Source organism: Rhinolophus sinicus, linkage group LG10 (assembly GCF_036562045.2).
Source record: "Rhinolophus sinicus isolate RSC01 linkage group LG10, ASM3656204v1, whole genome shotgun sequence".
NCBI classification, from domain to species: domain Eukaryota; kingdom Metazoa; phylum Chordata; class Mammalia; order Chiroptera; family Rhinolophidae; genus Rhinolophus; species Rhinolophus sinicus.
Genome location: NC_133759.1, coordinates 97,403,010 through 97,547,188, shown reverse-complemented (window position 1 = coordinate 97,547,188; position 144,179 = coordinate 97,403,010). Strand labels below are relative to the sequence as shown.

The 144,179-nt window shown below is 35.6% G+C and overlaps 1 protein-coding gene across 1 annotated transcript; it reads right to left on the bottom strand.

The window, feature by feature from the left end:
* Positions 1–40,294: 40,294 nt before the first annotated feature.
* GABRA1 (gamma-aminobutyric acid type A receptor subunit alpha1) lies at positions 40,295–93,241 on the bottom strand. Its single transcript, XM_019740787.2, has 10 exons — positions 92,494–93,241; positions 90,111–90,199; positions 86,610–86,722; positions 74,756–74,823; positions 68,266–68,486; positions 65,930–66,012; positions 59,411–59,554; positions 49,946–50,098; positions 45,131–45,333; positions 40,295–42,637 (listed from the first exon to the last, which is right to left on the bottom strand). The coding sequence occupies exons 2-10, from the start codon at positions 90,182–90,184 to the stop codon at positions 42,326–42,328; spliced, it is 1,371 nt and encodes a 456-aa protein (XP_019596346.1). The 5' UTR covers positions 90,185–90,199; positions 92,494–93,241; the 3' UTR covers positions 40,295–42,325.
* Between the last annotated feature and the right edge of the window lie 50,938 nt (positions 93,242–144,179).

Genomic DNA, 144,179 nt, shown 5'->3' with positions numbered 1-144,179 from the left:
ATATGTAGATTTTGGAAGATGATGGGGATTTGGGAAGATGACAGGTTTGAGTCTATTTAAAAATGCTATGTCTGACATCTAGAAATAAAACATGTTTTGAAAATTTCATTTGAAAAGTTGTTTTATGAACTGGTGAATGGATGCAGAAATTGTATTCTGTCCAAATTATAGATTACTCAAATAAAAAGGAATGAACTACTGATAAATTTAATAGCATGGATGAGTTTCAAAAGCACAATACTAAGTAAAAGAAGGAAGACAGAAAAGACTGCACATTGTGTGACTCTATTTATATGAAACAATAGGAAAGTCTAGGCTGTAGTAACAGACATAGATCAGTGATCACCAGAGGCCTGAGGTAAGGGGAGAGGATTGACTGAGGTAATGGGCAGGAGGAAAACTTCTGAGATTTTCTTGTGTATGTCAATGATTATTATGACAGACTATCTATTAATATCTACCCACCTATCTATCCATCTATTTATCTGTACACATGTATAACATATACATACACAGATGAATAAAGAAAATGTGAGGGCTGGGGAGAGTAGGAAATGGGGAGGTGATAATCAATGGACATAAAATTTTAATTATGCAAAATGAAAAGTTGAGAGACTTGCGATACAGCATTTTGTCTATTAACAATATTTTATTGTACACTGAAAATTTTCTTTAGAGGGTACATGTTGTGTTAAGTGTTTTTATCACAATAAATAAGTTATAAATACATAGATCAATATATACTCATAATTGAAGATAACTCATTTCTTAATAACTAGGAAAAAAAGAGCAAACATAAAAAAAATCAGTAAGAATAAATGAAGAAACCTGATCTGTATGAGAAATATAGAGTGCTGTACTAACCCAATGCCAAATAAGTAATGTAGAACACTTACTGAAATATACCATATAATGGGCAATAAAGAATTATCAAAATAATTTAAAGATTAGTAATTATACAGAGTGCATTCTCTACTCATAAAGAATTTTTTTTTTTTTTTTTAATAAATAACAGAACAGTAAGTAACTTTCCCCCTTCCCAAATGCTTGGGAAATAAGTAATACCATTCTATGTAATCCAAGTGTTAAGAATTTCAATGGGATTTATAGATGATGTAATACAGAATTGTACACCTGAAATCTATGTAATTTTACTAACAATTGTCACCCCAATAAATTAAAAAGAAAGTGCAAAAAAAAAAAAAAAAGAATTTACATGGGAAATTAGAAAATGTTTTGAATTAAATTATAATGTAAAAGCAACATTTTAAAATCCAAGGAATGGAATGACATATTTAATGGAAATTTATAGCTTTATATTTGTAAAGTATGTAAGTATAGATATATAAATCTTCTAATTCTGCTCTAATAGGTCACTTTACTGAAACTGTTTGAACATTTAATAATCAGTGAAATTGTGGTTTCACCTATTGAAACTAACCGTAATAATTCCTCCAAGTTCATCATATTTTAAATTATGTTTTTTATTTTAAATATAAATTTATCTTATTTTAACATAGATTTTTAAAATTTTTATTGCTAAATATAACACATATACTCTGAAAAATTCACTTACTTAATAAAAATTATATCACAATAAAGGCAATTTAAAAAAAAATTAGAAATCCAAATTTCAACTCCACTAACCTCTTATTCAGGAAATTAAAGAAAAAATTTGGGATTATAGCTTAATATTTTAATTTAATACTAACGTTTTTCTATATTTTTCCTTTCCATTTCCATTTCCATTTCCATTTCCATTTCCATTTCTTTCTTTTTTGTTTATGAGAAGTTTCCTGTAACTCTTATTCTCTTGGTTCTATATGTAATGTGTCTTTTTATCTCTGGGTACTTCAAGATTGTCTATCTCTGATTTTTAGCAATTTTATTATGATAAAATTCACCTATTTCACTAAATGTTTTATTTTCACTCTTTACTATCAAGTTTGACCTTTGAAGATTTAGGACATCTTTTATTCTTCAAGGTCACCCAATTAATACATAATAGTAGAAAAGAACTACTCAACCCACGTAAGAAAAATGTATACTTGGATGTTAATAAGTTAATTGCTCATTTTATTAACAAAAAATCATCAAAAGTCAGAAATTAAACTGCACATCAGAAAAAACATTTAATGTGTTTAGGGAATATAAGCCTTTATTTAACTAGATAAAGGCATCATTTTTACTGAGAACATTGGTCCTTCTGTTTTCTTAACAAAGTTGTAATAATATTTTCTTTTGTCATGTTTTTTTTGTTTCAATAAAGTCAAAAATCCTTAGGAAGTCATAAATGCATTCCTGGAATAGAATGAGGAGGTCTGTATTCCATAATGTGCACTGGTATTAACTAACATTAAAACTTTGCTCAGAGTTTCCTTAAATTTTGCTGTTTAGGATCCTGTTTTTGATAAAGATTACATAAGCCTTGAGTATGCCACAGTGGTGTCATGGTCAACTGAAGGCAAAGTGAGGAATTTGACAGCTTTCAACTTAGCAGTGTTTAAGAAGTCACTATGACTTGATTTATTATCAGGAAAGTTCTGAAATTTTAGACAGTATGACATTGAGGTGAAATATTTTTCTCTTAAAATTGTATTAGCAGTCAGTCATTATAGCAATTTTTATCTGGATGATAACTATATTTCCTGGGAGAAAGGGGTCATGACTCATCAAATACAAGCCAAGGGAGGTTTGCCTTGCAGGAATCTTTGATAGAAATTTCCAACTGTACTCTTTAGACCTATACAGTGTAGGGTAAGCAATGCACATAAGTGGTCTATCAGATTGTGATCTATAATAAATGTACTTACTTACCATCAACATAAAATCTTCACAAAATGTATCGATACTAAATCCAGTAAGTAGGTTCAAAACATTTTTGGAAAAGATACCTTTTACTTTTATTTATATTACTTGAAAATAACAAGAGTGCCTTATAGGCTAAAGACATTTCTCATTGAGGTTAATGTGTATTTATTTGCAGGATTACTTATTATTTCCCCCCTTCAACTAAATCAATGGATTTTACTCTCCTTTATCTGCTTTGTTCACCTGGCCAGGTTTTTTTGATATTTCAAGGCTCAGTAAAATACCACCTTTTTTACAAGCCTTTCCTGTCTTTGCACAGGTAGAATTGATAGTTATTTCCCATATGTCCAATAAATGCTTTCCACTCTATCACACTCTATTTCACTAGATACAAAATACCAGGCTCTGTTACAGACACTTTGGTTGTATTCTCATTTAATCCTCCCAACAACCCACATGATAGATAGACTGTAGTATTAGCACTCTAAATTTCCCAAGGAGGTAATGAAACACATTTCCTAAATTCCAATGAGCAATAAGTACCACAGATGAGATTTCAAGCCAGAGGGACTGCGTCCAGAATGGATGCTCCTGTCTACAATGCATGCACCATATGCTTATCTCTATGTTAGAAAAAAGAGAACAGAAATACTTATAGCAATTATATTACATAGAAAATAAAACATGAAAAAGTCTATATTGTGATAAATATATATATACATATATGTCCCCATTCTTCCTGCTATCACACACACCCATCCATCCAAACTCTCTCCAAATTCTCTAAATAGTATTTACCCTCTGATTCTATAAATCTCTAATCCTTTATGTCCAATACGTCACCGTATCTCACCTGGAAAACCTCTTGCAATATCCCTTTAACATCTGATATCTTTGCTTTCAGTCATGTTTTCCGATAATCTAAGATCCACATGGTGGAGTCTTTTAACATGTAAATCATATTATGTCATCCCAAGTTTAAAGTTATCAGTGGCTGTCCACTGCACCTGTGTAAGGTCTGACTCAGTTTCCTTTTCCAACATCACCCGATGTCACATTACCCCTCATTCAAAATTGTGCTGGAGTACTGGCTTTTCTTTTCCTCCAAGATTCCAAGATCCCCGCCTCCCATCCTCCAACTTACTGCTGTTCTTTCTGCCTAAAACAACTTAGTTCTACCTGACCTACTCTTTCAACTCACAATCATATTCAAACCGACAGATGACTATTTTTCTTTTAATCTTTCAGATCTAAACGGAGATACCGTCTCTGCAAAGAGGCCTTTATTGCTTTTCCTATTACAGCGCTACACTCAGTTCCTCAAACAAGCTCATTAAACCAGTAGGTGTTTTTGGTATGACCCAATACTCAGGTACTTAGGGGGTGGTCCACAAGCAACTAACATACGGGTTACCCCGACCTCGGCCGCCGGCCATACACACACTCCAGAGACCCACGGGCAACGCGAGATTTCCCCCGAGATCGCGTCTTTCCCAAGATGCTTTGCTCCGGTCCCGGGCCTGGTTCTCTAATTGTTGGCTGGTGACCTCAGGAGCTTCCAGGGTGAAATCTGAAACAGGCTGCCTACGCGGAGGGTAAGGGGAGGCCACAGACGGAAGGAGAGCGCTCTGGATTGGTAGGTGGCAATTTTAATACCCAAGGGGACCAACATGTGAGGCTTGTCTTGCTGGCCCAGAGATGAGGAGATCTGGGCATCCACCTGCCAGAATCTTAAAAGTTTTATTTAGCGGCCTTAACAGGGTTTAGTCACATACCGTGTTTCCCCAAAAATAAGACCTAGTGGGACCATCAGCTCTAATGCGTCTTTTGGAGCAAAAATTAATATAAGACCCGGTCTTATTTTACTATAACACCGGGTATAATATAATATAATATCAGGTATACTATAATATAATACCAGGTATAATATTATATGCGTTTGACCAACATTCCCTGGGCATTTGAAATGTGGGTTTCCCTGTACTTGGTATTTAACAATCACTCAATCTTTAAATGTATATTCATTCAGGAAATCAGTAGGTATTTCAAACGAAATTTGATCTTCCTACTGAGCATTAGGAACAAAATAGTAAATAAGAAACACTTGGCCCCTGCCCGCAAGGAGCTGGTAATCTATTGGGAAAAGACAGATGAAAAGGCAAGTACAATGCATTGTGATCCCTAAGAACTGTGATGAGGAAATACAGGGTACCACAGGAACACACAGAGGTCACTTAAAAGAAGTTAACCGTAGGGAAGAAGAGAAAGTGGTAACTGGGCTGATATTGAAAGACAAGTAGTTTTCTATATGTAGACAGTTGGAGACAGTGTCTCAGGCTGAGCGAAGAGTGTGTGTGTTGGCCCACAGCCAAAAGCCAGACCATCAATGGGCACTTACTGGAGTATTCTAAAGAAATGGGTGAGATCTGACTGGTTTTGAGTTTTAAGAGAACATGTTTATGGAGTTTTAACTAGGGAAGACAAGGTCAGCATTATGGAGTAAAGTTAGAAGGCGGTCACAGGAACCCAAGCTAGAAATGGTAGCAATGAGAATGGAAAGAACTTGGTTTTGTGAGTTGGTTAGGAGAGAATCAACAGGACATTATGCCTGGTTAGATATGATTGAAGAGGCTTAAAAGGTTTTAAGGATGATATCCAGGTTTTTGTTACGCCATCTGTTAAGCCCCCTGGCTCTGGTCAAACTAAGATTATTCATGGAAAAAGAAGTAATGATTGTGGAGAAAAACAATTGTGTGTGTGTATATACATACACGTATACATGTGGGAAGGGAGAGGAGAAAGAGAGAGAGAGAGAATTTTGTTATTAAGCTGATAGTGAAGAGTTGGAAAATACGCAGTGCTAATGAGAGCTGTGGGAAGGTCTGTGGAAGAACAACTTTGTTCTTACTGTTGTACTCTTTTTAAATGCACTTGTGTCCTCAATCAAAACAGGCATTAAGGCAGAGTTTTCTTTGTGATCAGTGCCCTCATCACTGACTATATGAATGTGCAGAGTCTACACACATAAAGTAAGTCAGAATTGCTAGAAAGTCAGTGCCCCAGGAATTACCCTCCACCAGTGAAGGACAGAGTTGCTGGAAAAATAAACCAGCTGCCCACATTCCTCAGTGGGATAATTCTAAAGTATGATAGGCAGAATCTTCCAGAGGGTGCCAGGGAGAACTGAACCCCATTGCTCATGCTGGAAACCCATTCATTAACGTTAAATTCTCATCTTTGCCTCATTATTGCGCTTTTTGTCATGCGTCCTTGGATCATATCCCCAATAAATTGCTTGTAACTAATTCCTTGCATCAGGTGCTGTTTCCTTGTTAGTGTAACTTTCTACATATGTTGTCTAATATTTTCTGTTAATTGTAAAACAACAGATTTTCTTGACTTAGGAAAAAAATGATTATGTGTAGGTAGGAAGGAGAGCCTAGGATAATTGACTAGGCTTCTTATTTAGGGTAATTGACTAGGTTTCTGATCTGTATAGTGAAGTACAGTATCTTTAACAGGCATTGTTTCTTTTGGTAGAGAATATTTAGTATGTCGTTTGATTTTGTGATTCACATTTGTTCTGTAGGAACTTTAGTTTCTACTACTGTTTTGTTCACTCCCTTTACTGCTAAGCTTCTAAGATATGTCTGGTCCTTCTTCAGAAGTACTATTTCCAGTCAATTACTTCTTGTTCTGACAAATTTCAAGTCCTTTTCTGTTTATTTCCCTGTAGCCAGTGTTCTGATGCCCCAGGGTCTCAGATCTGTTCTTATTATGTCCTCGCTCATGTGAGACTTTCTTTCTTTTAGGGGAGTGCTTTCACCTGTTTTCAGCTATCACGGTGTTCGTGCTAGAACAGACCGAGGAAAGCCTGGGCGTTTATCTTCCTAACATGTAAATTGAGAATACTGTAGTAGGACCCTGTGTGCTTTACATTGGAGGCATGGATTTATGTTTTTCATTTTTGTTTGGAATGTCTTCCTATGAATCTTATCTATATGGTTATCGAAAAACAGATTTTCGTTTAATTAGCTGCCATTGTCCTATAAACCTGAAAACCCACTTTTATGAATTTGAAACTTAGTTTAAGGAATCTATTTTTTTTTTTCTTCTCATAGCCAACGTGGGATATCAAAGAATGAAACAACTTTGCTGGAAAAAATAGAATCAGACACCTCCTTATATAAAAAATGCAGGTAGTGATAACAAGCTAATTGTTCGAATTTACCTTTATGTTTCTTCATTTGATTATTAGAGAGGGAAAAATGACATGGTATGAGAGATCTGGGGAAAAAATATATGTGAACACATTGACTAATAAATATATGCTATTTGAATGGAAACCAGATTTCTCCATTTACTACTAGCTGTGTGACGTGGGCAAGTTACTCAACCTTGTAAGTTTTAATTACATCACAAATTATTTAGAAATAAAATAGATAAGTTATAGTAAGTTTTTAGACCAATCCCAGTACTTAGATGGTGTTCAAACTATAGTAGTTATTATCCTGTAATATGAAAATCAGAAATAAATTATGAAAATGTATTTGAGTAAATTGTTCCCTGCTTAATTGTCTTTGCAGGTTTCTACCATTTCTTTTGTCTAGCTGTGATTCTTTCAGCACCATCTCTGTGTGCTCCAGAAAAACACTTAGCTGTTTATCCAGCCAATATACTTGAAGAGGCCCTCTTTTGCATGTATCAACAGAACAGAAGTAGTGTATAAACATTGGGATGCATATAAAAAGAAATTCACTTTGCTGTTACCCTGAAAGGGAAAGGACAGAAAATGTGGGTGTTCTGGTTTTTTAACATTTAATATGGGATGTAGCACAGTGGAAATGACTGTGCACAGTGAAAAGCTGCTGATGCTTGCCAAGATAAACCCAACTGGGACAAATATTGCCAGAGCTCCTCCGGATGGAGACAACTGATGAGGGCGGGACACATTGGTTAGTATTTCTCCTAAGGTCTAGATGAGTAACTATTGATTGATAGTAAAAACTTACCACCCTTCCTACTTGCAGTTAGAATGGTTCAGAGTAAGATAAACATTTCTTTTCTGATTTTAGTGGTAACAATTCCAGCTCTAATGATGAGGAAAACTGTTTAGTTGTTTCTCTGGATTTAGAAACAATTGCTTTTGATAGCAAGAGAGCTGACATAATTGTATGCCATCTTAAGGTAATCATAAATATTTTTCTCAACTAAGTCATCGTATAGCAATTCATGCTAAAATATTCTTTTGCAAGGTAAAAACAAAACAACAACAAAAAACAAAACAAAACAAAAAAACTGCATCCAGAAAGCAAACACATTCAATTTCAACCATAAAAGAACATTTTGTTAAATTTGATGTAAGGCTCATAATAAAACTTCAGAATTTCCTGTTCTACTTCAGGTCAAACACAGCATGCATATTGCCCTAGTAGAAGGGCAAACATAATCTTGATTTAAGTTGACGAACTATTTCTTTTCCAGACAAATATCAGGGATGTTATTTACAATTAGTAAAATGACATATCTAGACTTCCATTTTTGTAGATACTGATTATTTATTTATCCCCCTAGTTTATTCAGATGCATTTGTGTTTCTTCTTTTGAAGAGGAAAGAGAGTAAGCTTGAAATACTTGCCAAAAAATTGCTTTGGGGAAATACAAAGAAGGGTTAATTACAATCCTATGAAATATTCTTAAATGGCTATTCCCATTCAGCCGATTGCAAAAGGACATCCAAAAAGAATTTGACAATCATTTACATTACATATTATGGGGGGAAAAAAGCATTTTACACAAAATATCGTACTAATAACTGTTTTATTTTCATGTACAAGGAAAAAATGTTGGGCTAAGTGCAGAAATCAAAAGGAACACTACTTTAAGGAACAAGGACTTTATATGAGAAAGTGTATCAAGCAGCAGTAATGCAGTGCTTATGCATGCATTTAGCTATACTTCACCTTGAAAAGGACTTATCTGACTGATTCTAATTGAGAATAAGATTTTCTTCTTAAGGATGTAACACCCACCTACCCATACAGAAGTGCAGACACTCGAACCATTTCCTCTTTAACCAATAATTATATCATAGTGGGTAATAAATAGTTTTGATTCTGGATCTAAGAAAGGTCAAACTACTGATACCAAGTTTTTAAATGTCTACGTGCTAACTTAAAAGAGAGATACTCTCCATGAACAAAATATCAGTAGATGTATCTTAATATGTTCCTCTTTCCTTTTAGGGGAGGATGGATATTAATTAGGAACTGAATGATAGCAACCAGTAAATATTTTGACTATTATTGATTGAATAAATATCAAAGGTAAATATGAGGTTAAGTGATCATTTGAATTTTAGAATTATAAAATAACAGAAATATACCTTTATTCAGGGCAGTGCCCATTTCTTATTATTCTATACAGTATACAGTTGGTGTCTAACCATGTACCTGATATACAATGTAACATATAATGTGATACAGTGAGGTATACTTAACTTTGTTTAGCAGATTTTTAAAAGGGCCTAACATACAGTAGACACTCGGGAAATATTTTTGAATGAATTACAAATATGCCAAAAACAAGTCTATGAGGTTACAGGTTGGCTTAGAGAATAAATTACACTATTATAAGATTATAATGTTATAATTCTATAATGGTGATGTAAAATTCAGCCAAGTTTAATGTTTCATTTTTATTGTAAGTAATTCATCTTTTTTTTTCTCATTAAATTTCAGCCAACTTTTCTGTTGTATTTAATTTTTTAAGGAGCCTTAAAATAAAGAAAAAAATCAATGTCGGACATCTTATTGTTGAAATCGGCAAATGGTTTCTTCATCTTACAGAGCATGCTATTCTGATTGGATATACTGGCTTCTTTCTGAAAGGAAAGCCAATTCACTGAAAGGCTCAGCAACAGAGAGAAGAAATTTTAATTTTCCCTTTAGCTAAAACCAATGTCTGAACATCCTAACTCTATAAACTTTCAATAACAAGAAACACAAAACATATTTAAAATTAATGATTAACTTAGTATTAACGCTACTAATATTCCAGTTGTGCTCTAGAAAGTCACGTGGTCAGTTTGCTCATTTCACCTGGTCAGTTGTGATTTTATAAAACAAAGTGTTTTCCTATGAACATACATGGATGAAATTCTGTCTGATCATGATGAATGATTTCAGAGCCTGCGGTTACCAGGAAGCAGTGCAAAACAATATAGTAATAGATAATTCTTATTGGGTTTTATCAATTATGTTCTCTTCTAAAATATTTTTGATGTAGCAACTCTTTTTCCTAGCAACAACCCTCTATGGCAGGTATTTTACAATTGATTTTTTTTTTTTAATAGCTGCAGAAATTAATGCATAGAAAACCTGAGAAACTTTTCCAGAGTGACACGGTTAATAAGTAGTAGAGTTGAGATACAGAGACTGGCAGTCTGGCTTCAGAATGTTAAGAGCTACTCTCCTGTAGTTATAGAACAGAGAGCTTGAGGTATGGTAGAAACAAGTTCTAGTTCTGGTAATCCTGGGTCAGCCTTTTGACTGAGTTGTTTGATTTCAAACTGCAGATACGATGTAGTTCTTGTGATGTAATGTAGTGTTTGAGAGCTTAGATGCTGGAGCTTGACTAGACTAGACTTGAAGTCAAGTTCTGCCACTTATTAACTATGTCACTTGAGTGAGATATGTAGCATCTTTGTGCCTTGATTTCCCCATCAGTACTATGGCAATAGTATTGCACATACCTCATAGACATTTTGCGGATTAAATTAGTTCCTCTGTCCTCCTGTGTCCCATTTTCTCTTTTGCTCTGGAAGAGAGTCTGGTAAATGTTAAATATACGGATAACATTAATGTAAATAAATAATGGCTGTAAGGCACCAAGTAGAAACTAGAAAGTAGGCATTGTTTTCTCCAGTAATCTAATACTGTCTCTATTCCCACTTCTCATCAAGCTTATCCTTGGATTATGTGCTTTATATGAAACTACTTTTAGTTACTGTAAAATTCCAATTTTCTTTTCATTACTTGTTCCTGCTATCTGGACAACGTTTCCTCTCTGTGTCCTTTCTCTTACTTCCTCACAGCTCTGTATTATCATCATAATTATAGTCATTACCATTACCATCATTACTGGGCTTTTAACTTTGCCCTCACTTTTCTCTGGGAAGCCTGCTCTGGCTTGTTCAAGATCAGTACAGCAGACCTCACTGTATGTTCCCATAATACCCTATGCAGACCCTGTCATAATACTCACCACCAGTCTGTTATTACAATTGATTTCCTCTTTGCCTGTTTCTTTTCAACTAAACATATCTTATGAAATATCTATCCCTGTAGCACCTATCCCAGTTCCTCACACAGCGTTTTTTCTGTATGTGTATTGAGTCAATTTGAACCCCCTTTTTTTCAGTTGACTGATAACAAGATCTAGATCAGTGGTTTCCAAAAGACGGTGTGTGGGAATATTTTCTCATCCAGTGAGAAAATAAGTCAGACAATGTGATCACTTTTCATAAAGGTACATTTAATTAACTTTTTTAATGCTCTGAGATTATGACATCCTATTTTTAATGATAAATATTTTTTCACTGAATGAAAGCAATGATCAAGAAATTGTTTATTTGTATTCTCTTTACTTGGAAAATTATAAAGCTGGCACCTTATTATTACTGAGATCTTTATTTTTTAAATTTTAAGTAATCTGTGAGTTCCAAAATTTCTGGTGTAAAGGAAATGAGGCATAGGAATTAAGAACGTAAGTGGATGATGCAGACATGTTCTATGGAGAAGAAGCTCGAAGACAGATAAAGATAGGTGGTATCATTTTTTTTCATAATATTGCTTAGAATTAGTGAAAATTTTACTAATGGTTGATAGCCATGCGTGTTAAGCTATTCATTGTAATCTCAGTGAATATTCCATTTGCTGTACCTTTCTGAAAACCTAGCTTTCACAGACTGGAATCTATAGTGCTTCTGCATTTCAGTAAGGCATTTGACAGTGTTTCAAGAAATGTTATTGGACCAGGTACAGAAGTACTTCATAGCTAATAATGGAGGGGGATAAAATCATAGCCTTCATGTGATGGATATATGGCAACATCAACTTGGAATGTTACAGCATTTTCTTTGGCTCTGGAGCATTCAAAGTTGTATTAATGAATTGCATCAGGACATTGTTACCTTGTCTAATTTTGAGGTTATAGGTATTGTAAAGAAACTGAAATGATCGATTACAGTATCAGATACAAAAAAAAGTCCTTGAAAGTTTGAAATAATTGTCCACGTAAGAAGAAGAAAATTATGTGACAATACAAATACAAATTATGCCAAAAGGATATTCACAAGAACAATAAGTTAGTTATCCATTAAAATAAAGGTAAAAGATGTAGGAATTTCACTTCAAAATGAGCTAATAGTAGAAAGTACTAAAAGATAGTTGTGATCTCCTTTTGTATTAATAAATGAAAGATTACGGTCAGCACAAGAGAGAAAACAATTCTTTGCTGAGTAGTGGTGGATGGATACCATATACTAAGATAGTTTGATAAAGACATCACATCTATAGTTGAATTACCAAATGTTGAAGAGAATTAACCTGAACAAGAGAAGATTCAGAAAAATTTTGTCTGTATCTTCAAATTTTAATTTCATTTCAGTTTTTCATTCTGGGAGTGTGTGTGTGTGTGTGTGTGTGTGTGTGTGTGTGTGTATTTTGTCCAAACATAGATATTTCAGAAAGGTATCCATGAAAGAAAATTTGTTTTATTTATTTATAAAAATATTTCAGATTATTTAATGTCAAAGTAAATGATTGTAGAGACAGTCTATTACAAACGGAAAATAATAATGAAGTAATTTTCCTGCAATTGAAGGTCAGAAAAAAATCGTGTTTTATTTCCTCCCAAGAGACTGTTAAGAAATGTGATTACTTGTTCAAACTTATTCAAATATTGTGAGATGTGAAATATACATCCATTGTAATAAATTTGCATTTGATTTTTGCAAATAATGTTATAAGGGAAGGTGTGAGCCATATTTAGAGGACAGTAAGTTAGATTTGAATGCCTTTTAAACCTTCCTGCCTCTGAAAACGTATTTTATTCATGATAACTAAAGGGAGCAAATAATAGGGAGCTGAGAAAATGACTTTATAAAATGTTATGTTTGCATTTGGTTAATATTGACTGCAAATTCTGTCTGGGGACAGAAGGGAAAGGGATGGAATCTAAAAATCTATATGTCACCCCGGATACTTTCTTTACCCCAAATATTGTTCTTCCATCTTGTTCCCAGTAATTGTAATAGGCCCATGGGATGAAATAGTCATATTGGTAAATTTGAAGTTACTGTAAAAGAGGAATACTCTTTAACTTGAGTAAATGGACTTTCTTACTCCTCTCTTTTAATATGAAAGTCATACCTCATTGGTCTAGCCTATAGGTAATGTGTCACCGTGATGAATGCTGCCCACTTCTATCAGACAATGCAGTCTAGTGAAATGAGGACTCCATTACGAGCTGTAGTTCATTTCTGATTTTAACACAGATTGGTTGAGTGACCTTGAGTAAATTGGGTCATGTCAGCATATTGGAGCTTTTTGGCTGCATCCTTGCCTGCCTTGTATATAATAAATGTATTGCATATGGTAACCTTTCACTATGAATAATCAGTTACAATAAGACAGTACCGATATTGTACTAGTTTATAACTAACATTCCTCATTTCCTAACTTCATCTCAACAGCTAGTTTCTTCATCAAGATTATAGGAATGTTTTTTTTTCTCTATGTTATTTATTTCTTTATATTTTTTAAATTGAGTTTTCTTTATTGAGGTATAATTGACAAAATTGTACGATATTTAAAGTATACAATGTGATGATTTGATATATGTATACGTTGTGAAAGGATTCCTCCTATTGAGTTAACACATCCATCATATAACGTATTTACTTTTGTATGTGTGTATGTGAGAACATTCAGTGCTCTCTTAGTAAATTTCAGTTGTACAATGTATGCTATGTATGCTTTATTGATTTTGGCAGACATTATTTTGAAAGTTTAGCTTCAAAAGTGGTTCTGAACATGATCATAGCAGTACCTTTTGTTGTTTAAATATCATAACTTCCCAAAGGACTAACGCAGAAATATGTTTTTATCCATATATCCTTTCTCTTAAAATAATAGCTTATTTATTTTTTGTGAAGATAAAAAATGTAAAGGTACAAAAATGTATAAAGTAAAAAATGTCTCCCACCCACAGCCACTAATTCTTTCTAAAGAAATGTTTTTACCATCTATTAATATACAATATCTCTACAAGTATGTGTGTTTATTTTTGCTTAATTTCAATGATATTCAACTCTACTTGCTCTTATACAACTTGCTTGTTATCACATAATAGTATGACTCTGAGAATGTCTGACATCAAGATCATGTAGATATATGCTTTATTCTTTTAACAATTGCATATTCTTTAATTGTAATAATTTATCATAATTTATTTACTCAATTCCCTATTGGTGGACTTTTCAAATGTTTAGAATATTTTATGATTTGAAACTGTGTTGTAAACACTATAGATGTACATATGAGTATATTTAGTAATTTTAGAGAATTACATATATATCTAATTTTAGAAAAAAATTGTTAGAGGTGGGATTGATACGTCAGTATGTGCATGCTAAATTGTGAATGATATTGCAAATTGTTCTCCTGAGATTTAGGTAAATTTATCATTCATCAGTAGTGTTTATAAATATCTAGTCCTCTTTTGCTCATCAATAGATAAGATAACAATTAATGACATGATTTTTAATTTTTTATTAATTTTGCATCCCTTAATTTTAATATAAAATATAAATTTCATGTAAAAATAAATGTATATGAAAAATAAATAATGCATACATCAAAAATATAAACATAGATAAAAAAAGATAAACAAAGAAAATTTGTTTCAATTATGTATATTTTCCATTTTCATGTTATAATATTAAAGTAGTTATAAGAAAATAAAAAAACAAATATGACATTGAGGTCTTTGGTTTTTTAATCTGACCATATTCAATTAATTGAAATTTTAAAGACAGTAGTCATCATTTCAGTATTTTGAAAAGCAAAGTAACCAGGCTTCTGATATAGCAACTCTAAATGTGACTAACAAGTTGTCACATTTAGAGTTGCAATTATTTGTTAACTCAAATAATTTATTTTAGATTATTGACACCCTCATTGCATGTAAGAACAAGTTTCAGGAAGAAGGAATACTACCTGAATCTACCATCCTGCAGTATGTCATTTAAATAAACTTCTTAGACTTTTTATAAATTCATGTGAGACTCTCTGGCTTTTGAACAAGTGGTAGAACTGTTATGGCCTGATGAGGATCAAAACAGAGGAAAGATATTGCCTAGTTCATTTTCTTCATCAGTGTCTTTTACTCAGTTGGTTTCAGTCTTGTTTCGATAGCCAGGCCTAAAGTTACCAACTAGAATTCTGAAATCTCCTCTTAATAGGTTTTAGAGATGTTGAATTAAACAATTACGGTTCCACGTACACAGAATATTATTTTATTTTACTCTTTTTGAAAAAGGTTTTATTAAAATATAGCTAACAGACAATATTATATTAGTTTCAGGTGTGCACCATAGTTATTAAACATTTATCTACCTAAAAAAGTGATCACCATGAGTCCTGCAACCATCTGACACCGTACAATGCTATCACAATATTGACTATGTTCCCTATGCTGTACATTACTCCTCCATAACTTACTTGTTTTGTAATTGGAAATTAGAACCTCTTACTCCCATTCACCTTTTCCACCCTTTTTAAAACTTTTCAATTACAATTGACCCTCAGTATTATTTTATGTTAGTTTCAGGTGTACAGCATAGTGATTAGACATTTATAAATTCACAAAGTGATCCCCCTGAGTAATCTAGTACTCACCTGGCACTATACAAGTTATTACTGTACTGTTGACTATATTCCCTATGCTTTACATCCCCACAACTATTTTGCAACTACCAATTTTTATTTCTTTATCTCTTTTTCACAATGCCCTCCAAACCCCCTCCCATTTGTCAACCATCAGCTTGTTCCCTGCATCTATGAGTTTATTTCTGTTTTATTTGTTTATTTATTTTGTTCTTTAGATTCCACATATAAGTGAGATCATACGGTATTTGTCTTTTGCTGTCTGACTTACTTCACTTAGCATAATACCTTCCAACAACGTGCATGTTGTCCCAAATGATAAGATACTGTTTTTTATGGCCAAGTAATAGTCCTTTGTGTATGTGTACTAGATCTTTTTTATTCAATTGTGATGGGCACTTTAGTTGCTTCCACATCTTGGCCATTGTAAATAATGCTGCGATGAACATATCTTTTCAAATTAGTGTTTTGGATTTCCTTGGCTAAATACCTGGGAGAGGATTGCTGGGTCATAAGGTCGTTCTATTTTTAATTTTTTGAGGAACTTCCATACTGTTTTCCATAGTGGCTATACAAATTTGTGATCTCACCAACAGTGCACGAGGATTCCCTTTTCTCCACGTCCTTACCAACACTTGTTTGTTGATTTATTGATGATAGCCATTCTGACAGGTGTGAGATGCTATCTCGTTGTGGTTTTAATTTGCATTTTCTTGATTAGAGATGTTGAGCATCTTTACATATGTGTGTTCGCCATTTGTATGTCCTCTTTGGAAAAATGTCTATTCAGGTCCTCTGTCCATTTTTTATTGGATTGTTAGTTCTTTTGGTGTTAAGTTGCATGAGTTCTTTATAAATTTTATTAACCCGTTAGCAGATGTATCATTGGTATCTTCTCCCATTCAGAAGGTTGTCTTTCCTTTTTGTTGATGGCTTCCTTCACTGTGCCATGTGCACAGACTATTGATAAAGATAATTGATCATCTTTATCAATTAAAGAATATTGATAAAGAATATTGATAAAGAATATTGATAATCAATAGTTTGACAATCATAATTCAAATATTATCTTAGCCTCTGGACCTCATATGTAACTTAGGCCATTTCATTTAACACTCAAAATCTCTGCCTTCTCATTTGTAAAATTGGTGTGTGGAAGATTAAGTGAGACAACACATAAAGCAATTAGCACAGCTCCTATTAAGTGCTTACCATCACTGACCCATTTTACAGATGGTGATATGAAGGCTGAGAAATACAAAGTCAAATTCATTGAGAGGAAGTCAAGTCTAATTAAAATTGACATGGAAATCCAGTTATAATTATTTGTTAAAGAGTAGAAATAATACTTGAAACTAAACAAAAATATTTTTAAAATTAAGTTTAGTCTCAAAAGAATCCTATCGGTTGATTTGTATTTTATCGTATTCATTTAATTGGGTGAAATAAATTTAAATTCAGATCTCTCTACTCCTGATCCCATGTGCTTGGTCATTATACTTTCTAGCATATAATCAGGAAAATGTACTTAAAATTTTGGAAAGGTAGAAAGAGGAAAAATTTGATAATACAATTGCTATTCTTCTTCAGTAATTCTAACTAAAATAAGTTGTAAAAGGAAAAAAATGGTAATTTCCAAAGAATGAAACAGAATGTGAGATTTTAGAAACCAATAGAAAGCCTAAAACTTAGAATTGTATTTAGTCGCAAGGTATTGATGAATAATACTGTGTGATATTACTTATATGTGCAATCTGAAAAAGCAAAATTTGTAAAAACAGTAGAAAATTGGGTACAGGGTCTGGGAAGTAGGAGAAATGGGGAGATGTTTGTCAAAGAATACAAACTTCCAGTTAGATGAGTAAGTTCTAGGGATGTAATGTACAGTATTATGATTCTAATTCACATTATTGTATGATACACTTGAAAGTTGCTAAAAAGTAGATCTTAAACGTTCTCACCACACACACACACACACACACACACACACACACACAAAAGGTAATTATGTGGCAGGGTGGAGGTGTTAGCTAACACTGGTGGTTAATCATATTGCGATACATCAAGGTAGCAGACCAACACATTGCATGCCTTAAAACCAATACAGTCTTATATGTTAATCATATCTCAGTTAAGCCTGGAAAAAATGAAAGAAGAAAAAAAGCCTTCTGATTTTCAAAGTTAGATTAGAAAAATGCTTTCAATAAAATGGGTTTACTACAGAGTAGGGATGAAGTACGAAAGGTATCAAACACAATACATGATGACCCTTGGTCAATGGTAGTAATCGTTAATCCTACATATAACACTAATGGTAGGAATTTGTATAATTACAAGCTCAGTGGTACAATCTGTAGAAGGCTAATAATTTAATTATGCCAATATATTGTGTAAGTTTCTGAAAATAAGTGTGTTACGCGATTACATACAAGCGTGTGATTATTAGGGTTTTTTTTAATTTATTTTTTTATGAGCATTCATTCTGCCTTCATTTTGCGGGATTGTTTAGGTGGGTGGGTAGGATATCACCTTTATCTTCAAGGTACCTTAGGATTCAGTCCAGCGCAATCAGAGCATATCATTCTCTGTCCATAGTTGTTGGTCTGAAGAGAAACACATGTCTCAATCAAAACTATTCTTGTCTGTATTTCCAAGGCTCATAGGCTTAAACCTAGAAGTGTAGACACAATCCTGCAGGCAGCAATCTCACATTCATGGGGAGGCTGAGGACAGAGCCATTTTGCCTGAGCATTTGAATCCAATATGTGAAAAGAGAGATTTGCTTAAGCTGATCTTCCTCTCTGCGTTCCTAAATCTTTTCTTTTTATTTTTCAGGGTTTAATTTAGATTTTAACAACACTGTTCACCCAATTCCTCTGTGAATTCCTAGAGCACTTCTGGCTCAGATAACATGAATTTTTGGCACTTCCTTCTAGTCTACCTTGGATACTGCAAATGCACTTTTCTTGTGCTTATTTCTCACCATTATCCCAACACTCCCCATCACACACACAGATGGGCGCGTGCATGCACACACGCACACGCTTGATTAAAAACTCAACCAGTACATGGAATGTTCTTATATACATTTTATCCCCCCACAGGGCTAACACATGTTACTTTTTCCTGACAGAATGCTTAGAAAATACTAGTTGGTTTACATGTATTTTTCAAAATTTCTTCAAAATACAGAAATTTGCTGAAACGAGTTGGATTCCATTGTGAACTTTGATATATTCATATGTCTACATGGTTTTAGAAAAGGGAATATGTTTTGATATTAAGACTAACTTGACTTGAACAAATGAGAGCCTGTCATTAAATATTAAGCCGTGTGTGTGTGTGTGTGTGAGAGAGAGAGAGAGAGAGAGAGAGAGAGAGAGACCGACCAGACCCCAGGCAAATGCATATGTACAGGCACCAAAGATAATTAGGAAATATTCTTTGAAATGTGTTTGGGGGCAGAGAGAAAACTTTGGGGCTGAAACCTTCCTTGGACTAATGCTGCAATTGTAAATACAAAAACAACTGCATTACTTTTATAACTGTATTTTATAATTTGAAACACTAAGTGATTTTTAGACAGAGACTCTTGGAATCAATGAACCTGAAAAAGGAAGATGTTGAGAGTGCTATCTAAACATTTTTGTCAGCCAGTATATGTGTTGTCATTCCATAAAAATTAAGAATAAACACATTGCAATATTAAATACACTCAACTTTAAATATACTGTATTTACTAGCTATTGTGAAGACATTAGCTGGAAAAAAGTATTCTCTTTCCTGTTACTTTTATTTTTGCATTTCTTTGACCTTCCACTAAGTAAGAGACAGACATTGATCAGTAGCACTGATTGTAGCTGTGCCTTTATGTTAAGGATGTATTTGATGAGATTTGTGCATGTCATTGATATCTTCTGTAACTATGCAATTTTAGAGGTTGTATTTGAAGATAACCCTAAAAACTGAACATGATTTTTAAATGTACTCTGCTACTTTTTTTCTTTGAACAATTCTAAAGACAAAGCAATTGGAAGTTGAACAGAAATTTCTACTCCATCAAATTTTCATGAAAACTACATGTGATTTAACAAAATTGCTGGTAAAATATGTTTTAACATTATGTCTTTGTGTGCGAAGTCCAAATATGGCACATAATATTTTTCGTGCCATATGTATTTAACACTTTATTCTGCTACTCTTTTTTTCATTTGATTTTAAACATAGTTTATTTTAGATTATGTAATAATAATTTCCAAGTGGTATACATATTCTGCATTTGGAAATCTTTAAAATGTTATTTTCCAATGTCCCCAATGTTCCCAGGCTTAAAAATATAAGTGATCTTTTTTTGATTAAGGTTATTCTTTAGTGTAAATTTGAGTAAACATAGGCATGATTAAATTTTGTCAGATTTAGTTACCATGGAGAGTGTGTAAAAACAAACAAACAAATGCATTTAGCACTTCAAATATAGGCTGTGTATCCTGCACACACAGTGTGGTAGTATGTCATCTATTGTTCATGTATACAGGATATAGTACTAACATACATAAATAATTTCTCATCAATTGTCTTACACTGTTCTAGAGACCATGCTGATGTCAAAAGTTGTATTGTATTCAATACAATTGTGTTTAGAAGATATTTTTCTGTACTGCCTTAAATGGAGTTATTAGCTATTACACAATTCCAAAAAGTTGCAAAATGTATTACAGACATTATTGTATCTTTATACAAAAATTCAATATTTGCATGGCAATTGTGTGTCTTTTGTAAAATGCGACTTTTAAGTTTTATATTTATTCCTAAACCTTAGCTGCTTTACCCTTAAGTTCCTAGTTGAAAGCCACTCCAAAAGGAGATCTTGGTATGGTTTAGAAATTAATCTTAATTTTATTAATGATAATGACTATAATAATAATTTGATAGTTATTACACATTTATTACCCATGTACTAAGCACCGCACTAAAGTAGCTTTCTGCATGATCTTCTTGGTCATACAACAACATAAAGTATGTGGTACAGTTATCCCCCAAATTTTACAGTGAGCAAACTTTGAGCTATAAATAGGGATTAAGTGATTACAAAAATATCCTGGCACTAATAAATGGTAGAGCTAGGCTTGATGTCAGGTCTGTTTTGAGACTTGAATAGTTACAAATGGAAGAAATGTGTCAGGAGTATGATGGAGCTTCTGTTTATAAGAAGTTATAAGAATGTGAACAGAAAAAAAAAGCACATATGCATACATGTTCAACAGCATTAGTCATGGTTTCTTAAGTTAAAAAGAAGGGTTCTTATTTTTTAAGGTGTTAAATATGTCAGTGTTTTATTTTTCTAAATTTATTTTATTATTTAGGTATATAATATGATATTGCTTATTTTAGTTTTAGGTATACAGCATAGTGATTCGCCATTTGTATATCTCACAATGTGATCACCCCAGTAGTCTAGTAATCACCTGTCACCATGCAAACTTATCATGATATTATTGACTATATTCCTTTTCTCCTTTTCACCGCCCTCCCACCCCTTCCCTTCTGGTTACCATCTCTTTGGTCTCTGTTTCTGTGGGTCTGGTTTTTGTTTTCATTTGGTTTGGTTTGGTTTTATTTATTTATTTATTTATTTATTTTATTTTATTTTTTATTAAATTTATTGGGGTGACAATTGTTAGTAAAATTACATAGATTTCAGGTGTACAATTCTGTATTACATCATCTATAAATCCCATTGTGTGTTCATCACCCAGAGTCAGTTCTCCTTCCATCACCATATATTCGATCCCCCTTACCCTCATCTCCCACCCCACCCCCCTTACCCTCTGGCAACCACCAAACCATTGTATGTGTCTATGAGTTTCTGTTTCTCATTTGTTTGTCTTGTTCTTTTGTTGCTTTTGGTTTATATACCACATATCAGTAAACTCATATGGTATATATACACAATGGAATACTATTCGGCGGTAAGAAAAGATGATATAGGAACATTTGTGACAACATGGATGGATCTTGAGAGTGTAATGCTGAGCGAAATAAGTCAGACAGAAAAAGCAGGTTTGGTTTGGTTTTAGATTCCACATATAAGTGAAACTATATGGTCTTTGTCTTTCTCTGCCTGACTTATTTCACTTTAGCATAATTCCCTCTAGATCTATCTGCATTCTCACAAAAATGCATTCTTCTTTATTGCCACGTAATATTCCAGTGTGTGCACGCACATATGTGAGTGAATCACATCATCTTTATCCATAATTCTCTCAGTCTAAAGGAAGATTAGGGGTAATAAATATTAGCTGTGTAATTTTATTTAATGATTTTTAACTGTCTATAATTCTAATTGAAGAAAACCAGAGACCAAATGAATATACAGCATGATACTTTCAATTTGGTGTGAGTGGGGAGCAAGTGGTATATGAAATTTTGATTTCACCATTTTGTCCTGCTTTTTTGACCCAGACTATGTTAACTCTCAATTTATCTGGGAATGCTTTAACCAAATTATACCAATGCTGATGAATTTTTATCAAAAAAATCGTATTTTATGATAACCCAATTCAGTAAATGTAATTCTTTAATCAGTATTTTGAATAAGACAGTGTAAGCATGCTTGTCAATAGGAACATTTATTTTCTGATATATTTTATAATGAAGACTTGCTTAATTTACTGATTTTTCTTTACTTTAAATCTTGCTTACTGTAGCTTCTGTGGTTTTGGTTCTCTTCAGTCTTTTGTGTTATATATTCCAAAATAAAATTGTTGGGAGAATGACCTCATGAGGAAACAAACCACAAAAACTGAGGTGTATTAGTCTCTGTTGATTATTTATGCAAAGTTAATTTTTAGTGTGTCAATTAGTATAATTTTAAAATGTTATTGACATTTTCTCATTTATATCACATTTTAGTGTCTGCAACACTAGATACTCCCTTTTTTTTTAGGTCGATGGTCTCATCTAGTTATATGATCTATGAGCTGAATAAAAGATACATGATTTGTATTTTATTTCCTAGCTAATTTATTTTAAAAATTTGAGCAAATCATCTCATGTATTTCAGTATTGAACTATGATTCAAGATGGATAGATATCACTGTAATAATTTTTCTCTAGATTTTTGACCACGGTGAATTCTGTACTTGAAACATTCATGCTGTTTTCTAAACCAAAAGCAAATGAGTGACAAGGTCAAAATGCCTTCATAGTAAACATGTGCTTATGACCAAGTCAGTGTAGGCAGAAAGGCAAAGCCAAAATGGCCTCCCTGGGAACATTCACTCTGAAGTGGTCTAAGTGATTCACCTCCATCGGAGTGGTGCCAATATAGATAATTTTATTTTCTTCCTTTTGATAACCTGGTGTTCCATATTTTTTGCCATAAACATGTGTTACTTTTGAAAAATAAAGAAAAGAAATGATGCAAGAAAGCAAGCAAACAGAGACAAATGACATATGGACTTAGAAAAGCCTTCTGGTGTTTTGTAAATGGCAGTCAATATATCACCATTGTGGAGGCAGATTCAGACTTTGAAAGAATAGCGTGTGTATAATGTCCCCAGAGAGGGACCATTCTGGAGGCTGGGTGATAGTCAAGGAGGCTGTCATGACACTGGGGGTGAGGAATAATGACTCCCTGGACTGATGAGGGCATGGCGATGGTGGAAAGTTAGCAGCCTCGCAAACATCTATGGCAGGAGAAAGACTTAACACAGCAGAAATAAGAAACAATAAATGTCTAAAGGGAGTGAGTTCCAGTCTAAGGCTCTTAGTTGGCTCTCCGATGTCAAAAAATAAACAAAAGAAAACACCAAAAAAAACCCAAAAAAAAACCCATAAAAAGTAGTAAATGACCATAAGAAAAGATGAAATGCTGCCATTTGTGACAACATAGATGGATCTTGAGATTATCATTCTAAGTGAAATAAGTCATACAGAAAAAGTTGAGAACCATATGACTTCACTCATGTGTAGGATATATGCGTAGTGTTGAATCTGCCATATTTTCCCGGCAGTCCCTAAGTGTCATTCATCACCAAATGATTAGCTAACCAGACTTACAGAAACTAAAATTCTTCTAGAAATTAGAAATAATTAATGATAAGTCTTAGCAGTTATTTGAAGTATTTTATAGCTGTAGAAATGGTGCCCATATGAATTATAATTTATCACTCTCAACTGTGTACTTAGAAGTGTGTTATGATCCATGATCCATTAAAATATATCTAAATATAAATAAGAGAAGTTTTGTAGAGAGAGTGCTGAACCTGGGGTAAGAAACCCCAGATACCACCCTGGTCCTATTCATTGATTACTTGTGTAGCTGTGAAATGCTGGACCATAGTTGTGCAATGAATTGTAAACTAGAGGTTGGCAGTGGTTATTGGTTTGAGGCTGACTTTTAGTTTTAAATTTCTGTGTTTCCTTCTCCTTTACCATTTTAGTAAATGTGCTTATATTAAAAATTTGAATGCAAACTACATGCTCATCAGTAAAAGAATAATATAAACTCGCATTTATTTAGCGACTACTTATTGTCTACTAGCTTTCTGTTTGTCTCTGTCTGCTTGAGCTACTATACCGAAATGCCATAGACAGGATGGTTTAAATAGCAGACCTTTATTTTTCAAAGTTCTGGAGGCTGGCAAGTGTAAGATCAAGGTGCGGGCGTGGGAGCGTTCTGCATGAAGGCCTCCTTCCTGGCTTTCGGATGGAAGCATTCTCCTTGTGTCCTCACATGGTAGGTAGAAAGCTCTGGTCTCTTTAACTCCTTTATAAAAACACTCATACAGGGGGCCCTGCTCTCATGACATCATCCAAACCTAATTACCTCCCAGAAGCCCCACGTCCAAATTGCCATCACATTGGGAGTTAGGGCTTCAAAATATACATTTTGTGAGGAGGGAAACATTCGGTCCATAACACTACGTACTTTACATGTAGTAATATGTCAATTCTCATTCCAAACCTATGGGGCTAAGAATTTTTAATATCTTCCTTTAGAATAGGAGGAAATTGAAACAGAGAGGAGAGTAATTCACCACAGATCATTACAGTTAGGAAAGCTTGTTACCCAGAAATGCAAATTACAGAAACCCACATTCTTAACTGCTGTGCTGTGCAATTGTGATTGATTATATGTTGTAGCTACTCAGTAAAATAAGTTAAATCTGTATCTTTCACAATAGGATTATTTATGATATATTCTTTTGTTTACTTTAACAATTGGCTAGTTTTAGGGACTGGGATGACCCTAGATGTTGAATATGCCATGACAGTAAAACCTCATTTGTATTTTAAGCTTTGTGCTTTTCTGAGCTGTTCAGAGAAATTTTAATAAAAATTTCCAAAAGTAATATATGTTATGTTAGAACATAAAAATCCCCTCTAATGTCACCTCTCAGAAAAAAGATCACTGTAATTGTGAATGAAAAAAAATACTTTAAAGAAAATAACTTTCTAATAGTTAAAAAACATTTCATCTGAGTTCATATTTTAAGAAATAGCAACAAACATTTTTATTTTAAATCTATTCAACAAATATTTGTTCCTATGCATTGCTGTCTCCGTTGCCCATTTTAGTGATGGATTTAAATGCTGTACACCTCAGCTTCATGCAAGAGTCTGCACCAGAGGAGGCTACACAACGAAAACCTTTTATTCCTGAACAAATGCTTTATTAGTTTTATTCTATTCTTCCCTCTCTCACTCGCTCACTCTTTCTCAAAGAACAATTTTCAATTTTGTTCTATTAATTCCCAGATCATTCAGTCTGACAATTCAATTTACCTTTAAGGAAAATGTTGAAATTACATCATTTTGGTCATTGATTTCTGGAAAATGCGTCAGAAATGATTTATGATATAATGATAAAACATTTTTAAAAAACATTATAACCAATAGTGGAATCTGGGGCTCTAGAATAAGAATGAAAATATATGGCAACTTGATAGATACTATGAATAATGAGCAAAATTAACATTTAAAGTCACATAAAATAAGCAATTTATCTCCAGATGCTTGAGTCGAGGCTCTCCATTTTTAAATCTGGCTATAGTATAGAGGAATTAAGCAAAACAAGGAAGTCTGCAGAAAATAATAAAGGTGTAATCCCAGTAAAATAAATTGATGTTAAATATGATTAAAGAACTGAACATTTTTTGTTAGTATTTAGTCATGTAAATTCGATGTTAGTATTCAAATCTGACAAAACTACAAGGATATGTATACATGTATGTAAAGTGAGTCTGCAAATGTGAAGTATACTTGAAACCTATGCTGAAAATAAGTCCCATTATTTTAGCGATAGGACTTGACTGGGGCCAGTAGATAAGAGGAGTTAGCGAATTTGTTCCAGTGTGAGAAAAGCAGTAAAGTTTATATGCCTACCCTTTGTTTTCTTTTTGTAGCGACATGATATAAAGAATGACAATTTCTAAGATAAAACTTTAACATATTAAACCATTGAAACGAATAATATAAATGCCTGTGACTCAACATATTGTTTACAAAATTTAACATTTTCCAATTTGCTTCAAATATTTTTCAGAGAAAAAAAGTAAAAATAGTTATTGGAAGAAGTGAAATTCCCTGTGTCACCTTCCCAGATCAACCAGGCATCTTTCTAAGACTTTACATGTATTACATATAAAGTCTGATCTAATTAATGCTCATAACATTTTCATGATATAGCCTTAATCGTTATCCTCATTTGACAAATGAGAAAATCAAATCAAGATTTTATGAAAATTAAATGAGAAGGATTTAAACTCAGGCTATTTGACTGCATGTGAATTTGTGTACATTGCTCACTGGGATGAGTGCATCCAAAATCTACCACATGTTTCTCACAGCTGTTGTATCACTTAACAAGTGTGGTATGAGAGTTCATGATTCTCCACATCCTTGTCCACAGTTGATATCCTCAGACATTTTAATTTTTGCAAATTTGATAATTTTATTTTCATTTCCGTAAATCTTAGTAAAGTGAATACCCACCCAGAAGTGGAATTGCTGGATTGTATGTTAGTTCTGTTCTTAATTTTTTGAGGAATCTCTGTACTCTTTTCTGTAGTGTGTGCACCATTTTATATTCCCAACTACAGGGTATGAAGGTTCCCTTTTCTCCACATCCTTGCCAACACTTGTTATTTTTTTTTTTTTCTTTTTGATAGTAGCCATTCTGACAGGTGTGAGGTGGTATCTCATCGTGGTTTTGATTTGTGTTTCCCCAATGACTTGTGACATAGAGAATCTTTTCAGCATTTTGTAGATAATAGTTTCATGTCTTTTTGTATTTATTTATGCTGACATCTTCTTGTCTATCTTTTTCTTAGGTTTTAAGATGATTTTATTAACTTCAATATTCAGTAGATTGACTGAGAGAAGAGTGTAAAATGGTGGTTACCAGAGACCGGAGGGTGGAGAAACTGGGGAGATGTGGGTGGAAGGGTAAGATCTGGCAACAAAAAGATGAATAAGTTCTAGAGATCTAGTACACAGAATAGTGATTATAGTCAACAATACTGAATTATATCCTGCAAAGTTGCTGGGAGTCTAGATCTTCAATGTTCTCACCACAAAAAAAATGATAATTATGTGACATTATAGAGGTGCTAACTATGATGGGAATCATCTTACAATATGTAAATATAGCAAATCAACCATTGTATACCTTATTAAACTTGCACAATATTATGTCAGTTATGTCTCAATAACTGTAAAAAGACAGAGCAAGAGAGGAGAGGAGGAGAGGCAAAGAGAGGAAAAGGACATGTTTCCTGGAAGATTGATCGATTACATTCTTTCAGATTTGAAGTGTTCATTTGAATTGCAACACGATGCCAAAACTGCCCTTGCAGTCGTATTTCCTTAGTCAAGAGTAAGCTTCAGTTGTGAAAATAGATCATTTTTTTCCCCCTTTGAGGTCAACTTGTTACAGACAGCACAGCCTGGTACTGTGTTTATACTGAAATGGATTTTTGAGCTGCGCAGGAGCAGAGGTGGTAATACATGGTATGATTACATTTAATTTATATTTCAGTTCTAACCCTCTTGAGCCCTGGCTCTGCTTTCTCATTTTCCTTTTCTGTGACAGTGGTGCATAAGATGATGACTATGGATTTTCATCAGTAACTCCCAAATCCCTACTTGCATCAATATGCACAACAACCTTCTCTGTAGAACATTTTCTTTTTGTTTTGCTTTAGAAATTTGGAGATTTTCTATTTCCCTCACTCATCTGTCTCTGTTCCAGAAGTATAAAATTGTCTGAAATTTGGGCTGCCATGATACTAATTTAACAAATAAAATTATTTAATTATTTTAAATCAGAGTATATCAAAACTTATTAACATCCATATCTTCCAGTTGATCGCTGTCAAATTTGACGTGCAGGGGAAATTATTTTTATTTTCTCAGAAATGGGTAAAGAGTAAAGAACATTGTTGTTTGTTACAGTTGTGGAAAAGAAGGAAGCGGAATTCTGAGCTTTGCAAAAGCCTCCATCGTTAACAAACCTCAATTTTTAGGTCATTTATCACTCTTACATATCCACCTACTAAGGTTTTCTGCCATTCTGCATTTTAACCAGTGCCTGCAAGTTTGCAACACTTTTTCTACATCTTCTTTTTTCTTCTCGGATGAAGATTCTCTTTCAAATAAAATGATGCATTCTCCCTATGAACAAGTATTTACTTACTTTTAATTAGGCACCAAAACTGTAAAATTGGGGGATTAAAAGTTATTATAAGTGATGTGAAAAATGAAGAACAAGTTGAAATTTTGAGATCCTGTGATATATACAATGTACACAAATGTCAAAATGTACTAAGTACCTTAGAAACCAGAGCGTTCTGTATGTAAATCATATAGATATTTGGTGAGCTCCTGCTTTGTTTCTGGAAATACGCTGCCTGCTATGATACAGCATAAATCTCCCCTATAAATAAAGATAAGAGTATCACCTTGCTTGCTTTCGTTCTATAGGGTTGATATCTTTTGAACCAATTTTCTTCTCTCTGTCCCTCCTACCACTTCCTGTGTACAAATCTCTATCCATCACCTCACACCTGTATGCCTGCAGGCCTCCGGGATAGTCCACCCTTAATCCGTTCTTCCCTGTGCTTCTCCTTGAATACAGACCTGCTCTTGTCATTCTCCTGTGTTACCTATTATCAGTGTGAGTCCATTGCCCTCATTTTGGCATTCAAATTTCCATCTTGATGTAGTGGGCATCGCTTGAGCCTATTGCTCTTTATCCCTTGTAGCTCCTTATACCAACATAGCACCCCCTGTGCATATTTGTTTTGGGGGAAACTACCCCTCTCATTTCATAGTGTTCTGTTTGCACCATCAATTGTAGAGTCTCTTCAAGGAATGATTACATGACCCAAGCTAGACCAATCAAACTCTTCCAAGAGTTGAATCCAGAGCAGAGTGACAAAAGAGGTCTAAGGTGGTTGGAGCTGAGTCAGTGCAATGACTATACTCTAGAGAAAATGCCAGACATTCCTGCTACTGAGTTTCCTGGGAATCCCTTAGCTCCTACCGATAGATTTCTTGTGATCTGGTTATATAGCTTCTCTATCAATTAAGTGGTTCAATCAGTTCAGTACGTTTCTTTATTTTCTAAAAAGTCACCCATACTGGCTTTTGATTGCTTTTATGGACATTTATTAATAGACCCCTTCATAGATCTTCAAACTCATCTCCACTTTTCCTCTTAGACTTAATTCTCTGCCCTTCATTAATTCACCAGTCCATTGTTCCTCATTGTTCTCACACTATGTCCCAGTTGTTTCTTATCTGGCTCCTGATACTTGCTCCTCGTGTCCCCTTTCCATGAAAACCCCATTCCTCTTACCTGTTCTTCTCTAATTCCTGCATATTCTCTAAAACTCGACCTACATTTTCTCTAGGACTTCCTTTATATCCCAGATGCTTCTACTGTGTGCTCCTTTTATCACACTTTTCAGTTGTTGCTTATCTGCTGTGAAAGAAGTTCTGTAAGTGTAGAGACTCTGTCTATAATATTAATATTTTATTCATAGTGCATAGCTCAGTCCCTAGTACATAAAAACAAATTTAGCAGATATGTGTTCAATAATGAGTGAATTAGTGAGCAGAAGAAAAACTCACTTTCTGCAAGATATTGTATAATCATGCTCCAAATTGAATATAATCATGGTCCAGGCAGTGAGTCTTCTGGCTGCTTAAAAAAAAAAAGGTAGGGAAGGATGCAGGAGGACATGGGGCCTTATTGAGTCCATGAAGACAGATGGGATCCAAGGAGTTGCTGAAAACGAGTATGACATTTTGGGTCCAGTGTCGCAAACTTTGTCGGGTCATCTGCAGCTTTTTTCCTGGGGCAGCATTTCATCACTGTATAGAAGTGTTGACAAGTAAGTTTTCTCTCATGTCAACTTTGATTTTTGGTGGGATAATGATGCCTGATGTAGGCTTGACATAACTAAGTACGGTGATTAATTAGCAACGTGTACTTTGGAAAAGGAATGAGGGAGTGCGAACTGAAGTGATAGGTATTTTCCATTCATAGGCTGATGTAATCTGTCACCCTGTAGTTGACTTTCTGAATTAAATGATTCCAGGAATTTCCCAGGGAGATGTAGAAAATGCCCATTGGACTGAGAAATCTGTTGAGGGCACATATAAAATTATAGACATCTAAAATCATTAAGATGTGTCAGACACATCTATTTACTTTACAGATTTGTAAGTCAAGGGCTGGAGAGGATAAGAGGGCTTACCCAGAATGCCCACCAATTCGTCAGCAAGAATATTATTTTTTTCTATTTCCTCGTCTGGAGTTTTTAGGTTACATAATCAAATTTAAATTTTCTTTTGAAATCAAAGACTCTGAATTAATACACGTCACTTTTTAGTTGTGAATACTTGCCTAATTTATTGTAGACCCTCCATTTTTAAATAAGTAAAGCTTACTTTATAATTAGATCACACCATAGTGTGTGTGTGTATATACATATATAGTTATTATATATAGTTATTACATATATATATATAGTTATTAGCCAATCTGGGCACATAGTTATAAATTACTAAGTGCTTGCTGATATTTCTGTTGTGGTATTTTAGTTTAAGCATAAAATTAAGTGACTTCCAAATTCCTTGAAAAAACTTTGTGTCAGTTTTCACGTCTTGTTAAAATCAGTTCTGTTTAAGGGAATAGGACCACATGTTATAAAGGGTTACCTGTGCCATTGTGACTTCCTTGCCAAACCTTTCCCTCCACTTCAAACACTACAGGGATGAAGACAGTCCAGAAAATTGTGAGTAACACTTGGATCATGGAAAAAAGTGGAGAGGAGAACTGGGGGGCAGAAAGAAGTCTGAAGAGGGGGAACCATGGAACAGATACCAAATGATCATGCATGATATATATATTTTTATTTTTTATCTGTTTTCAGGTGTACAAAACAATGTACTAGTTAGACATTTACACCCCTCACAAAGTGATCACCCACCTCCCCCAAACTGCTACCCCTCTGACATCGTATATCGCTGTTACAGTCCCACTGACTCTATTCCTTATGCTGTACTCCACATTCTGTGACCATATGGATATTATAGGTGCCGTTCATTGTTATTCAGCTTCAGCCTCCGGTGTACAGTGCAGTGGGCAGGCCATGCGTGATATTTTAAACAAGGTTTTTTCTAATTCATCTCTTTTGTAATCATGTTCCATTTCCAAGGTTAAGTTTTATTTTTCTCAACATAAATTTTATGGGTTATTATATTTTATTTACACGAGCACAGGTGGTAATAGCCATAGGCATGACTTTGGAACTTTGCCCACACTCCGAAGTCAAAAGTACTGTTATCAATAAAATAATTAGTGGTAAGTGAAGCTACCAAATACAGTCCTTGTCATAGACGAGACACTGACTTAATTGCTTGCTTACGTTATCTTAATCATCATAGTAATTCTAGAAGAAAAATGGTCCCCATTTTATGGATAAGGAAAAGGAGGATTGCAACAGTTAACTTGTCCAGAGTCACATCGGTAACAACCAAGTATAAAAATATAAAACCTCAGTCTCCAAAGTCCAGGCCTCTAACCATTTCAACAGACTGCTCACCTCCCTCCTCTGCTTTCTCCTCGTGATTTTCACACGTGAGGTAACGTCCCCCATCACCCCACTCCAATCAGTGTTGAACAAAAGCAGATCCTTGGAGCACCCTCTATTCCCACTTCCTGTCCTGGCCGGACAGAGGTGTGCTCCCGGACACCGTTTGGCTGGGCCACTCTGGACTAGCCGTGATCCTTCGCTCCTGCTGTTCCTTCTGCCCAGGAGCTCCTTCCTCCGTCTTGTCAGCTCATTACTTCTGTGTCTTGGGAACATTACCTGAACTCCCAGTCACGAATCAAATAAGCTCCTCAACCGCACAGTCCCCAAGGCTGCTCATTCCACTGTGGACTTACCTTAATCACATTACGTGTGACATAGTATTCAAACTGTTGGTTAACTTGCCACTTTCTCCAACAGATAATGAAATGAAAATAGGGACTCAGCTTTATTCTGTGTCTGTCCCTAATGCCCAGTGCAGCAAATAGAACCTGATAAATACTCCAAAAAAGCATTGCATGATTGAATAATAATAATAATAATAATAATAATAGTAATGATAATATAATTCCTGAATAATTCTTTGTGCTACACATTGTGCTTAGTTCTCCCATGCATTACCTCTTTCAGTTTTTCCAGCCGATCTAGATGCTAAATAATATTCTTTACACTCTACATCTTCCAGGAAAATAAGACCTAGGGAGGATATGGGATTTATCCTGTTTACACGGATAGTTAGTACCAGGGGAAATTTGAATTTTGGTCTCTCTAAAGCAGAATCCGTGTTCACAAACACTGCACTTTATTAGATCCCTTAATGAATGGAAATAACGCAAACATCCAGACACATGATGTAAGAACATGATCTTACAATGTACTCTTTCTCTATTGCTCTCCCATTTAAAAATAAAATGGTTTAAAGAGCCCATTTGCTCATCATTCTCACAATATGCCCCTGTTGTTGTTTCTAAATTGGTCCCTTTGTCCTGTGTTCTCCCTCTCATGATGCTCCTTTCTTTCCAGGCTGCTTATTCACACCTTACCTGTCCATTCGGGGTAGCTGAAATAATGCCCGTCCCTGATTTCCTGAGCTCAGACCGACACCTCTGAACTCAGTGCATTTTGTCCCTGCTGTTCACCCTTTTTCTTGTGTTTTTAGTGAAATTCTGTTGAGGTTAAGAGCGGTCTATAGAGTCAGTCAGAGCTGAGTTTGTAGGTGACTCAAAAACACACTAGCCTTGCTGTTAGGTCAGTGTTGATTTTACATGTTGGAGGCATCCATGGTGAGTTGCTTGGCCAGGAAGAATCTCAGGATCCACGGATGGGTGTGGGAGTGGGCAGACAGGGCCTGAGGCTGTGGAGTCTAGGCAAGGCCTGGGGAAGCTGGGTTGCTGGGAAGAGAATGAGGAGAATGAAAAAGACAACCCTGCCATTAAGTGGGAGGAAGTAAGAATTAGAAATGGATCTAAAACAGCAAAGCTCAGCCATAGAGGTTGGGGGAGACTTCGGGCCCCAAAGCAAATATTCACAAAGAAGTGAAGTTTTGGTCCATGGATTTGATGAAACCCATGCAGGAGACAGTCCTCCCCGGGGCAGGGAGAGTTGAGCACCACACATTCTGTTTGTAATAACTGTGGAAGTCTTTGTCCTTGTGGCTGTCTCTGCCCTTCTCTGCTTCTGACAAACAGGCTCTTTTTGTTGTTGTTGTTTGCTTTATTATTTTTTCTCCCTTGGGTTTGTATTTTAGTCTCATGGCCAAAAAAGACCTGTCCTTAAAAGCAGGTCCTCTTTGCTCCTGAGGACATTTGTATCGAAAGAAGATGAGCCAAAGGGAACAGGTGGATGAGGAATATTTACTTGCTTCTCCTGTGTTATTCTAGGATGCCCGATCTCCATGCCACCTGCATCATTTAGCAGTCCTGATTCAGGAGCACAGGGCCTGGCAGTGTAGAAAGCTGCTCCCTGGTGCCGCCTGGACTGCCGTGGGCTGCTGGCAGCCCTGTGGTCTCCAGGCAATCTGTCATTTCTGCTTTGTCCCAATACCCTTTGCCAATAACAAAAGCAAACAGGTACCTGAAAGCCAGGGATGCCAATATAGAGAATTTGCCCTTTATTTAAAATAAAAAACACAGGTGTCATTAGCACCACAAGAAGTCTTTAGCTCCTGAGCCGGTTCATTTAGAACCAAGGTCACCTATGGGCATGTTATAATTTTAGGCCCCCAAATATGGGGTCACCATCTTTGCTATGCTTTTTTACTCTCTCGACTATATTCTGCAGACAGGAGGAAATATTTGGGGAGGTAATAACTGTGTGTGTGTGTTACTCTGTGTAGCAAAAGAGAGAGAGATACAAACAGACTCCTATATAATGCATACATACATACATAAATGTTATTTCCCCAAATATAAGAGAAAAGAGTTAACTAATCAGATACAGAAGAAGGCACTGCACCAAAAGTGTAACATCTCAGCTTCCATTGAGATGGCGTGCAGTACTTTAGACTAGGAACCTCCAAATGCCTACAGAATTGGCACTTGATTATCAGTTATTGCGGCCAGGCCTGTGTTCTGGGTACTGGGGACAGCACAATAGAGGGTGGTAGGATTATGAAGAATTGGAAGGTTCATGCCCAAACTGGAAGGATCAGCAGCCTTGCCTTCAGTTCCCTGTGACCTTGCAGGATGCAGGTCCATTGTTGCCAGATTTTCGTATCTCCATAAAACTGGAAAAAATATATGAGCAAACAAGCCTTCAAATTAAAAACAAAAATGTGGAGGTCTAATTCTCCCATCCCAGCCTCAGCTTCAGCTTCGTCTATTATTCATTATTCAGTTGTCCCTTTCTCATTGCTGGTTGCTAGTCTTTCTTTATATATTCAGGTTACACCCTGGGCGATGGCCTCATTTCTTAGACGAGGTCACTAAAGCACAGAGATGTGAATTACCCGGTTTGCACAGTTTATGGCACAGATGGTATCTGAAGTGTGATTTCAACTTTGCAGGCAATGCTATTTCCAAGATGCCTTAGTCACATGTTTCTATCGAAACAATGCATCGATATCCATGTTACTAAAACAACTGAAAGTTTATTGCTGATATTGGATTAGGAGAAGCTAGAGAAGATCTTTTATTGAGTCAACAAATTTCATATAATTGCACTTCCCATGCAAATAGTGGCCTGAATTATATTTACCAATCATGGATTTTTGGAAGTTATTTTGTTGACTTTAAGAACAGTGTGATGTTATCAATAAGCAATATTTTCTAATAAATAACATTAGGGTATTACTAAATCCTCACCTCTATCCACTGAAAGCGCAAAGAAGGATTTCCAGTCAAAACCCAGGTTTTATCTCATTTATTTGGGATCATTTATTTGAACAGTATATCCTTGTCAAGTCATACTGAGGTTTGTGATTAGCTCATGCATTCTGTCAAAATTAAGAGTTGCTGTGCTAGCAATATTCTTAACATGAAAAATAATTACTTAAACTACACTTGTTAGAATATAAATATCCTCATCAGTGAAACTGCTAGCCCATTTTCCTTGTGAAAGATCAGTTTACTGGAACAAGGCAGGATGGACAGAAAAAATAATTTATTCTTTTCTTTTAGAAAAAGGGATGGTTTTGGGGAAGCATTTGAAACACACTTTGCAGATAGTTAAGTCTCATGTAAGTATATGAGATAATACATGAAAATGATACAGTGTAATCCCTGGCACTAAGAAAGCAGTACATTATTTAGACTTATTAATCAGTGATTTTTATCCCTGTTATATTGTACAATGGTTTATTTCCTATGAAAAACTGTATTTGGGATTCATGGACTATACCAATAGGATTAAATATCAAGATTTAACTTTTCTCTGGGGCACTGGCCAAAATTTGTTAAGGAGACAAAGTCCCTTTTCTTTTGGCCACTTACCATTTTACTCTTAACTTTTGAATAATCCCTAACTCAAGAAAATATTTGTTGAATCAAAAATGTTCCTGAGAATACTGCTTTAATGAGTACTACCTAAGGCTTGAATTTGAAAACAGCTTTGGTGTATTACTTATGTTTCTTTCTTTCGATTGTTGGAGTGCCCATTGAAGGGAAAGAGCTGAATGCATGTGGACAACTGACATCCAGATATGTGGGTTCAGAGCTCAAGGTCAATTCCCCAACTCCCCGGTGGTAGTCTGTGCAGAAAAAGGAGTGTTGAGGATCACCAATATTAATGAAAACAATTTTAAATCTTTACCTTTTAGTACTTGAATAGCTTTCTTAAAGAGAAGTGCTCAAAAGTATTTTGAAGAGAACTTATTGTACCCCTCCCCGTGAGATCATTGTGATGCCAGAAATCCAAATTCTATTCAACAATGTAATGTGGTTTCACATTGTTATTAACATCCAGCCACTGTTTCATTTTTATTTACACATTGGCCACTCTCTACAACTAGATCCGTTGAGCATAAATTACACTTCATCTCTCAGGATTATAAAAATTTCGTACATTATAACATCCAGAGACATTTCCCTGCTCTTACATCAGTTGAAAACTAAAGCTAATGGGCAAAGTAGAGCTAGCTACATACAGCAGGAGCAAATATTACTGCTTGACCTACGGATAACTTCGGTAATGCAGAGAGGAGAGGATAGTCTCATTTATAATGTCGAAAGTTGACCTCTTTAAAGGACAGAACAATTGAATTTTAAAAAATATTTGAGTTTTATTATGTAAGAAAAAAACCCTCTGTTTTAACAGGTTCATTGAATTTTGTTTATTTTACTTGCACTTTTCCATTTGTGGGTGGAATTCATTGTAGTGACTGTTTTTATACTGAATGAGATAAAATCTTCAAGATGTGTCATATAAAACTTTGAATCTTTTGTCATTGTCAGTAAAATATATATACTCTCCCTAGCCAAGCTATACTTTATTGTCTAAATTCTCAGTCTTCCCTCCTTTCTCACCTCTAGGTATTGTTATTTTAGTTTCTGAAAGAAAACCAATGAATCAATAAACATAAGCTGTGGGTAGTGTTGATACAACATGCAAATGATAAAATAACATCTCAAATTTGCTTTTGAGCTCCTCTAGAAATTTTATCACTTCAGTTATTCTTATTTCCAAGTCCAGATGTTCCCTTTAGATTTACTTTTTAAATGATTTTTATCTCTTTATGGAGATTCTCTGTTTAATGCATTGTTGTCATAGTATTTTCTTTATTATTTGAATATACGTAGCTTATTTCATTCTTGCAATTATTATATAGCAATTCTTCCTTATCCACGTGGGATATTCCAAGACCCCCAGTAGATGCCTAAATCCGCAAGTAGTATTAAACCCTGTATGTACTATGTTTTTTCCTGTGCAAACATACCTATGATAAAATTTAATTTATAAATTAGGCACAGTAAGAGATTAACAATAAGAATACAATAGAACAATTATAGCAATTTACTATAATAAAAGTTATGGGAATGTGGTCTCTTTCAGCAATCTAGCATAAATTTATTTTTCCTTCTTCAGTATTTTATAGATAAAAGAGTCATTTCTTACCATAGGTCTTAGCATATATATATATATTACACATATTCAATACACATATATATATTTTTTTCCTTATTGAGTTGAGAACTTTCACCTTTTCACTTAAAGGAAGCACTTTCCAGCTTCCCCTTAGCATATCCAGACTTCCAGCATTACTATTCTTGTGCTTTGGGGCCGTTTTGAAGTAAAATAAAGGTGACTTGAATGCAAGCACTGGGACATTTGACAACCACTCTGATAACTGAGAGGGCTGCTAAGTGACTAACAGGTGGGGAATGCAGCGTGAACACCCTGGACAAAGGGATGACACATCCCAGTCAGGTCGGAGTAGGACAGCATGTGATTTCAGAACGGCATGCAATTTCAGAACGGCACAGAATTGAAAACTTGTTTATTTGTGTGTTTTTTTTGTTTGTTTGTTTTTCGTTTGTTTTTTTTGGCTAACATTGGCATATACAGCAATGCACAGCATCTTTCTACACATGACATCAAATAATTGTAGCTGAGACTAAGGAGACTGTGCATATACTGTTTTCAGCAGTCCTCACTGCTTCCTTTAGTGTCATATTGGATCTAGTTGACACAGATATGTTATTTTCTGGTAATAGACCTTGTGACTCTGAGTTAACTTTTAATGTGATATTATCTTTGAATGAAAGGTCTGTCCCTTATCACCAGCAGCCATCCTCGATACTAAAGTGCCTGATAAATGTTGAATCATCCTTCAAAACCTAGCACAGCCAACACTTTCATGGGAACACGTCCCCCATACCACTTCCCAAGTATAAATCCCCTATACCTTGGACATTTATTGGTTGTTGTACATCTTGTATAAAGTGTTGTGACTTTAGACTCACTTGAGTTCTCTATAAAATTATGAACTTTCCAGGAGCATACTGTCATCTTTATCTCTGCAATCTCAGTAGCTACCACAGAAGCTGAAGGATTCTGAGTTTCAAATGTTAGTGTTGAAATGGCTAACAACTCATAGGGCTAGAATTATATCCCAAGTCCAGGGCCACTTTATTTCCTCTTATATTTCAAGTTTCATCTTTGATGTTATTAGTTCCGACAGATTCAATTATCTAACATTATGAAGAGTGGCAAGGTTCCCGTTATGTGTCTCTTAGCATATTATACTTTTATCACAATATGTATATTATGTTTGCCTGATTCTCTGTCTTCTGTCCTGATCAGAACTGTGAATTCCTTAAGGAAAAGGACCCCAAAATATTTATATTTACATCCCTATCATCTAGCACATACTTAATGCAAGGTAGACACTCAGCAAATGTTAGTAGAATTTAGCTTAATAAACTAAATTAACATTTGGAGTTAATTTATTTCACTGCATTGTGGCTATAATGTAATCAAGTCAGATATTTTTTCTTGTTGGTCACAGAGCTGGATAGATTTTAGAAAACTCCAACAGAAGGTCTTAATAAACAGGTATAATGAAATTCCAACAGATGGTCAACAGTAAAGCCAAGTCCACCCTTATTTTTATTCCTTAGATAATTATTGAGTCTTGACATGGACGTAGTTTGACAGTCAAAATAATCATCATTCACTACATTCATTTTTATAAGAGCCAAGAAATCAATGAATGTGATGGTTTAGCTAGTTTATGTGGATGGTTGTATTTGGATTGAATAAATCAAGTTAGTTGCAGAATTTTAAAATTAATGATTATGCCAAGTCCTGAATAACTAATTAGAAAAATGCATGTTTTATTTGTAGAAGTGCAATTTATTTTCACCTGGCCACCATTGACACAAAAAAGATTTTGTCTCACGGGTCTTGTCTGTAGAAAATAGGTACAGTTTTATGCCTATCGTTGAAATCATTTTTCTGTTGTCTTTCAAGTAACTATAAGTATTCTGTACTTTCATTTGACTTTGTGGTTGTAGAAACATCAAGGAATGTAAGAGCTCCAGGGGAGCTTTTAAATAAAACTATGATGCTCAGACTCCTCCCCCAAAACAATTAGACCAGAGTCTCTGTAGAGTAGATCAGAAAACAGATTTGCCGCATTAACTATAAATATGAACAAAATCTGTCATTTCAGCATTTTGATTTTGTTCTGTTAATGTTTTATATATTCTAAGTTGAAGTGCTACTTGGTAACACCAGATACCAGGTGTTGACTAATTCTTCTTCTTTTAAAGTTATAGTTTAGGATAATTTAAAATGATAGTCTAGGATCGTACTATTGCTAAATCTTCAAGAATCTTCTCCGTAGCCTAGATTCCTGCTAGCACTTGGCACTTTCAGGTTGCTCCTGCTGGAAAATGTTTTAAAACAGGGCAATGGCAGATCTTATTGATAATATGAAAAAGAGAGTCAAACATTTCATCTTGTTATTGAATAATAGCTTTATTATTGTAATAGAATACAGTATGACATAAAATTAAGAGCTTTTGCTAAACTTTGTAAAGCAATACATGCACCTGCCATAAACAACCTCAATTCATGTTAGGTTTTATTGCCACTTCACTGCACTAAGGTGCAATAAACATTCAGTGTCATCTTTTAAAAAATATTCCTGGGAGTAAACAGGAACTGTCCTCTATAAGAGTGTGTTTCAAGGAAGACTTAACTAGTATTACATGGTTTAGCAAAGCACTGTAGAAAAGGTACATGGAATAATTTGTCTTTGATAAATTGTGCAATCAATTTATATAATAGAATACTATCCACATATACTAACAAACTAAGAAATGATAGAAATGCAGTCATTGCATAGCAGAAAGCAGACTAATAAATATTCACATCTAATGAGCAAAATACAGACCAAATGTTAGCCATGAGGACTCTGGAAGGTAAAATGCTCTCAATAAACACGTTAGGTTAACGCCGAAAAATAACAAGATAAACAGCAACACGGAAGTTAGAGCCATATTTTATTTTATTTTCTATACATGATATCTACACAAGATACCAGAGGATGCAACATCCTCAGTTCAGCCTTTGTTGGCCTAGCTCATCGAATTTAGGCAGGACCAAATCAAACAATAAAGCGCATTTAAAAAGAAAACCGGAGTTTGTTTAGGAAAACACAGTGTATTTTCCTACATCATTGGATAGCAGCTTTTTGAGAAAATACATTGCTCTAAGCTTGGGTATGGATCCCAAGTGTCATATTTGGCAATTATGCTGATAGGTTTATGTTGTAGTATTTTAAATATGTCTAGACCATGACCTAGGAATTCTGGATGCTAATTTTAAATATCTCTGCAACTCTATCAGACAAAAGGAGACTTCAAAAATACCTTCTGCATAAATATTTATCTCTAAAACATCTGGGAAATAGTGGAACAGACTAAAATTTTCATAGGGAGCATTAATGGACCTCTTGCAGTTAAAGCCCTTACATAGTATACCTACAAATATATTGCTACAGTATAAATGAAATCTAATAATGTTACTCAATAAAAGCTATTCTGTACATTCCTTCATATATATTTTTTTAAATTTAATGCTACATATGGTACAACACTTGTTGAAATAGTTGGTATCAGCAAAGATAGCGATAATATACAGTTGATTTTCTAGCTCCCACTAATGCTTTCCATGTTTTTTCTATATTACAAGAGCCTCAGATAGGGAAATGTGGCATAACTTGAGTACATAGAAACTGACTTGCTGCTGTCCATCGGACAACAGTTTAAAACTGTAAGCTTTCCCTGTGTTAGTGGACTTCATACGTGTATATCTTAAGTTCCATCTGATCCCTGCAAGCTGTTCTGGTCTTAAATGCAGGCTCTAATGGTATTTCCATAGCGCTTAACAACATTCTAACAGCTAAGAGCGGTGAGTCTTACACAATATTTTAAGAACACAACTTTAAAAAAAAGTAAAAAATGTACAATCTCATGCTGTATATTTACATGTATAATTTATATATTCTATTTTTACTAGTCATAAATTTCAATCTAAAGCTTTTAATGTACTGTTATATAAAATAATACATTCAACAATTCTAGAGCTTGCAAAATATTTTTGCCCTTCTAAAAACATCTTCATAATGAGAATCAAGTGATTATTGGACCTATGTGCTGTCTGGAAATAGACAGGGTGGGAAAGGGAATCTTTTTAAAATTATTATTTTTTTCTTTTTTAGTTTTTATTGAGTGTATATTTCTGTTAAAACGATTCCTCATCAAGACTGGTGATTAAAAACTCAGATGATTGCAAAATAGCCTATTTAAAGCATTTCTCTCCATTGGATTAAATGTGCTGTACAGTGAGGAACTGCCCCTTTGCCTATGCAATGTCCATGAAATTTAAAATAGTATTTAGCAACAAAATAACATATTAGGCATTTGTAAAAGGAGAAAGGATAGGGAACATTAGCTTTGGAAACAAAATGTTAAAGTTATACCTCAGTTTAAAAAACAAAACAAAATGTATGCACACCATAGTTTGTGTAATAAAGACATCAATTCTTTAAAATTTTTCTGCATTAAACATTTATAATTTATTTTAAACACCTTCACATAAAAATATTTTTGACATATACAGTATCTTCTTTCTTTTTCTTTTTTTAGAATATTTGGAAATATATATCTACAGATGACCTGGAGTAATTGTTGTTGTTTTTTTCTTCTACTTTTCCTCATATCTTTGGACCTACTTCATCCTCCTTCCCTCTCTTTCTCTTTCTGTCTCCTTCTGTTGGGATTTTGCGCTCTCTCTCTTTCTCTCTCTCTCCCAGAATCCTGTCTCTCAGCTGCATACTCTGCTCTGCTCTGGACTGCCAGTCAGGGGTCTGTTGTTCTTGTATGAATTATGGAAATAAGGAAACCTTCAAATTCTTTAAGACAGAGGCAATAAAGCAGATGGGAATTACTGCGTTGAGAACAGAAAGCAATTCCCAGTGCAGAGGACGGAACAACAGAATGCGAATAAAAGGATCTATTGATGTGGGGTGGGGGCTTTTAGTTGAGGCTCTCTGTTTAAATATGTAGCCCAGTACACCAAGTTAAAGATTCCAAATAGCAGCGGGAAGGCTATTCTTGATAGCCGGTCAATTTTGCTGACACTGTTAAAGGTTTTCTTGGGTTCTGGTGGTTTTGTTTCTGGCTTGACTTCTTTGGGTTCTATGGTTGCACTTTTAGCAATGGTGGCCAAGCCAGGGTCACCCCTGGCCAAATTAGGGGTGTAGCTGGTTGCTGTCGGAGCATAAGTGTTGTTTTTCTTAATAAGAGGATCCTTCACTTTCTTCGGCTGTAGGAGGAAAGAATAAAAGCATTTTGTTTAGTAAACGGTGAGAAGCAAGTTTATAAGTTGCTGGGCAACGTGACCTTTACTTTGGAAGCCACATCTGTGCTTTATTTAAAATCTAAGAAATGTCACCTATTCCTGTATTATTGGGATGCATTAAAAATGCAGACACCAATATCCAGTTATAAGATTAACAATTCGGGGGATCTAATGTGCAGCATGATGCTAACAGCTGATAATACTGTATCATATATTGGAATGTTACTAAGAGAATAGATTTTTAAAACTTTTTGTTATTTTTCACTTACAGTTGGCATTCAGTATTATTTTACATTAGTTACAGGTGTACAGCATAGTGGTTAGACATTTATATAATTTACAAAGTGATACCCCCGATAGGTCTAGTACCCACCTGGCACCATACATAGTTAATTACTATATTGTTTACTCTTTCCCCTGTGTTGTACTTTACATCCCTGTGACTGAGAATAGATCTTAAATGCTCTCACCACAAAAAGACATGGTAACTATGATGGGGTGGAGATGGTAGATAATGCTGTGAGGATAATCAATTCACAATACGTAAATGTATCGAATCACCCACATTGTATACTTTAAGCTTACCTGATGATATGTGTCAGTTACATCTGGATAAAGCTGGGACTATAGGTACAAAATACTTCCAAGGCTTTCCTATCCAAAGGTGGAGTCTATTTCCCCACCCATTGGATCTACAAATGGACGTGTGACTTTGGCAGTGATGCGGTTCCAGCTTAGGAGCCTGTCCTCCAGCAGCTTGGCAACCTCAGCCTTTACCCTCTGGAAACCAGCCACTGCCCAGGGAAGAAGCCTGACCTAGACTGTGGAGTGACAGAGACCATGTGCAGTGAGAGGCCCAGCCAGCATCAGGCCCCACACGTGAGAGGCCCTTGTGGATTTTCCCACCCTGGGGGAGCCTCTGTTTCACTGCAGCCACATGAGTGAGCCCAGGGTCGGCTCCTGGAAGTACCACCAGGCTCTTCCCAGCCCAAATGCGTGGTTGTTCTTTCAGGTCACTAACTTTGGGATGGTTAGTTTTGCAGCAATAAATTGCTGAGCCAATTATTATTTTCCTCTTCTCCCCCTGTTTCAGGTGGGCAAATGATAAAGCAGGGTTATTCAGGGTATCCTGAATCCAGTTCTTGCTCAGTGTTAGCTGCTCATCAATGTTATCTATGCGATAATTGATGACAGGCGTTACGTAGGGTTTCTGTCATGGAAACATTTCTAAAACATGGAGGGCCAGGTTCTGCTACATGTGGGCTGTGGTAGTGCATCCCATACAGAACCCTCTTTGCCTTTACTCCTGTAGATCATGGGGGTGTTCAACGGATTCATCTGTGGCTGAGGAGTAAACCTAAAAGAGCCTTTACTTGGCGGCATATTTTCTTTCAGATACATAAGTGGTACATCTTACCACTGATGTAACACTTTAGATGCTATTAAAGATGGTCAGTATTTCCAACACAAAGGATTCTCTCCCCTAGTACATTTGCGGAGTTGTGGGAGAAACACCGTTCATCTGATTTCTGTACTATAGAGCCGCTCAGGGTGTTTAACGTTCTGTTGCTCTCTGATAGTTTTCAGCATCATTCAAGTGCGTTGGACCACATTAATTGTATTTTCAGGGACTGTCACAGGAGGATAGCATTCTGTAGCCCAGGATTTGGGGACAGATACTGTAGACTGACTCCTCCTGGATTGTTCCTCTTCTCTATGTCTTTACAATCGCTGTGACTCTGACTTTGCCCTTCTTCCCACCATCCCATGGCACACTTGCATTCTGACATGTTTTTCCTTCAAATCTCAGAAGTAGAAACACCCTCCCCAACTGTGCTTTAAAATACACTCTAAAATAGGTTCTAATTGAGGAGAACAGTGGAATACTGACTTGGTAATTTTCTACAATGAAGAATTTTTCTGTGATTTCTCTGTGTTATGATCCTTAGAGCAAACTTGTATTTTGGAAAGAGAAAATGTTTCCTGCCCTTGGATTCACTGATAATAGGAGGTAATGCTTTTTGCAAAATCAAGTAAATTGAGGCATTATAGTAATAAAATGTATGACCAAAATTATTAGGCTTAAAAAGTAACCAAAAGTCTATGATTTTCAAGTTATAAAAATTATAATGGTGTAAGTGTATTTGCTCGTATGTCACTTTTGTTAAAAATCTTTTCAGATCAAGAGAATGTAGGAAAGCATATGTGAGTAGAAATGTTTACCTTTGTGTCTCTCCTTTATCTCCTTCACTGTACTCAGCACATCTGCCCACTCAACCAACCTCTCCTTAGCAGTAACAAAATTATCATAGCACTTAATCATTTATGCAGTAAGAAAAAAGAAGCCGTTACCTTCTTTCTGCAGTCTTCTTCCATTTCCCTAAGAACAAATATTGCATCTAATATGTTTAAAAAGAGCTATCAGTGCTATATCACAGGGACTATTAAAGCATTTACCTTTTCTGGAACCACACTTTTGCCGTCCCATGCATACCCTCTCTTGGTGAAATAGTTTACGGTGGCAAACTCGATGAGAGCTGAGAACACAAATGCATAGCACACAGCGATGAACCAATCCATAGCCGTCGCATAAGCCACTTTAGGGAGGGAATTTCTTGCACTGATACTCAACGTGGTCATGGTAAGCACAGTTGTCACTCCTGGAAAGAAAGAAATTAAGTGAATTTTTAGATACATACTGTACCATTTCATCACTGAAGGTCAGCCCTCTTGCACAAAGGGAAACCAACAGTACAAATGGACAGAGTGTGTTTCCGTGTTCATCCCATGTTGGTTTGGCATGGATGAGTTGTAATTTAACCCCAGTGTAGTTTGCAGTTCATGGTATGGCAGTGCTGAGGGATCTCTTGGAGGGACAAACTGCTTTGCTATTAAGGAGGAGCTGTTAAAAAAATAGTAACTTTAAATGGGCATCTTGAACATAGTGCCCTGGGTAGAACAGAAAATACTATTCCCTCACTGCCCCCGACTCTTTGAAATAGAAAGCGTAGATCTTTGCTTCTCTATCCATAAGAAATCATTGTATCCTCAGCTCTGTTTAATATTCTAACTATGTGCCCTAAATGTATAAACCGGGAAACCAGTAGCTTCTTGATAATTGAAAATGGATAGATAATTGAATTATCTGAGGATAGTATTGTGTTACATTATGAACACTTCTGCTTTTATACTATTTCCCCCCTGATTCCAAAATAACTACTCTTTTGAATAAATTCCTGAAATAAGTTGAATGTAACTTGCGTGAGGTTACGCATCTCAGAAGTGGCAAAACCAAAATTTGAGCGCAAGTCTGTCTGATTTAAATGTCTACAGTCTCTCCCTTTTTGTTAATGTTGCCTCATCTTCCCGGTTCTGTGAATCCATGCTAGTGATTAGAATTACATATATTCAAAACAGTTTTCAAGTCAGTTGTTTTTAGTTTATTTAGATAATTATATGAGTTGGTATATAAGTGATTATATCCATTAATGTTCATTTAACAAATTAATACTATCAACCTACTATATGAAAATGCACTGTACCAGTTAGACTATTTTAAGGTTCTTTTTAAGCCATTTGAAAATGTAGAAAAAGCAATTCACAGTAACCGAGTGAGGGTAGCACCGGATGCACAGTGTGGAAACAGTCCTGACCTCTTCCAGTGACTAGTCCTAACCTCGCCACTCATTAGCTCTATGGCCTGAGTAAGTCAGTTAACTTCTGGGGACCTCAGTCTTCCTGTTTGTAAATGGGATGATACCGGCTTCATTCTCTTGACTGTCTCTATCATTGTTGACACTTGAAAAGAAGAAATTTCTGCACAGCCATTCATAAGATTATTTGAGGATTAAATGTAATAATATGTAAAAACATTTTAAAGACATAAATTATTAGAATAGAACATACTGTCATCCCATCTGTCTAAAATTCATATCTATGATTCCCTCTTTTGATTAATGTTTAGACAGTAGGGTTACAGAGCTTGTAGGTGGCTAATTTTTCTAAGTTGCTTTAAACCATCCAATATTCCCTAGTTTTCTATGAATTTCAAGGTAGATCTTTGTAACTATATTAAAAAGTGATAGGATTAAGAAGAAACCTTGAGATTTTTATTTGATCATAGTTTTGATAGATGATCAAATGTGTAGAGAATAGATTTGCTTTGAACTTTGGTGGTGGTACAGAAAGTTCTGGGGCATTATTCATATTACATAACCAACAAATGGTGTAAAGAGTATTGTCTGGAAAACAACCCCCCAATTTTCATATCAATATTAACTTGAGCAAAGATCAAGGTAATTAAATGTCAGTATTTGGGGAACAGAGCAACCCAGTTTCACATCCCAGCTCTATAATTGCTGAGTGACCTTGGGAAAATTGCTTCACATTCCCGAGCTTCAGTTTTGTTTTTTTATAATTATTTTCTTGTAAATTAATTTCAGTAAGTCTAACTCATAGGGCTATTGTGAGTATTAAGCAAAATAAGGTAATGAAATGTTTAGTACTTAGTCTGATGTTTACTAAGGGCAAAGTTAATGATTACTATTATATTATTGACAACTTCAGTCCTTTTGGATAAATTGCTGTTACAGTGAATTCCATTTTTTTTTTGAATTTTAGTTTATGTCAGCAGCTGTCAGAAGTCATGTGGGAATATGTGTTCTTAAACCAAATGTATGCATACATTAAAAGCAGTTAAGAATAGCATCAAGAGGGGTGTGTGTGTGCGTGCGTGTACACGCGTGTGTGTTCTTATCCTTGCTATAGGGAAAAGGAACAAAAGTGAATTGAGCATCTATTAAGTTCCAGGTACTGATCCTGACAATTTACATACTTTATTTTTCTCTTTTATTTTAAAAGATGAAGGTCTTTTAAACAACATAATTTTACTTTAATTGTACTCTTCTCTTGTATGCAACTGAAGCTTAAAAAATGAAAATTGAACCTAAAACTTGGATCTGTCTGGCAGCAAAATTTCACAACCACATTGTCTCCAAATGAGAGCACTGAAGGTCCGGAACGTGATGTTTTAGGACACAAAACAGGCTTCAGCTTTGTTTCATTCTGAATGCCTTTTAGTAAACTGTTATAAAGTACAACATTTTTTATTTTTGTATTTCTTTAAATACCCATGACCCTCTCAGGCGTCTCAGGCAGCTCAGAAGAATATGCTGAGTTCAGACTAAAAAGAATAGAAACATATGTACTAAATAAATGTTAAAAGGCTAAAAGTTCTTGTAAAATTGTATTTGTGATTTTATTGAACTTAAAACATTAGAAATATATAACTTGATAGACAGACTTGCCACAGCTGAGTTTACAGATTTGCAGTTATGTTCACCAAAAGGGCAGGAGTTGCCTGATATATTATGTTGCTGAAAATGTTAAAAGCGATTTTTTTTTTTCTAAAACATTCCAAAATGCTTTAGAGAATTTCCAAAAATAAAGGGTCAGATTCATTGGGGTGAGAGTGCAGAAAGTGAGCATTAAAACAATAATGACAACAGCAATAAACCTTTTTCACTAGAGCGGTAGGCTCATTCTACATAAAACAAACATCTTCTGTGTTCTAATATTTTTAAATTTCTAGTGAATAAAGGTTCCAGACGACATATACACACAGAAGTGAGTATCTTGATAAGAGTTCAATCTTCAGTTCTAATAAGTGGCGTCAATGCTAGTTAATATTGACACACAGTAATAAGGAAAATAAAAGAGTTTGAAGTGAACTACTCTTTTGCTCTGCAGTTGGCCTCAATCTGGATCTTATTGTCAGAGCAAAGATTTGATGATGTTCAACCTGGAAGCAACTTGCTATGTTCAGGAAAAAATAATCTTTCTGGGTACTTTTAGCAGAGCCTTGCTTTTTTCTCCTGTGATAACTGATTTTTCATACCTTGCATATTATTGAAGGATGATGTCATAGGGATCTTTGTACATGAATAATCTTCAGTTTAGATTATAAACTTCTTTAGGCTTTGATTCTGTAGTAAAAGCTCTTAAATGTAGTCTGTGACTAGTTGATATTTTTGGAATGAACCTTGATAATTGCATGTTTCACCAATGAATATGTGGTTGTTATGTCTAAGGGAATGATGTTGCCCAGAACAGCCCCATTCCGTGTCTTGACCTTGCAGCTGGAGGGCATGTTGGAGGTGGTGCAGCATGGTCATTAAGGGGACAGACTCTAGAGCTTGGAGTCTGGATGTTACTCTAGACTCCTTCACCTACTAGCTTTGGACCTTGGGCAGGTTACTAAATCTCTCGTTCCTTAGCTTTCTCATCCATAACACAGGGGTAATAATAGTGCAGAGTGTTAAGTACGATAGTGTAGATTTGTTCACAGAACAGAGCCTGCTGTAAGAGCACTGAATCAATAGTATATATGATTTGATTGTTATTCAAATGTTAAGCTCCAGAATAGTAACGTTCATGAGAGGAGTGGTTTATGTTAAGGTCACTGCTGCATTTCGTGCCTAGCACATAGAAGGGTTTCAAATAAAAATTCCCTGAGTGAATGAATGAATCAATCAGTTTAAGGTAATGGAATCTTTTGTTTATATCAGTCTTGAAAAGTACAGTTACGATAGTCTGCTATGATATAAGTAGGGAGTACCTCTTTATATGAAATACAAATGTCTAAAATAATAAATTAGGGGTGACTTTTCCTATTAGTAAAGGTTATTACTCTTTAAGCAATTTTACATTAGATTGCCTTAACTGGAAGTATCTGGGGTATTTAAACCATTTTAATAGGAAAATATATATATTGGTAACTCTTTAGAAGTGTACACATTAGGTAAGTGAAGTCTTCCTGTACTGGTCATTGCTGAGCTCTCCCTGCATAGGATACCTATGCTTTCATATATGTAAGTAAGTAGTTCTGTTGACATTTTCTCAGATTCTCCAAAAATGCACCGATGAATGATTACAGATTCTAAAAGTCTGATTTAAATATTAATGTCTTTATATGTGTATATTTTTAAAATAGTATGATGCATCTTATACCCGCTTCATTCCATTTCTCTCCCAAAATATCAAGTCTAATGTTCATTAATCCCACTGTTTTACATGCATGAAAGCAGCTTGCAGTTTAAGGAAAAATTAAAAATAAAATCATAACCATGATGACAATGGTAAATCCTTGAATCTTTCTGTTGTACTAACTTCAGATTTTAATGTATAATTATTTTTTCATTCCATTTGCAGTGTCACCAGTATGGTATAACTTGCCCTCCAGACCCTTCCATGCAAGTCTTGATTGGCACTTACCAAAGACTGTCCTCGCTGGCACAGACTCTCTGTTGAGCCAGAAGGAGACTTGGGACAGAATAACTGTCATTATGCATGGCAGGTATGTTTGAATAACAAAGTAGCCAATCTTTCTTTTCAAGTGGAAATGAGTAGTCATAACAACATATTCTCCTAGAGGGTGAAACAGACAGTAAGGTTGAACAATTTTGACCTTGAAAAAAAGTTAATCTCTGAGGTTTTCTATGAGCAGCAAAGACCTGGAGGTTAGACACATCATTTCTCCATGTAATTTCTGGTTCTTGAAGAGAAACACGTTTTACCAGGGAAGGAAAAAAAAAAAAAAAACATTTTAAAAACACACCAAAACGTCTCTGAGGGTGAGATTGAGGTAACAGTGGGTTCATGAATAGTGTTACAATCTAATGCAAACCATACATTTCAGACATATATTCACGGATTGTCTTTAGTGGCCACGGAGGCTGTGTGCTAGTTCCTGATGACATACGAGTACACCACTAGGTTAGGCAGAGCACATCCCCAGTGTGGCCACTGCAAGGGAGAGTCAGGCTCTTCAGAGAAGGAGCTCTGGTGTCCAGGTCAGGAGAGCTGAATTTTTGCTCCAGAACTCCCTTTCAGGAGCTCTCTGACTTCGGGTAAGTCATTTAGTTTTAGTCTGATCTTCAAAATGAAGAGAGTGGGAGAGAGTCCAGCGTTTCTCAAAATACCTTTTGAATTCACCTGGGAAGATTTTAAGACATGCAGCTCTTCAGATCCCACCTCGATACACAAAGTATTCTTTGAGGTGGGGCCAGCTTTTGAGATTGTCCCAATTCATAGCCTGGTCTGGGAAACCGTGGACTAGCTAGGTACTCTCCATGGACCTTATATACACGCCCAAGTCTGGTTTCATGTGACGGTCAAAGGCAGTAGACACACAACCCAAATTGCAGGACAGTTTTTGTTTGATTGTTTGTTTGTTTGTTTGTTTTCAAATTGATGTTTCATTTTTTTCAATCACAAATCTTATAAGTTTTTAGCTTTATTTACTCTGAATGTAAGCTTAGCTACCTGTGAGTAAGAGAGAAATACGTGTAGTTTCGCTAAGGAAACATTACTCTCCTTGGTATTTACATTTCTCTACCATTATCATTCAACTCCAAACTTTTTCCTACTCAACCTGGGATTTATGTCTCCGACCATGGCCATCCATCTTTAGGTCCTATAGTGTGGCTAAAACTGCTCATGACTTCTTAATACCCATAACTGAAGATGTCAGCCTTCAAGGAGATCTGTCTTCAAGTTGGCTGCTCACCTTCTTTGCGGCGTTGAGAATTAAATAATGCCGACTGCCCCTACCGTCTTGATAGCACAGTCTTGATTCCTCGTTTCCCTTTATCTTTCACTTTTAGTTTCTTTTGATAACTCACATATTGAGTTTTTTTCTGCTAGGCACTAATCTTCATCTTTCTGCAAAGTAAATGTAGAAGTTCCTGGTGTAGTTCTGTCGTCAGCTTTCTTTCCCATTTTTTTCTTGACTCTAATAAGAAATTTTCCTTCTCACCTCTGCTCCTAGTGGCACTTTTATCCAGATGGCTGCCTAATCTACATCTCTCAGTGACATTACTCTCTAAGTCACAGCTCAGTTTTTTAAAATATTTACAAGACATCTCGTAGATATTGATTTTTCACTAATACATTTAAATACTAATTTTTCACTATTTTTTCACCAACTAAATATGTTAACTGTCATTAATTCACCTTTCCCATAAAAAATAATGACCAATATATATAACAGTGCTGCTTTTCCACTTTGTGTCCTTCTCTTAATTAATGGTACAGTCACGTGCCTGTTCAGTCAGGCTAAAACCCTGGAATTAATCTTTAAATGTTAAGTACGGCTTTGGAAAGAAAGAGCAAGGAATCAGTTGATCATCACAATTTTAATGTTACCTGGGTGGTATCTCTCAGTCTATCTGTTATCTTGTGGTCACTGCTCTTATCTCCTTTGTAGAGTTCTTACAGCAAACTATTAAGTGTCTTGTTTGTCTCCAGTCATGTCCTAACTCTGATTTTTTCTCAATTTTGATGCCAGAGTGATCTTTTCAAAGCATATGTAAATACCTTACACTACCTTAATGCATTCCCATTATCTACATCAGAGCTTCTCAACCTCCACACTATTGATATTTTATACCGTATCTCATAATTATTTGTTGTGGGGAATGGCCTGTGTATTGTAGGATATTTAGCCACATACCTGGCTCGCCTCTGTCCACTAGACGCCACCAGCAAACACTCTCCCTAATGTGACATACAACAATGTCTCCAGTGTAATATACTAACAGGCAAACTCCCTAACCTCTATTCAAGACTCCCTACATCATAACTCTAATATGCATTTCAGTATCATGTCTCATGTCTCGCCACACATTTTCACATCGCAGTAGCTCGACCTACAAAATTCTCTACTTGACATCTCCTGATGCTGAATATGTTGTTCATTTATGGGTTCTCAGTCCATAGTGGAATAGGAAGAAATGTACTACCATCATTCCTGGAAAATAACACCTAACCGGACGATCAGCTCTAATGCATCTTTTGGAGCAAAAATTAATATAAGACCCGGTGTTATTTTACTGTAATGTAAGACCAGGTCTAATATAATATAATATAATATAATATAATATAATATAATATAGTATAGTATAATATAACTCCGGATCTTATATTAATTTTTGCTCCAAAAGATGCATTAGAGCTGATGGTCTGGCTAAATCTTGTTTTGGGGGAAACACGATATCGAGGAAAGTTTATTAGCTTTGGAAGCAAATAAATTTTGGTTGAAAACTAAGATATGCTATTTTCTTACTTAAATTAGCTGATGCTCAGTTTCCTCATCTATAAAACACTGAGAATTACATCATAGGGATAATAAAGAATAAAAGCTCTACTTCAGATCATGCTACAGAAGAGTTTTAAAATAAATTTTAGTTCTTTTCACCATTTTCTTCTTTCTTTTCTCCAATTAGAATTTCTAGAAGTATTGGTAGAAGAAATGCATATACTCTATAGTAGGAAATCATCCACACATTCATGTATGCCTTCATTATTAATTGTTATTGTTAAATCTCTCAGTAACTGATCAATACTAAGTAACTTTAAATTTATTTATAGCTTATATTTATAATAATATCTCATATTTTAAATTTTATATGTTTATATGCTTATATCCTTCCCACCAAACTGAAAACAAATAAAGAGAGGCACTATTCTTTGGATATAGTATGGCCTTCTCTATCCTAAGTATTTAATACCTGCCTATGGTGAGAAGGGATGCACTGAGGCTTACCATCCATAAGCATCTCTCTTTGGGAGAATAAATACAATGATAACTACAGAGGGTAAAAATAATGATAACTACAGTTGACCTCTAACCAAAACAGATTTGAACTGAGTGGTTCACTTATTCATGGATTTTTTTCATGGAATACGTACAGTAGTATAAATGTATTTTCTCATGATTTTTTAATAACATTTTTTCCTCTAGCTTACTTTATTGTAAGACTATAGTATATAATACATAAAACGTACAAAATATGTTGATCAACTGGTTATGTTACTGGTAAGGCTTCTGGTTAATAGTAGGCTGTTAGAAGTTTTTTGGGGGGCAAAAGTTACAAGTGGATTTTCAACTGAGCGGGGTGGTGGGCGGACAATACCCCTCACCCCTGCATTGTTCAAGGGTCAACTGTAATTTCTTTTAAATTTCTGTAGATACCTTGGGAGATGTCTCCAAGGTCATCTGAAAGAAATAACTGATTCAAATTTGAAAAAAACGCAGAAAACCAATTTTCTCAGGACTCTGTTAAAATGCAGCCTTTTGTGGACATAGGCATGTTATATTTCACCCTCCCAGGAGTATGCATTATTATTCCTGACCATTCATTCAGTTGGGGCCTGCAAAATGTCATCAGCTCTAAGAAAAAAATTACATCTTTCATATAATGTCAGAAACATGAGTGTCTACATATATTCCATTATCATCTTTTGTTGTTCACAACGTGACATTTTGGAAAGATTCTTCAAAGAATATGCTGTTGGAGATCTGAAGAGCAATTATTTGACATTATATTTGTTTTATAGACCATTTTCTCGCTAACAAATTAGAGGAAGAATACAATTTCAAATCTTTTAAAACCATCTTCCTAAATTAAACAAAACCTAACAAGTTTTGGCACAAGATGTTTAAATAAGAAAAGGGCAGCAAAATCAAAATCATATTGCAATAATTTAAAAATGGAAGAAAAACGCAACAAAAAAATTAGTCTCCTAAATTGGATTGAAAGAATATGTCTAGACATCAAGTGTTTATGCACTAAGCATGTCAAATTCTTTTCCTCTAATTCAACAGTTTCAAAGAACCATAATTCAAATATTCTTGTATATCATGTAACCCGGAGGGAAGCTTGTAAATTAGATGTGACAATATTTCTGATACATTACATTACAACATTAAGGAGAGAGGAGGAAAATAAGCAGGAATTTAATTTCGTAAAGCAGAATCGAGGGTTTGTTTAGACTTGGCTTCCATTCTTTGCTGTCTCAAATGTTTGTTACTTCAGGGGTAAATACCTTGCTTAGACTTTTTGACTTTAGTTTTCTCATTTGTTCAATTAAAATGAGAGTTAGTGGTTTCCTTAATGATTTCTGGGATGTTGTGAGGATAAAATGAAATGATGGATGTGGAAATACTTTTCAAACATTGTGAGTCGCATGCAGATTTACAGTATAAAGACAGAAAGGTTAGAAATGTATTCTCTTCAGCTCAAGATAACAACAATTCACATGTTCAGAAAACAATTGTTGTGAGCATTGATTCCATGTAAAGCTGTTATTTTCTTTTCGTGTATTCTAAACTTAGTGTTTTCTATAGATGCTACCTTTTAAAGAGGAATAGGATATTAAAAATATCATTGAGGGAGGTGTTGGTATTTTAATATCTGCTTCTAAGAGTACTGAAATAGAAATAAGGAAACAGTGGTTGTAGTTTGAGGTCACTTAGCCTCTCTGGACCTGTCTCCTCATCCGAAATATGAATAGGTTGACCAGATAACTATATAAGTCTTCCCCTTCTCCTCCCAGTTTTCCCATTTTCTGGTAATAATTATTTCTCTGGAGATCCCGAGTGGGAGCCCTGAGGTTCCTTTGTTGAACAGCATCACCACTGTTGCTCCCTGTGAGAGACGACAGCTGAGTTCCTCACTTACTTGACCCTGCAGGGTCATCCTTAAATCAACTCATCCAGAGGAGACCATCTCTAGGAGGCCATCTCTTGGTCATCTGTCCTAAGGATAAACAATAGTTATTCATGAAGAGAGGACCTTGTCATTCAGCACGATGAACCTACATTTCCTTTGATCACATCTGTCTATTGACTTAGGTAAATATGAAGACTCTGCAGTCATCATTGTGTGTTTTAAAAAAATTACATATGATTACATTTTTATTGTTTTCTGGCTATGGTATTATTATGCCTAATGACAGTTTAATCATTTTACTTCTCAGTACAAGTCGTATTTTCATGTCCTTTAATCCCTGTCTCAGTTTTTACATGAGCTCGCCTAAGGAATCACTAGGAAACGTAATGTAGTGTCATAGAATGAGATGGGGCCATGTCTAGGGTCTGCTCCAAACTGCCTTCCCTGATAACTTTGAGCAGAAGTGACTTCTTCTTTATGTCATCATGTAGCTATCATGTACTAACTCCATCATTAGTAGTAATATCTAATATCTATTACATCATTTTTACATGTGAAATACTCTAAGCAGTATGTGCATTTTTCTCATTTCATTCTCACAGTAACTCATGAAGTAGATCTTCTTATCTCCAAATAGTACAAGAGAAAATGTAAACAGAGAAATGTTTTGCCAAAGGTCATAGTTAATAAGTGGTAAAGCCAGCATTCACACCTCCTAGTATCACTTCAGAGACCACACTCTTAAATGCTGCTGCATCATGTTGTATTTTCACACTCGTCTATCCTGCCTGTTACTAGTATGACATGGGGTTGACAGCATATACTCTGTAGCTAGACTACCCAGGTTCAAATCTCACCTCTGCCACTTGCTATGTGATCTTGGAAGAATAGTTAAACCTCTCTGGGACTCAATTATGTCCCATCTGTAAAATGGGGACACCGATGCCTACATCCTAGGATTGTTGTAAGAATTAGAAGTGAAGGTTAGAGCAGTGCCAATACATGTTAGCTATGAACTTATCTCACTCAACTCTGAGCTTCTTGAGAACAGGGACTATGTGTCCTTCTCCAGGTCCAGTCACAGTGTCAAACACAGTAAATGACAAATAGTAGAAGAAGTACTGAATAAATTAATTAATAACAGAGAATTGTGTTGGAGTTGAAAGCAGACTGGACTCGTCCTTCTTTGTGCCTCTAAAGGTTTTGCTCTGCCAGGACAATAACTACATTTCAAACTAAGTCTTACTGTCTTCCCCAAAATCTGATGGCAGACTCCAAGCAAGTGGGGCAACACCTTATAACCTTCTAAGAGTTGATCTGAATTGATTCTCTCTCTACAGAGAACTTTAAGATGGAAGAAGATTGTCTTTATTTAATCATTCTCAATGTGTGTGCTCTTTCCTGCCATCATTCCTAGTCTTCTGGCAGAAAAAGGAAGGTAATAGCCCAGAATGTCATTTATTTTGATGTTTTCAGGGCTCCACAAGGAGATGTGAAATATGGGACTAAAGACCTTACAAAAGATCTTTGTTTGCTCCCACAGAAATCTATCAAAGTAGATTTCTGATAAGCCAAAGTAGACCCACAGGAAGTGTATTTCAGTGTCTTATTCTGGAGTCAAAAACATATGTCACACTGAACTTCCACATTTGAGAATTTGTTCCTTATTCTCCTCATCCCCCTCAATGTTCATTATGGGAATGACAACAAACAGCTTTAATTATATACAGATAAACTTGCTGCTTTAGCACATAATGGTGACTTTTAATGGACCCGATTTATGAGGTCTAGCCAGCTTGGTGGTGATGAGTTGGGCCACTCTCTCAACTCATGTCAATGACATGTCAAGGTCACTAGTGCTAGAACTAGAATGAAGGTACTCCCTCCTCTGATAACTCCATGGCTTGTATATACTTCTGTTGTATGCATTCTACTGTGCTTGAATTACTCTTTCCCTGACAGCTGCCAACCTCCATTCTAGAGATAATAGGTGGAGAATTTTTGAGGAACCATTCTATGTCTATTATGCTGAATGTCCTGGGCCTAGCACAGTGATTATTTGGCTCCCAACAAATACAGATTAACAAAGTGAAAGTCAAACTCTGCAGCAATCCTAGGATGGATTTATTTCTTTTTTTATTTATTCATTTAAAATATGTATTTAGTGCCGCCTCTGTTTCAGCTACTATAATAAACAATAGGGATAAAAAAAACAAAAACACAACAGATGTAGCCCCTCCCCTCACAAAAATGTTGATCATACCACTTATGTGTTTGCCTTCCCTTAGACTTCATGAGAGTACGATTTCTGCCTTGTCTACCACTGACTTTCTAGTGCCTGACACAATATCCAGCTTATAGCAGCATTCGATTTTAAAAAAAGTAAACACTACTCATTTTAATACCTTTTCCAATGTAACCTGTGAGGAAGAAAACTTTTCAGTATTTTCCACATTCTGTGATATTTCCAGGACTATCAGGACTATGGCAACAACTACTGAATACCATTTTGAGCATCTATTATATAACACTTTGCTCAGTGTTTGATATTTTCTCACCTTTAAGGCAAAATTATAGAACCCCCCTTCTTAGAAGAGACCAGAGTTTCTGGTTGGATAAATGGCTTTCACAAAGTTACAAGGCTGCTAAGGGAAGGACCAGGACTCGAGTGTGTATCTTTTTCACTGCAAAACCTAAGACCTTTTCACGCTGCCATGTGCATTTCTAATATTTGCAAAGCTGAGGAAAAATCTTCTCCATTTTTAAAAACAAGAAACATAAATATTTGAGCTTCTATGGTAGCCATGGATACTTTAAAGCAAGCAAAAGATAGATCCCGTTAAGCAGGGATTATCCAATAATTACAGTAAGATATATTGACCTATTCCTTAAACATGTTAAAATGATCATTGTCCCAATATAAAGTCTGAAATCTAAGATTTTTTTTTTCTGTGAATAAAAGCACTCCTGCACTTATTTATTACTAAATTGTCTTTCTTTAGAAATTACAAATCAAAGTGAATGAGCTAATTTATTTTTTTTTAAAGCCATAAAAGTTATTGTTGACTCTTGCTAAACTTTCAGTAATTGAACATGGTTAAAAATATTGGGATTAGTGGGGTGAGTATTCCTAATAGTTAGAACCCAAATTTTATTTATAATTTTTTGGCCCTATGATCACATTTCAGTCACAAAATGCATACTTGTATAACTAAAATCTTATTTCTTGAAACACTTCAAAAGTTTAAAATGTTGGATCCAGCTGCTTATTAGTATTTGATCTAATTCCCAGTTTTTCATTGGCAAAATATTACACTCTAAGAAGGATGGCACTCCATCTACTTATAATTCCCAAATGGAATGATCAGTAATATTTATGTTTCTGTAGATTTTAGACTTGAAAAACCCTTGGCTAGAAATGCGAATGGATTTGTAGAAGGAATTGGCTTCTTGGTGGCGCATGTGTAATGACCACTGCTACAAATTCACCAACAAACTTTGAATCATGGCAATAAATGGGGCCTAGAGGGTATTAATAGCTAACATTTACTAAGAGCTTTTTATGTGCCCAGAACTGTGAGAAGTACTTTTCATAGATTTAATGTATTCCTTTCCAACAACCCTGTGAGGTACCAAAAACAACTACTGTGTTTCCCTGAAAATAAGGTCTAGCCAATCAGCTCTAATGCGTCTGTTGGAGCAAAAATTAATATAAGACCTGGTATTACATTATATTACATCATATCATATCATATCATATCATATCATATCATATCATATATCATATAATACTATATAAGACCCAGTCTTATATTATAGTAAAATAAGACCCAGTTTTATATTAATTTTTGCTTCAAAAGATGCATTAGAGCTGATTGTCCGGCTAGGTCTTATTTTCGGGGAAACATGGTAGCAAGGTAAAGGAGTAAAAATTTAATCCAGACATCCTTCCTCAAGCATTCACATACCTAAATACTGTGCTACCCTGATCGTATAGAACCAGTTATTTATTTTGTAAACAAAGGATCCAAGGGCAAAGGGCATTAAACAACAAGCCTAAAGTCCCACGTGCATAAAGATCATACTCATTCCCAACTCAGTTGTTCCCCTGTATAATGCATTTTTTTATCTTTCTACTTGTGCTATTGAAGGACTTACTGAATTATTCTCAGAAAAACTCTTTATGTTCCCTGCTCCATATACGGAGTAACCAAAAAGCATTTACCTGTACTAGACTGAACAATTCCAGAGTCTACTGTTTGTCCAAGAAGATCATACTGGTTGAGGCGTGACCCATCTTCTGCTACCACCACTGAGCGTGCTGGCTCCCTGGTCCACTCATAAACAACTTCTGCTCTTGTGTAAGCATCTAAAAAGAAAGAATGGAAAACGGTCCATGTGTTATGCCATTTTGCTTCTCCTAATTAGTCGGTGTGTGCTTTCAGCTTCATATTTTTTGTCTCATGGTTCCAGGGGGCAGGCTGGGAAAAGAGAACCCATATCCCTTAGTTCAGGAAAACTGAAACAATTTTCTCATTCATTCAGTTATCTGTTCATTCTTAGAAAAAATGGTTATTAAGCATCTATAAAGGACAAGGTACCTTGACCTTTGCAGGGTACCTGAGTACCCTGCATATAGTAGTGAACATAAGCAAGGTTCCCTGAACTTACAGAACATGCATTATAGTAGTAGGGATAATTTATTAGCTTGTCTGAGTCAAGTACTGTTATATGCAGTGAAGCCATACACAGTAGGTAAGGGGATCGAGAATGAAGGGGATGCCCGAGGCCTGTTTTAGATAAGGGACTCAGAGAGGGTCACCGAAGAAGTGACATTTATATAAATGCATGACAGAAATGAGAAAATGAGCCATCTAAGTCTTGGAGAAGAGTTCTCTGGATAGGTCAACTAATGAGTTTCTTCCTCCAGAGCAGGAAATAGCTTGACAAATTTGAGGAAGAACAGGAAGGCCAGTGTGTCTGGAGTGAACTATATGAGAGGTGACATGAGGTGAGAGGTGGTTGCCTGGGTCCAGACTATGTCACGCTAGGTGAAGGTCATGATAAATGTGAAAAGCAACAATGGACAGTTTACTGAGCATCCAATTTTAAAGGAAGTCTGATTTTTAAAAAATTAATCATCCTTTTTATAGATATTTACTATCATGCCAATGATAATGAGTTACTTTAGACTTCTCATTTTTATGCTGATTGTTAACCTAGCCATCCTCCTATGGAGAGGTCAGGTCATAATCCCGATCTTGAATACAGGCAGGTTGAGGGAGGAGGCGTGTAGAATGAGAGGGAAGGAGAAGGAAAGGAATTCGATAGCTTTTCTCATTTCTTGTCACAAACACCCACTTCACATAGTTTGAAGTGACAGCACGTATTCTCCTCCGTTTAGCTGTAGAGTGATATTAAAATGTAAAAGGATATCACATTAGCGAAAGCAAAGTGTTTCCAGGGATTTGAGAGGAAGATATGCCAGCAAAAGTTGGCCTTACAGTGAAAGCTTTACCCCTTGGCCAAGCTCTGCCTTGGACTCAGTAGTCATGGTGTCCAGGCCCACAGTACTTTTAGGTGGCTACAGAAATCCTTTAATTTCTTTTAAACTCAGAAGAAACATGGCTATCAGTATTTAAATATAAATGTTTAAAATGTAAATAACATTTAAAAATACAATTTTAATACATGTTTTTTGGCAGAATGACCCACAAAGGCCACAGTGTCCAGGGCCCGTAAAGGTCAGTGTATCCCTGCTTGGCCCAACCTCCACCCCAGGGTAACCAGGCTTGGGTGTTTGGTCCAAATTCATATTTGTCTAAAGTAAGATATGAGATGTAAAATAATGGTTGCCTTTTTACACAAACATGAGGATGCCTAAAAAAAAAAAAGATGTGAGTCATGTGCACCATTCTCTGAACCAAACAAAGCTCCTTGAAGTGACCACTTGTGTCTGGTTTGAGTGATGCAGAAAATGCAGTCAGTATTCCCTAGATTTTCTGTGGGTATCCTGTCTGCCCCAGCATCATTTCTACACCAACTTACAGTAAGTTATCTTTTACAAGAAATTTTTCCAGAAGTTTAAGAGAATTTAGTAGTTACTGCTTCTTTCATGGAACATGTAAAAGGGACAAATGGATAATTCTGGAATTTATCATTGTCTTTTCTTTTTAAATTGTGCTTGTCCTCATTGATATTTTCACTCCACTAGTCTTTAATTAATTTATCTATTATCAGCTTTATTGAGATATAATTGACAAATAAAATTGTACAGTAAAGTGTGCAACATGAGGATTTGATGTATGTATACATTGTGAAAGGATTTCTCCCATTGAGTTAGTACATCTCACTGACTTAAAATTTTTTCTGAAGCATTCATCATTGCATGTAGTAGGATTTCATTTATTAGGAGGGTCTAAAACTTTATTTATTTAAAAGAAAATCCCTTTGAAGAAAACAGCACACTAGTTTGGAAAGAACTATATTGTTTACAATTTGTAGGTACCTATATTCAGTAGAATGTTTTTCTAATCATGATAAATACTTGTTTTTTAAATAGAAGGGTCTTACCTAAGAAGACATATGAAGTTTATGGTAACATAGAATCATTGAATGTTAATATGGAAGGAATTTACAGGTCATTTATTTTATTTTATAGATGGTAAACTGAGGCCCAGAAGCATTAAATGACTTGTTTAAGGGGGAATAGCTACTTAGTGGGAAAACCAAATGTCATTTATTCCACTCCACTGCTGTTAGTAAGGAATTTCTATTAATTAATGCTCAAAAAGTCACGAAAGGATACTTAGTGGTAATGTAATTAGTGATGAAGCCAATTCTAGACCTGGTGGTATTTCATAACAAGTTAAAGCTCTTGCTTTTGTATAGAACTGTCATTAGCAACAGTTCATGACTCTGTCTTTTTACACCTTGTTAAGTGTTGCCAGTGGGATGCTAATCTAGGTGTAAATGGAAAGAGTGTTTTATTATCAACTTCTCATTCCATTTAATCATTTCTTGTAATTTCTTAGATACTCGGTTGTATATGAAATGTACTATAAACATGACATAGTTTTGAAAGTGGAGATTACTTGTTGCTCAGGTCACTCAATAGAAATCTCCCAAAATGTATAATTCACATGATGAATGTCAGGGTTTTAAGATGTAGAAGACAGGTATACTTAAGGCCTCATAATATGTCTTATTGTTTCTTCATTTCAGTATCTGGACAGTAGGTCCAATGATGACTTCCTTGATTTGAGATTATTCAGCATAAAGAGAAGAAGGTTAAAAAGAGTCTTTAACTACTTAGTCAAAAATGTTGTTAAGCTCTTTTCTCTAAAGTCTTTGAAAGGTCCCTCTGCTAGCAGAGGGCAGAGGACTGATGGGAGATGGTAATATTACCCCAGCTTTCTTGCCTTCCCTCTCTTGTATTCTGTACTGTCCCCCAGAACCCTGTGGGGTATAGTCCCGTCTCCCACAGTGGTAGCTGGTTGGATAGCACATTCTTTGTTGGTTCCCTTCTCTGCTTCTCCTCTATTGGTATTTTGGTGTTTTGTTCTTTTCCCCCAAATTCCAAATAAACCACCTCCACTTAAAAAAAAAAAGAAAAAGAAATGTGAAGCTCAGATCGCAAATAAATCAACAGAAAAAAAAATTAAAAATGTTTTAGATGGGATTTTGAAAAAACAATACTGCGAGCATAGTTAGTATTGGAAGAGCGTGCGCTAATAGACACTTCTCTTCTATGAACCTCTGTTTTTCCATTTGTTTAAGGCAGGTGCACTAAATAATTTGTCAAGTTATTTATTCAGAATTCATTTAAATTTCTACTGTTCCTTTCTCCTTGTTTACAAGGCACTGTGCTTGACAATCAGTCAGGAAACAATCATTTATCAAACGCTTACTAGATCTAGCACTTGCATAGATCTTATTGTCAGAATATAATCTGAATCTCGTCTTGTAGGATCAAGGCCTTATTTTGTATTTTTCTCAAGAAAAGCCGTTAAAAGATGTCAACGGCATCATGTACTTTGACTTCGGTTGTCTGGCCTTGTGAAGAGGGCTTTGTCCCTAACAAGCAGAAAGTTTAATTTAGCCTGACAATCAGAATCTAATGGAGAGTGGCAAAGAAAACATTTGCTTTTCCATGTTTGGTTCTTATCTACATACTGACAAAGTTACTTCAGATGCTTCATAAACATTTATTACATAGTGTTCTACTAACTTATTGCAAAATCCTCCTGCTTAAACATGTCTGCGATATGTTGGCAAGACATTTGCTTCAAACATTGGGCCATAGCATGTTTTAGCCACTTTTGCCTCAGTTTCTTCATCTCTGAAAAGTGCTAGTCAGGCCAGGTCAGAGAAACGACCACAGAGAATGGACTGCTGCTGCTCCCTCTCATGCTGATGGCGGGCAGTGCTAATTGGTCACGGTGCTGTCCCACTGAGCATGTGCCATCCAAGCCTAGTTTTCAATATCAAGTCTTATCTATTTAATTCCCCACTTGTCTTAAACCCTCTGTCCTGAGACTTAGAACACTGAAGGGGCGTTTAAAATGTGATTATTGTCATCTTTATCCATTCAAGCTAGGAAATGCTGGACAAAATAGATCATGCTCTCATAGAGTTTACAGGTTTCCCACAATAGAAATGTTAACCAATAACTAAAACTACTAATTATTTCTGTGAAAAAGAGCATAAGATAAATGTATATTGTGATCTAGGAGACTGATACAAATTTTGATAAGGTCCTCAGGGAAGGCCTAGGAGGGAGGTGATATTTACATGAGATATGGTGAGAGGGAAAAAGAAAAAGCCAGTCATGCAAAGAACCCAGGCCAAGAAAAGAGCATGTGCAAAAGCTCTGAGGTGGAAAACCTCTTATTTTAATGTTTCTTTAGCTACCGTTTTCTTATATGAGATACTATGTCCTACTCACTATTCATTTCCTCCTTCCTAAAATACCTCCAGTTTTTTTCAGGATGACGATGTGCCTAGTTAAAAATATTTCTCCCCAACCTCCTTTGCGGGTAGCATTGGTGATGTAACACAGCTTTGATTAATGCGATGTGAGATGTCTGTTAGGATTTTAGGAAAAGTTTTTATCTTTTTGATACAGGCAGTACTGCTTGTTTCTTTGCTTACTATCCTTCATCTTGAAAGCAGATGAAATGGCTGGGGTTGTAGCACCCATTTTGTGATCAGAAAGAACATCCAAGGACATTTTAAGATATCATCCTTGCTAAGATGTTAAATTACTCAGCAGTCAACCAACGGTCACTTATATGAAAATATAAACCTGTCTTTTTGTCAGCTATACTTACTGCTTGACAGCATGTACACTAAACATATAATTCATTGTCCAAAACAAGATATTTTTGAAGGCAAAAGGTGGCACTATTAGCGGTTATACCAGGATATTAGGCATAAATCAGTATTGTCCCAGGCAAACTATGATGCATTATCTCCCTTCCTATAGGGTTATTTCGTGGCTTAGATGAACTGATCCATACGCAGATGCTCACGATACTGCCTGGCATACAAGTGATACATAGCACATAGAATTGTTAAAAATGGAACTGCTAATCAGGAGAAAACATAATTGTCCATGACACAGAACATCCGTTAAATTGGGAAAAGAATGGGGAGGAGGGAATTATCATCAAAGATCTGTTTAGCTGACAGTTTTTGAAGTAGTTTATCCTTGGGTCTCGGTATAGAATGAGATTTATAAATAAATTTGTCTCTCCATGACTAGTGCTGCTGGGAGCCTGAAGGTCCTTTGCTATTTTCTTTGCTTGCTGTCTTCCTACACTACCACTCTTTTTCTTCTATGAATCATATCATCACCGAAATAGTTGCTCAGACAGCCTATCTAAAGAGAACAGAAAGCTGGTTAGGTAGTCCAGGAGCTGACTCAGAAATTGTATGTAACTCTGCTACAGGACACCAGGAATACATTATCCCCACTCACTTTATGCATGCTTACTAGCCAAAAGCAGAAAGGCAGAGGAAGCCCAGAGAATTGGGCTTTGCTGGCCACTCTTCTCTTGGCCCTTCTAATGTGTGTCCACATATTTTTCAAGTAGCAGGAACACAGAAAGTTATTCTAAAGGAGATTTATTTAAGATACCTTCAAAAATGTTAATGTATACATGAATTTCATGGGGTATATAAAGGGATCTATAACATTTCTGAGACTATGATTACGGTAAATTTTTTCCTGCCTACATCTTTTAGGTGTAAGTTTCATTGTTAAGAAACACCTAATTGTTGTCCTTTGCCAACTACCAATATTTTCATCTGATAAAAATGTCGAATCACTCCTAAGGTCAAACAAATGTCAGTAATGATATAAAATAAACACAATCATCACCATTTATTGGAAAGAAGATGTTATGTACAAGGTACACATCCATACTCCATTTGTTTTCTATGAATAAACCTTCAACAAAAATAGAATTTTTTTCTCTAAATAGTTAAATCCATTTTTTCTAGTCCAGGAGATAGGGAATAACTCCTTCCTGAAATAACATTAAAAAAAAAAAAAAAGATTATTATATAGAAAGCACTTGCAGCAAATCACTATTTAAAGTTTCTTGATGCTCTTTATCTGTCTCTAGATACAGACTATTTGGAGATCTCTTGTTAAAGACTAAGGCCTCTCATAAAAATTACATAAATAAATGAATGAATGAATGAATGAATGAATGAATGAATGAATGAATATACTCACAGCTTCCAAACTTGAGTGGACAGGCATGGGCATCCATGGGGAAGTCCTCTAAGTGCATTGGACATTCAGCTCTCACTGTCAGCCTTATCATTTAAGGAACATATAGGATACAAACAAGAGCCCTATAGATTAGATACTTACTGATAAATACAATTGGGATATTATTAACTGTAACAAATATATTTACAAAGCAGGAGAGACAGGTACAGAAGATAGCACTATATTGAGCTGTTAGTAATGAAATGATCTAAAAAGAACTATTTATAATGACTGGATTCTATCCATGTTTGTTTGTTTTGAGAAAAATAGGTAACACCTGATTCTGTATGATGGGCAAGCATAGCTAATGTTTTCCAAAACCTGTGTCATCAGCTAATCCACCTAGCTACAGCAAATCCTTTGAGGATGAAACTGGACATAAGCAAATAAATACTTGCAAAAACATCAATTCATCCTTGGTTTAGAAGAGGACATGGATAGCAAGGAAAAGAAGAGAATTTCTCCTTTCCTAAGTGCAAATATATAAACATGGAAGAAATAGGTGAAGAAGGGACTGTCGTCAGGCTTCGTGTAATTGAGATGAACGTAAAGTCTCCTGGAGAGTGTGTATGTGGTCTCACTAGATCCCAACCATTTAGTGCTATTTACAAATCCATGGCCTGAGTGAAGCAAGTTAGCCTTCTCTTTAGTCCCTAGCTTCTGGGAATGTCAATTCCATTTATGTTTTTAAAAGGGTATGTATTTAAGAAAATAATTCACTAAAATATATTTGATCTCCTTTGTTGGAATGAGGGAACTTATACCCAAATTCCTCACATGATTGTTAGACAAAACATATTTACCCCTATTATTAAGTAGCTCAAGAAATGCAGTAGGATGGCTTTATAGCCAGTAAAATTATTAAGTGATTATAATACTGATTAAAGCAAATATGAAATTTGTAAATTAATGATTAAACTCACGTTCTTAAGTCAAACTATAAAGGAAAGTGTTAATACATTGGCAAAAGTGGTGAGAAATTTAGGAGATTGGAGATATAGGTTAGTTTTGGATGAAGAACACTGTATATTGAAAAATCATTAATTTGTAAACTTTTCAGTATATGTGAACCACTCCCAGAAATTGGCAGCTGGGAGGAACGAATACTGAATTTAGGCTAAAAAGTAAGTATATGGTATTTTACAAGGGGAGAACATTTCAAATTTCAAATAGCAATAGATCCTGCTGGGATGACCTAGAAAGATCTCAACACATCTGTCTAGTGATCCTCTATTTTCTCTCTCTGTTTTGGATTTTTCATTCTTATGTCCTATTACACTTGTACTAGTTGAGTCCAACATCTGAAATGGTTCTTGAAGCATCTTTTCTTGCCTTTTCATTTGAATATTTGTGTATAAAAAGCTAGGAGTTCCGGCAGCTTTCTCCAAAGGCAAAGTATCACTCTATTCCCATGCTAAACAAAATCCACCAAGTCTAAGATTTTGCCTTCATTACCTTTTCATGCCAAAGGAATAATTGGATGGTCTGAATTACCAAGTCTGGCCAGATCTGTAAAAACAGCTTTTTAACAAGTCACCTGGGTATGAAATAACTGCTCCCCTTAAGAATGAGTCCTGGATAATTCTTAATTAATCATAAATTATGAATATGTTTAAACATCTCTTTTTCGTTCTTTAATAATATTCAAAATTTTATTTGCGCCATGTTTCCTACATTCAACTATATACAATGATTGGTACCTAGGTACTAGGCTTTCCAGTAATCTCAAAATGGAGAAAATGTTTATAAAGCATAAGTATGTATTTGTCTTCAATTTAAGCAAAATTAAAAATATCTGTAGTCTTAATCTAACTAACAATATCATTGCGAATTTGTGTCCCTCTTCAAAATGTATACTTCTACATGACTCTATCATTTTTAAGAATTTTGAACTTTTCTCACATTCTGTTTTTTCCCCCTTCCTTTTAATTAGAAACATTTTCAAACATACATCCTGAGACAGCTTCTAGAATGAAGATCTAGACCTTACTGGAATGAAGGAATATCTGAGGTTAATGGTAGGGAGAGGAAGTTCCTCAGATTGCATTAGAGCACGTGGGAAAGATATATTATATTACTTAACATATATTGTAAGCACTGTTTTCATTTTATCTTATATAACACTTAATACTTGCAGAATATTCCAGCCAGTTTGTTTTTCATAGTAATTATTAAAGTTGAAAAACGGAAACCAGGAAACCAGGTGCCCTACCATAGCTCATCAGCTTGATGAACAGCTACATATGGAAGAGAAAGAAGCGCAGAACAATTCACATAGGGGAACAACTCACCCTTACCTCATAGTGTACAACAAGGTCCCATCCTCTGTGATCCTCAGGAGTTTGTTGGGCATGGTCATGTTGTGTGCCACTGACTTTTTCCCATTGTGAAAAAAGGTATCCGGAGTCCAGATCTTACTTGCCATTAGGTTATTTAACCGGAGAACTGTCATGGGTCCTTTAAATTTTAACCTTTCGTCCTTCCAGCTTTGACGGAAAAATACATCTATTGTATATTCCTAGGTAATTTTTGGAGAATAGCAAAGAGTTCATCGTGCTGTATTTTGAAATGCAAATAACACACACAGACAATGCATAATTTTTGCAACTTGAGAAGAAAAATAACGAGCTAGGTGATATTGCTAGAAGTAAACTCGTGGTGGCCTTGTACAGTTGGTGTCAGGTGAATCATTGGTTGGCATAATCATTTTTTAAAAATATCTTAAATGCTTGAAATATTTCTTGGTCAAAAAAAATTCTGCTGATTATCTCCTCAGATATCTGAAAGGAAAATGACACCCTACCCCCACCCCACCTCCACCACACCAGCACTTGAGATGGAATATATTACAAGTAAAAATAGAACTCATGTTAGAGGTTATGACATATAAGAAAAATTTTTATTAGACAATTCCATTGTATTTTTGGAGATAAAGCATAGTCTTTTGGGGGGGCCTTCTCATGGTCTCTGAAAACCTCACACCCAAGGCCAAATCATCCAAGGTTCTAATGCGGGTGTGACAATTTCATCTCCTTTTCAGCCAAGCAAACATGTTTTATCACAAATAATGTATACGGACTTTCAATTGTACCCAATGAAGATGATGATAAAATAAGGAATCTGTACACTAGTAATTTGGATGTTTTCTAAAAAAAAAAAAATATGTGTAGTATATGCAGGTATGTGTGAGTGTGTGTCTGTGAGTGTATGTGTGTGTATAAGACACATAAGAAATGTATGAAGCTCATCATCATTCACAGCCAGGGACTCTATTTATTTGAATAAACACAGCATCCCTTATGGCAATACCCAGAGACAAACATCTGCTAATCTGAAAACAAGCAATGTGATTTACCAGCTCCTAAAATTGAAAAGGGTAATATCCATCTTCCTTGCAGGATTTGCTACACTGACACTAAATTTGGAACTCAATGGTTTAAATTAAAGATTACCACATTCTCCATTAATCTTAGCATGCTCCACACTAGAAGGAAGACTAACTTGAAAACATCATGCTACGTTTTCTTAATCCCCTAAACCCTGATACATCAGAAAGCTGTTTTTTTTTTTTTTTTAATCTTATATGTATCAACGTTAGGATATGCAAAACAAATAATGCCTGTGTGTAGGCATTTTGTGCATGAATTTAACTCCTGTCTCTTCCCCAGGGTTTAAGCAAGATTAAGTAAAGATTGAATGAAGGTTCATCCTTTTGGCACAAGTTTGGCACTGCCGAGCCCTTACTGATCAAGTAACTAACAGTTATTTTTGGATAGTTTATAATACACCAGGCATAGTACTAAATTCTGATTGAAACAAAAAAGTGTAACATGATGCCAGTCTATCGTTGTAGGCAAGAGAAGTTACCTTGTCTGTTGGCTAGGTTTTTCTGTGTCTGGAAGTGTCAGATGAAAGGCTCTGGGATACGTGATAAAGGTATTTACTCACCAAGAAACATTTGTCAAGCATCTGTTACATTCAGCAGAGGGAGAAACTGTTTAGTTTGGATGTTGTAAGAAAACTTCTGGAGAAGTAGGATGGGCATAGAATGGTATTTTCCATGAGGAGAGAAATGGGGATGGAGCCTGTGGATTCCATCAGGAAGTGATAGAGAGTAGCACTGCTTGTCAGGGAAGCTGAGTGGATGGATTTTCTCTGATATATATATATACACACACACACACACACACATATACATACACATCAGAGAACATATATATAGATATACATATATCTATATATATATATATATATATCTAGATAGATAGATAGATAGATAGATAGATAGATAGATAGATAGATAGATATCAATGCATTTATAATGGGTTTCTATGTAGTCGGGAATGAAAAGAAGGCTTGTAGGACAGAAAACCTGAGGAATGTGAGAAGTTGATCCTACCCGAGTAAAATAAAAACAGAAGGCAAAAGAGAGGGCTCCACAGAAGATTGTCAGAACAAATAGGAAGCTGTGGTGAAGTATTTGTGCAAGGTTCAGAGGTCCAGCCCCCACCGTTCAAGTGAAAAGTCTCTCCAAGTCACGCTACCTTCAGTAGAGTAGGTCCCTGGAGAATGTGAGGCTTATTTTGAAGATTGGGACCAAACATGTGCAATGTTCCTAAATAAATATTGTATTGAAATGTTCCCACTCACACCATTTATTGCCATCTGTGTGTGCTTTGACTTACTACATTCTCAGCACTATGGAAAACAGGGCTCTATGATTGTGCCGCCTGGATATTTCTGTCAGAACCTAGTGCCCTGGAAATGTGCTATTTGATTGCTAATTAATGGTTTTTAAAATAAAGTGAAGGAGTTGTCCTAATTTTGTTTTCTGTCCCAGATGAAGTCAGATACTTAGGGAGCTGTGGAGTCTGTAGGGACAGAAAGCCTAAGTTCAAGTTGCTAATCTAGCTGGCTCACTTCCCTCCTCTGGAAAATGTGGATAATAAGAATACTTAGCTGAAACATTTGACATGAAGATTAGATGGAATAACATCTATAAAACCCTTAGTATTGTACCTAACATATTGTAAGCATTCAATAATGTTGAATATTGTTATGGTTATTATTATAAATTAGATATTGTGTTCTCACTTAAAAAACTACAAAGCCTTTCCTGTCTTGAAAAATAGCTTTGTCATTCTGCCTTCTAATTTTGATAGCCTCTAAATCATACTGCTTTCTTACGCATAATTCTACTGTAATGTGATTTAAATGATTATTCTTCTCAAAGTGGTCAGGTACAGCTGTTTGTTTGTTTGTTTGTTTGTTTGTTTGTTTTAAGGAGGGCGCAGCTCACAGTGGCCCATGTGGGGATTGAACCCGCAAGCTTGGTGTTATCAGCACCACGTTCTAACCAACTGAGCTAACCGGGCATCCCTCAGGTACAGTCTCCACTAGCCACTTAGCAAATCAGTTGCAGACCTATGGCTAATTTGACAGAATAATTCAAATATTGTCTGGTTCAGAAGTTTTAAGGAATAGGGACACTTAGAGAGTCTGCCTCTTCTTTCTATCTGATATTTGACTTAAGGCCATGTATGGAAAGTAATTCATGATAATCATAGGATTAGCGGTATATCAGAAATCCTAGTGTGCATCTGTAGTCTAAGATAAAAGAGGACATCATTGGTGCCTTAAATCACAGTCTGAAGCAGTAACTCAAAGGCATGCCAAATATTTTTCAAGAGAAAAGTTTTTGATTGCCTATCGCTGTATTTGGGCACTGTCCCTTTACAACTCATATCGAGCACCTATTCTTTGTGAGGCATCATGCTAGGTGCCAGAGAGAGAGTAGCCATTTATTATTATTATTAGTAGTAGTAGTAGTAGTAGTAGTAGTAATAGTAGTAGTAATAATAATATAATTATCAATGTGTGATGTCTGTAGTGCTTCCTCCCCTCTCTCGATGTTCCCATTGATTAGAAGAGCGCTTCATGGTATAAAACTTGTGAATGTTCTCTATCCCCTTATACTCTTCTCTTTGGGGAGGGGAGGAGGAAGGAGCTGTTTAATTTGATGGTTGAATTTGGAAGGAATAAACGACCTTGCCTATTTCAGCCTCTTCCTCTGTCTTTTCAATTTTGGATGCCTGCTGTCCATAAGACTCACAAATTTTGCAGTGTTTCTCTGTGCTAGAAGTTCTACATGGGCAGTGTGCACCCTAGCCACGGGTGGCCACCTATGACTGGATGGGTTAGCTAGCTGACCTTGATAGTCCTCTCTGAAGACCTACTTGTCTGCAGATATAAGCCACATGCAATATCATCCTTATTAGTCCTAAAGATGATACTGTCACAGTCCATATCCCTTTCTCTATTGTCTTATTTATCAAAAGATTCAGAACTCAGGAAAAAAGGGTGTTATTTATTGAGTCCTGTAAGACCATCATTTTTAAAGATAGCAGAGACTTTAAAACCTATCATCAATTAAGTAGCAGTTCAGTACTTACTGTACGCCAGCACGGTATTGATACTCTGAGGGATGTGAAACGAGTGTGTCTTTAATGTTTTTTGGCATCAATTTGGAAGAACAACACATTTATATAAGAGAAATAACATTACAAAATAGTGTTATATGTGAGGCCAAAAACTAAATTATATTTTAGAATCAATAAAAGTGATTAGAATGCTGAAAGGGTAAGTTGATTTGTTATTGGATTAATTAAAAAAATGTTTTCATCAGGCCTTTGGGTCTTGGTTTGGGCCTTTGTGGAAATACAGGATTTAGGTGGCTAGAAAATAGAAGAAATTTTCATGAAGGGTGCATGGTATGATGTGGGGTTCAGAGGCAAAAATAATAACTTATTTCTGGAGCATGATTGATAGTCTTTATTTACATATTTACCTGTAATTATAATAATATAGCCATTACAAACTTAAGTGATGTGCCCAAGGTCATGCCGCTGCTAGTGGGGAGATTTGCTCTCAGCTGGCCTGAATCCTAGAGCCTCACAGAAAATAGTACTTACACAAATGACTGAAGTAAAGAGTCAATATTGGGAATAAGTGTGCACAAGTGATAAAATCATTTATGGATTATATGGAATACAGGCAGAGGAGTTTACATTTGACTTTGAACACGACTGGTGTCTAGGAAATGTTCTTAATTAGAAAAGTAGCATGAGAGAACGGTGTTGTGAGAAGGCTGAGTTCCAACCTGGGAGAATCACAATAGGTTCTCAAAGAACAATCGAGATAGCACCAGATATTATATCACACAGTATTTCAGTAAAGTGGTCTACAGACTGACCACAGTGACAAAATGAGTTGCCAAAGAGGAATAAATCCACAATTATGGCTAACTTTTAAATTTTTATTTCTTGCAGTGTGATCATGGCTTACATTTGTTGCCATGCTTACTATGTGCCAAGAATTTTTAAGGGCTCTTCATGTATTAATTCACTTAATACTTGTGATAACTCCATGAGATATTATTATTACTTCCATCTAACACATAAAGAAACTGAGGCAGAAAAATATTAAGTAACTTCCCCAAGGATATATATATATATATATATATATATATATATATATATATATATATATCCTAATAAGTGGAGGAGCTGGGATTATAAACCCAAACATTCTGATTCAAAAATCTGTATTGTTTACCCAACACTGTGCTGTCTCTCCTATTCTTTGCTGACCCTAATTTGCATAGTTGGTATATTTTATAACCTGTCTTAAGATCTAAAATATCTAATTATCCCAAGACAGCATTTCCCAATGTTTGACTCACAGGTTACTAGTTCTACATAATGTCAACAGGTATTGCATGAAGAAAAAGGGTTTGGACAAATATGATTGGAAACCACTAGATCCCGTGTAGTTAAACTGATTTCCTTATCTCAGGACTTACCAGAGCTTTTACCCTTGATGCACTGTGAATTTCCGTACTTTGGGAAATGCTGGTCTAAGTTGACACTTTCTATAACTTTTATTCTGAATCATCTGAGCTACTATGAAATCAGAAAACTTTCATGTTAAGATATTATCAACAAAATGCCATTTCAAAAATAGTATTCAATTAATATATCTTTGAAACATTCATAATGATGTATCTTCCTGGCCTCTTTATGCTTTTTTATAGGAGTTTGTATAGGATCGTGGCTGCTATGACTTCGAAAATATTATGTAATATCTGCAGAGCTCTACTGATGTACCAATTCCCATCAGATAGAAGATAGATAAATTCATGTTAATTTATTTGGGTTGGGAAAAGAAAGAACAGGCATATACTCATTTTATTCACACTCTTTGTAATAATTTAATGAGTGCCTTTTGAAATGAAGCTTAACGTTTCCCATTGGTGTATTTTAACTATTTGTCTAATTCTGGTTAAGTATTCCCTTGGATTTTATACTCATTTCCCCTTTTAAGCCAAAAATAATTCAGAAAACATGATGTTTATGGCGATTCTGTAACAGTGTTCACTACCCAGAAACCTAGCATCCTTGAGGCCACATCTCCTGCTACCTAAAGTGGTAGGTAACTCACACTGTTTGGCTGGCAGACCATAAGCCAAGGCAAAGCAATCATTTCAGGGATAGAAAAAAAGACCGCAGAGGTTGATGGCCATAAAGGTTGATGGTGTGGGAAGTAAATGGGTATTTTCTATCCTATATATAGTATTTAAATATTACATATTATATACTATGCACACAGAGAGACATAAAGATATAGCCAGGCAATTTCCAGTTGCTCCCTAAATGTAAGCTTATATTTTTCTTTAAAAAGTAAATTTAGAAAATACCCTAAGAAAATGGAAAATGCAGTGTCACTTACCATATCATGGTCTGAAACGGGTCCGAAACTGGTGACGAAGATGTCAGTCTTCACTTCAGTGACACGCTCTGATGAAGCAGGAAATTGGGACAGTGAATGTCTATCACCCGCCCTTATTAGATCTCACCACCACATACTTACACCCAAATGAGAAATTTATTGGCTTTGATTAGCTATTTCTAAAATTGGTCTACTGTGTAGTCCTGATAATTTACTGCTTACACGTGAAATTTCACAGTTAATATTTTTTTCAATGGAGAACGGAGCCTAAATATGCTGCTTTGGGAGGCAGAGATTTTATGGAGAAGTTAGCTACTGCTTAATGGATTCTCCAAGAATGGACACACTTTCCTAAGTGATAGCAAGCCATTTCACATTGTAGTAAAAACGTTACAAATGGGTGTGTTTGCTTCGGTCTTCTTACACTGCTCGCCAGATCTTCCAGGTATTTAGGCCACTCTTGGGAAGTCTACACTGTGCTAAAACAAGCTTTATTAACTGTTTAAGGACTCAAGGGTATATTTATAAATGATTGCTTTCTGGCACTAAATCATAACCGAATCATCCAAATTACTCCCTGGAAAAATCTGGCAACCCATACAAGTATCTTCAATTTTAGGATAAGAACAACATATTATGGCACAGAAAAGTTCATTTAATAGATTCCATTTCAAGTTCAATGTGATTTTATTTTATTGGTCTCTGAGACATATATATCAACCACTAAAACATATTTATTGTAGTTTGGTGACAATGAAACACAGACATTTTCAAGAAAATACATTCACTCACCAAAAAAATATATAGAAAAAAATGTTTCTTCTTAAAAGGAAACAATTTGTTGAGAGGTGAGATGAGAAAAGATGACTGTAATTTTCAATTTTAGCTCTGACAAATAACAGTCCAGTGTATTAAGCAATTCATTTTCTTTGTTGGGACATTGTATCTCTGGCATAGGACATTAAAAAGGTGATCCAATATATGCAATAATGAATTCTTTTGAAAATCCATTTTATCCCTCAGCCATTCATTTGTAAACAGTTAATACTCTCAGAAAAAATTTATCTCAGGGAGGTCATGGTATACAGTATACATAATGCGTACCTCAAAATATAAAATAATTTGGAGATAGGGATGATCCCTCTAACAACCAATCCAAAATTTTTTGGCTTGTTTTTGTTTGTTTGCTTTTGCAAACAATTTTCTTGGTTCCAAAATGCTTCAATGAGCCCCTTGAGAGAAGAATTATCTGGTGTTTACCTTTAAAAACTTCAAAATGGAGGATATAATTTTGGAGACAAAGAAAATAGAATTGTATTTTTGGAATTAACTTCCAACCTCAGTTTTAACATTCTGTAGCAACTGTGTATCTTGAGATAAAGAGTTGTCAGCAATAAGTCTCAGCTGTATTAACTAACCATCCACTTCTTATTTGGGTCCCTGTGCTCACCCCTTCCAGCCATCATTTCATTTATACATTGCACACTTTCTTTCTAAAATATATATATTTTAGACTGAGTCTTTTTCTTAGTTTAATCATCTGTTATTTCTTAAGACTCCATCAAAAGCTCACATTTTATTAGAATGTCAGGACTGACATTTACTATACCAGTTCATCATCTTTCTGTGCTTCATTATTTTCTACTAGCCACCTCCCTCTGAGATTTTCTAAAACTCACCATGACAATATACCAAGGCATGTACCCAGACCAAGAGCGCTCACTTCATGAGCCTCTCAAATGACCGTCTCTCCAGGCACTATACTCATGCAGATATCCTTGAAGAGATTCTCATTTTTGCTTTGTTTATCCTCTTTCTCCTCCAAACATAGTCACAAACCCTGAGTTGAAGTTACCAAAATTTCCAAGTCCCAAACTGAAGTTTGTCTGTGGGTGATTGTAGTGACCTCTCAACTACTAAATGGAGGAGGTGAGTGATGGCATCAGAAGAAAGTGCAATGAAATCAGGGATAACACTTAGAACGAGGGATAAGATAATTAGATAACAATCATTTTCTATACCTTCCCTTCTAATATATTTCCCTTGCTACAGACCTAATTTTCTTCGATTTGTCATTAGCTGTTAATGAGTGCCCAGTGGAACAAAACAGTTTCCATTGCTGGAAAACTCTGCTTATTTTATATGCCTCTGGAAGATTCCTCATGAACATTAGTCTCTAAGAAATTATGTTTTAAACACATGTTACGTAATTACATTATGTTTTAAATACCTTATTTGCCTCAGTGTTTTCCAAGCTTATTTGGTAATGCTACTGTAAAAAAATTGCAAATGCTTAGGGTAAGAATGAGGCCAATAGAACACGTTATGTTGTTTCTTAAAAAAAAAAAAAAAAATCAAAAAATGTGTCTTCATAGTATAAATTTTGAAATTTCAGAAAAATATGAAAAAAACATTCAACACTCCATGAATACCACCATTCACATAAATCCACTATTATTATCTTGATATATTCTATTATATTAACATCTTTTTTTCTATTCAAATATACACTTAATGATTATTCTCAAACTACATCCTCAATCAGTTAAGTACAATGTCAGTGACAAGGAATAGACTCCTTTGACCTTTTAAAGTATGTCTTTCACTACAGCTCACCAGGAATTGAGTGGCACGTGAACTTATTCTTTAAGATAGATGGTTTATAATCTGGAGTGCAAAGTTCAAAATAGGCAGAGGATTGTTGTAAATGAACTTAGGAAAATTGTAAATAGTGGTTAACTTGCTTTTTTGGTAAAGAAATGGTAGTTTGAAATCAAGACCTCTTCAGGTCTAGGATCAGGCTTAAATGGAAGATGTGCTTATATGCATGTGTTTTGTGCTGTGATCCAAGGGAATTGTTAAAGAACATTCTCTTTCCCAATTCTGGGAAAATTTAGTCATACCTTTACTCTCCCCTTCAATTTGAAATCCCCATGGGGTGGGAGGAGGTAATATATGTATGTAAATTATTTATTATTTAAGGAACACTAGAACATTGGAATATAATCCTGTGCTCTAATACCAGATTTTACCAACTTAGCACTGAACTCTAAAGTATTATTAGGAATGCCTAGAAAGGACTCAGTGACTTTCTATGGATCACATGAGGAAATGTCAAGATAATTTTATGCTTCAAAATATTATGTTTAAGAGCATACAACATGAGTCAGGAACTTCTAATAAAATTCAACTAGAATGATTTTACACCTAGCCAAAGTTAAACATGAATGAACCTGTAATATAGATAAGAAATTGTCTGAAAATGAAAATCATTTAAAATAATTTGATGGAAGACATGTGCAAAGAACAAATTAATCAGCACATTTTTTCAATCAAATATATCCTTTATAATCTTTTTCCTGTCCAATGTAAAAAGAAAAAAAATCAACATATTCTTTAAAATTAGTGTAAATGTATATACATGTTCAAGTTTCAAGGGATAAACATGGAATAGAGTTATGTAAAATGGGATCATGATGATGATGATTTGGGAATATCTTAAAATAGTACATCAATGTAAATGAAGTTTTTTATGACAAATAAATCAATTAAAATCAGTCTTTAAACAAGCACAGCCTTCAAAAATACATTACATATATGAATTGCACACTGTATTACGTATTTCATAACTACTAGGCAGTAGTATATCTGTTCTTACTGGGGATTTCTTACAATGTTGATAACCTGCTGATAAGTATTGAAATAACAGATGTTTTGAAGTGATAATTTGAAAAATATGATTAGTGCTTGAAGTAGAAATTAGAAAGCAGTGTTGTATAGTAAGTAGTAAGCACATTGGATTAAGAGTCCAACACTCAAATTTTAACTGTGATTTTCCTGGAGAACATGCTGTGTGATTTAGATACTATCCTTTTATCTCTCTAAGTCTTTTTTCTCACTTTTTCAACAAAGAAATAATACCTGCACAGTCAATTACACTGCATTGAAGTGAGGGTCAAATAAGATTGTGATGTCAAAAACACTTTGAGATGTATTTGTTGGATGCATTGATTTAGTCAACAGATGTTTATTGAGCATTTTCTATGTGCAGGACAGGTACTGTTCTAGGTAATACATTGGTGAACAAAAGTGCAAATATTCCTGCTCTTCTATAGCATATCTCATAGTCTTCAGAAAAATATGTTATAGATAGATTAGAAACAGATTAGGTAGGTAGGTAGAGAGAGAGAGAGAGAGAGAGAGAGAGAGAGGATAGATAGATAGATAGATAGATAGATAGATAGATAGATAGATAGATAGATAGATATCGGGTATATAGTTATGTCCAAACACATACATACAAATTATACTAATGAATTTCAGATCACTATGAATGCCCTGAAAGAATGTCTTTTGAAGAGAGGACTTTGAATGAGACCTAAAAGATGAGAAAACTTCAGGGATGAGGCGATCCCGGGGAGGACATATCAAGGAGCAGAAAGAACAAGATCAAAGGTAAGTGTGTTATGTTTAAGAAACAGAAAGTTTAATATGTCTGCAGCCTGGTGTTGCTCACGATCACTCTAGAGGCAAGTAGGGCCACCCCCTAAAGAGCTTCGTGCATTTCACTAAGCAGTTGACCTTTATTCTAATGCAAAAAGAATCCTTTGGGTAATGAAGTGAAATTATGTCACTTGCAGTTTAAGAAGATAGTTGGTACTGTGTGAACAATAAATTGTAAAAGTGTACAAGAAAAAGTGAAGAGGGAATCAACAGTGAAGAATTATAAGTGGTCTTTTATTAGGAATGCCTATTATGACAATTTATTTAATATGGCATTGGCCATATTTTCACTGGAAATGCTCTCTACTGAGGAACTCAGGGTAATATTCACTAAGCCCAGTTCCATGGACTTGTAACTTATGAAGGAGGTTACTCACTCACTACCTACTTTAAGCTACTTTGTGTCTATTAGTGCACAGAGACAGTCACTGTATGGAGACTAAATGGAGGCACATTAGTCATCATAATAACCTATATCTTTAAATTCCACTTTGAAATGATTGTCTTTGGAACTTGAAAATATCCTGGGCTCTGTACATCAATATCAACGTAGGCTCCTGGATTGAAGGATGGCTCAGCTCCATGCCAGTCTTCCTGGAACATTGTTTTTGTTCCGTCCTTCATTTCCATCCCTTAATTCTTTAGAAAAGTTGGCAACTTTCCCTAGTTGGTATGTTGAGCTACTTAATTCTGTATGTGCTCAGCTACTAAAGATGGATGGAGGATAGAGACTCATATGTCAAGGTGCCTAAGTAGTCCCTGAGCCTTTGTTTTTTCGGATTCCAAGAACTCAGATGATAAAAACATCTCCCAGGAAAAACAGGTAAATTTTATTATGGCAGACATTTATCTCATCTCCACTGAGAATTTCCCTCCTTCCCTCCTTACTTATGGGTAGTTTCTATTGACAGAGGGCTAACCTTTAGAGAATGGTGTGATTGCTGTGTTGGAGGAATGGGTTTCTTTTGATCTAGGTCAAGTCTGGATCAAAATTCTATAACCTGCCGTAGCTTCGAGGCAAGATACTTCTTGTTCCCATTATAACATTTTAGTTATGTGAGAATAATAATAGGACAGTCTTAGAGGGATGTGGCATCCACTTTGTGTCCTCTTAAATTTTCCAAAATGGCAGAGTCCATGATTATTAACAATGAGATTTTCATCTCAAAAGCACTACATTATTTTTCAAATAAAGACTTCAGATTTTACATGAACAAAGGAATCATGTATAGAAAACACTTAAAAAATAATTCAACATTGGTTCCAGAATCAAGATGAGAAGTGGAAACTAATGAAAGGTTAAAAGTAGCTGCACTAAAAAGTCATCTGTAGCTGTTTACTAAACATTTGTCCTTTATAACATGAGCATCATCTCAGTGGCTATATTTTATCTTAGGAAATTCTTGTCATTGAGCAGATAGATGATTTATATACACCAGGAATAGATAAGAGTAGAAAGTTTCTAAACATGCTGGAACATTCCTTTGGGCGTTTGGTTGGATTCATTAGATGAGCTGGCTTCATGAGCTGACTGGCGATCTCAGCCAGTAAAGGTTAAAAGGTACTGTCTGTTCATTTTAACAATTCCTCTTGGGTTTTTGGTAACTGCTTTTTCACTGAAATTCAACTGAATTATAGAATGTCTAGATATAGTATTTCTGTGGAAATGGATTGCATTATGCCTAAGTCTGAGCATCTGCTACACACCTTGCATTAAAAATGCCAGATAAAAACTACAGCCAATTCAAAACGAAGGTTTCCACAGTAGGATTTCAAAAGATAATAATAAAAGCCATTATCTGGAAAAGTAAATATGTTAACAACAACAACAAATATTGGATGAATCTAACCTTTTTAACATTCTGGATATTGTCAGTAAGTTAGACACTTTTATTTTGTTGAAAGCTATTGCATTGTGACAGAAATAGCTTATCCTCTAAATTTTTGAAATTCTAGCTTTTTAGTGTAAAATATGTGTTTTAACTTTAGTTGAACATGAATAAAACAGTTGCCTCTAATCTCAGTGTCACACAACATACAAAGAATGATAATAAAAGTTCACATGAGTACCATATTTCTTAGAATCTTGAGCTAGACCAAACTGAATTTTTAAAAAAGATTAAACTATACTGCTTTCCCTATCCCCTAGTTACTTAAACTTTAAAAGTTGCACAAAATTTCACAACATTTAGTTCACTCCCCCCATTCCCCCCTCCATCCCCCCCAGCACTTAGTTTTCCACCTTCATTTATTATGTTGATGTAAAGAAACAAAAACCAAGATCCTAAGCTAATTCCCAGGGAGCCCACACCACCTTGCCAGATGCGTACATATGCAACCCCGTTACCTTACTTAGTTAGAGATGTGTATATCTTAAAGCTGATATCTTTTGCAATAATTGGGCTAAAGAAAATCTAAAAGGCATAAAAAATCCAAAATTTGGAAAATTATGAAAATAAGGGGAAAATCGGCTTTGAAGCATAGATTGTGTGTTAAATATACTACTGGTAAAATACTTGGAGAGAAACCCTGGTTACATTCCAGTTACAGATACTTATCTAACTGATGCCGTCAATTAAGTAAAATCTAAAAACAAACAAAAGCCCCCAAATCTATAATACTTACAGGAAAAAGAAGAAAATATTAACTAAATATCTGTTAAGGGTCTAGTAGGGATGAATAAAGTCCATTCTTTTACCTATATTCATTCCTACCTACCTATTTGCTTATCTACTTTTCCTCCCACCCATCTGGGTTTGTCACATGATAAATACACATTAATCTATTTTCCTTTGCTTTCTTTATCTATATGGTTTGATGATAAAATCTTTGAGAGGTATTCATCATCCTACATATTATTTATTGACATTAAACTTAAGACATTATTTAGAAATTTTAACAATTTCAGGAAATACCATTAGCAGGGAGAGAGAGGGTGCAAAGTTCTGTATTTTGTTTAATGTGGCTTAACCAAAATCTCATACCTTTGGCACTATCCTGGTTGAGCTCCATTTCAAAATGGTTTCACCCTAATGTGTTTTTCAAGGAGTGAAATAAAATTGTTTCTAGAAGAAAAGGTCTTTTATAAGCTAGATGCGTGAGAATGAACCTGTGAAGATGGTAAACTCTCAGCTAGGTGGCATGTCTCAGACGATGAACTGTCTGACATCACCCTGGCTCACCCTGGGATTTTGTCATATCATCAATAAAGAGTAGGCTACATGTGTGATGGGGCAAACAGGAAGGGAACAATGTCACTGGAAGGGCATTACTTGTCATTAAAAACCCGACATCTTCCTTCAGAATAAAATGTTGGATCTGTTTGAGTTGTTTTTCTCCCTCTCCCAGAGTGCAGGGCAAGCCCCTGTGATGGTGGCTGAACTACAACCAGATGGGTGCCTTTGCAAGGGAGTATCATTTCATTTTTTAGGAAGATGGAGAAAATTCATGTTTTTCTTTATTTTATTATATTCAAAGTCAATAAGGAGAAACCTTGGGAAATGAATTTTCTCAGAAAGTTTTTGGTTTGTTCCTGATTGTAAATGAAAAGAGGAATCTTGATTCATTGAGCACCTGAGCCTACCATCCTTGTAACACAGATCCCTCTCCTTTACCAGTTTCTCTGACATTTTCTTTCTTGTCATTCTTTCTGGCTTTTACCTTCTTCCTTTCCCCAATCATTTTCTTCTTCTATACTTCTATATGTGCTTTACAAGAAGAGCCTTTCAAAAACATTCTTCAGCCCCTGGCTACAAGAAAGAAGTAGCCTTCTCCACCTAGCCCTCAAAGAAAGAGATTTTAAATGAGAATGAATTCTACAACTACTGAGAATTTTGATTTTGATTTTTCTGGCTACTGATTATATCAATTCAATTCTATTTAAAGATTTCTTCATTAACTTTGTACTTTAAAATATGAATACAGTCAACTTATTTTTCTCTTTGCATTCCTGAATAGAGTATATTAAATCATTAGAATTCCACACGTTCTATTCCTTTTGATCTTCTGTATCTCAATGAATAAATAAATAAAATGAAAAAAGAAAAGAAAGAAAAAATCCAGGATATCTTTTTTTAAAAAATATTATCCTTTTATTTTCATTTTCTCAGGATTGCTCTTGGCTGTGAAAAGGTAGCCTTTTAAATAGTGTTATAATCTGCAAACTGATTTCTATCATCTGTATGAACCAAGTTATATATTTTGTTTCCTAGTTATTGGACCCAAGGTGTATGTCTCCAGAGATTAATGCTAAACCTTCTGATGCAGTATGTGTTTCTGAAAAAGAGGTCATGATGAATTTGCACATACAAGAATTTCTTACATTAGTCTCAAGTCTCAGCTTATCACATTTTTGTATTTTCTGAGGACATTTGGAACAAAATATCCCTGCCTTCTGCACAATGTTGTTATTTTTAAAAAAGCAGACTTTTGTCATAATAAAGAAGAGAGTGGGTCCCTGTCTCTTGCAAGAGTAGGTTATCCCAGCTGTGATCATAAGCCTACTAAGAGGAAACTTTTACTCCTGATAAACTAATGATAATCTTTCAAGTATTTCTTCTACATGCTCTTTTCATCTGAAAGCAAGTGAATCATGTTAAAAAAATAAATAAAGGGTACATTTTTGCAATGGGGATCTACTGGAATGCATGTCATACTTATGAGAAATCTGTGGTAAAGAAATGAAATTAAATAATTCTACAGAGAAATACATACTAGTTCATTTTAATTTATAGAACCCAGAAATAATGGTGTTAACATTTTTCTCTAATTCTGTAGCTAGTTATGTTTTTTAGAAATCTAAAAACTATGTTTAATATTTTAAGATGTAGTTGTCAAAAGATAGATATTCTCAAAATGTACTTAAAATGTTAATGACTGGAGATATATGTAATAAGTGAATACCATTATATCCCTTAAGGCTAAAAAATGCATTCCAAAAAAATAGTAAAAATTAAGTTAGTCAGTATTGAAGCTTTTTGTAAATGTCATATTCATCAGATTGAATTACAGTAATTCACAGGATACATACAATAGAAAGAGAGGAAAATGTTTGAGCTACTTTTTAAGTTGTTTTAATGTCTATTATATCCTCAAAATCACTATTTCCAGGAATCATAAATATCAGAAAAATCATCTTTAGCAAAGATTAAAGCACATTCATTATTTTCAATTTTCCCCGATCCCTTGAATTTCCATTACTATAGCATATTTTATCCATTTCAGTTAAAAAGAATATACCTTGACTGTATTTAGCCGACTATCTCTGTTCTTCAAATACATGCCTGTTATTATTTGGGGGGATTCAATAGATAATAAAAGTAAATTCTACTAAAATAGCAATGTTACATTATGAATTAATATAGTTATTTCTGTTAATAAATCTACCATTACCTCAAGTCTTGAAAATCAGCTTTTCAATCCATTCTTAGTCTATATATATATACATCCTTAATATCTGTGGCTCTCCCAAGACCTAGGTGTATAGATGAGAGGTAGGTAAAATGCTTCCTGCTTACACTAAATTTGATTTATATATATTTATTAAAGAGTTATTATATATAATTAGGTGTAAGTGAGCAGCCATGACCTTGTTACCAGTGCTCCAAAGAACAGCCACACCACTGATCATTAAAGGTGTATGTGTGTGTGTGTAAAATTCTTTAAAAAACTGATAACTATGCACAGAGCTTACCGCAGACACTCATATTCACATGTTAACCATTACATGGGAATTCTTAAACTAGAATAAGGACAAGTTTTTCTAGGTGTGTTGTAAAATTCTGCTGATTTTGTAAGGATTGATGTAGAGTAGGAAGGAGAATAAGAAATCAGATGCATGCCCCTTAGTACTTTAGAAAGTCTTGCTTTTCAGAAGTTATATCAGTGTCCTGACTGGGTCTTCTTTTCCTGCACGCCTCCCATACTTGCAGTCTTTCGCATTTATTTCAGATTTTATGACTCAAGAACAGTTTTTCTGAAGCCAATTCAGATTTTTAGATACACACTGACATAAAATTAATACATCACATACTCAATTATGCATTCCATTTTGTGACCAATACGTTTTGTTCCTAAAGTCTTTTCCTAAGAAGGTAGTAAAGGAAAAACTAGGTGGAATAAAAACCTGAAGGAATTTATATAGCATGTCCTAGAATGAATATTTATAATTGATAAGAAAGGACACCTGGCAAGATCTTTGACAGGTATTTGTGTCGTGTCTTGGACAAAGCAGTTCCCCTTAAACCTCTGAGACACTAATGGCGTTTAGCAGCCTCAAAAGAGATCTATGGTCCCCATCACGTGATTACGCTACCCTATGTATTTAAAAAATAATGATAATAAATTAACTCTAAACCTATGCTACCATTCAGTTTTCAAAGCAAAATTTGAATTCTTAAACTTCTTATTATTTGCGTATCTTTGCTGTCTAAATGAAGAAGAGATAACTTAATACTGCCATTTAATTGTAGTTTAAATATTATTATTAAATAGTTTCTACAAATGCTTTGGAGAAGGTGCAGCGTAAGCTATAGTTGGGAATCCTAGATTCTGACCTTGGTTTCCTGTGTGACTTTGAACGATAATTTATTTCCTTCATTCACTTGATTTACTCTGAGGACAGTATTTTGTTTTGGCCTCATTAGTCTTTGTTTAACTAAATAAGTTAGGTTGATTATCTTATTCAAGAGTTATTCAAGTAAGTATGTAATGTCTAACACTATTTACTCTTATCGTTATAAATATTGTATTAAGTGCTATCTTCTTCTTAAGTAAAAATTTATTAGTATAAGCCCTTTATTTTAATTGGCTATCATTAAAATTTATTAGTATAACCAATTAACTATACCAATACAAAGAAAAAATACATTTTTACTGCAGAAAGTAAGGGTTTAAGTACAAATGCATGGTTTAAAAAAATCTAACTCATTTACCATTTATCTTAGAGGTGGTGGTAATCTAATGCATCATAGTGGATCAGTAAGTAGTATTTTGAAATAAATGTTTAGAGCAGTAGATTCAGGGATAGTCTACTTGAATTTAAGGCTGACATAGTATTGCAGAATGAAGTAGATGCAGTCTTTGCTCTGGAAAGAAGGATATCACCCCATGTTTTCTCTGTCAAGTTAAAGTAACATATCTTTCATGTCATTATGAGAAGTTGGTATGGGTATGTTCACGTAACTACCATGGTAAATAGAATTAGCATTGAGGAATCTATTAAAAATAGGATTAGTCATTAAAATAAATGCTGCTCTTCTTATTACTTTACCATTTATTCAGAAGGAAAGCCAGGCTTTCATAATAAGGGTTTAATATTGTTCTCTAAAATAAAAATAATAATGTGACTGACCTCCCAATCCCGGTCTTAGGCGATTGTCATAACCGTCCAGGAGTCGGTCCAAAATCCTGGTGAAGACAGTTGTATTGTCTTTAAGTTCGTCTTGTAATGAGGGTTGTCCATCGCTGAAAAAGCATAAAGGGAGGCGAGAACTGTATTACACATTTCTACTAAAACCTTTTTTTCCCAAATAAAGCCTTCCCCAGATTCCCCCTCCTTCCTTTCTTTAAATCTTAATTTGAAAATTCCTTCTGGTTAAGTAAAAAAAAAAAAAAGTCGTATTTTAATTCTGAACATTTTCTCATATTTGTTCTCACACGTGATAAGCTCTTTATTCTAATATTTCTAACTATGGAAGGAAAATTACAGGAAATGAGGTTTGTCTCTTTACATTTGTAATTCTCAGCATGTACACAATGCTATAATGCATGTTTTCTGTTTTGCTTTTTATTTGGGGGGAAAGCAAGAACAGTAATGTATACTGTAAAAAAAAAAAAAAAGAATCCGGGAAACTTCTACAAAAAAAAAATATATATATACTTTGGTGCTACCAAAGTAATTAATAGTTTTATTTTCATTTAATTTAACATGTAGCAGAAGCCTAAGATTTCATCTACCAACATCCCTTCCTTTACCATTTCATATGCATATAAATCTGTGTTTTGCTTTTTTGATGTTCTTTCAAGATATTAAGATGAAAAAAGTAGATAAAACTTGATTTTTAGGATAGTTATATTTTTACATCAGTGTGCAATTTCCATTCACCTTAAGGTTTATGAATCTATTTTTATAATTTGTCTATTCAAACCTCTAATTAATGCAATTTTTGTCATTTCTGGTCTTCGAAGTAAAACATACCTTGAAAAAGATATGATTCAATGTCCTTAACTTATGGTTTATTAAACTGTAGTACAGGATTAGTGTTTTCTTTATGAAAATGCATCTATTTGTGAGCAGAGCTTGAATTAGAACCCAGTTTTCTTCACATTTTAGTCTAAAACTTTATTTCTAGTTATCTAGTTTATTTCTACTTATCTTTCTAGTTAAAGGTACAGTTTTCACTCCTTACCATTACTAGTCTTTGAGTTTCAACCACATAGTGACTACACTTCAAATAGTGTGTATTTCTTACATCAATCGCATTATTATCTATGCTCCTTGAATCATATTTTATATAATGATTAGGATGACACCTCCAAAATCCCGTGAGAGAAGAGTTTTCTATTTTAGGATGGATCACACTCACTGATTTATTTCAATGATAGCTCTGACCTTGAGTAAAAATAATGAATGTAGAGTGTAAACTAAGAAACTGCACCAAATACCACTTTCATACTTTCTATTTTATATGCTTTGGCTTCACTCTAGTGTGTTTATATTACTGATCAATCTAGAAAAAGAGTAACATTTGAAACCAAGCTTCACTAATTTGACAGGAGCAAGAAATATAACCCAAATATCATTTAAAAAACAAATACTTCTGTTTAGGTAACTTATTTTATATCAGCAACATGTAATGGTCATTTTTTTCCTGATAAATTTTTAGTTAATAAAATTATTATAACTAAAAACTATTCATGATATTAAATATATGAACTGTAACTATATGAAACAATTTTTCGTTCTCCTAAATTAAACATCAATATCATGCAGATTGAGGGTTTACTTTCCTTCGGCAAAATGAAACATCTTAGTAGTTTTTGAAATCAAATTTTCAATGAGCTTTGTGTCTTCTAGGATGTCTCATTAGTAGTTGACAGCAGTAAAGAAAAAACAGTTTTATGAATGCAGTTATTTATAAAAAGTCTGTCACAAAACCAACTGCCATACATGCATCTTTCAAGGATATCGGAAGGTCATCTTGATAAAGATGGAAAAAGAAATGTTAGCACACCTTAAGTTATAAGGAAGGCCTGATGGAGTAGTTTAAGGAAGAAAGCAATATAATAAAAAGGGGGAGAGGATGAGATGGGGTGACATGACAGAGCACAATTAGATTGTTAATATGATTCTTAGAATATACAGTTACCTGTTATACTTGCCTGCATTCCCTTTGTTTTTACAGCTTATGTCAAATTCAGGAAATGCTTTTTTTCCCCCTGGTTTTATCTTATAAATTTTGTTTTCACCAATTGTTTGCATTAGAATACAAGTTCCAAGAGATATTTCCCCTCTCCCAGAAAACCACTCTGCTATCCCAATTGTAATGGTAATTTTTTTAATGTGATTTTCTAATTAGGTTATTCTTCATCTTTACTTCTAATTTACTATGCCCAATTATAATTGTCAGAGAATAGCCCTAGGATAAAATTTTTTTATTTGCTGTTAAACACCCATGCCAATGTAATGTTTCCTAAATTAAATATATAATTTGAAGAGAAATGTCAGTTACAGTACCTGATTTTGATTCCATATGAACCAGTATATAATAAAACACTGTGCACTAACTCCATCTACAGGTCATTACAATAGTAACACTTCATATAATTTTTCTAAAACAGTAAAAAACATTTAACTCCTCAGATTAAAAGTATCTGGCAATAAAGCATTTCCTGTTCATCTGACAGTCATTATTTACCACACACAATAGCAAAAAATAAAAACAGACAACTTTTCAATTAAAAAAAATCCTCTTAAATTTGTATCTTCCCAGACTATTCCATCTCTCTGCCTTAACTCATAAGGGTTCGCTTTCCATTATATTTTGATGAATCTTAGGTTTTTACATTATGTGTAAGACTTTCTTATGGGCCACAGGAGCAGGCTACACAAGAAATATACAGACAGATAAAGAAGAATCTGAAATATTTGGTCATTTATATTGTTGCTACTCTAATATGTTTATATGCTTGATTGGATCATTAGCAAATATTTTGAATACAGTTAAGTATACTATTAAATTCCTCTTATAACTTGTTTCCATAGTTGTTATACTTAAATACAGAAGTTCAATTTTACATAATATTCTTAAATATTTCTCTGGCCTATTTTTTCCTCTACTGGTTATATAAATAATGTTTTCAAAACATAATATGTACAGGCATTTTAGAGACTTAATAACTTTCCAATTACAAATATTATTTTAAACTTTTAACTTCCTTATAGTCACAAGTTACTCTGTGATTTTTACAATTGGCTAAAATTGTTCTTGTTGAAAAAGCGACTCACATAGTATGCAGACACAAATTGGGTAACTTTTCTATGAATTAGGAAACCGCAGGTTTTGTTCAGTTACAACTGAACAGTGAAAAGTTCAGTTTAAGACTTAAATGTTGATACATTAAACATTAATATATCCCTCAACAAAAGCGTGCTAAGTGTATTCTAACTAACACAAATAAAATGATTATTTTTTCATACTGCTCTTCGTTACTCTTAGCTGGAATTTTATTGCAGTTAAGTTTTTTGAATTCCCTTAGTCATGAATTCATCCAACGGCAATTTTCTTCCCCCTAAAAGAATAAATGAAAAGTTACAGAAATTCTCATGCAGATTTAAAAGAAAGTTTCCCACCTTCTTCCAGTCAGTGTGCTCAGAAGGAGGGTCCAGGCCCAAAGATAGTCAGAGAGACCCAGGCTTCTCTTCATCGCGGGCTTGTGCAGCTGAAAAGTAGAACAAGTGGAGATCAATGCCTCGTGTAGGAAACATCAGGTTCTAACCACTAGGGCTGACTGAGGCAGTTCAGATGAATGCTTTGAAGTCAGGAAATGACCTCACTGGGATATGACACCTCATTGGAAGCAATGGAAACCTGGACCATCGATTCTCCACTTTCCCTTCCATTTTTCCATTCAGAAATATACCAGTGTCTTAATTTCTCCTGTAAAAGTATACAAGTTGCAATGCTTTCAAGTGACAGTATTGCTCAACATGAAAACCGAGTTGTTTTTTTCTCTAGGCTTTATACTTCCAATATAGTTTGCATTCCTCTCTTGTTTTTTTATTGTCTGAAAAATTTGACCTTTCTGATTTGAGTTTCCTCAACTGAACTGTGCATTGAAATTTCTAAGCCGGTGTCTGTAACAGAGCCAGCCTGTTTAGGGGCTGGAGTTGGGTAGGTTAATAGCCTTGATGACTGAATTCATCTTTGCATTCTGGATGTACCTTGATTTCAGAAGCAAGTGTACTTATTTTTTTTTTTAAAAAAAAGAAACACACTGTTGAATGTCGAAGTCGTGCTTGTATTTGCTGCCTGTGATTGCCTCGTTAAATATGCTCACTAATGTTTCTGTGAGGCTAAAGGACACACTTTATAGTCAAGCCATGTGCTCATCTCTCTCACACACACATACCAACACTCACATCAACACGCACAGACATGCCCACACATATCTTTTAAGCTCTCTTGAATTCTGCCAGGTTGCTGCTACAAAATGTTTCATTCCAAACAGATAGAAGCTAGAGTGCCTTGCTTTGCATGCATAAGGGACTCTTTTTCCCCCCCTCTTTGGTAAAGTATAATCAATCACCATCTGATTGCTGAATTTAGACTTGGTACGGGGATGCTAGGGAAATGGAGGAGTGTGGAAAGCTTAGGGAAATTTTAAAAATTATAATCTTATTTGTGAAGTCAGTTTTCAAAATCCAGTGCACCACTTGGTTAAACAACAGACATGGTAACACTTTTTTAATGTGCTAAAATTCATTCCAGTCATAATATGAGAAATGTTCAAGGTATTTCTTAGCACTTTCCTGAATCTGTACTTCTCAGGAGGCTCAGTGATTCATGGATAGCAAGTCTTTTATAGCATATTTTCATTAAGCACTCTATAGTTTAATGTGGTATGCCTTTAAATACATTTACACAAATGCTTTCCACACTCTCTGGGATCATTTATATCAGTAAAAAACCATTACAAATGGGCATGTAGGCAATGAAACATAATTAATGTGTTTAGAATGAAATGGTCTAGATCTAGAGATAAGAACTGTGAGCTTCATAGTTTTTACTTAATTTAATGTCTGGTTCTGACAGATAAGTTGCATATGACAAGAAATATTAGATAAATGTTATATTAAAATACTGCCTCTAAACTGCACAATTATAATTCAACCTTTTATTATTAATCTTTGATGTCTGCTATGAAGGAAAAACAACTTCTCTTACCCTGGTTATATATCTATTTTGAAATGTATTTGAAAAAGGTAATTCCTGAAGGGGTAAAAAAAAGCAAAACAAAACCCCAAGGCAAGGTACCACAGCTTTCTGTCTTCTGACATTTAAAAAAGAGAAAAACAAACCTCTCATGACACTTGAGTTGTTGAGTAAGAAAGTTTCTTGCAAATACAAACATAATAGTTTAAAAGAAACGCTAAGGTGCCTACTTAGCCCTTTCCACCTTCAACCTCCCCCCACCAAATGCACACACTCTAAATACCCATGTCCCATGTAACCCATATCAAATTGTTAGTGGAGTTTTTCATGTTTAGAATAGGAGAGACCCCTACACCAGAGGGCATTTCAGCAGCGTCCACTGGAAAGAAGAAAAAAGGCATTTTTGCAGCCAGCATGAGAGTGCCTTCCTTAGAATGGAACATTGAGACAGGTTTTCTGTCCCAGCGTTCTTAACTTTAGACGATGCCCACCATCGCCCCTCCCAACCTCATCCCAGCTCCTTCTGGGGGGGGGGGGAAGATCAAAACAACAGGTCACCACCCACCCCGCGGAATAAATTCAAAGCTGCCTATGAAAGGGGGAAAGAAAAGAGAGGCAGGGGGAAAATGCTCCTAAATCGCTGCGGTTTTCAGCCTGAAAGAAAAGCATTCGTTGTTTCTACCTGCTGTGGGATCAGGCTCTTGTCCTGTTCCCTCTTTCCCATTTCTATAGCATTCCTGTCTCTCCAGCTATGAAAAGCCACGTTCAAGGCTTTGTGTTGCGGTCAGAAGCCGCGCTTACCTTGGGCCCCCTCTGGGCACAGGATCGCTCAAGACCCGGGAAAAGTCTGCGAGAGAAAATCGTAGCGAGACTGGAGCCAGCGCGAGTCCGCGAGTCCAGGCGCGCCAGGAGCGGAGGGGCGTCCTCGCTCTGCCTCTCACTCACTGGGTCTGAGCCATCATGGACTCTGCGTGCTCCTTTGCTGAAGATTTCACACCCAAATTTGCTTCCCAATATCCAATCTGCAGCTATACAACAAAAGATTTCTCTTTACCAAGACAGTAGTAATACGTCCCAGGGCAAACCGGATGTGAAATAGGCGGTGACTTCATGCCAGAGAGATTTTATTTTAGAAAGGAAGGTGGTACCAGCCTCTGGATCTGGAGACCAATCCGCCCATTTTTTATATGCAGCACAATTTAACTTGCACTGCTCTGGCCCTAATCCCCTTCTCTCTAGCTGCAGACTCAAATCCTTGTACAATCTGCTGCAAGCTTTCCTTTTTGGAGGGTAGTACTAGTGGGGGAGGGAACGGTAGAAAAGGTTAGAGACCTAGAACCTACGCTCAGAATTTTTTCACACTTTCAATTTATGAGCATGCTGTTTTAAGGTGTGCCCATTAAAAACAAGACTGACCAGAATAATGGCTCCACCTTTGATCAAATATTTAGCCACTGCATGCATATGAATAAATGTAAGCTCTGAAAGGAGGAGATGCAGGGCTGCACATGTGGAGAGCGTGCTCTCTCTCCTCCCGCCTGCCTCTCTCACATGCACTCCCACACACATGTCTGAGTCCCTGCGTCTTGCAGAGTCACGAATGATCAGGAATGACGGGAGAGTTCTGGCCAGTAAGGAAGTGGCCACCGGGTTTTAGAGAGTCGTTAGCACTTTTCACACACAGGTTGTGAGCGCTTTCCACCCAGCCTTAGCCTGTAGCTTAGAGGACAGTGAGAATGGACTCCGAATGGAATCGAGTTTTTAACCTTTAGAGGCAAGTATTTGTCTGTTTATGTCACGATGGAGAAAACACAGGCTTTTTAAATAGGAATTCTGCTGGGTTCCTAGTACCAGGAGTATTTAACTTGAAATAAATCATCCAGATCATTTCTAGGTTTGAGAGTCATATCTCCATTTCCGGAATCATTCCCTTCCCTCGAACTCCATCATTCTCAAGATTTGGAAAATGGGAGAGAGGGAGGAGAAAAAAATGAACAGAAAGATTTTTAGAAGTCAGGATCAAATTGTCTTCTACTTTTTTTTTTTTTTCCTCTTCCCTCTTCTGTTACCCTCCCTGGTGGCTCTCCACCCACGAATAATTATACACTTAAGGAAGGAGGGTGTGTTTTAATATCAGTCTAACTAAATTTGCAAGGAATCAGGGATGACTGTAGTTGTTTTCTCGGATTTTGTGAATGGGTGTTTGTAAGAGAGAGGAGATACCTTAGGTGCTGTCTTCCTGGGATAGCGCACTCAAATGCCCTAAAGCATTGGGAGCTGTCCCTTCAGCACTTTCGCTCTGACTAGGTAGGAGGAGCTGAAAAGCTGAGGTGCCTCCAAGTCAGGCTTCTGGTGAGTAAGGTCTGAACTTCGGTGAGCTCCCTCACCATTTTCCCCAAGAGGACCTGTAGCAGAGGAGACATTTCTAATGGGGCGGAGCTTGGCTAAGGGAAGGAAAAACTTAAATGGCCCGTCCATACCCCTCATGGGTCTTTGATTCTACAAGTGTCCCTTCACCTTGTGTGCAGTGCAGCCAGCTTACAGGATTGAAACTTAAGACAGGTGAGTGAAATGGCAGCAGTATAAAATGAAAGGCCACGCTCAGAATTGGGCTTGGTTTTCTGTTGAGTTTGGAAAGGGAAGTGGTGCCATTGGGAAACTATTTTAGAAATAAATCTTACAAGGAAGGGAGATTTGAAGACCATCTTGTAATACCCCTGTTTCTGGGTGGTAGTTGCGTACTCTGTTCAAACTCAACAAATGTTAATGTATTTTTAAAGATATTCATTGAAGGAACATCATAGCTTCCTTATGTGACACGACCCGATTTTTATGTATTTGTGTATCCATTAACTCACTGATTTATTTTTCAGTTATAAGAATAAAACTCACTTTAGTATGGTTCTGAAACCCTCAGTTGACAATTAGAAAACACATTTTCTTACCTGACAACATATAATGCAGTTCCATTATTTTGTTTTGATTCAACAAAGACTGATAGTCCTAAAAACATGTGATATTTTAATTGTTTTTTCCCGAAATTAAATTGCCACAACTCTTTTTACTCAGTTCTACAAATTGAAAATAACATAACGTAGCACCAGGGAATAAAATACAAGAAATTAATTGCAAGGAAATAATTTATATTATTGTGTTACATTATTGATGTTCTTTCCCCCCCACCCCCCAGAGGACTAAATCTCTTCAAAGTGTGTATGCATCTGATTGAAGTAAGTTTTGAAATAATAATAACCATGATGTTTAATATTCTTAAAATTTACTTGGTGCCAAGTAATGTGCACACCAATTTGTATAAATCATGCAATTTAATTCTCAACACATGTCTGTGAGAGATAGCCTTAATATTCCTGTTTCACAAATCATTCAATCAATTAACGGTTTATAGAGAGCAAGAGACTTACCCAAGGTCATACAGCTAAGTCGGTTGTCATGATGGAATACAAACCCAGATCTTCTGACTTCAAGGTTTATTCTCTTATCCACATTTCTACATTATTTTATTTCCTTACTATCTGCATGGCAGTCACACAAAACCTTCCTCTGACTATTTTAAAAATATGTATTTATTCAGGACGGGATTCTTTATTTTAATGATCTAGTACATTTAGCTGCAACGTAGTGTTGGGCTGAGTACTTCAGAGATTTCTGCTGTTTTCCTTCTGTCTTATGAGGCCATTCTCGAAGGCCCTCCGGTCACCATTTCTGGGCAGAAGGGATTTGAGGTCAAACCTAGGACCATGTTTCCTGGGGAGGCCTAATAGCTCTATTTCTAGTGTTGCAGTCTGGTACATTTTGCTTTTTCTGTCAATTTTAAATGGCAGGAAGCCCTGACCTAATTGAAGAAGTGGTACTGATTCTTTTCAACAGAAATGTTTTTACTTTCTCCAACTACATGTGAGCCAAATGAGAAAAAATAGTGAGTGTTCTCATTAATTCAGTGTGGCGTTCTATCATGTACGAAATAAATTTGGGTGAGGGAGAAGAAGAGACTAGGAAAAATGATAAAATATCAAATACGCTTCAGCTGCAATCTAGAATAAAGTGGTCTTTCTAAATGTGTTTGCATGGCTCAGATATATACACTGAAAGTATATTTTAATGTGAATGTACTGTGAAACATGGCTATCAGTTTGCAACAATAAATGTCCAAGTTGCAGTTAAGCATGATTTCACCTACATTTGTGTATATATATTTGGATATCCATGTGGAGTATTTGCACTCACTAAACTAGCCCCCTTTCCTAATTTTCTCATATAAAATATAGACCATTTTGTCAGTGACCTATATGAGCACATCCAGAGGGCTAGCCCTTCTTTTATAACTGGTATTGAAATAATAGCTTAGTTGGGACAGTAAAAGAACTGCGATGTATGTAATGGTGTAATTTTCGTACCTTAACCTCATCAATTTTGTCATCTGGGCTACCCAGAGAAATGATTTTTCCCAGGCTAGAAGGCTAGTTTGACATCTCAGTGTAGTGAGAGACATGGCAAGTATAGTAAAACAAAAATCAAATTTTTTCAAAAAATATTTGAGTCATAAATGGTTGTCACTTCAAAGAAACTTAGAAGTTGTTTGCCCCAACCATTTTGACAGATCACAAAAATTATGTAATTTTTTTGTGATCTTTACAGAAGTGGAACCAGGGTTAGCATGGCACAGTGAATGCTCATATGTGGATATATGTGTCTGAAGTCACTGACACCTAATAGCTGTGTGATTACTAAAATTTTATGAGCCTATTTTCTGAAGTTTTAAAATGAAGTAATGTTACCCCATTAGTTGGTTGTGGCCTAATATGGGAAAACGTGTGAATCACATGGTCCTCTTGTATAACATCCAATAGGGATCCAGTGAATGCCAGTTTCCTTTCTCTTTTATCTCAACACAAATTCATTATTTTTTGAGCATTTTATTATTCGCTAGAGTGTGTTCATGTAACTCATATGCTGATTATATTATCCACATTTTACATAAGATTTAACGGAAACATAAAATTCTTAGTTATCAGACAACATACCATGACAAGCTAGCTCCCACTCTGCCTTAAATCCTAGGCCCATGTTTTTATTTCTAAGGGGTTCTGAGAACAGTAATGCTTTTCACTACATCTGCCTTAAACATAGAATATTTTACATATACTTCAAACCAGAATGCTTTGAGAAAGTAAGCTCCAAGATGAACCCAACCACAGCACATGTTCAAACCATAGCTACTAGAGTCAGCAATAGAATTCCCCAAAGGTACATTTTACATCACTTTTTCTATACGGTTTAAGAAGACCCCAACCAGTAACCATCGGCAATAATAATGATATATATTAGTGAGACAGATTCTATTTAATAGTCATGTAAGTAGGACAATATCCAAGTTTCTTCTGTGTCAATTTTCAGTTATCAGCAATTCATGTGTAAGTTCACCCATTTTCTTTCCAAGTGTTTTCGTTTCACATTTGTTAAACCCATCAATCCAAGCAGGAAAATGCAGACTTATTCAGACTTAATAGGGGAGATAATATGTTGGTAGTCAAAAGAAATTATTTATTTTCCAATATCAAATAAAATATCAGTAATCTCCAAAACTTTGAAGATGGGTTTTGGACTCTGTAGATACCGCTGGCAACTTGAAGATTGTAATGTAAGGCAGGAGGGAAGTAAGAAAACAAACATTGTTTATTAAAATGTCACAACTATAGATTAGATATTTTAAAATGTTATATCCTATATGAATTGACTGAAGAAGCATTCTCCTTTTTATGGCTATGTTAAGGCATTCATGTATATGTGTTTCCTTCAGCAAACTTTAAGAGTGTGTGTGTGTGTATACACATAGTCTCTGTGTAAACTTCTTTAAAACATTAGAATCCTTATTTGTCTCTGTTTTTTTTTGTTGTTTGTTAAGGTGGACATAATGAATATACATTCACTCAATATCATTTGTTAAGTGCTCAGCACGCAGAATGAAAAAATAAAGATCTGAGTTAGAGAATCTATTTAGAGAGATTACTTATCAGAAATAATAATAATAATAATAAAATAATAAGCATATTGGTACCAAGAAACTGCATTTAGTTTATGTAGAACTTTCTGGAATGGTTAGGATATGCCTCTTTTGGAATATTTGAGGATTTTGAAGTGGCCTCGTTATCCTGTTGACCAGCTGCATTTTACATATTTGTTTGAAATTGTAAAACACAAAAAGTAACAGAAACATTAAAGCAGCATTTAAAAAACCATTCATCCTGTCCTGAATGGCTGTAGTATTTGTGGAATAGATATGAAACGGAAGGATTTACTAGAACAAAGATCAAGAATTAAGACACTAATGCCCCATCTGTTCACTAGCTCCCAATTCTTGATGTTCACAATAATTGTGTTCTGTGGAATGAAAGGAAAACAAGTTTGTGGATGTGAATGTGTTTTTTATTATAGTTGTTGATAAATATATTCAAATGTAACTAACGTCCTTATGTTAAATGCAGAAAATAGGACTAATTAGATTTTTTTGCTGTAATTTACAACTAAAGAATCTCTCTCAACCTATCCCATTTCCAATTTTGATTATAATAACATTCACTTAGATTCATATTAGAGAAAATATCACAACCTCCATTTTAATTACATATACGAGCTTGGGCACGGGTAGGGAGGAACTGAAAAGTTTTAAAGATGAGTGTTGATCACTTTTGAGTAATTGTATTTATGGAAATAGAAGCCAATGTGAATCTTTGAAATGTGGACTTTCCCCCCATTAGAACTCGAGATTTGGCCCAGAAAGCTTTGCTCTAGTTGAGTAAAAAGATAACAACATCAGCAGCCGTATAGTCCAACTTAACATAAAGACTCAGGATGACAAGCAACGGTATATTTACTTGTCCTACACTTCAACTGCTTATAAAGATGACAGCTCATAATTGCCTTTGAAAGATGTAAGGTGTGATTTTGAAAACAATTGAATAGGCTTACTGTTTGCCACTACTCACATTCAGTGTTAGAATTTCAACATAAAGTAGACCATTTTTTAAATTTCTTTTAAGGAGATGAGAGAATGAACTCCAAAATACCACTTCCTCCCCCCACAAAAAAGAGATTATCTCCTATTGAGTAGCTGTAATCTACCAGACACTGATATTTTCCTCACATAACCTTTGCAGTTGCATTGTCACAGTAATGCTGTTTGCAGATAGAGAACCTAGGTTCAAAAAGAAGAAGACGTTTTCTCAAAGAGATAGGGTTTATAAATCAGAGTCTGGATTTCAACCCCGGCATAAATTTTGAGGCTTCAGAAAACTTATGGTTGTAAGGGAGTGAAGGTAAATCCCTTCCACGTAGCCTGGGAAAAGAACTGTCATGAGAGCAGGATGAAAATATTTCTCATCATAAAACTTGCACACTAAAACATGGTTCTTATGAATGAAAACTTTTTAAATGCTTAGTATAAGGAAGCAGAGTAACATATCTGGAGTCAGACATTGTCTTTTTCTGGCAAGTATTTACTGTCTGGCCACCTAACTTCTCTAAACGTCAGTTTCATTATTTGTAGTAGAGAATTAATAATTTCATCTTATGTAGACTATTCATGAGAATGCTTGCAAAGTAGTGAATACACTAAAACATTTTTATCAACTGACAATGGTGGTTATTATTAATACAATCTTTTCAAAGTAACAGTCTGTGAAAATATATAACTTTTCCTAGAACATTTCTTAGCCCTTCAAATTTTGAAATAAAGTTTTTGTACGTGGCACCTAATTAAGGTGAGGATTTGCAGTTGAAGCAACTCACTCAGCCAAAATTTATCAAATATCTGATTGACCCTTTGGGTTTTTTTTTTTTTTCCATATAGTTATAGCCTGAAGCAAGAAAGTAGTGGCCTTTGCAAGGAAAGTGAATCCATTATTTCAGAGAAATTCAACTCAGTAGGTGGTAGGGCATGAGACATAAAATGCTTACAGCAGAAGCAATGTCAAGACTCAACCATAACCCCAAACAGGAGGTGAAAAATTCTGTCTCCATGCAACGTCTTCTCAACTATTTTGCTATTAAGAAAATATATCCTTAGTAAAAATATAGGATGGCTTAATATTGAAATCAGATAAAAAGGAATACAAAATAAATGGGATGAAAATGAAGGAATACATAAGAGTTTAAGGAGAGTTACCTACTTTTGCTTTATCTCCCTTTTTTCTGACAATTGGAGTAGAGAGTGCAGAAGAAGGAAACAGTTCAGAAACACAAGAAGGGTGCATTGAAAGACAAGGCATTTCTTACGGTTTCAGAAAATTCTGAAATTGAAATCACCTTTACTCAACAAAGAAAGGGTCAGGAATAACTCTTGTGGATATCCACTTTTTTACCATGCTTTCTTTATCTTTTATCTATTTGTGTGGAAATATTTTAGCAGGGAAGCTCATCCCATGATGAACCAAGTGAATCATACCGATGTTCTGAAATTCAAATTAAACACAAATGTCATTATTAAATTGAAAGTCATACAAAACTTTTGTTTTACAATCCCTTAATAAACCGATTTGAGTTAAAGAGGGTGTTTGTACATCTTTTAAACTATCAACTTAGAATAAAACCAGAATTTAGAAGCAGAGTCTGAAAAGCAGGTTAAGTAGTCTGATGTTCTGTTTTCATCCTTCATTGTTAGCTCTGCGAACCATGTTAAAATATTATAGTTACTCTTTGGGTGACCTTGAGAGACTCCATACCTCTAGGAAAACTAGCTATTTCAGGAATTGAACTGTCCTAAGTTACTCTGACAGCCATATGTTTAAATCATGATTTTAGTGCCTGGAGAAATTTTTGTCAGGCTCCCAAGCAAGTCAGTGAACTCAGGAGAACTGCCCTGTGGCTTTGGAAGAACATGGTTGGGGAAGGTCAGTCAAGGTTCAGAAAGCTTCGTCAAAGGCTTAGGGAGGCACAAACACAAGTCCTGTTCTCAGCCAGAGCAGCTTCTGGCTCCCCTTATATGCTCATGGAAGGCCCCATAAATTATGGGAAAAAAAGTCCATTACAAAATGTGGCTTCCTCTCATTACAGTTCCTAAAATCAATGTGTAATTTGGCTTTGAACAATGTATGAGAACAAAAAATAAAATAATAAAATCGAAAGTTCAATGGGCTAATACCTTCCTTGATAAGATCTTGCGAGGCACTGGGAAAATGTTGAGAAGAAAAAAGAGAAACACTTTAGAACTAAATTTGTTTAAACCTTACAGTAGCTTCTCTACTATAATGCATGAGTGCAGGTAGGAGAAAGTGTAAGGTTTGAAATTTTAGTCCCAGATTTTCTTATCATTCTTCTTTTTGAAATACCATTCTTATTCTAAAGTTGCTAACGTTCCTTATGTTTTGAAGCACATTGAGTAAGACATAAAAGTATAGTCTTCAGAGCTCTGCACATCAAATATCATGGAAAAATAAATATTTGTATAAAATTTTAAAAAATGGCTTTAGAACAATTTCAAGTAGATCTTTGGTCGTGCCATTTTTATTTAAAGAGGCCTCAGTACCCATCCTTTGTTCAGATCATTATTTCTGTCTAGTTTCCAAATCCAAATCTGAGATTTCCTCATTTGACAGCATCCTCTGTTAGAGGACACACCTGCTCACGCCTCTATTTGCACTTTATAATGGTCATTTGCATAATTCATATCTCTATGTATTCCTGCCTTGGAATTTCCAAAATTAATGTCATAAAAAATCTTTACAAATGTAATAAATAATTTACTCAAATTACTTTTAGACCCAGTTAGCTCAATTCAAATATTCCTCTGAAAGAGTAATTGTGAACAAAAAAATAAAAACTTTTGAGAAAAAATCTAGGCATAGTGATTGTTCTACCAGATGTGAAAATATACATGAAGAGACTATAATAAATAAACTCAATAATTCTGGCCCAGAAAGACTTGTATAGATATAAAAACAATGAAGAGCCCCCAAACAGATCCATGCATATGTGAGACCCCGAGATACAAAAGAAATGAATGAGTGACACTAGAGTTCACATAAAACCCAGAAGTCTGGCTCTAGGTTTACAGAGACAGATTTGTTATTATAATTATCACCCAGGAAGAGTTGAATTCTCAAAATTACTGAGATCTCATTCACTTCTCTTAGAAGTTGAGGCGGAAGTGGCAGCAGAGTGCTAGAAGCTCATACTCACTTTCTCCGTCGTCCTAATTACGTAGTCCTCCAGGAGTAATACTTATTTTCAGAAATAAGACACCTAGTTTAGAATCTTAGGCATTGCTCCAACTAATGTGCTTATAGGTTTACTGTAAACTCAATAGCAAGTGATTGAACAGTACAGGCTGTCAGTCAACTGAAAAGACATGGTTGAGTATGAAAGACTCTCTGGTGCCTGTTATAAACGCCAGAGCATGTTTTTAGTATTATCAGTGTAGAGACTTACATCCACTTTTGTTTGTTTGTTTCAGGCAGAATTCATTGTAATACCCTAGGGAGCATCTGTTTAAGTATGTTAGTGTCACATTGATGGAATCCAGAGTTGTTTGCCTAGTTCTCTGTCTATAGATGTGGGAACTTGAAGAACATAATTCTTAGAGCCCTATTGCTAAGTGAATCCCCTCTTATCCCTTGTGTTGAAGGATGTTTAAGTTTTGCTCTGTGGTTTGCCATGAGAGTTATATAAATAAACCGCCACAAATCCCTATCAGGTGTGATCTTTTCTCTCATTTGGAAGCTTGTGTTTTTTTGGTATATTTTACCCCCTACATAGCCTCAGATTGGAGAATAAGTTTTAAAATAGCGAGTAAATTTAAATGTTTCAAGTTTATTTGTTTTCACCCCTAATGGGGGGGGGGGGAGTGAACCTCCAGGTCAAGAGAAAAGTATAATTTGCGTCTTTGTAAGAATAAAGACAGCACTTCTTTCATAATATATGAATATACATTGCATTTGGGGCATCTATTTTCTATGGGTTGAAAGCACAGGTTTCTGTCCAAAGGATAAAAAGATTAAGCTCAATCTCTGATAAATATATGTGCAGAAATTTATGGAAACACTTCTAAGTTTAAAACTGTGATTATTGCATTATAGTGTTGAGTCCTGGTAGATGAGGTTAGCATTTTATTTCTCACCTAATGTAAATAGGTTTGCATTTCAGAAAAGTAGGGAAGTGAAGGTTAAATGTGGTACAGTAAAATATGGCATGTGTCAGGCTCCAGACTCTGGTTTTAAAGAGGAGTACTTCCCTTCTGCTCTTGAGATCAAATGAGAGTAGAGTTTGGAGGTAGGGCCAAATGTCCCATCCAGGATGGGCATGAAGACGACAGAGAGGTTTTATTCAAAACAAACTCAACAAAATAAATGTCCAAATTGGGGTATAGCAGAGCAATTTCAGGGAAACATGGGTCATGTCCTAGCTTGGCTAATTACTGAGCTGAGACAAGTTATTTGACCTTTCTAGATCTCTAATTATTCACCTGAAAATTAGGAATAAGAGCCACTTCATTTTTTTTTCTTATGGAGCCTAAATTAGATAAATAAAGTGCTTCACACAGTACCTAGTACATGATAAATGCATAATTCACATTTTAAAAATGGTAGTGATATTATTTCTATTCTTATTAATATTATCATTATTATAATAAATAATATTTATTCCTCCCAGTGAGGTTAGAAATCAGTAATCCACAAGAAATTTCACTGTAGATACCATTACTGAAGAAGACACTGATATTAAACCATTTTTATTTAACGAATAGCACTATGTTACTATAACTTGTTCCAAAAAAGCCACACATCAAGGAACACGTGTCTCTCTATACAATTTAGCATTTAATGGATGGGTTCCAGATTCCTAGGAGAAGAGATGTCCACGCATGAGCAGTCATAGGCTTTAGATAACCCTATCTCAAAGAGGCCACTCTATAGTCCCCCAAGTCATGGGAACACAAATGTTAGGTCAGTCAGAATGCACAATTACTTCTCCCCTTGGCGCCATGACTCATGCATAGGTAAAAATATGTTATTGTTGCATTTTGCAAATTAGTTGTGTCCCCGTCCCCTTCTCTATGTCTTTTCGAATACTAAAGGCTATGTCTCTTATTACAGTAATTAAGCAAGAAAATTATTTCTTCATGTATCATCCCATATGTGCATATGCATAAGGCTGAAGACCTTACTGAAGTTTGAAAAACTTGACAGCTCAGGTATTAGTGCCTAGGCTTCTACTGGACTGAAAACAGCCCTCCCCTAATCCTGCCCCTACAGATGTAGACATCGCATTCCATAGGATAACAGGCACACTTCCAACTCCCAAGTACTGGAGTCATGCTGATTAGGGATATTCTGATTATTACCAATACCAATAATAATGATTCACAGAGGGAATTCTCCTCAGTGCAATTATGCTTTAACTTACCCTGCTGGGCTTAATATTTCTAAGTGCTTCCAAGGATAGCCAGCCCTCCAGTCTCACTGGAGAGCACTTGACAACCTCCTCTCTGCTGTCCTTAGGAAGATAGCCCCGAGCAGTAACAGCAGCAATGTGGCTCTGTAGGAGGCTGCCCTCAGGGGAGTGGGTGGAGTAGAGAATACTGGTTGTGGAGCTGGGAAACCCAGGTTTCCGTATCATGTTAGACTGTAAGCTCCCTGAGAGCCAGCAGTACTCGGAGCAAGGAAATGAATTGAACAAGTCTTCTATAAGGTAGAATTTAGAAGAGCAAAATAGACATTGGGGTGAAATGTGAGTAAAAGAAGGACTTATTGGGAGATAATTTGCTGTTATAATCTAGCATCTCTGCCCATTTTATGAGCAGAGACAATGGTTGCTTTATTCCCGATTTTTTTGTCAAGGATGTTTCTGTAGGAAACAATCTTAGCAGATAGAGATCTTCAGAGAAAGAACAGGACTTCTTACTGCCTTGGGATACAGAAATAGCATTTCTCTCTGGGGCAATGGGTGTGCATGCTTCTCCTAGTAAGAGACATGGGTTCCCCAAGTTCAGACTTCCCGGCCTGTGATGCACCACACTCCGTCTGTAGATGTCATCTGGCACTCTGGATGTTGCCCTATGGAAATCCGGGTATGAGGCTCTGATGCAAACACGATACTCATTGTTAGGACTTGGGTAATCAAGTCCTCTGTCTTTGATCCAGGAGTCATGTCTGCCAGCGCCCATGAAGCTGCCGCAGAGTAAAGCATTAGCTTGTAAGCAGGGGAAAGTATTAGACGCTTCGTAGTTTTTGACAGAACATAGAGGAATAAAGATACAGCATGTAAAAGAACTCTAGAGGGGTCAAACGGTAAACAATAGCCTGTGAGTCCCTTCCTTCCTGTTTAAGAAAGGTTTACTTAGCAGGAATTCATGGATTGAGCAACTTCCAGGTGGTAGGTGTTCCAGGTATCAGGAATACAGTCCGATGACCGACAATCCCCCTCCTTCTTGCCTCACAGCTGCTCATGAGCAGAGACAGATATAAACAGGTGAACAAATACGGTTTTAAGTCTTAGATGGTTATGAATATTATACAATTAAATGAAAAGGGTAATGTAAATAGAAACAGCTTCTTTAATTAAAGTGGTCAGGGAAGACATTCCTAAAATGATAACATATGGTGTGAGGTCTGCCATGTAGAAGTTTGGGGAAAGAACATTTCAGGAGAACAGAGAAAAGGAGAAGGAGAGGAAGAGAGGAAGAGAGTGAAAGGGAAGGAGGGAAAAGGAGAGAGAAAGGGAAAGGAAGGGAGGAAGGGAAGGAAAAAGGAAAGGAAGAGAGAGAGAGAGAGAGAGAGAGAGAATGAGTAGAGACACTGAGGCTTGAACAAGAAATAAAAGCAGTGTTGCTGGAACATAATGAGTGAGAGGAAAAGTGATACTGGATAAATTTAGCAATATGTGCAGGAGCCAGATCATGCTGGAAATTATAGGCTACAGTAGGCAATCACATGGGATAGAAGTGAAATTGGCTCACTTTCTTCATTTTAAAAAAGACACAAAGTTTATTGGTGCCATGCATATTCTGAAAATAAGGAATACATTTGCACTGTGGAATGGCTTTCTAGAAAAGAATGAGAAAAACCTGCCTTTACCTAGAAACTTTTGGAGAACAGAACTATTAATAAGTATATGTGCAATTAAATACTACTTTTACTACTAAAACACTAATACTACTACTGAAAATAATATATGGATGAAGACAGGGAGGAGGAAAAAGAAGACAAGAAGAAAAACAACACATTTTGGAGAGACTCATGTGCCAAGAACTATGTTCATTGCTGTACATACCTTTTTTAAGCTTCAACATTACTCCGCAAAATGCTTTGATGCTCCTTTCAGAGATGGAAAGCCAGGCGCAGAGAGGTCAAGTTCTCTACCTGAGATTCTCCATCTAGCTTGTGCCTGACCTTGGATTTGATCCCTGCAACTGTCTGGCTCCAGAGTCAGGATCTTTGCAGAGTGTGCAGGCTGTCTTGTAGTGCATCATCTTTACCCTGCAGATGTTTCTTTCCTTTTAAAGCAGGCAGCTTTGTCTTCAGTTGATAGAGAATTGTAGTATCCTAACAAAGATTGTTAGGTTCAGTCATGGGACAGAATGATCAGTGGTTTTTATTTACGATTGTTTGCAAAGCCTGGCTCTATACAGCCACTGAAATACAACATGTAACATATTTTTTTTCATCCAGTGGTTGCCATAGCAGACAACAGATGTACAACGTCTATACAATAAGATGGGCAGAAGTGCCTAACTCAATCATCTAGCATGAGAATATAGCTGACCCATGCTTTATTCCAGGTGCTTCTAGGAGTTGGTCCTTTGGAAGAAAAATTACGAGTTTCTGGGAAATATCTGTAAAGAGAAATGCTTGTTATCATCCTGAAGAAAATACTTCATAAATGCACCAAGTCAAAGGGAACATAAAAAAATTATCTGAACTAAAAAAGTAGGTTTTTTAGATCTAATATAATAATAGAGTATCAAAACTGAGGGAATCTGAAATTCAGCCCTTGGGTAGTTAGTAACTAATGACATGTTACACTGGGGAAAAAAACATCTAAAAGAGATTGTCTAGATTGGTGTTCCCCCAACTGTGTTACAAATAATGCATGTTTCTAGAAATACTAATGTTTTTTGAAGTTAATATTTCATAGTTTGAAAAACTCTAGCAGAATTTATTTACCCATATCATGTATTTCTTAGTAACAGAACCCTGTATAGTTTTATTTGGGGAAAGAGTATAACCATGTTAATATGTGTATTAAAACCAGGAATATATAAATAAATGTATATATTTCCCAGCCTGTATTTCATTGAAGAAGTCAATGACATGCAAGGCAAATTTTGGATTGTGCTATGAGAAGAGTTCTTTAGAGAGGACTCTAAGTAAGTTTAGAGGGGACCCATTTTGTCATTTCCCTGTTGGACTTTTCTGTTTGGTAGTTAAGTGTGGATGGCTGGAGTTCTAGTATTTCACAATCTTGAGACATTGGATTTTTTTTTTTTTTTGATTTTTTTTTTTGATTTTTTTTTTTTAGGGTAAAACTCACAAAGTTAGCATAACCAAGCTGTTTTGTTTCAGTCTCAGCCTGTCAGTAACCGGTGTTGTGGCTGGACCTGCCCTTACCGTTTTTATTATGATTTCAAGATGCCCTCAGCAATAATGGTCAGGAAACTAAAAAAGAAAAAAAGGTTTATTCCTTACAAGTCCTGGAAACCGCATGCCACCCCTGGGGCCACACAGGAAGGCTGAGGGGAGAAAGCGAGTGTGCACATGGGCCTGAGGTTCTGCTTTTATTGGGGTGCAGGGTGGGGACTGATGGTTTCAAACACTCACCCTTTATAGGTGAATTTAAAACCTAGGAGTAGGAATTTAAAGGAAAACAAAAATAAGTGGTCCAAATGGTCAGTTATTGAAGTCAACCAACATCTTTAAAACAAAAGAAGGGTTGTGTGGAGGCTTCCACAGTCTGGCTCTTTCTCTAGTCAAGTGACTGGCCTCATATGCATTCCCGACAGCCATCTTTAAAGTGGGTGGCTCTCTGAAGTGACTGCTTAAGTCAGGCACATACATCAAAAGTCAAGTGTCAACACTTACACTGCAAACACCTGTCGATGAAACTTCAGTTTTCTTTGTGGCATTACCACCTCAGCCCTGGTGTACCCACATCTTACCTTGATTTTGGTGAGCATATAAAAATCTACTGTGTTTAAGCCACTGTAACCAGATCTGTGTTACTTACTAGCAATTAGATGCAATTCCCGATACACCCCGTATAGCCCACATTTCTCTTAAAGGTTTGCAGGAGCATTTCCTGAAATTAAAGATCCTGAAACTATCATAAATAATAGATACCTAAGTAAAACAACTGTTAAGGAATTACCATGTGCCAGACACTGTACAAAATGCTGAGGATGTGGGAAAATAAAAGAATAATCGACTCGCATGGAAGTCTTTCCAAAAGGTGCTCAGTTAAGTTTTAAAGGATGAATAGGAGTTTTCTAAATAGAGAAGAAATGGAAACACAAGACAGGTAGAAATGTAATACATGAAAAGAGATAGCAAGAGCTTCAGGATCTTCAATACAACTGGAGAATAAAAATGAGTTGCTCTTTTTGGTAAATATATGGTCCTTGGTGGAATTACACATTTGAACAGGCAGACAAAGGCCAAATTATGAAAGGTGTTTTATGCCAGTCTAAGGAACTGAGGCATTATACTCTAGGCAGTATGGCACTATTAAGCGATTTTAGGTGCAGAGAAACAAGAGCCAATGTGTTATTGAATGACCTGTCTGGCATCAACGTGGAGAATGTATAAAGGAGGCTGAATATGGATGTGGGACGTGAAACCAGATATAAGAAAGTCAAATTGGAGTCTACTAGAATGGTCCAGAACAGAGAGCAAGAGGCACAAACCACTAGTAACTAGTTACAGTAGTAACATTTTTAACTGACTAGTAAAAGACCACAAGTACTTATTCATGGAACAATGCCAGTGACCGACAGTCATAGGAGCTAAAGGAATGCTGACTCTTACACAAGAGAAAGCCCATGTTTGAGGCAACTGATTCCATGAATTAAAATTTAAAAAACAAACAAAACCCCAAACTTCCCATTCTCCTTTTTTTTTTTTTTTAAACACAAAAATCACAACCGTCTTCAGCTGGCTCCATGCTAAAGATGGTTATGATTTCTCTGCCACTTTGCAGACCTGTCACTGTCCCAGGACGAGAGCACAGAGCCTACTCATTTCTTCATGTCTATAGTCAAGGAGGCTTCCATTCTCCTAGGGCTCACCATTCCTGGGATTGAGGAGATGCTGTGGCGTTTAGCACTTTGCACACAGAGAGCACTGTAACTGAATCCAGGGCCATTTTCACTGAAGTAGTACTGTTTACGCTAAAGAACCAATGACCACAGCATCAATGAAAGCCTGTGTAGTCTCTGTTTCAGAAGAAACCATTATTTCCATGGGAGCATGAAAATAATGACACCGTTAGGATTGCTTATCTGTAAAATTCAAACAAAGGTATATATCCATCTTCATAAGTTCTTATACCAACCTCCTATCCACCAAATCCTGAGGACATTCTGAGCTTTTGAACAATCCCACCTCTGAAGTATAGTGTTTACTTTGCAGCCTTTTTGGAAGAGCTGTAAACGTTTCTGAATGAGATTTCTAGCTGAGGAGCTACATTTTTATCAGGGTCTTCCTCTTGGGACAGTGAATTATCTACTTTAGTATAATGGTGGTTTTTGCTGTCATTTGTATTCAGTCCACAACTCTCATTAACTCCACCCTCCCAACTATATTTCTGGGAGAAATGCATCTGTGCGTGAAGAATTAGAACTCACGTTCTCCATGATGTATTTGCCCACCATTTATATTACTTTACGAGGACGCTTCTCTTGACTTTATTCCTTTAGGAATCTTTTTTATTTCAAATGCATGAAACGCATCACCTCATACAAGAGAATGTATCCAAAAACCACTACTCAGGAGGATTTTTTGGCAGAAAGCACCACTTTATGCTCTATGGCTGAGGCTGAGTGTACAAGTTGAGGGAAAAATTGATGGTGTTGCATACACATGGGCTTAATAAATATTTTAATTCGAATATAATTAAGTAGCTTAGAAATATATTACATGAAAGTAGCCTACTTATAGAAAAGTGTATTTTGTTTATTTGCATTTGGATTCCACCTAGTTCCCAAAGAGAATTTGGAGTGGCTGGCGCTGTCTACTACCTCTGCTTTAGTATCGTTGTCCTGCTAAAAGTTTTACTTATGTCCTAGGGCACAAAATCAAAAGAATAGGACATTGTTGCATAGGATAGAACTTTTTCTTTTACTCCAATTAAATCCCTTTTAAAAAAATTTCCATAAGAGCAATAGGTTCAGTGAGACAAAAAGGCAGTAATAGTTTGGGAGTTAGGAAGAGAAAGAGCCATGAAGCTTAGTCTTTGTTTTTCACAAATGGAAATGAAACCATTGAGATAAAAATCATGGAACTTAACCTTTAAAACATTTATGAAACAAAACTTTCCAAAGATTATAGGCATTTCCTCATGTCTAGAAAACATCCTGGCTACAACCCTATAAAATTGGTAAGAATCAGGAAAATCACAAAATATGGAGATGGATGGGTTTATGGAATGATGATTCTTAGAGAGCATTTAATCCATTGCCTGGAGTTCACAGTTAGGAAACAAAAATCTCAGAACAGTTAAGCAACTTTTCCAATGTCACACAGTAACAGAGGCTAACAGGCCTTCTGAACCCTACTTCAAAATGATTGACGTGCTGTCAGGCAGATAATTCTAGGGGAAAACCCTGGGTAGTACTCTCCCTTCCACAAAGTGGACAGGTGTGTTTGTGAACTAGGGCACATTTACTTTCTGAAGTTTTGATAGAAGGTATATTATTAATTGTAAAAAAAAAAAAAATCTATGAAAAAGGAAACAGCTAAAGAAATGACATTTGAACCAGTGTCAGAGATCAAAGACTGAAAGTTCATCTGTTCAGAAATTAAATGTGACATAATTTAAATCAGATTTTAAAAACTAGACCGAACACTTCATGTAATTCTTTTAAGGAAGGCCGACATGAGAACACACTATTTTCAAATAATACAAAAAGGCCTTTATTATATTTAGTTGAGGCCCCACCACTTAAAAGATTAAAGACTCTTCCTTAGGTTTCTAGAAGTGCTTAGTAACCCAGTGTCATCAGGTCCCATTATGTTACAGCAGGGTTCATGTTGGAGAGCTCTTAGAAGTAAACGTTTAGCTTTAGGGAAAAAGAAGAGTCAGTGTAGTGAAGGGGAAGTAGTCTCCTTTTTGGAGTTTCACCTTTAGTAATTAAATTAATCAAATAGATATTTTTCACTCTCTTTCCATAAGCTATGTATTTAGAGACCATTCAGATAAAAATTGCTCTCAGAATCATGCTAATTGGTTCTCTGGTAATTCAAGAGATAACTTCTTGATGAAGGTAATGATAAGCTTTCAAGAGTATATAAGGAAATTCAATTTTTAAGAGCAGTTTTACTCAAATTTTTTTCGAGTTATAAATAAGAAGAATGGAAGCATGAGAAGGATTTCTTAAAGGGATAGTAATGCTGATATTCACCGTCTCTAATCTTCAAGGTAAAGGGAAGAAAACCTCCAAATCGCAACTTTGTAAATTGAGTAAAAATCACAGTTGTCTCTGACAATAGGATGAAGCTCTGTGTCCCACTTAGCTCCACAGTCTGGTTTTCTCCAAATGTAAAGACTGCACAGTTGCTCACATTCCATTATTCCATGCAGGAGAGAAAAATTTTCCACCTCCGTGCTTCACAAGAAATGTTTAAAATTTTTAGAGCAGAGTAGAAATGGTCCTAGAAGCTAGGAACCTGGCCGTCTCAGTTGGTTGCCCCATCTGCCTAATTCTTTGCTGCAGAATCTCCATTTGTTTGGGTGTTTCCCTTCACATGACTCAAAAGCATATAGAGGGGGCAAACTATGATGAGTGTCATACCCCTTGGCAGTCACTGATCGGGCATGAGTGTGTGACCCAGTCCTGAGCAACGGAGCAGGCAGGTAGACCTATCAGTGTGGCTTCAAGAGGAGAAAAATCCCTCTTTTTCACTAGATATGACCATAGGATACCAAGAAACTGCTGCAAACATTATGTCCGTTTAAATTTCAGTTGGTATTCAATATATCATTCATTAGTCCATCAAATACTGAGGTCCTACTACATTTATCCCACTGTTTTAGGTGCAGGATTTATAGGTGGGACCAAAAAAACAAAGATCCTGCCCACAAATATCTAGATACTAGTGGAATCACATAATCACATCAGATCTGTGATTGTTTTTCTGAAGTAATGAATTTATTTCAACATTTTTGATGTATGTTATTTTTAGATATTCCAGTGGCCTTGTGAAAGAGAGGAGGGAATCTGCAGAGGAAATGATAACATTCAACAGAATAATAAATATACCCACTGAAGCTTCTCTATGGCAAACGTACTGTTTCCTAATTTCTAGGATCTTGAGTCTAGAAGGTATGTTGTATTCCATGATTATTACCAAGTTGATAAATAGAGTTGTTTTTTGTAAGCTTTTCCAAGTACGCTGACAAATACGATCTAGTGTGTCAGAGCTGACAGTAGTCTGGTAATGCACGGCCTCCACATGTTATAAATACTGTATTATTTTCCTTCCAGCACCCAGTTCTTTGAATTTCAAAGGTCAGTACCATTCTTAATAAAAGAATAAAGACAAAAAAACCCTTATAAATTGTTGTGGAGGCCCTCAGTTGGAACGTTATTTTTAAAGTGCTTAAATTGAAACAATAAAGAAGGTGGTAACCATGGTATATTGAGACATTTCTCTCAAGTTCAATTTTTTAAACAATAATGCTTTTTATTGGCTCTAATTTGTCCTTTAGTCTATACTATATCTGCCATAAATAATAGATTTCCAAAACCACAAAGAAAAAATATTAATGTTCTTAACAATGTTTGCAATCTCACTAAGGATCAATGGTTTGCTTCCTTTTGTTTTTCAGGTTGTGATACTTTTTGCAACTGGTATTTGACAAAATAATAATAATAATTGTCCTGATTTCACTCTTACTGCATAATCGTAATTTATTTTATTTCCACATGTATAGTAGTTATTCAGAATATCTGCATATTTGGAAAGTAAAATTCAACTTAGAATGTAATCATTGAATGGCTAAACTGTCTCAAACCCAGTGCTACTACATGCATGAAACATAAAACAAATGAAAAGTAAACCCTCAACAGGAGACTCATTTTGGTAATAAATAAATAGAAATTCAATTAAAAATTCATTAATGTATTCATAAATAAGTGGTAGAGAAAGTTTAGAGAAAAATATGACTGCCTCCAATTAAGGAAGTACCAGGGATGGCTTTCAAGAGAAGATGACAACCACTGAGGTTTTTAAGATTGAATAGGAGTTTATCAGACCAAAAAGTGAAAGTTCCAAATGGTGTAAAAACAGAGAAAAAAAATCACAGAATGCGATGAATATATTTATTACTGCCTCAGCACAAAGTGTGTGTGTGTGTGTGTGTGTGTGTTGTGTACATGCGCGCACATTTGTATGTGTGTTATGGATGTGTGGGGGTTGCTTATAAAGGTGAAAATGGGAAGGGATGTGGGGTACGGATCACAAGGAACTTTAAATGCTTGAATTTTTTCCTACAAAGTAAAGGAAAATGGAGAGCTGGTAAAAAAAGTTAGATGGTGAATCATATGGTCATGGAAAAATATTAAATAAAACCATAGTTAGCAATTGAATAGTGTTCCAAAATAAAATGCATCTTAACAATTAAAATATACAAATTATTGTGTACACTGAATATTTTGCTTATGAAATTATGTCTAGTCACGTGTTCCATTCCTACCAGGTTGCCATCTGTGGGGTACACCCCATTTTGTGACATTGGTCGTTCATGCTGCTGGAGAGGGCAGATGACTGGACAGAGAGAGAGGGAGACATATCATCTGGCATTCAGAGACTCGGGATTCTATCATCAGCTTCACTGTCACCATGTTCCTAGCATCACACAAAATACTTTCTTCCCCCATCCTGCACATCCCTCCCAAGGCCACAACATGTGGAGCGTATGCAGGTGTATGTGCACTTTGCCCATTCCTGGTTCATTGTCCAGTCCGTTCAGAAATTCAGATCAGATCATGTCTCTCCTCTAACTTAACACCTTCAGTGGCTTCGTACTACACTTAGAATAAAATCTGAATTCCTTTACATAACCAACAGGACCCTGTAGAATCTAGAGCTTGCTAACTTTTCCAGTCTCATTTCAAACACTAATGTCACTCTCTAATTTCCAACCAGGTTGGTTTTGTTCAGTTTCTAGAATAATCCGTGCTCTTTCCTGACATATGGGCCTTTAAACTCACTGATTCTTTTGTACAAAATGTCCTTTCTATTAGCAGAGTGACTCCTTTATATACTTCATATTATAGATTAAATGCCACTAGGCTCAGAAAGGCAATTCCATACGGTACAAAGTGATATTATATCATGCTGCTTTCCATGACCATGGTGACATTAACTGTGGGAAGCAAGATAGAAACAGTTGGCACAATGGGATGCCCACAGGGTTTGGACTCAAATCTGTAGTTAAAATTTCAATTGTAAAACTTACAAGCTGTGTGTGTTTGGATAAGTTCCTTAAAAATCTCTTAGCCTTATCCACTCGATTGTGCATTCACAGATTCATTCACTCATCCAGGCACTGTTCTGGACACTGAGGATTAAGCAGTGACCAAGACAACACCTCTGCATCTGTGAAACTTTGACTGATAATGGGAGATACAAATTATAAATATATGTTAGAGTGTCAGGGAGTGATAAGTGATATGGCTTGGGTGGAGCCTCTTTTCCAGTTTGATTAAGAAATCTTTTGTAGGAAATGGCGTGTGTTTTTTGTTTTGTTTTGTTTTGTTTTTTACGTTTTTGTGTAAAGTGAAATTAATGACAGAAGATAGACACTGCGACCATTTTACAGAGGTGCTGTTCTGGGAATTAAGTGAAGGGAAAGGTATGCAGCATAGTCCGTGAAACCTAATCATTATTCAGTAAATGAATATTCCTTTCCTGCTGCTCCCATCTCCCGTCATACTCCCTGAGAGGAAGGAGGCCTGGGAAAGAGATAAAATCGTACTGATGTTGGCCAGCACTGTTATTTCTTGCAAACTCATACTCTCGCACACTCTGTGTGCATCTACACATGGCAAGTTGCAAGTCTTGCTGAAATATACTAAGGAAAAAAGGTGTTTCTTTTCAAATGTTTGACCACATTCTAATAGCATCTTGGTTGGTAGTTCTACAGTTAGAATTCCCCAGTAAATGTCATGTAAAAAGGGGAAGGGGACTTAATTCAAACCAATTGTAGTGTGAGTCTGTGATCCATCATTTGCTAGCTATGTGACCTTTGTTTAAATTGCCTCATCTTTTTGAGATTTCCATTTCTCACCTATAAGATGACAATAGAATTTTAATCATGCAGTTGCATTTAATGTGCTGACAATGTCATATCACTGCGTTAAGCATGTTCCACGTGCTAATACGTATTCTTCACCTCCTGGTACATGTGTAATATTATTATTCCCCCTTTACAGATGAGGGATCTGATGTACAGACAAGTCACCTGACGAAAGTCACATCACTGGTGAGTGTAAGAAATGATATCTGCAACTTGTCTACATTTAATATGAGTGAAAAAAATAACGTTTGTTCCTATAAACTATCGATGTTTTGGTGGTGTTCATCACCACACACACAGCTATTGTGTTGTTGGAGCTATTACTGTACTCAGGAATTATGGCACTAATGAGGGAGCTATCGTATAAGCATTTCTCACATGTATTTTATTTAACATATTTGGTGTAGCAATTACTATATATAGGCAATGTTCTGAGAACTTCATAACTATTAACTCGTTTAATTTTCATGTCAGCACCATGAGATAAGTACCATTTACTGTGGTACTATGGACTAAGATACTATGAGGTAATGTTTCCATTTAACAGCTAAGAAGACTGAGGCACAGATAGGAAAATCAGGTTGCCCAAGGTCACATAGCTATCATGTGGCCGAACCAGGCTTGTAAACTAGGGAACTTGAGTATGTGCTCCTGTGCTGTGAAGCTGCTCATGTATTTGATGCTATGCTCCATGAATCTCAGACTAATTCCTCACAGAATTCATGTGGCTAATTGCTGAATGTTGGACACGTGGTACTGATCTTCTGCAGAGCTGAATCTCAGCCAGACTGACTATCTCTCCAGAGGACCACCATGAGCTATGTCCCTTGTTTCCCTGAAAATAAGACCTAGCTGGACAAGCAGCTCTAATGCATCTTTTGGAGCAAAAATTAATATAAGACCCCGTTTTATTTTACTATAAGACCAGGTATAATATAATATAATATAATATAATATAATATAATATAAGGTCTTATATTAATTTTTGCTCCAAAAGACACATTAGAGCTGATTGTCCGGCTAGGTCTTATTTTCAGGGAGACCTTTCGGGTCTCTGTTAATTCTTTCCTTGAGTAAAGAGAATGTTATGTAGTATTTCTCTTTTTCTTCAACCGGGATCTTTACTATGTCTTCCCATCTATTCAGTTTATTAGGCTTTGTGAGTTCAAAACGTATGGATGACTAAAATTTTGAATGGTGCTACTTTATGTTTTTTTCATAATATAAACACTGTTCTCAACTCTTGTTCCTGAAAAATACAAGCCCGGTTGCCCCCTTCATCTGCAGTAGTACATACTCTCTGTTTCAGAGATCAGAAAGGAGAATATATTTGCTTGGAGTCAGTGATAATCTCTAAGGGAGAAACGTTATTCACGTGATTTCCATTCTTGTGGCTCTGTTCTCCACACTGTATCACTGTGTGGATAAAAAAATGAGAGACAACAAAAATATCTTTGCAATATGGATAGGGGTGACTATTAAGAAACAAGCTGAAGCGGCATTTAGAGAGCAGCGGAGGACAGTGAAGGAAGATGGCAGGTGCATGCGGTAAAGAGAACCCCGCATGTGCCCTGTTGCACATTCTGTGCCTAGTCTGCAGTGCAGGTGCTCAGAAACACTCGTTGGATGAATTAATGAGGCAGGTTTGTAATTGACATAATGACTAGAAAGAAAAACTGACAGTAGGAATGGGTATTATTTGAGCTGGTGAAAATTGGGTAAAATTGAGCTGGTGAAATTTTACCCTAGAATCCTTGTGCCTGTGGAGCATGAGCATTAAGCTCCTCCAACGTGGGCAGATATAAATTCAAGAATCAGTGGCTGTTTATTTGAATGCTTCAGAATTTGGACCTTTTTTCTTCATTTTCTTTGAAAAGATGGTGTAAATGACTGAATTTAAAATTTAGAAAATGATTTAATTTTATGAGGTTGTTTTTTTTCTATTTTAAGTAAATAGTATTTATATAAAGTGATTTTTCCCCCAATAGAGCCACCCCTGCGGGGAAGAAAGTACGGGTGATATCAGAAGTGGAACTTCCATTGAGGCCATATACTTTCTAATATATGCTCACCTGAGAAAAATATTTCTAACTATTTTGTCACAGTAGACTTAAAGGATTTAAAGAAATTCCTAGTTTTTGTCCTCTTTCCTGTTTTAGATGTTTTCAGTTAATGACTGAAATTGAGTAAACTCTATTATAATTTCTTTTGTATCCTTTTGAAACATGAGGAAAATTTCCTCTTTTGTTAATGGGAAAATGTTTTGTTAATGGGAAAATATTCTAAGTTAAAATATACCTTGAAAACATGAAATTTTGAAAAATTTCAGAAACTGCTGCCAAATCAATGATAAATTGTTCAGTTTAAAGTTACTGCAGCCTACTTAATTTTTAAATAATTGTCTAAATGTGGAATTATAATATTGTATGAATTTAGACACGTATCTTTGGTTATTGTTGCTATTGAGGCCTTAGTATTTGTAGTTTACTAATATAAATCTAAGTTGTGTATAGTTATATTTATCTGTTGTTTAAAATGTCTTGCATTAAAAGCATTCACTCTTCATATTTGTATAGATTCCTAATATGTGTAAGTCAGTGTTTTAAGTGCTGGTTATTATCAGGAAAAAAGCAGCTGAAAATCTCTGCCAACATGGAGACTTCATCCCAGTAGGAGAGCAAATAAACAATATGAAAAATTACATAATTTGTTAGAAGGTGTTAAGTGCTAGAGATAAAAATAAAGCGAGGAAGGGGGCTAGGAAGTGTACACATGGAGGTGCCATTTTAAATAGAGGGACCGTAGAAGACCTCACTGAGCAGGTGCTGCCTGAGCACCATCGTGAGAAAGTGAGGGAAAAAGTCCTGTGGTGGTGGAGGATGTGCTCCACGGAAGGAACACGAGGCGGAGTTCGGACACACCACGCCTCGTGTGTGAAAGATGCCAGGCGGGCTGGTGAGGAATAAGTGGCTGGAAAAATCATTTTAAAGAGTATTTACAAATAAGAAAAAAGTCTTTCTCGGAAAATTCTCACACATTGCATAAATCTAAAATGAATAAAGCATCTGTCTATCCCCAACTTTTAAATCAGAATACCACAGGAACAGAGATCAGTTGATTTCTAATTATAACCACTAATTAAGAAGCAGAGCTCGGATTAAGCCTGCGGAACCTATATTCAAGACAAAGACAAAGACTTTAAATGAGATCAAGGATCAACGAGTTTTTTTTGTTTGTTTGTTTTTTTCCTCCAGCTTTTCTCTTCCTCCCCTCATACTGCATATAATAATGTGTCTCTGTACAAACCTACATAGACACTAGCCACAGAAATCCTATTTGATTCCATATTTTTTCTTGACACTGCTCCAAAGATAGTATCCCCACATGAAAAATAAAGCAGACCATTATGATGCTATCCATACAACACAAGCAAGCAGAAAACCCATTAGTCTGAGTTGCCCAGATAACTTAGCCAGTTCATTGTCTCAGCGTTTTTTTGTGTTTTTGTTTTGCTCACTATAAAATTGAACAAAGCTAGATCTCCATGTCGTCTCTCTTCCTCTTCTCCTTATAATAACACTATAACAATGAACTACTTTTGTGTAATTCAAGTTATCAAAAATACCTGGAGAGATCACCAGATCACCTGTTCTATTAAGACTAGAGTTCAAGCCTCTCTGGGGACCCCTCAGTGGAACGTCCTTTCTTGCTAACTCTGGAATGCACACCCCTCTCACTTGTTCTTTATTTCCTTCCAGTTGTGATCTCTCAGGAAGGACATCCAAGCCTGTTGTCTGAAAGTTTATTCAGAATGAAATGATGAAGAAGAGCTTCAAATAGCTTCTTTCCTAAGAATATACAATTTAACAAAAGGTCAAAGGCTCATGGTTAGATCCAAAATTCCTTGGTTACTAGAGAACAGTTTGGGAAGAAGTTTGCAGGGTAGAAGCTAGTTTCTAGTCAGCTGTGAAGCAGGCTGATTTCCCCACCTGTTTGTTATTTTCTGTCTAAAACAAGCCAGGTCCCTGGATAAAAGAAACAACAGTTATTAAACCCAATCCCATGCTCTTTCATATGTCTTATATCACAGACACTTAAACAAGGGAGCAGAGGATGCCAGCATCTCCTATGAAAGACATAGACACTATATATGTGTGTGTGTGTGTGTGTGTATAAAATATATGTGTTATACATGATACATATGTATTATATATGTATTACATTTGTATTATATGTAATATATATTAGATATATATTTGAATCCACCATGTGATATGATAGCATTAAAACATTTAAAATTAGATATTTCCAAATGATGTATCTGATAAGGGGTTAATATCCAAAATATATAAAGAACTCATAGAACTAAACATGAAAATAACAATCTAATTAAAAAGTAGGCAGAGGGCCTCGAGAGCCATTTCTCCAAAGAAGACATCCAGATACCCAAAGACATACGAAAAGATGCTCAACATCACTAACCATCAGGGACATGCAAATCTTCATACAGGTTAGGATGGCAGTTATCAAAGAAAAAAAAAAAGACAAGTGTTGGTGATGATACGGAGGAAAGAGAACTGCCATACACTTTCGGTAAGAATGTAAATTGGTACATTATGAAAGGCAATATGGAGGTTTCTCAAAAATTAATTGAGGACTTTTTAATCCTGCAGTCCCACTTCTGATATTTATCCAAAGAAATCGAAATCAGGATCTTGAAGAGATACCTGTACCCCCATGTCCATTGCAGCATTATTCACAATAATGAGAGATGGAAACAACCTAAATGTCCATCAGTGGATGAATGGATAAGGAAAATGTGGTGTATCCTTACCATTTGTATGGACATTATTCTACCTTAAAAAATGAAGGCAGTCCTGTCATCTGACACAACATGGATGGACCTGGAAGACATTATACTAAATAAAATAAGCCAGACAAAGAAAGAGAAATACTGCATGATATCACTTACACATGGAATCTGAAATAATCAAACATATAGAAGCAGAGAATAGAATTGTGGGTGCCAGGGACTGGGGGAAGAGAGAAAGAGGCGATATTGGTCAAAGGGTACAAAGTTTAAGTTATGCAAAATGATTAAGTTCCGGAGATCTATTGTACAACAAAGGACCTCTGATTAACAATATTGTATACTAAAATTTTCCTAAGAGGGTAAACCTTATGGTGTCTTCTTACCACCAAAGGAAACAAAGAAAAACCGAAGGGGGCAAGAGGAAACTTTTGGAAGTCATGGATAAGTTTATGGCATTGATAGTGATGGTGGTTTCTTGGATGTATATTGATCTCCAAACTGATCAGGTTGTATAAATTAAATATTTACAGCTCTTTGTATGTTAATCACACCTCAGTGAAACAGTTAAAATTATGTTGTTTACAATTTAAATTTCACAATTTGGGAACATGATCCTTTTAAATGATATGTCATCCATGTTATTGATTTGCTTTTGCCCTCAACAGAGAACAAAATGTGTGTGTTAAATAGGAACATTTTTTTAAAGGCATAAATCTCTCGAAGGGGAAACATAATCTTACTATCAAATAGTTTCTCTCCTTCTTCTGTGGCACTATCTAGAGAGGTGCACAGTTGCTAAGGTCAAGAAAAATGTGTGCGCTACTGTCTGTGAACTTGTCCCCAAGTGGGTAATTTAGAGGACACTAAGCCTGGTGAACATGGCACACAGATGTCCTGTTGTCTTAGGCTGTTGCAACATTTAAATGCACTTGGCAGTCGAAGCACACACAGTTTCTTTCTGAAGGAAGTTTTCTGCTGAAGGGTATGCTGTGCTTTCCACTAAAACATAAATCCATTGGCTTTTTGTTAAACCTCCTGTACAATGGAATCACAGCAATCATCAATGGATATGGTTCACTGGAAACTGTAAACCGGCTTCTCCACTGCAAGGAAAATGGATTAAGCAATGCAGGGAGTTTTGCACACACTGCCTACACACAACATCTCTCTATGTAAGGGACATTTTTACTATAGCGCTTCTTGTTGCACCTGCCAACTCCCTCTCATCTCCTGAAAACACAGATTCCCATTCCACATCGAAGAATGAGTAATGCTTCTAAATGCCCAGCATATGTTTGTAATAATTGATATTTCATCCTCTGCTGCCAGGTCTGCACAAATGGAGTGCTTTCTGTTGAAGGCCCAGGAATGTGCTTTTGTCCCTTTGGTATCCTGCCCAGATTTAGTATGCCTGCAATCAACACAGGACTAATGAAATCTAAGTACATCAGAGACAGCGTCTCAAAAACACAGGGGTACCAGAGTCTTGCACTATATATCAGAGATATCAGAGTTTTCTTGAGGAAGGTAAAATGTGATTCAGAAAATTTTTTGGAGGGAAGATAAAAATATTGGGACAAAGCACCTTGTTTTTTCCCAGGAGTCAGATCTGTATTAATAGGGATGACATAGCATGACATTTAGACTCCAAAGCTATCACACCTCTAAACATCCTTTATTTAAATTATTTATTCTTATTTAGTGTCATAAATTATATCTGCTCTGTACCAAAGCTATCACCACCAATATATTTTACCTCAGAATTAGGTTTGATCACTAATGCTTTAAGTAAAATGCTTCATCTACCCTTTCCACATATCTTTGAAAAATTGTTTAATTATAAATACAGGTACCTCTTGACTTAAGTAGTTTTACCATGATTAAGACTGTCTACCTCAATGACAAAAGAGCTTAAAGGGGAGATGCGAAAGTAAAAATGACCTTAAAAGTAATATGAAGGCTGGTATATGAAAAATCAAGTCTCTTTCAAATATTGGGAGTTTATAGGAGGGGAAACATTTATGGTCACGTGAATCTCATCTATTATTTTATTAATGTAGCTTTATTAATTTGAATAATTTTTAACAAGTTATTTAACTTGGATATCTTGACTGCAAAATATAAATTATAAACATCTTAAAACAGAAACTAATATCTACTTCTGGGTAATTCTGAAAAGTGCACAGTTGATGCTCAACTAATTATCATACATTATTGATTAATTGATTGATAAATTATTAGCGCTTTTCTACTCCCTATGCTTTTTTACCTTACCTGTCTCTTTGCATCCTCACACCTTCACACAGTAATATTTTTTTCCCCAATCAGGGAAAGAACAGCCTACAGAAGACTTACCCAAAATGCCATCAATTGAAAATCAAAGTGTTGATTTCTCATTCCTCACCGTCATCTCCAGTTGTCATCGCTGGGAAGTTAAAAAGCACTCATTGGCAAAGGTAGTGGACAGAAACAAGAGCAGCACAGACATGATTTGTTGGGTTCTTTTTGTTTTTTGTTTTAATGTTTGCTTATCCCATAGTGGAACACGCATATACTTTTATCTGACTACCACTGATATTCTTCCAAGCTACACAATCTCAAGGACTTGCCTCTGTACCAGGTCCAAGGTTTACAAATAGAGGCTCTCAGAAATAAAACCATTTGGGCACACGAATGATTTAATTTAAACACTGTTGAGTAATGACAATGAAATATCTGAAAAAGAAATAATAAGAATAATCCCATTTACAGTAGCATCAAAAATAAAATAAAATACTTAGGAATAAATTTAACTAAAGAGAGGAAAGATTTCCGTGTGTCCCCAAAAATAACACCTAGCCAGACCGTCAGCTCTAATGCATCTTTTGGAGCAAAAATTAATATAAGACCCGGTCTTATTTTAATATAATATAAGACCATGTCTTACATAATATAATATAAGACCGGGTCTTATATTAATTATTGCTCCAAAAGATGTGTTACAGATGATGGTCTGGCTAGATCTTATTTTCGGGGAAACACGGTTGTTCACTGAAAACTATCGGACTTTGATGAAGGAAATTGAAGACACAAATAAATGGAAACATATCTCATGATTATGAATTAGAAATATTAATATTGTAAAAATGTCCAGAATATCCAAAGCCATCTATAGATTCAATACAACCCTTTCAAAATTCCAGTGGCATTTTTCATAGAAATAGAAAAACATAATTTTAAAATTCATATAGAACAACTGAAATCCCCTAATAGCCTAAGCAATCCTGTGAAAAAAGAACAAAGCTGGAGGCGTTACACTTTTTCATTTCAAACTTTATTACAAACCTATAGTAATCAAAACAACATGGTACTGGCATGAAAATGCACACATAGACCAATGAAGCAAAATAGGCCAGAAATGAATCCTTGCAGTAGAGTCAACTAACATTTGACAAGAGAGCCAAAACTACTTAATGGTGAAAAGACAGTCTCTTTTATAAGTGCTGGTGGGAAAACTGGATGACCACATGCAAAAGAATGAACTTTAGACTCCTGTGCTACATCACTCAGAAATAATTAACTTGAAATGCATTAAAGACTTAAAAATAAGACCTGAAATTGTAAAACACCTAGAAGAAAACAAAACAAAAAAAAGCTCCTTGACATTGGTCTTGGCAATGACTTTCTGGATATGACACAAAAAGCACAAGCAACAACAGTAAAAATCAGGAATGGGACTACAGCACAGCAAACGAAACAAATCAACACAATGAAAAAGCAACCTACAGCACAAGAGAAGATATTTGAAAACTGTCTGTCTGACAACTGGTTAATAATCAAAATATATAAGGAACTCACACAACTCCATAGTAAAAACAAATAATCATACTAAAAATGGGCAGAGGACCCAAGTAGACATTTTTCAAAGAAGACATATCGATGGCCAATAGGTATATAAAAAGATGCTCAACATCACTAATCATTAGGGAAATAGAAATCCAAGCCATAATGAGATATCACCTCATACCCAGTAGAATGACTATTATCAAAAAATTTTAAAAAATACTAAGTGTTGGTGAGGGTGTGGAGAAAGGGCATAGACTTCTGGTAGGAATGTAAATCAGTCCATCCACTATGGAAAACAGTATGGGAGTTTCTTATAAATTAAAAATGAAATTGCTATATGATCCAGCAATCTTACTTCTGGATATATATCCAAAGGAAATGAAATCAGTGCCTCAAGGAGATATCTGCCCTCCCATGTTCATTGCAGAATTATTTGCAACAACCCGAATATGTAAACAGCCTAAGTGACCAACTGTAGATGAATGGATAAAGAACTGAGTCTGTTGCCTCCTCCCTTTCTCTCCCTTTCTCTATCACCTTCATGGCTCAAGTTCTTCCCAGTCACAGAAATCCGTCTGTATCCCCCTCTCCTCCTCCTGATGAGCTGAAAAGGGAGCCGGCAGTGACATAGCAAGGCCATGTTGAGGCACTTTGCCCTTTATCATAAGGAGTGGAACACAGCAGGGAATTGTAGCAGTGTCAGATAGGAAATCTGCAAATTACTTCTAAGTAGAGCATTCAATTTGGAAAAGGTGCAGCACGTGCTTCAGACATTTGCAGCAGAAATAAATGCCACCACCCCATTGTCATGGCAACCATCATGACATTCTGGTATGAATTCAGGTCTGTCTCAGGCGTTCCAAGGAGATTTGTGCCATCCCCAAAAAGGTGTGCAGCTCATCCTAGCCGGTCTTCCTGCTACTGGTAATTTAGGGACATTTTATTTGTCTCTTCAACTGGTACTATCAACTTCCAAATGATGGTCGATTAAGAGGAAGACAAGCAAAAGAAAAAGCACCCATCATATATGTTTCATGAGTTCTATACCTGGGAAAAGCTATCAGTCAATGTTTTTATCTGCTTTGGAGAGCACATTATACTAGTGATAACGCCAGGTTCTATCACTGTGAAGCATCAACATTCCCAGTCCACTCCACATTAAGTGATCTTAAGTGCTCCACTGTGTCACCTTCCAAGAGGTCATTCAGAACTCCAGCATCCTTCCATCTTGTGAATCGATTGCCCTCTGTGGCTGTTAAGTCCTCTCATTCAACCACTAGATGAAAAAAAAGCATGGAGGACCTCTTGATGGAAGTATTCTATGGAGCAGTGCGGGAGGGGAGCATATTAGTTTCTACTCACACCCTACATTCGATGAGCTACAACCCAGCCGAATGGCCACACAGAGCTAATGGAACACTTGGGAAATAAAGTATAACTGTAAGTACAGGAAATACAAGAAACAGATTTGGAAAACAGCTAAGTAGTCACTACCATGTACATTACTTCCTTACTTAATCTTAAAATTTGGGGATAAAATGGTAAATTTTATGTTATGAATATTTCACCACTACCACAGCAAAATATTATGGAATAGGATCTTCAGAAACAGTGAATTTCTGATTTATTGAAGTTTACTACGAAATACCCTTTGATGGTCCCGCTCTCATTGTTGAAAGTGACATTCAGTTAGTTCATTTTCCTGTCTTATTTAGCATAACGTTGTTTGCAACTTCTTGCGTCCAAATTGAGGGTCCAGAGGCTGATTAAAACTTTTAATCAGGAAGTAATCATTATCCAATATTAAAATGGGGAAGTTGTAAAATGCTTAATTCTGGGATTTATACTAGATTATATACTGCTACATGAACAGAACTTGTAATTGTGTTACATTTAGTAAAGATAGTTGCCAGTAATTTTTTTAAGTTAAAATTAGTTCTCTATTAACATTGAACATTAAAAGATCACTAACTTGGGAACATGGGAAACTTTAGGTAGTTAGGATTCAGTTCATGGACATGTCACTTTCCTACCTTTCGTAATGCAGTATTGACCACCAAACTTACATTTGCGGGAAGGTGAGAAATAATTGGATTTTCTTTTCTGCACTGTGATACCAGAGACTTTTCCTTGAAAACAACTTAAAGTTATACTAATTATGAGTGGCTCTTGTATGTTTTTTTTTCTCAATATCCATCATTTCATTTATTTACTTTTCCAGCAAATATTTATTGAGTGCCTATTACATTTAGGCACTGTATTAGCCAGTGAGAGCACAGAAATCAACAAACAGATAAATCCCTGACCTTGTGGACTTTGTATTCTATAGAGGAAGAACAATATTACACAAGGGAAAATAGTTTATTAACAACTACACAATATTTATTACAAAGAACACAGCCTGTCATGAACGTGTAGCCTTGGTAGCCAACAACAGCTAGTTGCAAGGAGACAGAAAGTGAAGCATTTCAGGTACCATTGGTAGAAAAACTCTAGTTGGGAAGAAGTGTAACAACAATAGGAAAACACCATGAGGGAGAAGGCAAGGCACATGACATAATAATGGCAGGGGTTAGGTAAGGCCAGATTAAGCACACTTTCAAAACTGTGAATGTTTGGGCTTTCTCCTGAGAGCAGTGAGGAACCATTAAAATTTTGGAACAGAACATCAGTTATAATTTGGAAAGAAGACTCTGGTTGTTCTTTAGATAATACAAGAGAAGGGTACCAGCTAGGAGGCTGTCACTTTTCTTCCGGTAAAAATAACCAAAATAATAAATGCTGAAAGTTCATTAGCAAGGAAACAAGTTTAAAAAAAAAGTAGGGAGAGAATATGAGGGGGTAATAGGTTTGTAATTATAGAACATGTAGGAAGCACATATGGAAAAACAGAGGAAACAGGTGAATGAGGACAAATACAAAGGCATTGTTAGCTTTCTCCCGCATCAATCTGCTTTTACAAACCAACCATGTGGTCAAGACCTTTAAATTTATTTCCCTGTTCTCTGCTAAATGACACAAATGGAGGACAAAATAAACCAATTTCCATGGTTCTAATAACCTCCCCAGTCTGGTGATCCCCAAATCCACCCACTCAGATGCACTTTATTGTATCCAGCATCTACCGGAAATGGCTCTAGGTCCTGGTGACAGTGATGAAGACAGACCGGGTTTCCCCACTCAAATTCTGTCGTCCAGTGGGTTTCAGACAGTTTCATCTGACTATTATGTCTTTCTACATTATTATTATTATTTTTTTATCGAAATGCCCTTCTACATGGTTTTCTGGGTCACAACCATGGCATTTGATCTTTTTAAAAGGGCACATGTTGGGATCCATCAGATGCTTTAGATTGGGTGTATTGACTGTGGTGCAAGTTGAAATCCAGGACGTGTGTGCTTGAATTAGGAAAACTCATCATATAAACTAAATATACTATAAAAGAGTACTTGATTTCAACAATATGAAATTTTAAAACTATGTAGCTACATTACTGAATCAAAATGTACTTTCACTTTTGTCATTTTCAGATCCAAGCATTCAGTCTCCAGACTCTAGTCTATTTCTCATCACTAAATAACCACTTACTGCATTTATCTGTAAACTCTCCCTCCTCAGAGACTTTGCTAACCTGTAACTTCATTTCACTCTGAAATCTCTCTTAACTACCTACTATATAGTGTTGATGTCACTGTCACATTCTTGAGACAGTAGTCTATATTTCCAATGTGTAATTCTCACCTACCATTCTTTAGCTAGTCCATCACGATCTGCCGTATACATTTACAAAAGCACTTGAAATGGCTCAGGTCAACAGTGACCCCCAATTAGAAGGTATACTGGGCAATTTTAACCCTTACTTTACTTGATATCCCTGTTGCGCTTGCCAGAGTTGGCTACTGCCTCTCTTTTGAGCTTCTGAAACATTTATTCTCTTTTTCAGTGGCACTGAGTCCTCAGAAACACTGATTTTCAGTCTCCTTTGGTGACGCCTTTCTCCTGTACAATTCTTAAAACAGTCACTGTTCTGGGGGGTTCCATTTTATACCCTATGTTCTTCTTACCCTTTGTACTCGCTCCAGCTTATATTTTCAAGTATGATTTATGATCTATTTATATGCTTCTGACTCTCAACATTTTATCATCGGTTTCCACTTCTCTACAGAATTCTGTGTTCATACACATGGATTCATATTCTTCAATCACCTCAAACTTACTCAAGCCCAAATTGACCCTCACTGATTCTTCAGATCCACCATCTACTAATAAACCCACTAAAAATAAAACACACAAAAAAAAACAAAGAAAAAAAATAACTCAGTTTCTGTTTCTCAAAATCCACATCTAATGGGCCAGTAAACATCACTGATTTTATCTCCTAAATATCACCAAATCTCTTCAGTGCTCTCCAGATTCTCAGCATTATCAGCATCTCTTCATCTTTCCTGGATCATTCCAACAACCTCTAATTTGCCCTAGCTTTCAGTGGCTTGTTCTTGCTTTCAAGATAAAACCCAAACTATTTGAAATAGCAGAGACACTTCACCATCTGGTGAAATGTATCTCTTCTTTCTCTTCTCTAGCTACAAGCTGAACCAGTTTGTGTTTGCTTTGTAATAAGCGTATTAGTATCAATATCAGATAATGTACTTTTCCCTGTGAAGGCCTCATTGCTTGACTTTTGTGGCAGAGTTAGCTGTTCTTCCTCTTGGCACCCGTAGCTCTTTGTGCATTCTTCTTTCAGAGCACTTATAACATTGCGTTATCATAGGTTGTTTCCATGTCTGTCTATCACCTTGTGATTTGGGGGTGTGCAAAAAACATTTTATTCATGTTTGTGTCCTTAGGACCTAACACAGCCTAGGTTTACAATAGATGTCTAATATTGATTGAGAATGAAAAATATAGATAAACAAATACATAACTTAATTAAAAATGTCGGGATTTATATTGATGGTCTGTGGTCTAATATTCTGTGCTATTAAAATTTCAAGAGAATTCTGATTCTGTAATTGGCCTAGACTATTACAAATTTGAAAGCAACTCCAAAATAAGGAATATATTCTGAATTAATTCTAGATTTCAATACTTCAAGCATTAATAAACCACTCCTCTGTTATTTACAAATCCTGTCTTAGAACTTTATAGGAACAGTCTACTAGATAAGGTCATTAGCCCTAAGCTAGGGATAATTGATGAGAAGGAAATGATAGTTCTCATTGTTTTATTGGTTTTTTCCCCAGTTGCTGAGAGTACAAGTAAACACAGACTCTTGTAAACGCAATTTGGCAGTATATTTCAACAGCCTTTAAAATGTTCATGCCAATCAATCCAGTAATATCTAGTAATCTTTCCTAAGGACTCAATCAGAGTACATAGAGAGATGTTTAGGTAAAAAGGTATTTGCCACAATGGTATTGTGTCTGCAAGTCTGATGGCCGAGACTTGGGGGGCAAGTAAATAAAGACGGTGAATTGCTAAGAGAGAATATTGTACAGTCATTTAAATTAACGTTTTTAAGGGGAGTGGGGTAAGTAATATAAATAAGCAACCAGAATTGTAAGATCTTTAAAAAATACAGAGTGAGATCCCATGTCTGTTTTTTAAGAAATGTATATAGTATAGAGTATTTGAAATATATGCATGGAAAATAGATTGGAGGAAGATATACCAGAATATATATATGCACACACAGATGTATATATGTATATATATATATACATATATATGTGTGTGTGTGTGTATATATATATATATATATATATACACACATATATTTATATAATGATTCCATGTTATAAAGATAATCATGAGTTATCTTCAACCACATATTGATTGTATAATATGAAAAACTAGCCAATAGATAAGTGTTGGCACCAGATCTGTTCTGTGCCTGCCTACTTCCCCATAATTTCTTCTCAGAAATCTATAACCCCCTTCTGAAAGGTAAGCATGTTACATGACCCTGAGCCACAATTTGTCCTAGATTTAGCGTATGCATTGGGTGGCTAGTTACTTATTGCCTGACCAGAAAACAGGAGCTTGGCAGATGAGACATTTCACTCGGCATTTTAAAAATAGGTGAACAAAGGTATTAATCAGCATTTGGAACCAAAGTACAAGTGTTATACCGTGTTTCCCCGAAAATAAGACCTAGCTGGACCATCAGCTCTAATGTGTCTTTTGGAGCAAAAATTAATATAAGACCCGGTCTTATTTTACTATAATATAAGGTGGGGTCTTATATAATATAGTATAGTATAGTATAGTATAATATAATATAATATATAATTAATATAATACTGGGTCTTATATTAATTTTTGTTCCAAAAGATACATTAGAGCTAATTGTCCAGCTAGGTCTTATTTTGGGGGAAACACGGTAATAAAGAAAGAGGCAGTGGAACCCAAGGCGGTGGAAGGAAACTAGAGCTCTGATATACTCGAATTAAGAGCACAAAGAGGAAGAAGCAATGATTTGACATTGAGAGGGAACTTGATTGCAAGACTAACACGACTGAACGACCCATCATTCATCTCCTGAGAAAGACAGAGAGAGCTGGGTCTTTCTGATGTTTTTTCTGTTTCTCTGATTCCCTGCTGTATTGTGATCGCTGGTCCCTCAATCCTCATGAAATACATGTCTCATTGTAATGCATTCCTTCTCCCTTCTTCCTTGAGGTAACTTGTATTCACTGTTCCTTGTAAGCAAAGTAATCCTAAATAAAACGAGGCTTTGCCAGTTCATATAGGCAAGATAAAGGACTACTGGTTGTTAAAAGATGGAATGATTCCTTGCTTGTGTGGACTTGACCCATTGCTGTTAACTTCATTTGTCACATAGATCTTAAGCTCTTCCTTCTTACAATTAGGGTGTTTGACTCTAGAATACAGCAATTTCCTTATTGTCATCCCCAGCAGGGGGCAAGGTCCATGCCATTCTTTACTGCTTTTTATTTTCTTCATTTGTTTATTCAGTCATCATATACTTGCCCAGCGCCCACTTTTCCAGCACTGTGCTGGGCTCTGGGGGTACAGTGATCAATAAAACAAACATTGTTTCTGGTCTGTGGCATTTGCAGTCCATGGCAGGGAAGTACATTCTACGGTCATAGTGCATAAAGACTTAATATCACTCATTTAGTTAATTGGAAAATTAGATGTTCTTTAAATGTCTCAAAACCAATTCTTTTTTTTTTTTTAATCTAAAATGAATTACTGGGAATAGATTTTGGTCTCAATTGCGTCTTTATGACTTTTGAATAAAGTATTTTGCCACTCTTGTTTTCGTCTTTGTCGCTGCTGAAGAGTTTGCAGTTTGCTATTCATGAGAGTGAGAGACACATGGTGCGTGAAACTTCATTCACCACTGTTTTGATGCTACATGCGAAGCTCACAGGGCCAGGCGTATAGTGCTGTTCCCTACGGTAGCTTCACATGAATGTTTTAAAATGTAGATAGTCTAGGATTGTGGTTTTGGTTTCGTTGTTTTTAGCTTTATTTAAAAAGTTTTCATTCAGGTCTCATCCAAATGTAGGAGGCACAGTAAATTTAAAAAGTGATTCATACCACTGAGGCACTGGTTACATACTATGGTACATTTATACTATGACCTATTATGAAGCAACTAAAAAAGAACAGGAAAGCTGTATGGCGGCTTGAAAGATATTCTAGGTATATTTATCTGTGTCTATGTCTAGATTTATATTGATTGAGATCTACAGAACTATTTATTTTGTACGTCTGTAAATTGTCTATGTAGCATCAGTACCTTCCTTTCTCCTTCTTACCAGAATCCACAGGAACCTTAAGGAATTCACACTTCTTCCATGAATCCCATGTGTCTACATGGATGGTGCCCACTTAAGACTCTCCAAACCCTCCTTTCCTGTCAGTGATTGGTTCAGGAATGTGACCCAGTATGGCCCTATTTGCTGTGAGAAGAAGTTTGCTGGGGCCGTTTTCAGAAAGTTGTTCTTTCTCTTCTGGTATAGTTTCTAGAAGCAGCTCAGTCTTTCTTCAGATGTTTCTATATGTGGATGTAAGACCCAGAACTGCTGAAGCCATCTTATTTAAAGCTCAATGCACAGAGGAGGCAGAATTCAACAAGGAATCACAGGAAACGTAGCCAGAGGCTCTGAATTAGACCAGCCTCAAAGCCTCCATTTATCTGAACTTTCAGTGAGGTAAGTTGATCAATGCCCTTAGTGCTTAAGTTACCTTCTTTTGAATACAATAGTCCTTTCTTATCTGCAGTTACCTTTCTGTGGTTTCAGTTACCTGTAGTCAACCTTGGGTTTAAAATATTGAATAGAAAATTCCAGAAATAAACAATTTATAAGCTTTAAATTGTGTGTTGTTCTGAGTAGAGTGATGAAATCTTGTGCAGTCCTGGTCTGTCCTGCCTGGAACGTGAATCATCCATCCCTTTGTTCAGTGTATTCATGTTGTTTACTCTTTCCATCTGTGAGTCACTTGGTAGCCATCTTGGTTATCAGATTGGCTGTCATGGCCTGACACTGCTTGTGTTCAAGTCACCCTTGTTTTAGTTGATCATGGCCCAAAGCACAGGCGTAGTGATGCTGGCAATTCAAATACTCCAAAGAGAAGCTATGAAGTGCTTCCGTTAAGTGAAAACCTATGTCTTTACAGGACAAAAAATTATTTTTATAGGGTTTGGTACTATCCAGTGGGGGTCATGGAATGTATCCCACACAGCTAAGGGAGGACTACTATATTTAGCTTGTTGCATCCAAAATCTAAGATTTTGCATGTTAGTGTATGTGTGTGAGCACATCAATACATTGAAAAAAGGTTGGAAGAACACATCAGTATAAAATAAAAAGAGCACATTTGGGAGAAAAGAAAGGAGCCCTCCACCTTTTCTTCTATATACTTCTTTATGGATACATAATAGATATTTAATGATATTGTGCTTAAAATATAAAATAAAATAGAAATATGAAGAACAAAATATTTTCTGTACTATACTCATTCATTGGTCCCTAAAGAAACCACAGGACCATCTTCTGATTTCCAGTAAAATCACTGATGAATCTACCAGAGAGATCATTGACAAATATTTCAAGTTTTAAATGTTGGCAGCATGGTTTATGGTTCAGAAGATAAGAGCCAGTGTCAAGAGATGGGTTTCTGTCCTGTTTCTGACACTCATTTAGTTATCTGGCCTCAGGTACAGCATAGTACCATTCTGGGCCTGGTTTCCCCCATCTGTATAGTGAGAAGAAACCCAGACATCTATTTTAAAGATTTTCCACCCTTCTCTGATTGTTTTGTTTCTTATATCAACAAATGAAATAGTTTAGATTGAATAGTAGCTAAAGGCAAGGAAAAGGATCAGGTGAATTGGCAGTGTTTATTTTCAGTGATTCCAGAATTGCTATATCTTGTGGTAGCTGAGGGATGATGAGGAAAAGCCCATAGAAACACCATTTATTGCATTAATTCATTTGTTCTCAGGTTAATGTTTCACAGTGGCCATTAAAATAAAGACTACAAAAGGAACTGGGAGGTTTTATCTATTAGTTAATTATTCTGTTGTTCTGTAGTTTTGTAATTTCATCTCAATAATAATATTTTCTTTCATCAAATCAACATATGTTCACTTTATTCTTAAACATTAACCCAATTTTTCTTTTTGTTTTTCTTTTGTGTGTGTTTTTCCTCTTTTAGTTCAGGTGTTGACTAAAAGAAAGTAGGTCTTGGGAATAACAAAATTCAAAATTAACTTTTTAGCATTAAAAGTTATTCAGTGACTTTCTTATCATGCTCTTGGCTTAGGACAAATTTAGTTTATTCTTATGCAAATAAATTTGTATTTTATTAATCATCGAAATAATTTCTTACTATAGTGTAATTAACTTCTTTGTTGGCTGTTTATTCTGACTTTAAGAAATAGTGCTAATAATTTTTTATAAGATATTTTATAATCATTGAATGGTTTAACATACATTTTCTTAGGCAACAAAAATTCTTGAGAAATAGTTCTAGGGAAATAAAGTCTCCTATGAACAGATGATGAAGTGAAAGTCTTAAGATGCTAATTATTTTTTCCTAATTAGTTAGCTAATTATATGGCCAGTCAGCCCAGATTTGATAATGAGACTCACTCTGTACTCTGGTTCTTCCTACCTCCTTTTGGCCTTATGTTTTCTAAAGCTTCACTCAGTTTATTTTCTGGCAGAAAAATTATGGAGTTAAAATATGTCTAGATCTTTGCAAGTAGTATTAAAGTGCGCTTCCCATGAGAAAATATAACTATTTCAGTTTACAGTGTTTCTTTGTTCACAGTTAACGCTTGGCTTGTCTGTTAGGTTGGTGCAAAAGTAATTGCGGTTTTTGCAATTGTTTTTGACCTTTTAAACCGCAATTACTTTTGCACCAACCCGATATTCGCGAAGTTGCCAGGCCAGTGAGATGATAGGGGTATAATATAATATCTGGACTCCAACAAAATTCCCAGATAATAGACAACTGTCATATGCAGTAGTGAGAGTGATTGATGAGATGATGCTATAGACATAGGGCAATAATCTGATGTCCGTTCATTCAGGTGCTATTGTAACCTGGTTCACATAGAACACAGGGGAGAGATGACCCCCACATGAAATTGCCCAGGTCCTCCAGTGTCCAGTATGCTGCACAGCTGCCAACGATACTGCAAGGTAAGTGCAAATATCCTGTCAGTAAGCATGGACGTGTCATTATCAAGTTGACTGGCCTGGGTTGAAGAAAGATTACTTTCTTCTCGGTATTCCCAGTTGATTTTTGAGATACTTATATGACTACTCATTGGAGCCAATAACAGAACCACTGGTATCAGTGTGAATCAATATCTAAAGCATTTCATCCTCAGCAAACTGAGACAGTGTAGCTGAGGTCTTCCCCATGTAGATTACCCAGATTGATGTATCTTGGCTGTCACCACTTCTCTACTAGAAGCAAATGGCAGTGCAGTCAGGACTCACGAAGTAGTTATGGAATTTAAGGACCACTCTGTGTACTACTGCTTTGTCTAAGCTTGTATAAATAGCCATCTGGCTTTTGTGACAGTGTACTTAAGTTTGTGCTAGACTCTCTGTTAAATGGAAATTTCATTTAACCAGATGCCCGTTGTTAGCATGGTTTAAGCACTCCTGTTGATGCCTGTACGGATCTGTGTTCATCTATCAGCACTCCTCAAAATACCAATTCTCAGTCTTTGTTGGCTCTCTTGATTTTGATGAGTGTCAGTGGGGGTAGAGTTTTAGATACTACCATGTTCTGTTGGGAGGAAATTCTTAAATAGTAATCCTGTGTGCAATGCTAATTCTTTTGAAAGGTTAACAGAAACACACAGAAAAACAATGTGCCTTATATAACATGATCTATTTATACTCTGTCACCAAGGAGAGTCAGCTGCATTTATGCTCAGGGTGAACAGAACAATTTACTTGTACCTTCTCTTGCAGTTGCTCACTACCGGTTTACCTAACTCACTGAGAGCACTGAGTTAGCTCATGGGAATTGTTCAGATGCATTACATTACATTTAACAGAAGAATTCCATAAACAGAGAAATTTAAACAACAGAGTATCTGTATCTTCCTCTAGTATCAAAATATTAAGTCGCATCGGAAGCTATTATGCATGACAACAGTTACTAAGAAACTCTTACAGTCTCAATCTCCAGTTGGATGCTCTCAAGCCTTCTTGAGTATTTCCAGCACCTGGTGGAATCCAGCACCTAGTGACATCCTGTGAGTTTTTTAACCAATAAAAAACTCTTTAGCTGAGTGCAAAGCAAGTTCTTCAATTGTGACCATAATGTCAAATTCAGGAAGGTTGGGGAGGCAGATTCTGGATTACATGGCTTCTGAAAAATCTGGCTGTGATTTCATAGAACTGTTATGTCTCCTTCATTTAAGTGTAGAAACCCCTATCATACAACGAATGCTACTATATTTGCAGTTCTTCCTTCTCTAGGCCTCTTTTAATTCTTGGATCTGTGTCTATTACTTATTTGATGTTTAGCCTACACTTTCTTCTGTTTTAAGTGCCCTCATAATAGAGAGCTTGTATGTTGCATTGTATGGAGCACATTCCATGCTATATTTCAATAAATCTTCATAACAACCTTATGCAGTAGGGACTATTGTTATACCTATTCATGGATATGGAAACAGATTTGGGAAGTTGAGTGACTTGTCTAACGTGATGCAGTATGTAAGTGATGGAGAGATGATTTAGGTCCTGACCACCTGACTTCAGCTTCCCTGTTCTTACTATCCTTCCTCCTTCCCTCATTTTTCTGCCTCCCCCTTCCTCATCAGACAGCAGAACCCAGGTTTTGGGATTTGCAGAACAAAGAGAAGCCAGTGTCTAAATAATGGAAGCCATTGACAGGATTAAAAATACATTATTTTAGAATTAGGCTTTATTTCAATACCTCCCAATTTTTATCTCTTTTCTAAGTTCAGATAGAGATATATGGAAAACATCACTCTCCTCCATTTGCTACAAAGACAGTAGAAAACCTGGCAAGCTGTAGGTGCCGGCACGCTGAGGAGGCACCCCCTTAGTCAGACATTTATTACACAAAGGAACACTCTTTGAAGATTTGCTATTAAATCCTTCGTATTGTTTCATACCTCACTAATGGGCTTCAGTTTAATTCAGTTTTATTTATTCTTTGCTTACTTTATTACAGTAAAAAGATGCCATTTATAACCTCACAAATTACATTCCTCTTTATATTTGTGTTGTATGGGAGTTTTTTTTATAAATCTTACAAAGCAAGGTGTAATGAAAAACAGCCTGCAATTCAAGAACTAATACAAAGGAAAAAGTGCTTTGAAAAATGGAAACATAAACAAATGCAGAATAAACCAGTAAAATGCACTCTCATAATCGCATATTTTAAAGATATTAAATTTTACATTATTTTAAATCTTCAAATTAGTATCTCAGGAGTAGCAGATGATTTGAAACTTACTGTATTTTCCAAAATAGATTGATACTCAGGTTTATGTTTTTCTTATTGTTTCCCTTGTGTTTTTTTTCTCCAGACATGATAATAGATCTGTTTTTTGTAATACATACTTCCATCTCTATCAGTAAAATTAAGAAATAAAATAAACTAGACATCAACTAAAGACTGAGAAATTATTTAAATCAGACAACTTAAGTATAACCAAAGATTCTGTAAAATAATAGATTTACTAAAATAAGCATATCCACCTTTCTAAAATAATGTGAAAAAATTGACAGATTTATAAAGTTGCAAAGACAAAAACCTGGCTCTGAACTTTCTCATCATTTCAAAGTTCATGCAATCTTAAGACTTTATAGTACAAACGTTATTTAACTGCAATAAGCCCAATAAGGAAATTATACAAAAAGGGGTGTGAAGAGTCAGGATATAAAGTATCTGCATAAATTTGCATCACTTACACATCCAGAAAATTTTCACTCACCAGCCAAATTTAGTTTAACAGAAGAGAGCATTTTGATTCAGCCTCCAATTTCTGACTGCAACAGTTGCTTAGGAGAGAGCTCTGTATCATCTACTCTTATAAGTGCTTTTGCTTCTGTGCACATGTCACAATCCATTGCACACATTTTGGGGAAATTATTTTCTTAGTGCCTATTTTCTACTACTCTAGTAAATTTCACAAGGGCAAAAACCATTGTCAGTCTCCCCCTGTACCTCCCAGGGTCCTGTTCAGTGCTGAGCACATAGTAGGTATTCATTCAATTATTTTTTTTTAAATGAACAAGTGAATACATTGGGTATCTCATTAAACTTCTTAAGAGAAACAAAAAGCAGATCATCTACTGGTCTAATTTAAATCCTCTCATTCCAGTGCTGCGATGGTTCTTTGCTGAGTGTGGCTCATTCTCATGACTGGAAATAACATGGTTCAGAGTGATCTGAGCTCCGCAAGAGAATTCGAGCTGCTGGCTCACAGTGGATAGTTTGGGCTCAGAATCAATTTTGAAACTGTTCACACAGTGTTTAGGCTTGGCAAATGAATATTGGGTTAGCATTTATACTGCTCTATAGAAACGTTTTGAACTGTGATATGGTCATGGGTTGAGGATGGTTAAGTTCAGTTTTTAGTTAATTCAGATTAAGTTTCCTAGTAATAACCTACATTTCAGCATGCTTCTTAGAGCAAACTTATATGTGTGTATATAAGAACAGATATAGATACAGATTAAAAAATAGATATTTCCTGTGTCTTACATAAGGTTATATGTTCAAATATACCATTCTGGGGCTTCACGCCTATCACTTTGGGAGTGTGGTATTGCCAAAATAATGCATGAGGCAGAATTAGGGGACCTTGTGAATTTATTGCTGCCTAATGCCCTTATATGTTAACTGAGAATGAAGATATTTAACTTAGTGTGATGTGATATATATATATATATATATATATATATATATATATATATAGTTTTCATTAAGCTTTAAAATTTGGAAAATAATCTGTGTAACCTATCCTCATATTTGTGAAAAGTACACATCTACATAAAAGTATGTGAAACAACATCTACATATACAATATTTTAAATGTATACCAATTTCCAGATATAAACAACACAGCAGATCCTGCACTGCTTAGAAAATGACTTCAAAAATCTCAGAAATTCGATTTATTCTACTAGCTATATAGTTTATTTCTCTTACACCTATTTTGTTAACTAAATTAATTTCTGATTTATAGAATCAGAGAAATATTTCTTTATTAATTTCTTTTTTTAATTAAATTTCTTGGGGTGACAGTGGTGAGTAAAATTACATAGGTTTCAAGTGTACAATTCTATAATAGATCATCTATATATCACGTTGTGTGCTCACCACCTGGAATCATCTCCTTCTATCACTATATATCTGACTCCCTTTGCCCTCCAATGTCTAATTTCACTTGGAATCCCTAAGCCAAAAACTTAGAATTGTCTCACTGGGTACTTTCTAGTCCTTACTCCAACCTTCAGCCCCATCTACATGAAAACCTGTTTGTGTGTCTCTTTCCTTAGAAGTGAGCAAAGATAATGAACAGTGTTTAAGTGATGTGCTCAATTCATTAATACATATGTGTTAGTCCCTCATTTCATTGGTTTGACTGTTTTCCTCCAAAGTCTTCCTTTTAAAGCTCTTCAGAGTGGCCAATTTTCTAACTTTTTCTTTATCCCTTTCTTGCCAGCTAGGATTTTATTTCCTAATTCAAAAATGCAAATTGTGTTATTGTGCTTGCTTGCTTTTAAGCGTTTTGCCATTTTTCAAACTGTGCTTGGACTCAGCTGTAAGTATACGCTTCAGCATATGTGAATCCCAGGACCACCGCCACCACCTTAAGTCCCCATCACCAGCTGTGACCTCACTGCTTCTGAATGCACAGCATGCAGGGACTACCTGTGGCTTCACTCAGCAGTTAATTCTGCCTGCCTTGTGACATCTTGATGATGTATATTTAACATCACACAGTTACGTAATTTATCAGTGTATCTGTGCCCAGCCACCTCAATTAAATTGCAAGCTCCTCAAGGCAGATTGAATGATAATCCTACAGAATGCATTGTAAACAAGGAAAATGTGTGCTGATTGATCATTTAATTGATCGACTCTATCCATTTAGCTATGAAGTAGGTCAAGCAGCACGAATAATGGAAAGTTAAAAATGTCTTCCCTAATCAGATTTTCTTGAAAATATTAGCGCCTTAGAACCAGTTGTGAGAGCTCTCGATAAAGTGTCTACAGATTTCTTTGCCTTTGTCTGAAAATGCAAGCACAAGAACAAGGTATGAAATGACATAAGATGAGCATTAGGCTTTATTTCTTTAACTGACTAGCTACGCTTCTGGTCCTAATGTTTCTGCATCTAAGAAAATGTCATTTCCTAAAATATTGCCCAGCAACGTTCATAGTGTGACTTCAGTACTGCCATCAAGGGTCAAATAAATGTCAGAATAACTAGCAAAAGCAACATTAAACAGGTTTCTTCCTTGTAAGAATTCACAGAGCTTTTACTATCCCCGTGTCCAAAGGGGTGGGACAGGATATAGTACACCACCTTACCCAAATTTGTGTAAGCATATATATATATATATTTTTAAAGCATCTTAGAAGATCTGTGTGCCATACTGGTGTCTTTTGGAAACCCTGAAGTAGAAATTTCAGGCACATCTTACATAATTCATGATGTTTGGAAATGGATTATCAATTTCAGCAGACCATTTCTTATTTTATGGACAGAAGTACAGTGTTAAGTTTGGATGTTCATTTGTTTAGCACTTTAACAGTGTGTAGCAAATCCTTCAACCCTTTTCTTTCCAGTATGGCCATTTCCTGTCATTGTTTTAATGAGATTTATGTATTATGATTCTGTGTTATTGCTTTTCTAAAATCCATTTCATTTAACCAGCTGGCTTTTAAGAGTCTATGTCATTTTTTGTCTTCTTCCACTGTGTTGTGATGTCTGCAGATTGCGTAAGCATGTCTCCCTGCCTTGGATAGTAGTCTTAAAGACGGAAGATCTGTCAGTCCTACCCCAGTCGTTAGCTGCGCGATCTAATTTGTCACTTTCCTTTCTAAGTCTCAGTTTCATCCTGTGTACTAAGTTTCATGAAGATCACAAAATATGTGAGAGTCATTTGCACATACAAGATGTTATTTTTATGTCATCTTATAATACATTTTTTGTATTCATGTTTTGGTTAATGGGAAACTGTTACTAGTTAAGTCTGGCAAGTGAAACAGGAGGTAGTAAAAAGCATAGCGGAACCTTCTATGTTACACCTCTCTGTGCTTTTAGAAATTGTATTATTTTATTCTAAAAAGCATTTTCCAAAAATATATAAAGAAGTAATACCAAACCAAGCACCGTGATAATATCTGTTTATTTCAAATGACACAAGCCTAAAACCATAATTTAAACAAATGTGGGACTTTCAAGGGCAGGACAAAATATTGATAAAAAATGTTAATAGCCTGTTCAGTTGTTTTCAACTCAAGACTAAAAAGAGCGAGCTAGTGCCATATCCAGAGGGAGTGCTCAAATGTCTGCCAAGGCGTAGTTCTCATCCTGGTGCATCTCTGATGGGGAAAGGTAGTGTCCTCTCCATTTTCTTTTATGGATTTGACAAAAACATTAATCATGGCTTTTGTTTGTACTATAAGAGCATCATTTTTTAAAGGAACCTTTCTCTTGTTTCTCACATTCAGATGCTAATCAATTATGTCCTTCTTTGCCTTTGGATAAAAATCAAACAAAACATCCATTAGCAAATTATCTTCATTAGACTCTGGGGACACTTTTAATAACACTTTCAGAGACATGTGGAGTCCCCAGGGGAGAAAGCTGCTAACGGAGCTGATCATAGAGTTAGTATTAGTAACAATTTTCTCTTACTGTTGAAGGGTTTATGACAAATGGTGTTTTAGTTTACTACGAGACATAGTTTTCTCATATTAAAGTACATTTTTTCTGCATGTCTTAAAAATACTTTTAGAGAACTGTGGAAATAAGTCTGGCTTATTGCTCTTGTCAAAAAACAAAACTGGGTTATATTTTGTCGATGTCAATAGGAAAAAAATTAACAAATAGATTTTTTTTCTCAAAGTATAAGTCTGTGTGTGTGTGTGTGTGTGTGTGTGTGTGTGTGTGTGTGTGTGTGTAGTTGATGGAAATATCTGTAGCTTAGGGCGAACTTCAGTGAATATTCTTTTGCAGCACCAGAATCAGGTCTATCACTAAGTCTACAGTCTTATACTTACTGTATTTCAATAATAGTTGACTTCTCCAAATGCCTTTGACCTTTAACTACCCTCACCTTTGTCATCTCTGAGTTTCACAAGATGTTTGGTATTAAAGTGATGTGAGCTTTATTAGAATTTGGGATGCTGGTTTTTTTTTCCAATATAAATAAAGTTATACTCTTATAAGAGTTTCTCCTTGCTGGGGCCTTCAGAAATCTTGACGTTTCAAAGAAGAGCTATACACTTCTTACCATTTAAAGAAAGTCCTCCCCATCTTAGTTCAGGCTCATTACTGGACAATCACACTATCATTTTTAACAACTGCCTTTAATTTTTGACTTTTCTCTATTTTATCCTCCCTTATTCCCCCTTTTCTGCATCCCAAACCCATTCTGTATGCAATACAGAAGCTTCTTTGCTTATGTCATGAGTATTGCCCCCACATTTTTCATGCTCCACCTCCCCCATCCTATTGCCGGGTGAAGCTGAGATTTAAAATTTTTAAGGCTCCTTCAGAGTCTGGCCTTTCTGACCTCATTAGCATTTCTTCCTGTTCCTGCTCTTCTCAAGGATTGTCAGATAAACTTAGACTTTTCTAATTTCATCCGTCTGCTCCCATTTGCCCTTTATCCTGCCCCTTCAATCTCTGCCTTTCCGCATGTGCCCATTGTTTCTGAGCCAGGTCAGTCATTCCTCGTCTGTGAAGGCTTATCCTGACAGACCCCTTACCTTCTTCACTTCCTCAACCAGATCAGTCCTCTTTATTGCCTGTTTTCATAAAACATTGAGGTTTCTTCATAAAATTTTTCATATTAAGTTCATTAATTATAAATTCAAAATGGATTAAAGAATTAAATGTAAGACCCCAAACCATAAAACTCCTAGGAGAAAATATAGGCAGTCAACTCTCTGACATTGCTGCTAGTAACATTTTTTTTTTTCTGATATGTTTCCTTGGGCAAGGGAAACAAAAGAAAAAATAAACAAATGGGACTACATCAAACTAAAATTTTTTGCACAGCAAAGGAAACAATCAACCAAACAAAACCACAACCTACTGAATGAGAGAAGATATACGCTAATGATACATCTGATAAGAGGTTAATATCCAAAATTTATAAAGAACTCAACACAAGAAAAACAAACAATCCAATTAAAAAATGGGCAGAGGACCGGAATGGACACTTTTCCAAAGAAAACATACAGATGGCCAACAGACATATAGTAAGATTCTCAACCTCACTAATCATCAGAGCAATGCAAATTAAAACCACATTGAGATATCACCTCACCCCTGTTAGAATGGCTATCATCAATAAATCAACAAACAACAAGTACTGGTGAAGATGTGGAGAAAATGGAACCCTTGTGCACTGTCAGTGGTATTGCATATTTGTGCAGCCAATATGGAAAGCAGTTTGGAGGTTCCTCAAAAAATTAAAAATAGAACTACCTTATGACCCAGCAATTCCACTGCTGGGTATTTATCTGAACACTAATTTGAAAATATATATGTACCCTTATGTTCACTGCAGTGCTATTTGCAATAGCCAAGACATGGAAGCAACTTAAATGCCCATCAATAGATGATTGGCTAAAGAAGATATGGTACATATACACAATGGACTATTACTCAGCCATAAAAAGAATGAAATCTAATCATTTGCAACAACATGAATGGACCTAGAGGGTTTTATGCTAAGTGAAATAAGTCAGACAGAGAAAGACAAATATCATACAATCTCACTTATATGTGGAATCTAAAGAACAAAACAAACAAAATGGAAACCGACTCATAGATATAGAGAACAAACTGATGGCTGCCAGATGGGAGGGGAGTTCCAAGTGGGGGAGAATCGGTGAAAATAGTGAAGGGATTAAGAAGCACAAATTGATAGTTACAAAATAGTCATGGAGATATAGAGTGCAGCATAGGAAATGTAGTCAATAATATTGTAATAATTAAGTGTAGTGGCTGGTGGATACTAGACTAATTGGGGGTATCACATCGTAAGTTAATATAAATGTCTAATTGCCATGCTGCTCACCTGAAACTAATATAAAATAACATTGAATGTCAGCTGTAATTGAAAAAAAATAATAAAGGAACAAAAAGTAAACTGATAATTGTAATGACAATTTTCTTTCAATGTCTTCTCTATAGAATGAGTGAATTTTGAGGCTGAAAGGGAACACTAAAACTAATTAAATTATATATGGTTTTTAAAGATTTATTTATTTACCCTCAAAGTTTTATTATATCAATGGATACATAAAAACTCATTTTTTAACCGAAAATAAATTGTTCTACAAGTTTACAATAGTTTGTGTCAATGAACATTAAAGCAAAATTAAAACCTTTATAATTGAGACTAACATAGGCAGAATCATAGTTATTACAGATATTTTTGTATGTGAATGAGTATTTTAGCTCTACTGTTTCTAATATTGTGATTCACAAGCCATTGTATGATAGGACATTGGAAGAAAACATTTGAATTCATGACTGAATTCTTCTCGGACAAAAATAAATCAGTTCCATCTGAAATGCATAGCAGT

Excerpts from the sequence above, each read along its gene's own strand:
- GABRA1 (XM_019740787.2), bottom strand. The coding sequence starts at position 90,184 with ATGAAGAGAAGCCTGGGTCTCTCTGACTATCTTTGGGCCTGGACCCTC. Across the intron at positions 74,824-86,609 it reads CCTAAGACCGGGATTGGGAG|AGCGTGTCACTGAAGTGAAG; the intron begins GTCAGTCACATT and ends CTGCTTCATCAG. Across the intron at positions 66,013-68,265 it reads ACCTTGTTGTACACTATGAG|GCTGACAGTGAGAGCTGAAT; the intron begins GTAAGGGTGAGT and ends TTAAATGATAAG.